General features: G+C 31.5%; 2 protein-coding genes and 1 long non-coding RNA gene across 7 annotated transcripts; 2 read left to right on the top strand and 1 right to left on the bottom strand.

Annotated features, from left to right (window-relative positions):
- Window positions 1-28,037: 28,037 nt before the first annotated feature.
- Window positions 28,038-111,575, bottom strand: LOC143058589 (uncharacterized). 5 transcript variants are annotated; one of them, XM_076232072.1, is made up of 25 exons: window positions 111,449-111,575; window positions 101,393-101,449; window positions 99,649-99,769; window positions 98,462-98,628; window positions 95,318-95,491; window positions 93,678-93,743; window positions 92,272-92,373; window positions 91,390-91,488; window positions 90,659-90,734; window positions 89,757-89,863; window positions 89,175-89,340; window positions 87,290-87,497; window positions 86,614-86,694; window positions 85,931-86,027; window positions 85,560-85,666; window positions 83,871-83,988; window positions 81,516-81,607; window positions 80,426-80,587; window positions 67,759-67,905; window positions 51,416-51,553; window positions 46,679-46,782; window positions 43,130-43,216; window positions 36,369-36,506; window positions 34,613-34,745; window positions 28,038-30,733 (listed from the first exon to the last, which is right to left on the bottom strand). In XM_076232072.1, the coding sequence occupies exons 1-25, from the start codon at window positions 111,476-111,478 to the stop codon at window positions 30,706-30,708; spliced, it is 2,805 nt and encodes a 934-aa protein (XP_076088187.1). In that variant the 5' UTR covers window positions 111,479-111,575; the 3' UTR covers window positions 28,038-30,705. The 5 variants fall into 5 exon arrangements, 4 of the variants coding, with proteins under 4 accessions (XP_076088187.1, XP_076088186.1, XP_076088185.1 ...); XM_076232071.1 differs by lacking the exon at window positions 111,449-111,575 and adding an exon at window positions 110,503-110,556; XM_076232070.1 differs by lacking the exon at window positions 111,449-111,575 and adding an exon at window positions 103,522-103,609.
- A 2-nt stretch (window positions 111,576-111,577) lies between these two features.
- Window positions 111,578-134,876, top strand: LOC143058590 (uncharacterized). Its single transcript, XR_012973138.1, has 3 exons — window positions 111,578-111,658; window positions 130,884-130,940; window positions 134,537-134,876. It is a non-coding gene; the product is annotated as an uncharacterized LOC143058590 (long non-coding RNA).
- A 5,021-nt stretch (window positions 134,877-139,897) lies between these two features.
- LOC143059456 (nephrin-like) lies at window positions 139,898-143,265 on the top strand. The gene is made up of 5 exons (XM_076232958.1): window positions 139,898-140,190; window positions 141,014-141,304; window positions 141,981-142,097; window positions 142,942-142,969; window positions 143,247-143,265. Exons 1-5 carry the CDS (start codon window positions 140,130-140,132, stop codon window positions 143,263-143,265), a joined length of 516 nt encoding a protein of 171 aa, XP_076089073.1. The 5' UTR covers window positions 139,898-140,129.
- Window positions 143,266-144,179: the final 914 nt, after the last annotated feature.

Below are 144,179 nucleotides of genomic sequence, written 5' to 3'. Positions count from 1 at the left end.
GTAATCATTTCACTTAAACAAAATTTTCTTAAAATGGATCTTTTTACTTGAAATGGCACAAATTTATAGAAAATAGAAAAACATCTTCTCCAAGGAAGAATGTTATATGCAAGGTAGGTCTATTCATCTTTTGTAAAATTTGCTTCCTTTTTTATATATATGTGCCATTTTAAGAAAAAATTGTCCCTAACCTCTTAGCCGAGCAAGCTATTTTCAATTTAATCACAATTTAAGAAAACATACCGATCTATTGTTTTGGATCATTAGTTCTCACACTGGAATTAAACTGGATAGCTTCAATTAACAATAGACTCTACCGACTTTGACCTTAAAGCTTATAATTTTTCGACAGTTCACCTTCTTTTTGGCAGGAAATACTTGTACTTGGTCAAATATGAGAAACTAAAACAAGTAAAAAAGGCTTACAATTGGTGCAATTTGAGAAAAAGAATTATTGTTTTATTTTTCTTTACACGACATCATCAGGAAACAGTAAATATTCTCAAAATTTCAACGATTGTAATAAAATTGAAAATTGAAATGGGGAATGTGTCAAAGAGACAACAATCCGACCAAAGAGCAAAATTCATCCGAAAGGCACCAATGGCTCTAGATCTTCAACACTCCGAGATAATCCCGCAACCGGAGGCGGGTTTCAGCTGGCCTCTTAAAAAATGAGTATAAGTCTAGTTCAAATGGACGCCACACTAAACTCCAAAAACATACAAAATTTATGAGCTTCAATGTAAAATCAAAAAAACATACAAGACTAAAAAAGGCCAGGGGCTCCTGACTTGGGACAGGCGCAAAAATGCTCTTACCTGTTACTTTACAGAGCATCATAATGTTATATTATAGAATAGATGACCTTATACTAAGAAGTCAATAGTCGGTAATAGGAAGAGATAAAAAAAAAGATAAATAAAGAACAAGGTTTCAGTCTATTTGAGTAATAGCCAGACATGTTAATTTTGTTATTTACATAGAAGTGCAATCAATTTATCAGCAAATGTTCTTGGTTTGATATTGACATCATACTAAAGATTTGATTGAATGATAAATGTTTTTTTTTTCTTCTTTTCATTCAGTATTGATACAATATAAATAAATGAGAAAAAACATTGACAGTTGTTTAGTCTAAGGTGTTGTAACGTTTGTTTCCTTAACGTCTTATATGATGTTAAATAACCATTTTCTAATAATATAATAAAAAAAGCAGTTTGTATGGTTTTAAATGAAGATACTATCAACAGGAATCCAGATTCCGTGTATATAGATACTATAGCTACTGTATTAATAGGATAGCCTTTATCAAATGAAAATCTATACCGCATATAAACAAGCTTTAAAAACCCAACATGGTAAATGAAGATAATACAACGTGAAACAATTCTTACGAGAAAAACAACGATAGAACTTATGACTAGAACAACAAATGTGACATATAACAACCAACCAAAACCACTGAATCTGAGACTCCTGGCATTGAAAAAAAAACCATGTAAAATGTTGCCGGTTTAAAAAAAAATTGTAGCTCTCAATCCTCTTATTTACTTTGGATAGCTGCATAGCAGCACGTCATCATAACTGTCCAAATAATTTGTTACACTCTTCAGATTATCACGAATCATGTTTAATCCAATGACAATGTGTTCTAGCTAGATTTTGACAATTTGGTTGATTAATATAGAACTCATGTGTCTAACAATGGATGCAGGGTTTCGGGTATAACTCAGTCGCGATTTTAGTACACTTACTCCAATTTCTATCTTAGATAGTTGTTCACACAGAGATTGAAACAGCACCTGTAAGTCTATATTCGTAAATTATTAATAATTAGAATTAACAATAGAATAAAAGTTATTACTTTAATAACTCAATTCAGTACTCCTAACATGAACTGTTTCTCTACCTTTTGCCATCAGCAACACAGTGGGCATCCATTCTGGATCAGAAATTGTATATCCTTCAGGAAAATGAACCAAATCCTTGGTTTTCTGAGCAGATTTTGTTGATAGTTGATGCATGTTAGCCACGGTGTTGTCGGGCCTTTGATTTATAATTGACCTCTATAAGTATCCATATTCTTTTTCTGAGCTAAGTACAGTTACAGTACTATTCTAAATGAGTTATGTCCAAGATTTTGCTAAAATTTTGCATACAACTTTTGCACGTTAGACTATTACTAAACATCGAAACAATAATGCACTTATCTCTTTCATTCTCTGAAATAATACTGATTGAATTCTATCAAAATAGGTCAAAATTTATTCCTATACACATACATCCGGCGAAAAATTACTTAAATTTGTCTTAAAATCATCAAAACCCCATTCTTAATATATAGATTTTTACGTCAAAAAGTCGTAACGTCGTCGCAGTGCGAGCTGCATAACGTCAAATTTTGACGTTTCACTTCATACTTTGTAACACATTAATCATTAGACAAAAAAAAAAGAAGTTGGTGCCTATATGAATAGTTTGAATCACAAAAATGTATGTATGAACATAATGGTTTTTTTTAAGAAAAAAATCATGTAATAGAATGTTGGAGTGCTGATGACTTTATGACAAATTTAAGAGCATATGTTGCCGGTTGTTTCAGCTTTCTTAGAAATGGTCACTTATTTTGAAAGAATTCATTCAGTGATATTTCAGATATCAAAATATATAAATTCGTTATTTGTGCCGACTTTCCAATATAGATTGACGAGCCAAAGTTGTATGCATATTTTAGCCAAATCTTTGACATAGCCTGTTTACTGTTCCTATACCTTATCTATATTCTGGGCCTCTTGTTCTTTCAATGTGAAACGACATGACATCGGATAGATGAAACATATTGTTTTATTATGTCATTGAAAACAAGTTTTTATACGATTAATCAGAAATAAAATATAAAAGATATTCTTTTAATAAAGAAAATAAACTGTACTTTCTCAGTTTTCATACATAAGATTGTATTCAAATATATAGCGTTTGATATCAGAAATGTATCTTTACATGTGTGACATAGATCCGGTCTAGAAAGGTAGGATCAAAGCGGAGATACAATTTATAATAGGATGGTATTTACGATATATTATATTCCAACATTGACTCCTCTTGTTTAATTGATAATCGCCAAGAATTAGATTCCTCCACAAATCTGTATAAGTTTAGGGTTTGTAAATTTGCAGAAATATAACAGCATCAATTTAGATATCTCATGTACCATATTTCAGGTATGTTTTTAATTTGATGTCTTAAACAAAATATGCACAAACGATAGAAAAGAAAAAATCTATTACATTAAGAGTAAAATGTTTCAATTATTTCAATACACAGTATAAAAATCATTATTCTGAATGCAGTAATTTATACTTTTGATTCTGATACTATCACTATAAAAATGTTCTTCATATTCAGCAGTATACATGTACCGGCATTCGTACTAATACTGATGGATAAATGACCAAACCTGATAAACTGTAGAATCAATTTCAACAGAAGATATAAATTTTAAGCAGAGGACATATCAAAAGTCTTGCTATAGAAAAAAATTAACAAGTAGACAAATTATTAGTAACATTTCATTTTTCCTTCACAAAAGAGAAAAGAAATGGTCCAAATCATTATTTCTGAATAACAATAATAGTTGGTCATTATGCATCCGCAATTGTAATGATAAAAAATAAAAATATTTTTAAATTTGAGAATCAAATAAAATAACGTCCTAAATCAGTTCCTTTCTGGTGAAGAATTTAAAATAGTGTTGTAAAGAGACAGCTCAAATTCAGAAATAAACTATCAAAAAGAAAGCACTTGAAAAATAAGTGTTACAATGTTTTATGATGGTACTGTTTATTTCTCGAATGCCCATAATATCCGACAGTGCAGAGCCCTCGTTATGACAACCCAAATCTCTACAAACAATATTGTAATAGAAAAGAACACTAGTTATCCTGGATGTCAGAAGACACTTCGTTGTCTGTGTCATTCTAGCGGATCTGGTCTTCATACAGATTCTCAACTTTGTAAGAAAAAAATATGGCTGGATTTAATATATATATTTGTGTTGTTCAATACGTCACATTGTTAATGTCTTAACACATATTTATGTTCTCCAACTATTGTATTAGATTTAAATCATCAAACCATGACGATGAATTGTCACATTATGTATCGCTTACATTCTATTTTCCATAACTTAGTGAACGTAAAGAACAACAAATTGGTAGATTCAACACAATGATAAAACATACTGAAGTTTCAGATATGATTCAATTATGACACAGTATTTTTGCTTCTCCTTTGCAGAGAGACATATATCCCTGTATTTCTTATATGAAACAAGCACTTGTTAATTTTTAAGTTGCTCTTGAAGCGCTTTCAAATCAACAACAACATTTGGCAAAATAACAAACTTATACACAAGTAAGAACGCTATTAACAAAAGAGTTGCAGTAACTCCTAAAATTGAAAGCCATTTGGAAATCGTTCCTTTTTGCTTTGCGTCTACGATCTCGCCAGAGGCATACTGCCGCCTTGACAATATGGCAAACAGGATAGCAAGAGATCCAAAAGGACAATTACATAAGGTAACAAATAGAGCTAGACCTAGATAATTAGGCGGTCCATTCCTAGACTCAGATAGCTTCCTTTTGTCATTTTTTCCAGTAGGAACACTTAACACATCTCCATTATAACTCGTGCAACCATCTGTTGATGAAACTGGAAGTAATGAGACATCGGTCCTCTCGTCGGAAGGTGAAGGTGGAAGAAATTTGGGTTCAAAGTTAAAGGTGAGAAGTTCGCATTCTTTATCTTTTGTCATCACTCACATCTGCAAAGGAACAAAATGATATATGAAACTCGACATGTAAACCTACTGCATTTATTTGTTTCTGTTGTCAGACAGGAACCTGAAGTTCAGTGGTTTGTACATGTGTTTCATAATTTTTTCTCGTTTCCCGTTTTTATACAGGTAAAACTGTTGGTTTTCCCGTTTTTATAGTTTTACACTAGTCATTTTGGGGCCCTTTATAGCTTGCTGTTCGGTGTAAGACAAGAGAGTTTTTTGACCTACAATGGTTTGCTTGATAGAAATTTTGACATGGATGGAGCTCATACCACATCTTCTTATATATATATCTTACAAACCAATTTTATTTTGATGTTTACCTAAGCAATAATACTCTAGATTCTCCTTAAATAATTATAACGAATATACATTTTTACAGAATCATAAGCCTGAAATTATGAAGAGGAACATAACATATAGACAGAGGCGGATTTAGGGGGAGCAGAGAAAGAATTTGGTTGCTTATATAGGGAATCACTGAAGCGTGACTGGAGCGGGCCCCCTCTTAGGTCAGTCAGTGGGCCCCCACTTATGAAAATTTCTGGATCCGCCACTGATAGAAACAATTTGTAATGTCTTTAAGCATTAGATATTCAAAACATTGCCATTATACCATTTTTGGTCTATGCTTCTATCCTTTATACATGCAGCTAAACTTATCTTAAAGGAGATGACGTCATTAAAACTGTTATAACCACTATTGGTGTGCCATGAATTATTTCCAGTCTGCAAACAAATTATTTTATATGATATCACTAAAATCTGATAACTAGATGCGATAACTTGTTTTCGACATATTATCTTTGTTTAATCCTTTGAAAATAATGCGCGTCTTACGTACACAATTTTAAAATTTGAAGAATTCTAGGTACCTATGATGTAATATAGTCATGACTTATAATTATAAAATGACCGCAATAATTCTTCAAATTTTAAAATGTGTATAACCTGAATGTAGTACTATGTGAATTCACATTACTATAAGACGTGTCACGGTACTTTTCTATCCAAAACTCATGTATTAAGTTTCGATGTTATATTTGTTATTCTCATCGGATTTTGTCTAATGCTTAGTTCGTTTCTGTATGTGTTACATTTTAGTGTTGTGTCGTTGTTCTCCTTTTATATTTAATGCGTTTCCCTCAGTTTTAGTTTGTAACCCGGATTTTTTTCTATCGATTTATGAGTTGTTTACTGCTGTTGCTTTCATTTTGATATATATGAACTAGCGTTAGAAATATAGAGAATAGCATGTGGTTTATCGGGATTGCAATCAAGATCCAAATTAATTAGTAGAAACAAGTCAAGACAAAATTATTATATTAAGTTTTCAACAACATGATTAAGTTTTCAACAACATGATTAAGTTTTATAATTGAAAGTATTTCGGAAAAAAATGTATAAAACACAATTCTTTTCAATCTCAAATAATAAGTTTCAAAACTACAAATAAGATCAAATGTAATTAACACTCAACAAATTCCGTCCATCAGAAGGATTTTTGAGGATTAACGTTAATTAGGAACGCTTTAAACCAAGCAATTGAAAGACCAGGATGTATCAATTGTAGAAATGTTCAAGGCTATATGATCAGAAGGGACCTAAAAGAATAGACAAAATTCATCTATAGTAAACTTTGCCTGATGAAGTTGACACGTTATTATAAAAACAATTTTCAATTTATTTACAGTGATAGTTTTATATAAGTATATTATTTATAATGTCAGTGCTGAATCACTGACTACTGAGCTAATGATATCCTTGGGGATTAAAAGTCAACCAGCAGAGGTTTCGACGCAGTGATTATAAATAGACTTCAACTTAGTATCAAACGCGTTAACTCTAAAGTTCATTCTCGCAATTAACACTAGACCACTGAAATACACACACTAAACAAAAGTAATCAACAAATAACTCATTTAATTCAAGTGTTGCCAATTTAAAAAAACACATAAACTGTTAACTAAATCAAACTGTCAAATAAACTTGTTAACATAAGCTATATTTTAAAGTTCGCTAACGTCATTGCCACTAGGATTGTTTTTAATAATCCGAATGGTTGAAGAAAAACATCTGCCTAATGAACATGTCATTTCGCATTTGACATTCATTGATACAACGAAATAGAAAATTATTTGTGATTTAGAAATCTGTATTGATTTTTGTTGTTGTTTTTTGGCACAGTGACAAGAATAAACAACCAGAGACTGGGGACATGGTACAATATAATATGCCATTTTTTCAATCATTAGAATAAACTCATCATAAATCATAAATTATAATTTTGTGCACCAGATGTGTGTTTCGTCTTTATAAGACTCAAATAAAATGTATATTAAAGAATTTTAGTTATAAAACATAAGTAGATATTGTGCGCTTTTCAATGTGCTAACTTTCTTGTAAGAACATGCTTGTAACATCTAACTATTTTATTCATGTTTTTCAACAACTGAATACCAAAAATAATTCTGTTTAGTAATTTATAAAAACGATTAGATAAGAAACTATGAAACTTGTAAAAAAAGACAAAATAAAATCCTTTATTTTAAAAAAAAAGAACCTTTTATTAACATGACTGTAATAAATTGATAATAGTTAAATTACGGAACATGAAAAACAAAAACAAAAAGAAATAAATGTCAGTGCCCTAGTTTTAGAAATATAGTCAATTGATACTTTGAAGGGAAATATTTTCCCGGCATTTTTTTTAATTAAACAGTGACAAAACCTTCTTTCAACAACTATGAAAAAAACATTTCAGCATTTTATTAGATTTCAAAATTGGTTTAGTAAACAATATGTTATAAAAAACAATTAAAATACAAGTAGGGGTTAGCGGCTGAAAAACTTGAGCATAATGAGCCGTACAAAATCAAAGGGTGAATTCAGATGTTTCGGTTTTTAAGTAGATCCTACCCCACGAGCGGCTAACATTATGTTGCTCGTACAAGTAAAATTCGATATCAAGCTTCCTTCGACAATGTCTTCTCATAACAGAGTGTTGTCTACCATTCGGCAATCCTCGGTAGAATCCGCTACTCTCCTTGAGGGTACGGATCGGTCGAGTTGAGACGAATGTGTCGTCTACATCAATCGAAATCGTGGATCAAATTATCCTGTTTTAGGTCACAATATATCTTACTTTATGGTGTACGCAATGAATCAAACAACAATAAAACAAAACACAGCAAACAGTACCAGTTAATCTTTTAAATCGTTAACATATTTGTCGAGTTTTATGGATTTATATCTTTACAAATAGTTGGTACTTGTATGGATACTAATTTTTTCGAACTGACTGGCCGACTTGTTTTAATACTCATATGTAGCAGAGTTCATGCCAATTTTTACATTTTCAAATGCTGGATCCAAATTATTTTTTTTTATTATTCTAGTGTCTGTTTTGGGTTGCTGGACCAAATTTATTAGCATGAACGAGCTATAAACAACTGTTACGCGCGTGTGAGGTCATTTTTTATTCTACCATTTTCTTTGCAAGGTGCACGCATGTACCACGTCAGAATTATGACAGTTTTCTTTTCGTTTTCTGTTGGTTGATAAAGTTCAGCGTTCGATATTTTTAGTTTTTATTGAATTGTCGTTTTGGATGAACCTTGGAGTTCAATATGTTTGAACGCTTTTGTGATATATAACAAATCATCTTACTAAGTCTTTAAATTTAAGGTAGCACAATACAAAGATTTTGTCACTCCCAAACAGACAACTTTAAACTGATGTAATTCATTTCATCCTTCTTTATAATTTATAAATGAGGTACCAAAAGAAAGAAGAAAGATTAATCTTTCAAATTGTGATAATTTCATTATAACATAATTATTACATAATTAATTATTATGTAATTAGTTGCTATATTGTGATGTCCACACTTGAATGAATTTAGCTTCTTTGTTCTTCATAGCATCCCAAAATATTTTATATATTCTTGTACAACACAGCTTGACCTCCAAAACTGTGTCTCAGATTTCAAAAAACATCAATAGAACAAATTTTATACCCAATTGAATTAAGTGGTCTCTTATGAATTGATGTTGCAAACTTCAATAAAGATTTATGAGAGAATGAAATAAAATAGGAAAAATCTGAGACACAGTTTTGGAGGTCAAACTGTGTTGTGCAAGAATCTATAAAATATTTTGGGATACTATGAATTACAAAGAAGCTAAATTCATTCAAGTATAGACATCCAATATGGCAACTAATTACATAACAATTAATGATGTAATAGTTATGTCATAATGAAATTATCACAATTTGAAAGATTAATCCTTCCTCTTTCTTTTGGTACCTCATTTATAAAATTTAGAGAAAGATGAGTGGAATTACATCAGTTTAAAGATGTCTGATTGGGGATGAAAAATCTTTGAATTGTGCTACCTTAACATGCATTGAATGTACTGACCTTCACATCTCTCTCTACTACTGGCTCGAAATGTCATTGATACAGTTACTGTGTTCCTAAATGCTAGAATTATTTTAAACAATAAAGATTATGCTACCCTAAGCCATAGATGGTCGATTGAAGATTTTGTATTTTTTGTATTTTTTGTTTTATAATTTTCAATGCCTTTCAAGTTCGTACTTGGTATGACCTTCGAAAACGTTGTTGTCTGATAACACTTACGAAACGTTTGTCATGCGTAATAAATTATGAGTTTTATATTTCATAATTTTTACGCTCAACATAATTTCCATTTTCGGGTTAATTCAAGGGGCTTTAAAAAATCAAAATCTTATAATCTCTACTGAAATACCTGTCTGCTGATTGTCGAATCTGTTGTTCGATTTAGTGACATTTTTTTATTATGTATCATCGATTTAAACAATACAGATATTATCAACATGCTTCCAGATGTAAGAAAAGTTAAATGTGTGTAGAAGTTGCTTAGCTGAATATTTCAGAGCGACGTTTTAGGTTAATAATTTGCATTACACACTGAATGTGATGGTCAGCTGTTCATAAATTAAGACCTAACTAGAATGTGTCCATAGAACACGGATGCTCCACTCACACTATTATTCTTTATGTTCAGTGGAACTTGAAAATTGAGTAAAAACTTTAATTTGGCATTAAAGATGGATAATATTAGGGGGAACATGTGTGTCAAGTTTTAAGTTGATCGGACTTCAACCTCAGCAAAAACTGCCTGAAGGCCGTACGGTGACCTATAGTTGTTAATGTCTGTGTCATTTTGGTCTTTTGTGGATAGTTGTCTCATTGGCAATCATACCACATCTTCTTTTTTATATTGACCAAAATCTTATGCCTGAAGCGGTACAGACGGCCAACCGCTCGAACTGATGAACGAAAGAACGAGCGAACGGCTAGACTAACGAACTTTTTATTAAGATTTTACTACAGAAATATTTAACCAATAATTAATTTATTAAGGCATGTTAATTGACTTGAATTCTGATCATTTTTATTTAAATTACAACCAGAATTGAGCTGTCAAATATTAATTCAAAGTACTAAGTAAACTATATATTTTACAATTAACTTACGTCATTAACAATGATAAGAGTTTGATGCTGAAAAAACACCTGCTAACGTGAAATTAGGCAGCGATGTAACTGAATAATAAAGTATGGATATGCCCTTTCAATGTAGAGATTTTTGTCCTTGATCTTTTCTCTAGAGAAATTATATTTGATGATATTATTAAAAAAACGGGAAGAGGGATAACGTAGGGGGAAGAGGGATAACGTACCTTAAGGCATGCAATTTAATATAAACCAATAAAGGACATCTGGTATGAATTCGATATAAAAGACCGAAAGATTTACCAAAAACCAAAGGGGTAAATATGGTAAGTATTTAAAGTCGTTTGAACTTTGAACAACAATGGTCAACCATGCAAAAGAGAAAACAACTTTATTTTGAGCTTAAACGTAACAATGACAGACCAGAAACAATGTCAACAGTTGGACTTTATATCCCAAATTTAGCTCCATGTACAAAGTTGTAATCACGCTTTTTTTCACTGACAACCCATCGTTAGCATAAATTATAGAATTATAGAATTTAGTGTAAAGATACTATTATTCATAGGAAGATGCTCGATTCTGTGCAAATCCAAACTATATGTATCTACAGAGTGTTGGTTCTTTTAAAGCAAGATGTGTTTAGGTGGGAATTAAAAAAAAAATTAAAAATGGAGATCTCACGGCAATGATTAATAGTTATTAGTTAACTTTTATTCCATGGTTGTTGAGTTTAAGAGGAATGTATAAAGATGTCACAATCTGAAAATAACGACTAAAATTCATAAATTCTTAACTATAAAAGGGAAAAATTCCAAAACAATATCAAATTTAGCACATATGAGTGATCAACGGGTTAAAGTTCAAAGGTCAAACCTAGATTGATTTTGTCTACAAAAAGCCATAAAATCAAAAGCCAATTTTCAATCTCTTGATATATGTGTAATCAACATTCTACTTAAAGTTGTCTTTTTCCAAGAAGCTTGAATATGTCATTATGAATTATAGCTTAGATACTATTGCCGTTTCTACGACTGTGATTGTTTTTATATCGATTAATCGATCGATGTTAGCAAAAATGTCACAACAATCAAGAATTTAATTCGAACTACATTAGATAAATTGTCGCTGTTCGTCTTAATTTTGCTCATTTTTAAACCTTCTAAGTAGGCGTAAGGATTAGGGAAATTACACGCGAAGTACAAGTTAGATTGAGAGTGCATTCTAAATAGTTTGACAGGCAATTTTCCCGTGAGAAATGCCAGTTCCAATTGATCATGATTAGAGGTTTATAATATACTCTAGATAAACTTTGATGCATGGTCATGTTCCCTTGTTATTGTAATACTCCAGTCCGAGGGTCAAAATTTACACGGTATTGTCAAATTTTGGAATGTCAGACGTCGGATAAAGTGATAAACCATATTTTAAAACTAACTAAACCTTTACTTGTATGAAAGTTGTTTATAGTTCCGTTAAATTGACAAAATTGAGAGCAGATTCACATTTTTGGGGTTCAAATGCTGTAAAATAACACAATTGGTTTCAATTAAAGTGATAGAAGATATACAATTCGACAATCTATTTCTTTTCAGTGATATATTGATGATCGGCCAAAACGTTCAAAAATCCAAAACAAAAGAACACGATTAATAGCTGGTATCTTTCGGCTTGGCTTACACACCAAAGTCCAAGATTCAGTCTATCATTGATTTGACATATATGCTGTTAATTATTGATGACATCAACATATTTGTTGAGAATGTCATTAACACTTTTTAACAAAACAAAAATAAATGACGACGTTCACAACGTGTACTTTAAGTAATTATTTCAAAATAAAAAAAAACCCACCTCATTCCAAATGAGGGTCTGCACGAATCCCTCATTTCTTTGATATTTAAAGCTTTGATAATTTTTCTATTCTTCATTTATTTTGTCACTTATTCTCTATCCTCTTTATTTTTGCCCATTTGTCTCTTTTCTCTATGTTTAAACATTTATTCTGCACTTGGACTTTTATGTTACAGTCATACAAGTGCGAGTTGTAGCTATCATTTTCTACATAAGAAAGTTCCTGTACCAAGTCAGGAATGTGACAGTTGTTGTCCGTTAATTTGATGTGTTGGAGCTTTCAATTTTACCTTTTGATTAGGCACTTTCCGCCTTGGATTTTTTTAATTTTTTTTTTTTTTTTTTTTTTTTAACTTTTTGGCAATTAATCTCTATTCTATGAACCTCTTGTGCATCTTCAGCAACAGCTATGATGTTTTTCTCGTCATTTGAATTGTATAGACCAATTTGCAATGTGTATTGATTTTTTTGATTTTTTTGTTGTTACAGAGTTTTGTCAAATTTTTAATTATTTTTTTAAGGTAGTTTCACCTATGCCTCCAATGTCAGTACAATGGTTGTAAGTTCGGGTTAAGCACGTCACAGGGACGTTCAACTGCAACCTTTATTGCCACAGATTGTCAGTTTTCCTATCGAACTTCGTCAGTTCATAGTGCACGTGGCTTCCTTCGCCAATTCAAACTGACCAACACGAAATAGCAAACAGTGATGAAAGTGGCATTTAACACTTATCAATCAACCAAACTTTGGCTTATTAGATTGTCTTAGCGTATTTTATAATTTTCAAAAATCAGTGGCAACCAAAAAGCATTTAATAAACCAACAAAAAGTGTAATACTTGTCTTAAAAAATAAGAACACGTTGAAACTAAATTGCAAAGTATGAAACATTATCATTTGTTAGAGTTAAGTTTAACTTACCAACTCATCAGCAAAATGTCGAGCCCAAAATCCGTTGAAAAATATAGTCACAAAGGTGCTAGCTTAATTCCTATAAAACGTAGTCTCTGCTTAATGTAAAACCGACAATATCAAATACATGAGTTTGCGTAATGTGTTGTAATTTTGTTGAAAATATTGAGATGATAATAACATATCGTTATAATGATTCGATTTTAATCAGAAATTTTCTAAACCGTTGCACAATATCTAATGAGTTCGAGGAAGAAGTCATTACAAAAAGAACTCTCATCCTTATAAGAGGGGGAGGCAATAGGGGGTCGGTTAAAATGTTAACAAAACCTCGATTTTGGCAAAAACAATTAACATAAAATGCAAAAATGCTGATAGCAGTTAACAAAGTGGGTTGAAACCAGTTAACAGCTTAAATTGATACCAGATAACAGTTAACAACACCTTGAAAAACGCCAAAAACAGGTTAACACAAAAAGGTATTGCCCCCTCTTATAATATGATATATAAATTAAATCTAATTTATACAGGTGTTATTATTTACAATGGTTTGTAGTAGAAACTAAAATCACACAAATACTTAACTCCGAGGAAAATTCAAAACAGAAAGTCCCTAATGAAATGGCAAAATCAAATAATAAAAGACATCAAACAAATGGACAATAACTGTCATATTCTTATAGATTGGTACAGGCATTTTCAAATGTTGAAAAGGGTAGACTGAACCTGGTTTTATAGCGCTAAACCTCTCATCAGCAGTATCGTGACCAATCACCATAGTCAACAAACATAATGTGATATCAAACTTAAAATGTCCTTCTCATTTGAAATAAGTTTTTTTTTACAACATTAAAATATGGCCCCGTGGAAAATGAAAAAAAAAAAGAAAATAGAATGTATAATAATGATTTGGTTTAATATTATAAAAGGGAATCTGGATGTGGTTTATACAGCATATAATAATGGGTAAATGGTTCGAACGTAAGGGCAAGAAACAAAATTAAGCAACAAAAAAACAAACCCAAAAATACATAATGCATGGAGTTTAGACTAGGTAATAAGGCAACTATTCCCAGGAGCATAATATATAAGCATATCCTAATACATTATTTTGATTTTAGTGCCGCAGATATAATCTTATATTAAATTAATAACGTGTTGTTTTCTTTATTTACAGCACTCGGTCAAAACCTCTTGTGTGGGACTATTAGTCTCCGAGGTTATCATCACTTCAGTAGTCAGTACCTCGCTTTTGATATAATTCATAACAAACATTTCTAAAATTGTCCGGTTACAAAAATATAGAAATTTTTAAAAACTGAGGTTTCAACTCGCTCTGGCAAAGTTGACTTTGCTGTTTTCATTTTATAATTCTTAATGCCTAGGACCTGGCTGGGATGCAGCAATTACATACTAGTATCTTAAGGTCTTTTATTTTACCCAGCTGAAGATCAAATTTACGAATTCCCACAACCGCAAATATTTGATTTGGAAGTAATTAATTATAAATAAATAGAATCCAAGACGATGTATATGGTAAAGACAGACAGACTTAAAAAAAAAAAAACAACATTGCAACTATTCAATAAGCAAAAAATGACAAATACAATAATGTATAAATAAAATGAATAAAGACACCTACCGATATGCTATCATCTCCTGGAGTCAAAATATAATGCCATTCATATAGTTATTTTACTTTGACTTTTCCTGCCATATCGCACACAAAAACATTCGATCCTAACAGTAAATCGTTACTGTAGTTTAAAACAAATAATTACAGCCGTATTCCTGTGTTATGTTCCGTGCTAATTGGACGTACTTCCGCAGCGTTCAAATGCTCAAAGCCAAATGGTACATATTTATAGGGAAAACACTAAAGGATATCCAATTGTAACTTAGAGGACATCGAAGTGTGGTAACTTTATTTGTTTGGTATTTCTTCGTGCTATGTGTGTGGTGTCACTGTGACAGCTTGTTGCATTTATATATATATATATATATATATATAGATTTACTTTCTTTGGAATCTAAAGTGTAATTGCTTTTCATCAATTATCACTGTCTTGATTTACTAATAATATCGATTAGTAGAAAAAATTCTTCACTCGGGTTTCATTATATTGAATACCAAACTTATAAAAATATAGATTTAGATACTGTTGAAACAGATACAAATAAACAACAATTGAACTCAGCTTGAGCTATTATAGTATAAATCAAAACGATATGGGATATCCATCCATGACCAAAACATTCAGTAGATGCACAGCAAATAAAATACTGAAAAAATGATACACACATACACACACACAAAGCATATGAACAGCGCTTTTATTGTTGTTCTTCATTTCAAATTCACAGTACATGTATTTGTCTTACAAGAATACCAGATTAAGATATGTGGGTTCCATGTATTGCAATGGTCAAGAGGTCAGACGAAATTTAAGGGACTTTATGCTACTTTTGATTGTTGTTCCCTTAAATCGATTATAAAATTTATAAAAATGGAGTTTATGAAATGTTCTTTTATTCAAATTATTGATTGATCTGGTTTCATAACGCGTCGTTACTCATTGGCTGTAGCAAATATTTAGCTCCAAGGGGAGGTTTATGGTTTTTTGTCGGTGGATTAGCGTTACTGGTGAGTCTTTTATAGACAAAACGTGTGTCGGAAGCAAATACATAATTCCAATCCTGGTATCTATAATGAGTTTTTTTTACAACCACTGGTTCGATGCTACTCCTGGCGGAGTATTTATGTTCCCAGAGTATCGCCAGTACAGCAGTCCGTACAAAATTTTCATTTTTTTAAAACGCAGACTTTTCTACCTCAGAAATAGATTACCTTATCTGTATTTGGCACAACTTTTATTAATTTTTGGTCCTTTATGCTCTCCAACTTCCTGCTTTGTTAGGGCTTTCTAATTTTGTTGCATTCGAGCGTCACTTGTGAGTCTTTTTTAGACGTAACACGCGTCTGGTATAATACAACATTTCAATCCTGGTATCTATGTTGTATTTATTAAAATCACTGGGTCGATGCCACTGCTGGTGGATTTTTCATTCCCCGAGCGTATTACCAGCCTAGTAGTCATCATTTTTAGTGATGACATGAATTATCAATGATATGGTCATAATTAAATAAATTAACTGTTTACAAAACTTTTTTTCAAAATACTAAGTCTTTTCGACTTCAGGAACAAATTACATTAGCTGTAGTTTTGATCATCTATGCTTTTTAACTTCGTACTTTGTTTGGGCTTTTAACGTTTTTATTCGAGCGTCACTGGTGGGTTCTTTTATACACGAAACGCACGTATGGCACAAATACAAAATTTCAATTCTGGTATCTATGATGGAAAAACATGATGAAAGAAGACGGAATATAAGTAATAAAATAAACAAAAAATCTAAATATGAAGTCCAAATTATGTTATCTTATCATTTTTACAAAACAACACAAATTTCGGAGTAGCTTTTGAGGTGAAAATGCAGCCATTTTATCCAAAGGGTCCACATAAACCTTAAAAACTTCCATCGTCATCGTCGTGTATTCGTATTGATGTAATCTTTCAAGTGAACATACTTCTAAACTTTAGGCAATTAAGCTTAATTGGTTTGCGTTGAGGATCGTATGCTGAAATATCGAACTCTTAAAACTTAGGGCGATTAAGTAATACGGTTAAATTGGCTGTCGTTGAGGAGCGTATGCTGATCTATAGAACTCTTAAACTTGGGGCGATTATTAAATAGGGTTAAATTGGCTGTAGTTGAGGAGTGTATGCTGACCTACATTTGTATAGAACTCTTTTTGTAATTCGTATTTGACATTGTTTCATCGGGCTAGTCTACTCTACATCTTCTTTAAGTTCACACGGACTTATAGCATCCGTAAAATGTGTTTTTAATCTAGGCTTTCGTGTTTTAATATGTAATATGTACAGGCCACAGAGATCTACAGTCTCTAGCATGTTAGACTTATATGATAATTTCAAGAAGCCTTGCAGTCTTATTAACGTTTCTTTGTGGTTTTCTACATTAAACACTTTATTGTGAAGATTTAGAATCCAATTATAGCATTCGTCATTAGCTAGTCTTAAAAGTGTGAAAAAAAATTATATAACAAACGGGATATGAATTTTACTATTCCGTGGGGACTTCCAGGCAGAAGAGATTATGTACTGCTATCTGGTAACGTGTTGAATATACATATTTCCTTGCCCAGCAGTGCATTTCCTAAAAATATACCACATGCATAACAATGACACTACTCTTAGTCCAAGTCACAACTTGTAAAAAGTAAACCAATGTAGGCCAAAGTACGGTATTCAACACGGAACATTGGCTAACAACGAACAGCTAGCTATAAAAAGCCCTCAAAACTACAAGAATAAAACCATCGAAACAGGAAAACCAACGGTATGATCTATTATATATATTAAAAAAGGAGAAACAATTATGAACCACATAAATAAACGACAACAACTGAACTGTATGTTCCATTACTTAGGACAGGTGCAAACAATTGCAGCGAGTTTTAAAGTTTTAAAAGGCGACAACCTTCACTCTAACCTTAAATAATACTGTAACATCACAACACAAGCTTGTATGTTGTTTGTTTGTATTTTCGTGGGTTTTTTTAATCTTAATTAAGGAGTTGTTTCTTGCGGTTGGCACATTTTGTTTTTCGTACAATAATTTAACAACTCCTGTTTTCATTAAAATTGGAGAATAATTATTTAACTCGTGCTGCGATACTTACCTCAATCAATTTAGGTTAACAAGGTTAAGAACCCATTAAAATTGTAAAATGCCATCATGTTGTTAATGACAGGCATTGATTAAAATGAACAAATCTAATAAACTTAATGTAAAAATGAAAAGGGAAAGTAAAATAATTCAAAGAGAACATTTATCAAATTAAGATAGAATTAAAAGAAGCTACTATATCACCGTTTTCTCCAATATATGCAGTGTAGTCTTTCGCAATTGAAATCGCAACATGGTTTTTATTGTTAGAATACGACAGGAAACCAATAGAGTACTGGTATATTTCTTGATCGATAAAAATGGCTATTCATGTTTCCTTTAATAAGAGTACGTTAAAATTATCCTATACACTTTCACTTAGCAGTTATGTTTTCAAACATTTAAAGAATAAAATCTTTATTGAAGTGAAGTTTAAACAATTTCAAACCAAACTGGAAAGGAAGTAATTTGGAGACTTTTTCTCTCCAATATAACAGTTATGATGGCATTTGTACAGCACCAGATGCGCATTAGAACAAACTTTTCAGTTATGATCAGAACCGGAATATATGAACACATACGTTAAAGAGATTTCAAGTAAACTATTTTTTAGCCAAACTAAAGTATCACAGGTATTTAAGAGGGAGGTACACTTAAAATTAGCTACAAAATTATATATCAACCTTCATCATTTAAACTACATAATTTGTTTTTATGCCAGTACCGAATTCTTGTTTAATTGGTAGTTTTAATACTAAGTATATATTATTATTTTTTGGAAGATTTGCACTGCACTTAAATAAATATACATGTAATTGGTGCTTGAAAGTTAACTGAGCGAACCACAGTTTTCAATCAAAATAATCAAAATAATTTATTGTTGGATATTTTTCAGCCATTTGGTTGTCTTTCCTGTTTGAATTTTACTTAGAGCTCTGCATTTTTGTTATATTACTATGAGCAAAATACAAAATCAATGCTAGAACAATTGTTGTATTCAGAAATAAAAAAAACAGTGGTCAATGCATTGATAAAGGATTGTATCGTCAGATCACATTACTACAAGATATTCTCTCTTCCATTTTTAATCGTTTATAAAGTCGGGAACATGGCAGTTGTTATAAAGTAGTCTGTTTCTATGTATGTTGGTGTTAAATTTTGAAACAGTATATCGTTTCTGATATTTAAAGCATCATTTTAAAAATAAAAATTATACTTTCGTATACTAGGCGGAAAATACCGAGCTGTTGAAAAAATTGACACCTCGGTGAACTCCGAAAATTTTTCGGTAAATCTTTATTATGGGTGCCCACACTTTATGGAAAAGGAAAATTAATAGTCATCAAAACGCTGATACGGAAAAAATCAATCTCACAAGCGAAGAGTGAAAATTAAGACAGCTACAAAGACAAGCCTATGCCTCCAAGAAAGAAAAAAATATCAACAATATCATGCAAGCCTCCCAGAAAGACAGCAAAACCTTTCATAATCTTGTCAAACAACAAAGATCGAAACATGATACCAACACAGATAAATTATATATTGGAAACCAAGCATTTGAGGGAGAAAAGATTCTATCAGCCTGGCAAACACATTTTGAAACACTGGCAACACCAAACTTTGATGAAAATATTTTTGACCTGGAGTGTTTAGAATTATTAAAATTACAAAATAACATAATACCGGAATTGGACATTCAAAATAAAGAAATAACAAAAGCTACACCAACAGAAATTGAATCTGCAATTAGGAAATTAAATACAAGCAAAGCTTCCGATCAAAAAACGGCATTGTATCTGAACATTACATACATACCATTGGTGTAATCACTGATGAAATACCTGACATTATAAACCAAATTTTTGAAGAATTAGACGTACCTCAGAGTCTAAAAAATTGAATTTTGACACCTGTCTTGAAAAAGAAAAAAGATAAAACTATAGCTGGAAACTACAGAGGTATGGTAGTCACTAGTATATTCTCCAAGATATTTGAAACAATAATAAAAGACAGACTAGAACCTGAGCTATTTCCATCACATAATACTCTACAGAGAGGATTCACAGAAGGCGCGTCAAGCCTATTTACAGCTTTTATAGTCTCCGAAACAACTATGCTATACAAGTTCCTAAAGATTGTACTAGAACTATTAACATTAGACGCAGAAAAAGCTTTTGACACTGTTACCCATGAAATAATGCTGAACAAAATGTTCCATGATGGGATAAGAGGAGATATGTGGGTATTACTGAAAAACATCTGTACCAATATGACACTACAAGTTAAATGGAGAGACCAAACAACCCAACATGTCAAACATACAATAAGGAATACGTCAAGGAGCTAGACTATCTACTCTCCTGTACAAAAGATATAACAACACTATCTTAAATGCAATCATAGGCAGTCACCTTGGAGCAAAGATAGATACCATCTGCGTAGCTTCACCAACCTGTGCGGACGACATTGCTTTACTAGGGGAACCACAGGATATACAAGCAATGCTCAATATTATTGAATTCCATACAAAGAGAGACATGGTGAAAACAAACCCAGAAAAATCAGAAGTCCTATGTACATCTAAAGGAAAGAACTACCAACAAAAAGCATACACCCTCGGTGAGAAACAAATCAACAGAGTAGACAAGCTAAAACATCTTGGTATCAGAAGGAACGTCAAAAGCAAAGTAAACACTGATGAAAGGCTATAAACTGGTAGACAAACCATATATGCACTTCTAGTATCTGGCCTACATGCACGTACAGGAATGTGCCCGTTTGTACTCTGCAAAATCTGGAAAACATATGTAGTCCCAAGATATCTCTACGGTCTGGAAGTACAAATCTGCACAAAAGCTGATATATACGAGCTGGAAAAACTACAGAGGAAAATATTTAGACAATTTCTTAGTCTACCTGAAAGGACTGCATCCTCTGTTCTATATATTCTCCTAGGAGCGGAACCAGTTTAAACTGTATTAGACAGAAATATGTTTTCGTTATTCCTTATAATCTCTCGGCTAGATAATGCAATAGAAAAGAAAATCCTACAATGGGAACTTGAAATCGGAAAGGACTTCACAGATTCCTTCATAACAGAATAGACAAAATTTTAAATAAACAAAGTCTGCCAAATCCAAAAGAAATTTTAGAAAACCCGCAATCAAAATACAAATGGAAAAACATGCTGAAAAAAGTCATAAATATATACTGGTCAAATATCTGGAAAGAGGAATGTCTGATAAAAACAACGATTAAGTACTTGACAATCCAAGAAAATCCTACTGAAAACCCACATAATATCTGGAAAGCTGCCAGAAACAATCAGAATGACATTCGAAAAGCAGAATTAAAAAGTAGGCTCTTAACTGGAACCTACATGCTACAAACAACTTAAGCAAAATTTAGCAAAAATCAAATATCAGGAATATGTGAGCTATGTACCAGAGCTGAGGAGGACATTAAGCACTTTCTGCAGGAATGTGAGTCTCTGGAGAGTGTTCGACTAAAACAGATGAACAAACTTCCATATTTAACCGAGTTAAAAGGGAGAGGTGATATAGCTAACTATAAAGAGGAGGATGTGTTTAAATTATAATGGACTGCTCGAAGCTATTAACAACTAGCCTATCCCACCTAAAAGCAAATGATCTGATAGAAATAGAAAAACAGTCTCAAAATTTCTGTCACCAAATGCACAAGGAGCGCACCAAAATGCAAACACGATGATACATGAAGTAGAGGCTGAAGTGAAACTGCTGAAACACCCAAATACTTCTATTTAAGACCCTCAGCAAAGTGAATTTACATTTAAACAACAACATTGTAATTTTTTCCAGCTATACAAACTGCATATATACAAAAAAGGACAGATGGACCAAGCAGTCTGCATGGAATGCCAAGCTAACTACCTCCATCTACGACTAGATTAGCTGCTTGCATCTAATTATATTCTAAGACCTTGGCAGGAGTTCACCTTCTACTCAAATTTTAGGATATATGAAAGGTTTCTTCTTTTTTTTTTAGTTCATGATATTTTTTTTTTAATTTTTTTTTTTTTAATTGGTAACATTATCTCTTAAAAGCTATTATCATACTGCCATAGATTAAATCCCATTCTTATTGTTTTTTCTTTGATCAACTTATTTTTACCTATTACCCTTTGATTTTATTCTTTTTCTTTCACATTTTAATCCTTTAATTTATTAAACATATGATAGTAATGTCTCATAAAAAGGAATCAACACGGTTTTTAAAATCATAAACTCTAACCTAGGAGAATCATAAATGATGTAAATAGCACATAATTTTAAACAATTGTTCTTAAAATTCACAGTTTTACCTGTAAATAAGGTTTTTTAAACTTGAGCACCACACCACACTGTAAATATCTGTAAATATTTTAAAACCGTATATCCCCAAGTGGGAGTGCTCCGAAATATAACGGAGGAAACTACCTGCAGGGGCGTAGCTAGTCAATTATGATGTGTACGCAATGCCGGAGAAGGAAGTCATACGGCAGGGGGTGGGGCCGCTCAAGGCCCCAGAACTTCTGGGGGTAAATGGTGCAAAATCCTGCATTCTCGCAATTTCCGAGGACTTAAAATGACCTCATAGAAATCTTACTTTTAGAAGAAACAAGTAAACTTTGCAAAAAAATAGTCAGAGAAAAACAAAGAAACCCGTACTGTTGGCTTAATTTGTTTTTTCTTTTCTTATGTGTAGTGGGTTACAATGGCTTGATGAGGTATAACTTATTTGTTACCTAATCATGCTGAACCATCTTTACATAAGAAAACAAACTAATTTCTAAGCCAACACTCCTGCAGGTTGTTAGGAATGTTATCAAAATCTCCAGTCCATTTTGCTAACCATCTCCGAATTCTAGATCGAAATTCGTCTTTTGTAACATGGGCATCATTCATGCATTTCATTTAAGATTATGTCCCCAACAGCTAAAGTAAGCATCAGCAACAGAATCACGATGCTGATTTCGTAAATGAAAAGGGAAGACTAGTTTTCGGAACGGAATATAGCTACAAAGTGAGCATTAACATATTTGTATATTTTTTTTTATTAACTTCATTACTTTATTCTTCATTCTTACTAGATTTACCATATTTTTATTTTTGTGAAATTTTTTATTTGTACGCAACTGCGCGTTTTTGCATACGGGTTGCTACGCGCCTGACCTGAACAGAATATAGGTCGGATACCTTAATGACTATCGAGCAGCGGTATACTACTTTTGCCTTTATTTGCAATACTAGTACAAAACAATGTAGTATTTGGTCAATATCCCATACATACAGAGCCTCTGTAATCGATACAACGGATGAAAATATTTATTCTTCGTTGACAATATTAAGTTTTCTAAGATGAAAAGATTGCGTTGCATAGTTCTCCACAATAGCTTTCTATAAATGCAGTAATTGCTTTTAGCTTTCACGTCTCGTATTTAGTTGAATAACCGTGAAATTCTTAGAAAGGTTGTAAATTGCAAAACCCAATCAATTAACGATCGTCTTACATTAATACTTTAAAATTTGTGAATGGTTTATCGAAAATATAAACAATAGTATGCTTTTCTATATAAAGTGCTATAGAGAAAAATTATTTAAACTGATCAGGTTTCAAATTTGGATACGTTGCTGTTAATGGATGAACATAAGTTAGTTAATGCAAGTATTAGTATAGTATACAAGTCCTTGATTTCAGATTAAGTATCCATCCTTTTTGAAGACTCCGAACTATGTGTAGCTGGAAATAATGTGTGCATTTGTAACACAAGAGTGCACACACTGAAATGTTTCGCCTTCTTTACTAATCATTGATATTATGTTTATAGTCCTAAGTATAAAGCTTTATTACAACTGTCACATAAACTTAACATTAACCAAGTACTAAACTAAGACCAATGAACCATGAAAATGAGGTCAAGGTCAGATGAACCATGCCAGGCAGACATGTACAGCTAACCATGCTTCCATACAACAAATATAGTTGACCTATAACTTGTAGTTTAAGAAAAAAACCAATACACAAAAACTTAACACTGTGCAATGAACCGTGAAAATGAGGTTACAGTAAAAAAAAAACCTGCACAAATGACATATAGATCATAAAATATTTCCATACACCAAATATAGTTGACCTATTGCATATAGTATTAGATAAAAAGATCAAAACTTCAAAACTTAACTTTGACCACTGAACCATGAAAATGAGATCAAGATCAGATGGCATCTACTCGCAAGACATGTACACCTTACAATCATTCCATACAACAAATATAGTAGACCTACTGCTTAAAGTATGAGAAAAACAGACCAAAACACAAAAACTTAACTATAACCAGTGAACCATGAAAATGAGGTCAAGGTCAGATGACACCTGCCAGTTGGACATGTTCACCTTACAGTCCTTCCACACACCGAATATACTAGCCCTATTGCTTATAGTATCTGAGATATGGACTTGACCACCAAAACTTAACCTTGTTCACTGATCCATGAAATGATGTCATGTCAAGTGAAAACTGTCTGACGGGCATGAGGACCTTGCAAGGTACGCACATACCAAATATAGTTATCCTATTACTAATAATAAGAGATAATTCAACATTTCAAACAAGAATGTGTCCAGAGTACACGGATGCCCCACTCGCACTATCCTTTTCCATGTTCCATGGACCGTGAAATTGGGTAATAATCTAAGTTGGCATTAAAATTAGAAAGATTATACTATAGAGAACATATGTACTAAGTTTCAAGTTGATTGGACTTCAATTTCATCAAAAACTACCTTCACCAAAAACTTTAACCTGAAACTCCCACTTTCATTTTCTATGTTCAGTGGACCGTGAAATTGGGGTCAAAAGTCTAATTGGGTTTTAAAATTAGAAAGGTCATATCATAAGCAACATGTGTACTTAGTTAGCATTCAAAATTATATTTATATTATAACAAATACTTAAAAATGTTCATCATCTTGTTTACAAATTCATGCCTTTAGGTTTTATACTACACAAACGTAAAACAAGAGAGACAGATATTCATTGTTGTTGGATGTGTATTATCTTACCATGCCTGTTTTTAAAGTGAGGAGTTTTTGCAAGACTAGTGGCAGGTCGACCTATTATGGCCAGTCTGTCCTTATCAAATGATGTCCCCTCTATCTCTTGATACTCTTTATACTTGACCTGTTTATTTACCAACACCAGAGGGTGTTTCATAATGTTTGTACGACTAGGTCAAACTTCAAGGTCAACATTTTTGGTTTCATTTGACAACTCCATGTCATATGGTACAGATTGTGTCTGTTGTATATTTCAAGAACTGTTATGATTTCAAAATTAATACTTGACAACTTTATTAAGCACACTTGACTAGGGGCTGAGTCTTAATGTATGAACAAATTCCTAGGTCAATAGTCAAGGTAAAAAAATTGGTTTCAGTTGACTCATGTCTTATGGTACCGATCATGAACCCACTATATCTTGAGAACTGTTATGATTTCAAAGTTTATACTTGACATGTATATTAACCAACACTAGAGGGTGTGTCATAATGTATATTCAACTTCCTAGATGAAAGATTGGCTGTCCGTCCCTAACAAATTGTTCTGCTCCAAATAACTTGTGGTTATATAGACTTCAACCTAAATACATTCAATGTGATGTAGACTTTTTAAAAATTAATATTGAGGTATAGTTTTGACAAAGAACCAGGGGTTCAAAGATATTTAATGTGATAGAGCGAGCAAGGAATAGTTTCCAATGTTTTGTCACATTTTAAAATTACTTGTTGATGGCAGATCTTTCACAGTCTGTTTCTAATTTGTTTACTACTTTTCTAGATTAATGGTTGGGTTAGAGCTTGGCATAGTGTACATTCAGCTTTTGGTCATGACTTTGACTATGTTCCCTTGATTGATAGTGTATGACTTTGACTATGTTCCCTTGATTTATAGTGTATGACTTTGACTATGTTCCCTTGATTGATAGTGTATGATTTTGACTTTGTTCCCTTGGTTCCCTTGATTGATAGTGTATGACTTTGACTATGTTCCCTTGATTGATAGTGTACGATTTTGTCTATGTTCCCTTGATTGATAGTGTATGACTTTGACTATGTTCCCTTGATTGATAGTGTATGATTTTGACTATGTTCCCTTGATTGATAGTGTATGATTTTGACTATGTTCCCTTGATTGATAGTGTATGATTTTGACTATGTTCCCTTGATTGATAGTGTATGATTTTGACTATGTTCCCTTGATTGATAGAGTATGATTTTGACTATGTTCCCTTGATTGATAGTGTATGATTTTGACTATGTTCCCTTGATTGATAGAGTATGATTTTGACTATGTTCCCTTGATTGATAGTGTATGATTTTGACAATTTCCCTTGATTGATAGTGTATGATTTTGATTATGTGCCCTTGATTGATAGAGTATGATTTTGACTATGTTCCCTTGATTGATAGTGTATGACTTTGACTATGTTCCCTTGATTGATAGTGTATGATTTTGACAATTTCCCTTGATTGATAGTGTATGATTTTGACAATGTTCCCTTGGTTCCCTTGATTGATAGTGTATGACTTTGACTATGTTCCCTTGATTGATAGTGTATGATTTTGACTATGTTCCCTTGATTGATAGTGTATGATTTTGACAATTTCCCTTGATTGATAGTGTATGATTTTGATTATGTGCCCTTGATTGATAGAGTATGATTTTGACTATGTTCCCTTGATTGATAGTGTATGACTTTGACTATGTTCCCTTGATTGATAGTGTATGACTTTGACTATGTTCCCTTGGTTCCCTTGATTGATAGTGTATGACTTTGACTATGTTCCCTTGATTGATAGTGTATGATTTTGACTATGTTCCCTTGATTGATAGTGTATGACTTTGACTATGTTCCCTTGATTGATAGTGTATGACTTTGACTATGTTCCCTTGGTTCCCTTGATTGATAGTGTATGACTTTGACTATGTTCCCTTGATTGATAGTGTATGATTTTGACTATGTTCCCTTGATTGATAGTGTATGATTTTGACAATTTCCCTTGATTGATAGTGTATGATTTTGATTATGTGCCCTTGATTGATAGAGTATGATTTTGACTATGTTCCCTTGATTGATAGTGTATGACTTTGACTATGTTCCCTTGATTGATAGTGTATGACTTTGACTATGTTCCCTTGGTTCCCTTGATTGATAGTGTATGACTTTGACTATGTTCCCTTGATTGATAGTGTATGACTTTGACTATGTTCCCTTGATTGATACTGTATGATTTTGACTATGTTCCCTTGATTGATAGTATATGATTTTGACTATGTTCCCTTGATTGATAGTGTATGATTTTGACTATGTTCCCTTGATTGATAGAGTATGATTTTGACTATGTTCCCTTGATTGATAGTGTATGATTTTGACTATGTTCCCTTGATTGATAGTGTATGATTTTGACTATGTGCCCTTGATTGATAGAGTATGATTTGACTATGTTCCCTTGATTGATAGTGTATGATTTTGACTATGTTCCCTTGATTGATAGTGTATGATTTTGACTATGTTCCCTTGATTGATAGTGTATGATTTTGACTATGTGCCCTTGATTGATAGAGTATGATTTGACTATGTTCCCTTGATTGATAGTGTATGATTTTGACTATGTTCCCTTGATTGGTAGTGTATGATTTTGACTATGTTCCCTTGATTGATAGAGTATGATTTTGACTATGTTCCCTTGATTGATAGTGTATGATTTTGTCAGTTTTTACTGATTTTCCCTTTCTGAATTTTTTTCAATACTTGATATTTTTCTGTTTCTGTTTCCTTTGGATTTTATAAAACTAGTCACTCTTTATATATCCTGCATCTCCCTGTTCTTATTTTGTTTACACTATAGAAAGTTTATGAATAAATTAAAACAAGTGACTAGCTTGTTAAAATCTTCTATCTACCAGCTCATAATAATCGGTTGACTGTTGTTACACAACTCTCAGTATATCATGGTAGGCAGTGCTTATTGGTGTAAGAAACTTGGGTTTCTCTTCTCCTGAGTACCCAACTATTAAGAGCATTCAACCACCTAGGCTTTCTAGCTCATGGTGATAAATGTGGTTTCACTTTAAATATAAGAACAATAAATAACATCATTGTTGCATATTTTAATGTCAAAATTGACATATTGTAAAATTGGTCATCTGTATTTACATATTTTGAAAGACTAAAAATACATATCACAAAATGCTCATATAAAATAATTGTAGGCGATTCACATAAAAATCTGTTTCAAAGACCTCTTTAACATCATTTTGGTATGGATAGATATATTTTCTTTTTTTTTTCTATATATACCTAAATGTACCCAATATAAATTCAATACAAAATATTAGAGATGAAGGAGAAATTTGCTAGTTTTGCATATCTCTGGATATTGTGATAAAATCAAATTTAAAATTAACAATGTTATGAAAATAAAACCCTTAAAATTTGAATGATATGGTGGGCAGTCTGAAAAAAAAAACCCAAATTAATCAGATACACTGTACTGGCTTACTGGAACAGCATCAACAAAAATATCTTATTTCTTACATTTAAGTACTTAAGCATTAAAATTAACATATTCTGCATATTTTGAGAAACAATCTGTTTTGACAACAAATATATATCATCAATAAATAGTATCAGTGATTTAAGATGATAAAAAAATTTCAGAGGTTTTACAAACATATCTATATGGTAAAAATCACAGTATTTTTTAAGAAGTTTATGAACATATAACTTCAAAAATATATCCATACATAATATAAAGACAAAGCTGCATTAAACTTTAAGACATGGGTGTAGAATATCTCTATAGACAGCTAAAAAAGAACATGAAATATTGTCTATACTTATATACTATCTTTAATTTCATTATCAATTTAAATAATGACAAAAACAATAACTTAATACCTGTAGCATATTTACTAAAACTGCAATTAAATCAACTAGTAGCACTCAATAGCAGAACATAATAGGGCCCCAAAGGGGCTTTCACATTTAGGTCTCAAGGTCATGTTTGAAGAATTTGGTTTTACTATTCATAAAGGTCACCTGACCCTTTTCACTAAGATGTCAGATCCCTATTTCACTTACCCTCTTCCCTCCTTCAGAATCCAACCATTGAATGTCCTTCATAGATAGACTTGGACAAAGAAAAGTCTCAAAATACTTAATATTATTGCATAGCAATATAATATTTCCCACAGAACGTAACCAAAAGTTAGCGTGCAATAAATTCTAATATTGCACTAGTGCAATAAATCTTCAAAATTCATGACGTCATCAACGACAAAATCTTAGTTTAAACCAATTTTTACTCTCAAATATTATATTGCTATACAATAAAAGGGTTATTGCATGAATATTTGGGAATATTGTCCCTCGTAGAACATATATTGCACTCGCAAGCTCGTGCAATATAAAATTCTACTCGGGACAATATTCCCCAATATTCATGCAATAACCCTATAATATCCAACCTAGTAGTAGTATGATAGTGATGTTTTCAACTAACAGCAAAAATATCAGAAAATTAACTCAATCCAGTTTTTGGAATATATTTTCCATGCATGGTAAAAAAATCAAAAAAATCTTGACCCCTTGGCAAAACTTAATATATAATTAACATTCTATAATTAATTCAACATTTAACAAATCTTTGTCTAGTTTAAAATGCAATTACCATGACGACCAGTCAAAAAGGATTCCTTTACAATTAAAATGACTTAAAATCATAAATGAAAGTGCACAAATTGATTATTATCATGATTATAGGCACTTGAATATAAATCTTCCACTTTACATCTATCTATAAATATACATAAATAACAAGAATGTGTCCTCAGTACACGAATGCCCCACTCGCACTATCATTTTCCATGTTCAGTGGACCATGAAATTGGGGTAAAAACTCTAATTTGGCATTAAAATTAGAAAGATCATATCATAGGGAACATGTGTACTAAGTTTGAAGTCGATTGGACTTCAACTTCATCAAAAACTACCTTGACCAAAAACTTTAACCTGGAGCGGGACAGACGGACGAACGGACAGACAGACAGACAGACAGACGGACGGACGAACGGACGGATGGACGCACAGACCAGAAAACATAATGCCCCTCTACTATCGTAGGTGGGGCATAAAAATGTATATGAAACACAGTTTCAAATATGTATCTGCGTCACTCGCAGCACTAGTACTGCCCATGAAGTGCGATAATAAAAATATAACTTGCTGATGCTGACACACAATATTTTCTGGTTTTCAACAAGTTATTTTGCCTGCCATGACCTTATTCCTTTAAATCAAATGTGTGGGATGCTAAAAGCAAGATTACAAAATTTCAAATTCTTTAAACCAATATTTCTATATGTTTAAGATTCTGAAAAACAAACATTTCCATTTTTTTCAAAATGAAATTGACTTAATTCAATGAACCATCTGGTATGGTGAGATATAAAAGTTTTACTCAGAAGTATCTTGTTAAATGTATATGAATGCTACAAATCCATAGAAGTACAGGAATTCCAATTCTGTCCAATCTTTAACATTTTTGCTCCTTTTTAGATGACAGTTGACATCACTATATCAACTAAATGTCTTGGTTGCTATCACAGTTATCAATGATCATGTGACAAATTTACTGTCAACATAATCTGGTTAAGTCACATGACTTGAAATCACATGATCAGACAAATGAGGATGATCTATATCCATTGCCACCTCGTGATATGTTGTAAGAATACTGTCGTGATCTAGACTGGGTAGTATTAGGTACTCGCACACTTCTTAAGTTGTCTGAAAAAGAGGACAAAATCATATAAAAAAAATGTAATTTAGATTCAATGAAAAATTGTGTTTCATGAATGTATATATATGTTGTCTTGTTTTTTGGATTTTTTTTTTTCAATTTGAAGAGGAAATTAGGACTCTGAATAAATTTTTCTCATTAACTGGGAAAATTGCTTTTTTTAAGCCACCTGATACTTATTAATATAAATATTAAGTAACTTTGATTAAGTATTAAATTGTGTTTCAAGAAGGCAAAAATTTGTCTGTTTCCTTGTATTGATTTTTTTATTTTCAAGAGGACTCAATGTTAAAGTCTGTACAGTCACCCATAGTTGTTAATTTCTGTGTTATTTGGTCTCTTGTGGAGAGTTGTCTTATTGGCAATCATACCACATGTTCTTTTTAATATTTATGTGTCAGAATAAATTTTTCTTATTTAGTGTGGAATGTTTCTCCTTTATACCATCAGATACTTCAGTCTAGATAGAATTTACTTATTAATTTGCAGAATAAATATATATAATTATATCCTTTTTCTCCTGCAAATCAAATGTACTATTATTTATTGATACGTTATAATGAATGAGATGTAAATTCAGAAATCATTGCATGCATTAATTATTGAGATATTTGAAGAATGGAGATCAATCATTGAGATTTCAGGAAAAACAGCATGTACAGGGAGATAACTCTGTAAAATCAGCTAAATGTTTTAATCATGTTGTATTGTTAAGGAAATATTAAAATTGAGAATGGAAATTGAGAATGCGTCAGAGACAACAACCCGACCATAGAACAGACAACAGCAGAAGGTCACCAACAGGTCTTCAATGCAGTGAGGCATCCTTCTGCTGGCCCCAAAACAAATATATATACTAGTTCAGTGATTATGAACACCATACTAAACTCCAAATTGTATACAAGAAACTAAAATTAAAAACAATACAAAACTAACACAGGCCAGAGGCTCCTGACTTGGGACAGGCGCAAAACTTAAGCTTCTCAATGCTCAAAATGAGTGTTTGTCAGACTGCTATATATCAAATCAATTTTTTCTGAGAAAGTGAGTGGTTTATTTTTTTGAAATTTTTTATATTTTTTCAAAGGGTCAAAGTAAATATTTTGTCAAAAGTTTTATGAAAATTAAACAAGCCAAATTAATTCTAGTCAAGGTGTTGTGTACCACACTAAGATATATGTACCAGATATGAGAATGTGGGTTCTTATTATTGCGATATACCCTCACAGTGGCATTAATTGTGTTAAAAAAAAATTGAATTTACAGTAATTTGATTTGTTATTCCTGAATAAAAGTTATACTGCAGGTTTTCACATAACTTATCCCAATTTCTATGTTTATGAAGCACAAAACAAGAAGATCATATAATTTTACTTGGATTTTCTATTTCCCATTTATATATTTGCCTGGAGTTCATTAAACTTTATATATTGTTAATGTTTGTGGTAAAACATAACTTTGTAGCAATTAATATGTCTATTTCAAATTATCCAGCTGATACCCACTTAACAGACTATTGAAATAATTGGTATACCCCCATAGCAATGACAATTAAAGGATGCTAATAAGATTTGGACAGAAAACAGTTTTATTTGCTAGGTTCTAAGAAAATTAATTAATATTGTTCAATAAAATAGAAACTATTTACACCAAAGGCAGATAAATGAAAATACGGTCAATTCTTTGTAATAAGGGTGAATCATAATGTTAACATCATTGAATTCAGTGTGACTGTCATACAAGTGAGAGGTTTACCTATCTATAAAACCAAGTTTTATCCATCACTTTCTAACGGAAGAAGGCCATCGACAGAAACGTCTCAAAATTGGTTTATCCTTTTCAACATATGAAGACATTATATTCTACATATTAAGGAAAGGATGGTACTAAGTTTGGAACATGACTGTTACAGTTGTTTTTAATACATTGAATGTGTTTGGGCTTTTGATTAAGACATTTGATAAGGGACTTTCCATTTTAAATTTTCCTTTCATGTTTAGTACTTTTGCTATTTTATCTTTTGAACTTATACAGTGAAGATTTGTTGCACTTTAACTGTCATGCTAATATCATATCACTACTCCTCCCTTGTATGTTGTAGAGACTTAATATTCTATGTGAAACAATTGGAAAACATTAACATACATAATCTGATTTTTCTTAAATAGTTCCTTAGATTTTTAAGCAATTAAAAATTTTGACTGATTTAGTAATAACATTGGCTGATAGGTGTTTAATTTACAAGAGCAAATATTACAAATATGGAAAAGTATACATGTGAATGACATATATGCTAAGCTTTGTTTAGGATAAAGAATCTGTATGGCAGTTTATTTAGCATTTTTTATGAGGTTAAATGAATAAGAATTGAAATACACTTATCATCAGCCCATAAGGTGCTTATTAAAATATATATAATGAATATAAATAGACAAATACTGAGAATTAATAATGATAAAATAAAGTAAACTATAGCAGCTGTGTTTTTTTTTTTAAATATTTATTAAAAATCAAAGTCACAATAGTGCATACTTCATCATATTCATATCAAAGGTTGATAGATTGATCGAAAACAATTAGTTGAATCATTGAATGTTTAATTTTGCATAACATTTCATGGAACTTTTTCATCAATTTATTGATAATTTCTATCTGATCAAAAAGAAAATAGTACAACATGCTTGTAGGCAACAGTTTAACTTAGACATGTATAATAAATAGATCTCCAAATGACAGAGAACTAGAGGCTCCAATGTCTGACATTTGGATTTGGAATAAAAAAATAATTTTGATTCAACCTGGCTAGTACTATTTGGCTAAGGAATATCGCAGAAGTAGAAACATATCAGTTTTTTTATATAAAGATTGGTTTCAAAAAGGTGTTCAATTTTTCAATTATATGTAGAACTTTGAACATTTGTCACCTTTCGTTGTTCACGAATATAGTCCCTAGTGTTGACAGTGGGTTACTTGCCATTAATTTTTATACCTCTTCTAAATTTATTTCTTCATGTTTAATGCCTCAAATTGCAAGTAGGGGATGAAATTACACTGTAAAAAAAATTGGATCCAGAATTTTAAGGGAAAGTAGTGATTTGGTCCAGCTGTAAAAGGTTAAAAATTAGCACTTCAGAAGCTGTCAAAAGATTTCAAGACGCCCTAAACATAAAATTGTCCATATTTTGAGTTAGAGCCGATGAAGTTTTCTATAATTTTGATATAATTTGTCCCAAAAGTAGTACAACACACTGAAAAAATTTCATTGAGAAAGCGCATGTGGGATTTTTTTAATTTTCATTTATCTTCTAAAAGAAATGCACTACGAAATAATTGTGGTCTCGGACCTAATGTGAGTTTTCTTTGAAATAATCACTAGTACCATTTCTGCTTAAAAGTAATAACATATTGTTGTTTTATATTGTAACACCAGTTTGCTAAAAAGTATCTGGTGGATAATTGTCCTATTGGCGATCATATCTCATCTGATTTTTTCCCCCTAAAATTGCCTTGGGCAGGGCAGCCAAATATGGTTAGTTCAATCAACAGCAAATACAATGCTATTACTACAGCTGAGCATGAAAATGTTAAGAAGCAGCAATAATCACATCTCAACACCCACTAATATTAATGAAGCGATGTCAAATCACTGTTCAAAATTAATAAAAAATCAAAACTTTTTTTTCAAATTGTCTTTATGAAGCAATTCAAACTTTAGTAACAAAAAAATTACATGCAAAAAATTTTAAAATTACAATTAGACAACAACAGTCACAGTTCAAATTTTTTTTAATCAAAATTCAATCACCTAACTCTACTTTAAAACACTTCAAATACAAAACTAGGTCACTGCAGCTTTGTTTTTATACCTCCTAGGTCTATGGTTGCTAAAGCTACTACATCGACTACTGCTTCTTCGGTAGCTTAGCGAACTACTGCAACGACTCATGCTACGACTATTTATAAATAGACTTGTACTACTTTCTTCGTCAATTGATAATACTACAAAAGTTCATAATCAGGTCAAATCAGCCTTTCCTTTTTTACTCGAGCTTGTTATTAATGCATTTTAATGCATTTAAGTTTTAAGATTTGCTTTAGGTATTAAATAAATTTTCAGTTAACAAACACCAGAATATATTTTAAGATTCACAAGCTAATTTTCAAAAATTAAATAAGTAGAGAGAAATTTTTACTCATCAAAATTCCACCATAGAATATATCAGTTAATATATAAAAATGATGTGAAAATATAAACTTATTCTTAAACTTTCTAATTAAAAGAATTACCAAATCGGAAAGATTAATTTTTGGTTTCTTCTTTCATCCCCTCATCTTCGCTAGCCAAGGGTAACGATCCACTCCCGCTCTCTTCACCCTTGGCGGATTGAGATAAAATTTCGGAGACACAAGGTAAGGATTTTTATTGGTTGCAGTAGAAACTCGCTGCATCCAATCAAAAAGCGCCTATACCATGATCACGTGTAGATGAAGAAAGTGTTTGTAAACAATTGCCACGTGTTTATTGTGCAACAAGTCTTTACATCACTAAACATACGACTATATTTAGTGATAACTTGAATGTTTTTAATCAACTAATAGAAGTCCCTGTGTATGTTTCATGCATAAATGCATGAATGTTGACACATATTTTCGTTTCCGGCTTTACCAAGTGTGTAGAATCTAGACGCTACCGTGTTTTTACCTCCAAATTGAAGAGTTCAAGTGCTACCATTGGTCAAGAATAATGTATTTGGAATGGGCGTGTCTTTTATTTTCCGATAGATGGCGCAACATTGATATCACAAATGTTAGCTCAATCTGCCAAGGGTGAAGAGAGCGGGAGTGGATCGTAACCCTTGGCTAGCGAAGATGTCATCCCCTCTTTGACCCCCTTAAAAAGAGACAATACCTCAAAGGAGCATTTTCTTGGCACCTTGAATCCAAATTAAAAAGTACTATATATTTATCAATTTACATCTGTCCCATATTAACAAATCATAAGTCTGACAATATCGGAATGTTGATTTTTGAATTTTGTCTTCAAGCTTTTCCTACTTGAAAAAAAACAAAACCAAATATAATAAACTGCAAAATAACTCCTTTAAGATAATGTCATTAAATATTTTGATGTTTATAAACAACAGCCTATATGCATGTAGCTATAGACTAAAAACTCTGAACAAAGATGTTAATGTCAGTAAAATATCTTTAGGGGATAATGCTATAAAGCATCTATCTTAAGTAAAAAAATATAATTTCATCAAAATTACATCCCAAATCTCATTTCTTTATAAAATGACATAATTTTCTTCCTATCAACTTATCCTTTTCAACATATGAAGACAAATACATTTTTGTACTGCTCTTTGCAATCTCAGGAGCAAAATAATGACTTTTATATAGCCCTTCCCTTTATAAGCTTTAGCTCTATGTTCCAAACGTATAGATAAAAGTGCTGAAGGATAAAATCTAAAGTGAAAGCAGTTTTATATGCCAAAGGAAAAAGAGTCATGGGAGAAAGCAGAAAACAGTGGGAATTATTGAACTAGCACTATACGATTAAAGGGGAGGCGTGTATAACATATAAAACCAATAAAAAGGGGAAATAACTGTGGTACTTACTTGCTAAATCTTCATCTTCTAATGGATTCCAATCAAAGTTTTTAGGATATCCCTGAGGGTCAATAAATGGAGAAGGAAGAAATCCTTTCTTGGAGACAAGTGGGTGATAACGATCAACAGCAAAATTATATGACAAGGCTGAAAAGTACAAAAAAAACATTAAACATTTTGATACTATTAAAATGATAAGAAAGTTAAAGGTCAGAGATCTTGTTTTGAGGCAACAAATTGTGAAAAATTGGCATACTTTGTTAAGATAATTTCATTTAAAAACTAGAATGACTGTTTTCTGCTTTTTGACAATCCAAGATGGTGAGAGACCCCCCAATACTACCTTAAATCAGTTGACAATTTAATGATAAAATATTGATTGTGGTAGACAAATAAAAAATATCAACCACTTTATCAAGACATAGCATGATCTAAATTATTCATTTATATGTGATCATCTAAACCTGAAGAATTTTAAGTATCAGATATAAAAGTACAGTTAAACCAATGTCTGCTAGAAAAACAATTATGAGTTAAAGGGATAATTCGCGAATTTTTACTTATCAGCTAATTATGTCCATAATACAATAAAAAACATATTCACCAAGTTTTATCTGGATATGAACAGCAATAAAGGAGAAAATTAAGAATTATTAATTTTATTTCTTCGAACTTCCTGACTTATGTGACGTAGTTTAAGTCTTTAAGCATGCCGGGAGTGGAAATAATCTCATTTTAAATCTTAATCGTTAATCATCTTATAACGCTATTTAAAGCGCATAGACGACGTTTGGTGTAGCTATTAACCAACTAATAATTAAGATGGAACAGCGCTCAGCTTGAAAGTAGAATGTACGATTTATATTTTAACATTTTCTGAAATGATTATAGTGATACAAGTAAATCATATAAAATATTTTTTTATGATTTTTTTTTCCGACGGATATTTTGAACTAACATGTATAACTGGTAGTGTTTTAAAAATGCATGTTTGTACTTTTTACCTTTTACGTCAGGCTAGTAAATATGTGCTGCTAGTACATTTGTAGTCTGCAAATACGGCCCCGCAAATACAATGTGTATTGTACTTTGACACATAGTGACTACCTGTTGAATGCGTGGTTAAATTCAAGTTAATTAAAAGATTAGCATTTTGTATCTTTTGATCTTTACTCAGTGAATTTAAGCCGTCACGGTTCACTTTTCTAGGTGTGAACAACATTTCGTATGAATGATGAATCTTAATATTTTCCATGAGCTCAGTTTAATTAAATATATTATTGACGCTGAATATTTTTTGTTAAAAAAAGAAATACTGAATTAATTTAATTAAATAAATTTATGAATAATGATGTAAAAATTCTAAATAAGAATCGGTGACCTTGAATTTTTGAAATAGATAGTAATTACCAATTGCAGTTTATATAAGTGGGTCGTTCAAAGCGATCGTCTTTCTTTTTTTTTTTTTAAATATTCAGGAAGTAATGTCCTTATCAAATTAATTTAATTCTCACCACATACTAATTCTTCAGCTATTTGAACGAAAATATCAAAAATGTTGACAGAAAATTTAAAGGCCAACTTTGTCTTACTGAAAGGGAGGGAGAGCTCAAGACGTACTTACTAACAGACAAAGCAGGCTTATGGCTTATCGTCAGTTTGTGTGCTGGGTCAGGAAAGGTCAACCACTTGGCAAGAAACACAGAATAATCCTACCGGCTTGTGTAGTAAACATAATTAGAAAAGAGTTTCCATCGTTGGATGGGGTATACAAATGATTCAAAGAATGTGAAAGTGACACTTCAGATTGAATAGTTCTAAAATCATTTAAACGATTTACCAATACCATTTTTATTGGTTATTTTTTGCTATGACGTTGTCAGTGTGTTTTTTAATACATGTACTGAATATGACTATCCGTTTTGGTACCTTCTGCCTTTTTACAAACAAGACCATGAAACTGAATATTGGAAATGTATCGTGCTACTACAAAAGAAAAAGCACTGATGGATTGTCCTAGAAGCATATTTTATGAGAATAATAATGGTCTATAAGCAGTTACATTTATTTCATGTTTGAAGCGGTGCATTTTTTAAAATTTAATTTGACTTTTACCAAGAAATGCATTGTAGCAAAGGGGAAGAGTAATTGTGGTCTAGTGTCAGAGAGTGTCAGATACTCGAAAATAATGGAATTTAACAGAAAAGGAAACAAATAACGGACTTTGGCAAAAATGGAGAGGGCTTTTGATACCTTTTCTCCAGACATAAAATCTTTTACAATAAATCATCCTACAACAGCTTAAAAGCTTGAAATGCCAGCGATTTCGCGGGAGTATTTTAGTGTTCTCAAAATCTTATATTGATAGAAATGACAACTCCTTTAAATAATTGAATGTACATGTACAGGAAGACAAACGATTACCGCACGTTCTAGAGACATGCCACGAACTAAGCATCATCTTCGTGTCATAATTGCGCATGCTTGTCTCTTCACATACAAGTAAACGCAAATTTTCTAATAGGCAAAATATTTCGTAAATGCGCCCGCTCATATCGGAAATAGGACAAGAAAGTATGAAAGATAGTCATCCGTAATCTCTCGGTTAAATTCTCTAGGATTGACTCCAAACAATGTTGTAAAATGATGCAGTATGTTTTTTCTTTCTTAAATTATTCATCACAACTCAAGACCGCATAACGTAAATTAAAAATTTGCTAAGCAAATAAAACAAGCTGACAAAACATTATGTAAGTTATTGTGTTACTGTACAAAAGCATCGGCGGATCCAGGGGGAGTGGTTCCGGGTGTTGGAACCCCCGTTTTCTTTTGGCCGATCAATGCATTTGAAGTGGGACATATAGTTGGAACCCCCCTTTTTTAATATGACTGGATCCGCCCCCGAAAAGTAAAATTGAAATTTGAAAAAAAAAAAATCATTTACATGGTACAGTACTAGATAATCTTCTACACATGAATTTTGAAACAGAAGTCAAAATTAATAATTTACGGTCTTATTATTTCTGTCTTTGCACATGTCAGAATTAATCAGCCTGTAGATATAAATTTTAAACTCTTAATTTCATGTTTGCATGGTTTGGACGGCTTTGTGTATTTCAATCAGGTTAGGGACATACATTGTTAACAGGATGTATAATACACCTGACAGCATTTTTGATGGCACTTTTACCTGTGCACACCTGGGTCAAACAGCTGGGAAGCGATGCATGTACCTGAATTGCGTAATGTCACCAGTTTATTAGCCCGTAGGAAGTCACTAGAATACCTGAATGTGACACTATTACATGACCTCTGGCAATAATTCATTTTCACGGTTTTCATATTAGAAGTACCCGAAATCAAGGACGTCCTTGCCGAAATGAATAAAATCTATTACATATAAAAGGTTTTTTTTTTTTGGCAAGCATTTCGAAAGTCTAAAGCCGCTACAGATACCTTTTAATCTCATTAAGAATATATTTATGCTTTTACAACTTCCAAATTAGTGTTCGCCCCACTAGATGTATTCCTATCTATTATCTTGTTATCATAAATTTAGGAAGAAAAAATAATCCTACTACGATTGACCATAAATCATTACAAACTTCGCTAGCCTAGCTGTCCATATTTTATATCCCGAAACTGCGTTGACCTAGTAGACAGCTATAAAGCATAACAAGGGGGCGGTAAGAAGATCTATTAAGATTCCACGCGAATCGGGGAAGACATATGCTCCCATCTACCTATCACCTCTTCAACCTTTTACATGGCACAATATGGAAAAGGAAAGGGGGGGATAAACAGCATCTGTAATTATACTACATGTAAATAAATAAAGTCTTATTTTTAAACCATTATCATATTAGACAAACGACCCTTTAAATGTTTTACGTAATTTTTTATGTATACATAAGTTGTTTTGCACCTAAAAAATATATATTTCATTGAACTTGTGAATTTACGACAGAATGACACAGAACAAAACGTCGTAATTCAGTTTCGAGTTTTTTTTTCTTTAAACGAGAAAACGTAAATTAATTAATTCTTTTTTGGTTTGTTCTTGAAATATTATTTTTAAAGCAAGTTTTAAACAGAATTTATTAAATAAATATCAATGACATCAAATAACTGTTATAAAATCAAAATGCCAAAGTGGCTAGGTACCTTAAATGGCTTCATTGTCCCTAGAAATATGATTGCATGATTGAAATCAAATATCTTTTTATTTTTAAGGCTTGTAAACAAGTTCATAAACTTAAAATGTAATAAATGTAATAAATAATATAATATTTGAAGATGTTTTTCCTGTATATAATCAACAATTTTTTTGTCTGTGACTTTTTATCCATGTACTAAACTTCTACTTGTAAACAACAAAATCTGTTACTAATGCATGAATGCAGAAATACTGAACTATATTAATCTGACAATTTCCTTTCAACCAGGCTTGGAACGAAATAGCAATAAAAACATTCAAGAGAAAACAAGAATGTGTCCAAAGTACACGGATGCCCCACTCGCACTATCATTTTCCATGTTCAATGGACCATGAAATTGGATAAAAAATATAATTAGGCATTAAAATTAGAAAGATAATATCATAGGGAACATGTGTACTAAGTTTCAAGTTGATTGGACTTCAACTTCATCAAAAACTACCTTGACCAAAAACTTTAACCTGAAACATGCACTTTCATTTTCTATGTTCAGTGGACCGTGAAATTGGGGTCAAAAGTTTAATTTGGCTTTAAAATTAGAAAGATCATATCATAAGGAACATGTGTACTAAGTTTCAAGTTGATTGGACTTCAACTTCATCAAAAACTACCTTGACCAAAAACTTTAACCTGAAAAACTTTAACCTGAAACATGCACTTTCATTTTCTATGTTCAGTGGACCGTGAAATTGGGGTCAAAAGTTTAATTTGGCTTTAAAATTAGAAAGATCATATCATAAGGAACATGTGTACTAAGTTTCAAGTTGATTGAACTTCAACTTCATCAAAAACTACCTTGACCAAAAACTTTAACCTGAAAAACTTTAACCTGAAACATGCACTTTCATTTTCTATGTTCAGTGGACCGTGAAATTGGGGTCAAAAGTTTAATTTGGCTTTAAAATTAGAAAGATCATATCATAAGGAACATGTGTACTAAGTTTCAAGTTGATTGGACTTCAACTTCATCAAAAACTACCTTGACCAAAAACTTTAACCTGAAAAACTTTAACCTGAAACATGCACTTTCATTTTCTATGTTCAGTGGACCGTGAAATTGGGGTCAAAAGTTTAATTTGGCTTTAAAATTAGAAAGATCATATCATAAGGAACATGTGTACTAAGTTTCAAGTTGATTGGACTTCAACTTCATCAAAAACTACCTTGACCAAAAACTTTAACCTGAAAAACTTTAACCTGAAACATGCACTTTCATTTTCTATGTTCAGTGGACCGTGAAATTGGGGTCAAAAGTTTAATTTGGCTTTAAAATTAGAAAGATCATATCATAAGGAACATGTGTACTAAGTTTCAAGTTGATTGGACTTCAACTTCATCAAAAACTTTAACCTGAAAAACTTTAACCTGAAACATGCACTTTCATTTTCTATGTTCAGTGGACCGTGAAATTGGGGTCAAAAGTTTAATTTGGCTTTAAAATTAGAAAGATCATATCATAAGGAACATGTGTACTAAGTTTCAAGTTGATTGGACTTCAACTTCATCAAAAACTACCTTGACCAAAAACTTTAACCTGAAAAACTTTAACCTGAAACATGCACTTTCATTTTCTATGTTCAGTGGACCGTGAAATTGGGGTCAAAAGTTTAATTTGGCTTTAAAATTAGAAAGATCATATCATAAGGAACATGTGTACTAAGTTTCAAGTTGATTGGACTTCAACTTCATCAAAAACTACCTTGACCAAAAACTTTAACCTGAAGCGGGACAGACGGACGGACGGACGGACGGACGGACAGACGGACGAACGAACGGACGCACAGACCAGAAAACATGATGCCCCTCTACTATCGTAGGTGGGGCATAAAAATCATAATTACTATCAAATTTCCATCGAAACAAGATGCTTCAAAATGGTCTGCACACACTTTCTTGAACTTGTTGTGAGTTGGTTGGTGTTATGTTAAGGTTAATCATCTACGTCTGGTACAACTCTTTTTTTTTTTGCAGGATCTGGGAAAGTGTGTAAGCTTATGTCATGTGAACTCCGAGTTGAACATCCGTACGCTTGACAAGTCATTTTGATACTGAATATACGATATGCCATGCTTGTTTTTTGGCTTTGTGGTATTCAGATATTTTATTCAAATATACTCATCACGTGACAATTTGTACCGGAGATGCCGTCAAAATGGCGATAAGTCGAGAAGTGATAGTGGGATTTTAATTTTTATTTTAATCACTTATCTAGAAGAATTGAACAATAATTTTAATGAATATATGATTATTTATATCAAATAAACGTAATATAAAATTTTTATTTTTTTGCGAAGTTTCCCTTTAATGTTTAATAATAAAAGAATCAGTTTCGAAATAATCATTAAGTAATTACATTTAAAAGATTTATTGGAAATGAAGTAATATCCTCTAGCAGTTTACAAGAGCTTTGATATGCAATGTATCTTTTTATTTTTGGTTCTGCAGTATAAATGAACTTAAAAATGTTACTAGTAGTTCAATTTTTGCTGTGTTCATTTTGTTTTGTTTTGCAGAGTTTTGTATAATGCATTTAAATTGCATAGTGAAACCTACCTGCTGCTGAAGGTACCCATTTTGACCAGTAAGGTCTTGCAGGCTTTTTGGGAGCCGGGTGCCAAAAAGGTACTGGTGGTGCTTCACCTACAAAAAACATGAATTGCATTAAGTGGCTGAAATATAAAAAAATTTAAAAGGATTCCGTGGAACCCAGTGTCTCGCCTTCTCTTTCTGTTAATCGCAGAATCAACAAAAATGAGGAAATATAGACAATAACTGTTTAGTGTCTTTAAATATCAGCTGTATTTGTATGAGGCTAGGAAACAAGGTGTATGCAAGCTTTTAGTGAGCTACTATAGGGGCAGATCCAGGCATTTTGAAAAGGGGGATTAAGGGGGGGGGTGGTTTCCAACTATATGTCCCATTCAAATGCATTGATCGGCCAAAAGAGGGGGGGATCCAACAATTCTTGAAATCCCTTGAGGCCCATGTAGTAATATGATACAGTAATCACACCTTCAGCTGAAGACGGGTTCGCAAAAAAAGAATCTTGAATGGTCAACAATAACACATCGCTCAAGGTGAATAATTATCTATTTTAACATAACAACTTATATCAAGCGTAAAAACAAATAAGAAAACATTGTTCAATTTGAAACAGGAGTGTACGAGTTGTCCTACGCTTCAGACTTGACATTCACTAAACATGCATATTGAAATTGACATGGTTGTTTTTGTTATACAATCATACACATTCAAGTTTTGAAATTGATAGTTGTCATCGTAGAAAAGACTGCTGTTCACATGTGTATGTTATCAGAGAATTGGTGTGATTCTATTTGCTCTAAAAAAATGTTTGAAAACAAACAGAACGTATAATAGAAATAGTTAATTCGCAATTAGTACGTCATTGAAATGCTACTACTGCAATACACATTCTGAGGTCACGCAGGTTCATACAATACTCAGTCCGGCAGTGTATAGAATACAGATACAGCATAGCGATATCTATAGGGCTGTATCTGTAAAGTAAAACACCCAATTGCAGGATAAAAATCAACAAAATATTCCTGTTGATACTATCTTTTGATTGTAAGAAGCTTCTGTCCAAGTTTGGTAAAAATCCAGGATAGTTTATGAATCTAACAAGAGTGCACACGCTGAAATGTCTCGCCTTCTATACTAATCACTGATATTATGTTGATAGTCCTTAGTATAAAGCTAAGCTTTATAACAACTGACACATAAACTTAACATTAACCAAGATAACTAAACATAGACCAATGAACCTTGAAAATGAGGTCAAGGTCAGATGAACCATGCCAGGCAGACATGTACAGCTAACAATGCTTCTATACAACATATATAGTTGACTTATTACTTATATAGTTTAAGAAAAATAGACCAAAACACAAAAACTTAACACTGTGCAATGAACCGTGAAAATGAGGTCACGATCAAATAAAACCTGTGCGACTGACATAAAGATCATAAAATATTTCCATACACCAAATATAGTTGACCTATGGCATATAGTATTAGATAAAAACTTTGACCACTGAACCATGAAAATGAGGTCAAGGTCACATGACATCTGCCCGCTAGACATGTACACCTTACAATAGTTCCATACAACAAATATAGTAGACCTATTGCATATAGTATGAGAAAAACAGACCAAAACACAAAAATTTAACTTTGACCACTGAACCATGAAAATGTGGTCAAGGTCACATGACATCTGCCCGCTAGACATGTACACCTTACAATCGTTCCATACAACAAATATAGTAGACCTATTGCATATAGTATGAGAAAAACAGACCAAAACACAAAAATTTAACTATGACCACTGAACCATGAAAATGAGGTCAAGGTCACATGACATCTGCCCGCTAGACATGTACACCTTACAATCGTTCCATACAACAAATATAGTAGACCTATTGCATATAGTATGAGAAAAACAGACCAAAACACAAAAATTTAACTTTGACCACTGAACCATGAAAATGAGGTCAAGGTCACATGACATCTGCCCGCTAGACATGTACACCTTACAATCGTTCCATACAACAAATATAGTAGACCTATTGCATATAGTATGAGAAAAACAGACCAAAACACAAAAATTTAACTATAACCACTGAACCATGAAAATGAGGTCAAGGTCAGATGACACCTGCCAGTTGGACATGTACACCTTACAGTCCTTCCATACACTGAATATACTAGCCCTATTGCTTATAGTATCTGAGATATGGACTTGACCACCAAAACTTAACCTTGTTCACTGATCCATGAAATGAGGTCGAGGTCAAGTGAAAACTGTCTGACAGACATGAGAACCTTGCAAGGTACGCACATATCAAATATAGTTATCCTATTACTTATAATAAGAGAGAATTCAACATTACAAAAAATTTGAACTTTTTTTTCAAGTGGTCACTGAACCATGAAAATGAGGTCAAGGACATTGGACATGTGACTGACGGAAACTTTGTAACATGAGGCATCTATATACAAAGTATGAAGCATCCAGGTCTTCCACCTTCTAAAATATAAAGCTTTTAAGAAGTTAGCTTACGCCGCCGCCGCCGGATCACTATCCCTATGTCGAGCTTTCTGCAACAAAAGTTGCAGGCTCGACAATAAATGTTTAAAAACTTCAACTGCTAACTGAATGTAATGTTAACTGGAAGAAAACAAAATTTCCTTCTAGATACTAGATTTGACCATAAACAAGCTTCTGTCCAAGTTTGGTACAAATCCAAAATAGTATAACAAAGTTATTAAAACTTTAAAAAGTTTAACCACAGAGTGAATGTGTTGTTTCCTGGCAGAAAATCTAAGTCCATTTAAAAGTAAAATACGGAAAAATGGATTCATTTTTTTACAAAATTTACTTCTGGATACTATCTTATCATCATAAACAAGCTTCTGTCCAAGTTTGGTAGAAATCCACAATAGTTTTAGAAAGTTTTTAAAATTTCAAAAACTTTAACCACAGAGTGAATATTTGTGGACGACGATGACACTGAAATGTAGGATCACTTAGTCTCGCTTTTTCGACTAAAGTGGAAGGCTCAACAATGACAAACATTGACATTCCTGCTTAATAATTATAGTTGATAATGAATGATAAAAAAATCTATGTTTCCAAAGAATTTAAAAGTTGCTTCCCTTTGTAGGATTTTAATGACATGTTTGTATCTCTGTAGCAAGTCTTTACTGCACTTTTGAATATATGATTTTTTTTTTGTTGAAAATGCTAGAATAAACCAGAATGTATGGCCCAAAATTAACAACTATGTTTAATAATTAGTTCCATGAAATATCAATACTTTTAGTCCAAAGCATGGTTTGAATATTAGAATCTATTCTCTTGTGCATTTAGTTCTTTTAAGAAAACAAAACTTATATGGTGTGGTCCAAGTTTTGGAATTGTCCTTTCAAAATGAAAAGCAATAGAACCTTAAATTGACTTATATTTTTTGGTTTGGTGATCTCAGATCATAAAACAATACTGAGTAGTCTAGACTAGCACAAATTAATTGGAAATTGCACAAATCATACATTGTGTTGAAGCAAAAGGAGGTTACTCACCATAAATTTGTTTGACTAGAGCTTTTTGTTTCATGGCGATCACCTCTGGATCCCACAGATGGAGCTGTCTTCTGTTTGGTGTCAATGACCTCAGAAGTTTACGTCTGCAAAAATAATAAGAAGCATTCTTACAAGACTTTGTAAATTATTTATACATGAACAAGCAACTGATCTTTAAAAAAGAAAAGGATTACATATTTAGTGGCAGACAGGTTTTTTTCTATGTGTTCCTATAACTTTCAATGCACAGAAGTGTATTGAAATCAGGTCTACATTGCAGTGGGTCTCATTGGGGTTAAGCATGATGCGGGATTGCCGATTTTTTGTAAACGTGACACGTGAAAGTCAAATTATTGTGTTGTGAAAAAGGGAAATGAGGTCTAGCTGGACCCCAGAAATGACAAAATAATTGAGAATTGTTTACGTACACAGTATACTGGAATCTGACAAAACAGTAAGCGGGATCCAGGATCGGAACCCCCCAATGAGACCCCCATTGCATGCAATTATGAATTTATTATCAAAAGATCTCATTGATCTCTTAAATAATTTGCATCAACTGCCAAATTACACCCAGTTAAACAATCTGTCAAAGCAACTTACAATCTGGAAAATGAAATATATTAAATCCCTGAATTGGCACTAGACACTTTATAAAATTAATGAAAAAAGGACCATTAAAAATCATTACAGTAAAATCAGACAAGCAATTATACCCATATAACACCTTTTTTTTCTTTTAAACAAACAGATGTCATTATGAACATGATGAATAATTTAAAACCAGCTAAATACAACCAATTAATAACAAAGAAAACAATCGTTAATTTTTCAGATCATTAGGTAAAAATCAATCTTATATAACAAATTGCTTCAAATTAAATGTATAAATCAATAAAAAATGTGATAAAATCTGACAAAAATAGTACATTAAAGTTATTTTATGTTTCCTCATTTATAGTTACGAACTATATGTCATCTATAAAAAATTTATAAAAAAATGATAAAATTTCTATTCGATATTAATCAGTATTGAGGAACGTTTTTTATTGAACCATATTACGGACACACCAGATAAATAATCGTATAGTATCCTTTTACATATATGGAAAATTCATCTAAAAAGGATGATTGATCGATGTTTATTGCTACTTTTAGCAATCTAGTGCTGATTTATGGCAGTCACATTCTTAGTGGTGAACGAAGCTGGACTGCACCAGAAAAAACACCAACCTACAGCTGGAAAACTGACTAGTCAATAAAGATTGGAGTTGAGTGCACCTGCCACATGCAGGATTTGAACTGATAACCTTACAGTTGACACAGTAGGGATACAGTAGTTCAACTATTTAAGACTACTGAAGCCACCCAAATCAACCAAAAAATTTATTCTGGCCAACCTTAAAAATTCTTTGTTTAATGTTGCATACCCATGTCTTGCACAATTGGGTAGTTATTAAATTATCTAAAAATTTTTGAACTAAAACATAAGTTACCTAAGAGATGGGGGAAAAATTACAATTCAATTGATTTGTGTCATTAATTGTTTTGGGTAAGCAGCTTTTTAAGTGGATGATTTGGCAAAATCAAACAATCTTAATTTATTTTTGGGCCTCATCAAAACCTAAGACTTTTTGCATTTGATTGAATATTCATTGTCACTAAATAGGTCATCCCTTTGACCCAATTTTTCACATTGCTGAATTTAATAATCGTCATATGTCTAGTTGCTTTATTTTCTTAATGTCTAGCCATTGTTTGTTTGGATTAGTAAAAACAATTACAACCATCTTCACTAATGGATGTGTACCATAATCAAATCAACTTCTGCAGACAGCATTGCATTATGGGAATCATATAGTGATCTATGTAGACTTTTGATAAAAATAAAGAGAGCAATATTATTGAGACACAGGTGCAATAATTTCTCTCCCTTTACAAACATAATACAAGATTGCTATGTTCTACAAATACTTTCTTTAGTTAAGTTAACCGGTCTGTCTCCACATTTCCAATTGAATTATATAATGTACAATGTAGCTTATACATTTAGCTTAACACCATAGTTTCTATGAAAGATATTGTTATATTGGTGTATTTCCACTGTTTTTCAGATATGTTTGCTCTTGACAAATAGTTATCTTAGTAGAACTATGTTGAAATGGTTTCACTCTATAAGTAATTCTCTCACAGAAAAATTATACATCTAAGAATATGGGAATCCTGTACTACAGAACTCCAAAATTCAATCTTGTTGGAAATACTTTTAAAAAAAAGTTTGAAATAAGAGTTGTTTTAAAACAGAGAGACACAGCAAACCAGATTTATTAACATTTACTTGTGTCTTGGTATTTTTCAATATCACAAGGACCATAACTGATTATATTAACTTGACCTCCATTTTGTCATTAGTAACAACATATTAAAATTTAAAAAGCTTTGGTTGAAAGGTTCATGAGTAAATGCAACAACATGACTGGAAACACAATTTTTCCATCTGTCAAGAACCATAACTCCTGAACAGAAAAAGTGAAAATCACCATTATTGAACTTGACCTCAATTTTGTCATCAGTTACATCTTAAAATTTCAAAACCTTTGATTAAACAGTTCATGAGTTCATACACGGACAGGTCTGGAAACTCCATTTTTAAAACTTTCAAGAACCATTAAAATCGTCATTATTGTACTTGACTTCCATTTTGTCATCAGTAACCACATCTTAAAATTTTAAAAGCTTTGGTTGAACAGTTCATGAGTAAATGCACTGACACGACTGGAAACGCCATTTTTCAATCATTCAAGAACAATAACTCCTGATCAGTAAAAGTCAAAATTGTCATTTTTGAACTTGACCTCAATTTTGTGATAAGTTAACAACATATTAAAATTTTAATAGCTTTGGTTGAACAGTTCATGAGTAAATGCATGGACAGGACTGGAAACATCATTTTTGCAATCTTTCAAGAAACATTACTCCTGAACAGTAAAAGTCAAAATTGTAATTTTTGAGCTTGACCTCCATCATATTAAAATTTTAAAAGCTTTGGTTGAACAGTTCATAAGTAAATGCACAGATAATATTGGGCTGCCGCCCGAACGACCACCCAACCACCATACATCCCCAAATCAATAATCGACATTTTTATCACAAAAATTTGGTTAAATATTAGGAATTGAAATGGTGAATATGTTCAAGAGACAATAACCTGACCAAAGAGCATATAACAGCTGAAGGCCACCAATGGGTCTTCAATGCAGCAAGAAAATGTATGTTTCAAAATGTAATTTTTCAATAATAAGTACAATTTAAGAAAAATATGAAGCTAAATCTATTTTAAAATCTCTATAAATAGTGCGGCAATGATAAAACTTTACAAATTCAATGACCTTGGGTTTTTACCACCTGCATGTAACATGGACAAGATATTGCAGAAAAAAAAGCGGAAAAAAGAAAAATAGGTAAATTGTTGAAAAAATAAAATACTTCAAATGCAAACATTATTCTAACCTGAAGCTCTAGGTTATCTCCCATTCCTAATGATGGAAACTATTAACAAAAACAAACTGTCTTCTGCCAACAAAAACAAGACACAAAAGAAATTTAATATAACGACTCGTAATACCCCATAGTTACTAACAGGTGATTTTAACTTTCTATAGGATTATGACAAAAAAATTACGGGTTCCGAAACAATGAAATTATAAGGATTTTAACATAATGAAAGCTCTGATTTTTAAATATTGATTTTCACAATTGAAGTTCTTATTTGATTATGGTCTTTAAAGAACATCGTAATCCGATAATATACTCGTTGTAATTAATACATTTAAAAGCTTTTAAATCAATGAAAGAAACATGACACTCCTAAAGGATGAACAATTGATTTTTAAGGTGGATCATTTTAATAGCATTTACTTTTAAATAAGTTGAATTTGAGGTAAAAATTGATGAGCCAGCAATCAAACAAAATGACAAAATCACAATAAGATCAAGATGATGATTTGTACAAGGGACAAATCAGATATTGAGCTAAAACTCAAAGTCTATAGTATACCAAGTAAGTATAAGAGAAGATACAGCAATCAAACAAAACAGCAAAACACAAAAGACATCTACAGGTCAACAAATTGTGAAGCAATGGATAAGTGTCTAAACCATAATGTCAAATGTCAAGGTCAAAATCATCTTGTGTCTATTCAAGCCATGCCCAAGAACGTTTTTTTATATGAGAAACTGGCACCTGAAACACTAGTATACATTATCCCTTATATAAGACTATTTACCAGGCTTGTTTTAACATGAGCAACATGACAGGTGTCAATCATTATGTGAAGCAAGATCTGCTGACCCTTTCGAGCACCTCAGATCACCCCCAATTTTTGGTTGGGTTCCTGTTGGACAGTTATAAGTTTTCTATGTTGTGCTTTGTGTACATTTGTTTGGCAATGAGATTGAATGTCCCTCATGTATCTTTCCCAACTCTTTTACTATCTTCAATAATTTCTTTAAGCTCATTGATTCCTATAAGAGGCAAATACATTGGTCATTTTGAATATATTGTGTAATTTGTGAACTTCTCAATGCGAAAACTATGGTACACTTGTTTCTGGGAAAAGTGCCATCTGTGTCTCTCTCTAACAATTACCTGTAATATTTCCTCCATGCTAGCTGTATAGTAAGAACAGCTATTTGTTTCTAGGAACCTGCCATTGAATGTCTCTTTCTAACAATTACCTGTAATATTTCCTCCATGCTAGCTGTATAGTAAGGGCAGCTATTTGTTTCTGGAATTCCTCCGCCCCAGTCTGTGTCTGTAGCTGATGTATGGACTGCTTGGCTACAGTCAGTATACCAAACTGTCTCATCTTGTATCTGGAAATATATATAAAAGTAAACTATTTAGATTTGTATCATTTTTATAGTTTAATTTAACAGAGGTAGGTGTCGTCTGAAAATGCTTAAATGTGCAATGACTGTTTACCTTTTAGCGTGGGAAAAAAATGTGAAAAACAAATATTACAAATTTATGCATAAACAAGAATGTGTCCATAGTACACAGATGCCCCATTCAGACTATAAATTTTCTACATGTTCTATGTTCAGTGGACCGTGCAATTGGGGTCAAAAAGCTAATTTGGAATTAGTATTAGAAAGATCATATCATGTGAACTAAGTTTAAAGTTGATTGGACTTCAACTTCATCAAAAATTACCTTGACCAAAAACTTTAACCTGAAGCAGGACAGATAGACGGGTGGACGAAACAACGGATGAACATACCAAAAAACATAATGCCACTCTACTATAATAGGAGGGGTATAAAAATATACATTGTTAAAATTGTTGCTAAGAATTTGGGTACAAGTACAAGGATTATTTAAGGTGGTATGGGAGTCTAAAATAAAAATGATAGAATTTGTTCATACTTTGCCAAAACGTTGTATCTATTGATACATGTGGAAAAATATAATAAAAATGATAGGTCACCACGCATTTTCTCAAGCTACAGGACGGGATAAAATGACACATTTTGTATGGATTATACAGGAAAAAACACCATTTTGTGATTAGAAACTAAACAAAATGATAGAATTGTTAAATACTTCAGGAAAAGATAGCTTTCAGACACTGCTTTGAGAATATCAAAAGAAAAGATAGGGTCACCGTACGTTTTTTCCGGCTAAAATACAAAATAGGAAAATTCCATACAGAATCCTTCAGAAAATGCACTTTTTTAGAGTTACCTCCCCTTAAAATGCCAATTTAAAAAAAAAAATAAAAACAACCAAAAATAATTAACATTTGCAAAAATATCAATATTTAGAAGTTATAGTCTTATAAATTGGTACTTTTAAATGAAAATGTACATTAAACATCTGCATTCCTGCATCAAATTTTGCTAACTTGATGGAAAATCTGGACCTTTGATTCTCTGTTTTTTACAATCCAAGATGGAGGAAGACACCCATACCACCTTAAAGTCACCTGAACAGTCCAGAGTTTTGTAGGAGATCCTGTATGCTGTACCAAGCCAGGAATACAGCGGATGTTTTTGACTTGTTCCATTGATATCAATAGCTTTTGATTTAATATGCATATATCAATTTTTAACTGGATCCTACTCTTAGGTAGATGTTGTTTCTACAGCATAATTTAAATTTACTAGTCTAATGAGACTATAAATAAATGTTATCTTTAACACAAGTTTTAAAGAGATTTTGTTAAAGCACAGTTATAGTATTTTGGTTACATTACATAGATTTTGGTATCATGAAAAACAAAAAGTTTGAAGGGAATGATTTAAATATTTCAAAATGTCTGAGCCTTAAATCTAGCTATTATACAGGCAGTTTGAATGAAAGTGGAATTTAATTCTTTTTATTAAGGTATACAAAATATTTATGACTCTTTTGTATGATTGAGGCAAATAAAGTTAGAGAACAGAAACGAAAAAAAAATCAGTAATTTTGCCATTTGTAAAGGGGCATAACTCTAAATTGGTTAAAGTGACACCCCCAAAGTTCAAACTAGATCTGTGTTTTGTTGTAATAAGCATTTGGTGGAAACCAACTTTAAGAGGTACAGACAAGGGTAAAATGCTACGACAGGGCCATAAAACATTTGGAGGTTCATATGGACTATGAAAGAATGGTGGTTGCAATCATAAGTACAGGCATGATTAGGGACAGAGGAGTTAATCTCAGTGAAAATTGGAAAAGGTATAAGAATAATTGCATATTATAATGATAATGGAAAATTACTTGAATTCTGAATAAAAAGAGGAAACAATTTCTTCTTGAATTCCCCTTGGTAGCTATAGACTTACATGAAAAGAAAGGGGGTGAGTTGGTTTAAAAAGGAAGTTGTGCCAACTTTTGTTGTAGAAGAGATAGCTATTGTTCCCATATAACATGTAAATACTCACATGTCATACTCCATGTACTCAGACATTTCCTCCATTATTTTACAGTCCAAATAACTCAGAACTTTAAAACACTACACCATCATAATTTATACTTTGTATTTCAATCAAAATTGACTTTAAACCTAAGCTTCTTTTTATTCAGATCAACATTCAATTAAAATTCTTGTCAAATCGTAGACTTATAAATCACTTTGGATTATATCACAATAAAGGATAATTATAATCACATTCAATTCAATTGTGTATTCTAATGTAATAAAAAGTGTCATTTTTCTTGATTTACATTATATAATTTAAATTCTCCTTACCCTTGATACTAAGTGTTGGATTTAGGCTCACAGAAACAAAACTTAACTATTTTCTGTGTGCTGATTTAAGATTTTAAAATTTAAAACAAATCATATCTAAACATCCCTTTCTATACATCAGACTCTTACTCTTGAAAACTTTTACGAATCCCAAACATGAATAGACAATGAGATTATGAATATTTTATTATTCTATCTCCTGTATCTCCTGTGTGGGACAGTTAAAACGTCAAGTGTTTATCCAACGTTCAGTAACTAATTATTGTCCATTAAAAATACAAAGGCACCAATTGATCTGATCTATAAGCGTAAATATTTAAAGTAACACTACTGAGGATTCAAGAGTGTTCCGAAAATATCAGTTTTCAAGGATTTCGTAGGTAAAGGTTAACCATGAATTTAAATGTCCAATGAGGTACAAATTTTCTTGGCTGCGGAACCGTAGCTGTTAGGTCCTTATGTTATTTTTTCTGTGGGCTGCAAATAGTAAAAACCAGATGCTCCGCAGGGCACAGCTTTATACGACCGCAGAGGTTGAACCCTGAACGGTTGGGGCAAGTATGGACACAACATTCAAGCTGGATTCAGCTCTAAATTTGGATTGTGATTAAATAGTTGACACAGCATAGGTTTCTGACACAGAATGAATGTGGTCTTATGAACTTAAAATACTTTTTTTTCCTTTGAGCAATTCACTATGCTGTTGAATATTAATCCTCTCAAAAAAATGTTTGAAGAAATTTTCTTTTTATTTATGAAATCTGAAATGAGAAAAATTTACCCCCCCCCTTTTTTTTCCACATCCCCCTTTCCCTTTTTCCAAAACTGATCTCAATTCAAATTTCTAATGGAGTTTGCAACAATAACTAGTCATTTAAATACATCATAAAATATTAAAATGTAACAAAAGGTGCTTGTTATCACTGAATGGTAAAGATTGTTTTAATTTATCAGTTGGTAGTAAAAGTGAATATACATTGTATATTGTATAAAACAATGGATTAAGTTGATTCAACTACTATTCTGGACAAAGAAAGATAACTCCAATCAATTAGATATTTCTTGCTATTGCGCAATACTGTGCAATTGAAAATTTCTTGCTATTGCACAATACTGTGCAATTGAAGATTTCTTGCTATTGCTGAATACTGTGCAATTGAAAATTTCTTGCTATTGCACAATACTTAATATAATAATTTTGGATCCTGATTTGAACCAACTTGAAAACTGGGCCCATAGTCAAAAATCTAAGTACATGTTTAGATTCAGCATATCAAAAAAGCTCAAGAATTCAATTTTTGTTAAAATCAAACTTAGTTTAATTTTGGACCCTTTGGACTTTAATGTAGACCAATTTGAAAACGGGACTAAAAATTAAGAATCTACATACACAGTAAGATTTGACATATCAAAGAACCCCAATTATTCAATTTTTGATGAAATCAAACAATGTTTAATTTGGACCCGATTTGGACCAACTTGAAAACTGGGCCAATAATCAAAAATCTAAGTACATTTTTAGATTCAGCATATCAAAGAACCCCAAGGATTCAATTTTTGTCAAAATCAAACTAAGTTTAATTTTGGACCCTTTGGACCTTAATGTAGACCAATTTGAAAACGGGACCAAAAATTAAGAATCTACATACACAGTTAGATTCGGCATATCAAAGAACCCTAATTATTCAATTTTTGATGAAATCAAACTAAGTTCAATTTTGGACCCTTTGGGCCCTTATTCCTAAACTGTTGGGACCAAAACTCCCAAAATCAAACCCAATCTTCCTTTAGTGGTCATAAACCTTGTGTTTAAATTTCATAGATTTCTATTTACTTAAACTAAAGTTATGGTGCGAAAACCAAGAATAATGCTTACTTGGGCCCCTTTTTGGCCCCTAATTCCTAAACTGTTCAGACCTCAACTCCCAAAATCAATACCAACCTTCCTTTTGTGGTCATAAACCTTGTGTTTAAATTTCATTGATTTTTATTTACTAAAACTAAAGTTATTGTGCGAAAACCAAGAATAATGCTTATTTGGGATCTTTTTTGGCCCCTAATTCCTAAACTGTTAGAACCAAAACTCCCAAAATCAATCCCAACCTTCCTTTTGTGGTCATAAACCTTGTGTCAAAATTTCATAGATTTCTATTTACTTAAACTTAAGTTATTGTGCGAAAACCAAGAAAATGCTTATTTGGGCCCTTTTTGGCCCCTAATTCCTAAAATGTTGGGATCAAAACTCCCAAAATCAATCCCAACCATCCTTTTGTGGTCATAAACCTTGTGTTAAAATTTCATAGATTTCTGTTTACTTTTACTAACGACGCCAACGTGATAGCAATATACGACGAAAAATTAAAATTTTTGCGGTCGTATAAAAATAACATAAGGACCTAAGAGCTACAGTTATGCAGCTAAAATTTTCTATGACGTGTATGAAGACTTTGTCAACATCACCAAATCATCTTTCTAAAATACAATCAAACAAACAAAATTGGTATGAATGAAAATCCCAAGAAAGCATGCACATTACAACTTGAAATACACAAAATAAGTATAAGACTAGCATGCTACAATTACTATATATGGTAATTTGGTCCAAAGGCTCATAGGGACAACTTATCACAACTTAGGATCTGTCGTAAATAAGCTTAACTAAAACCCTGGTTTGCCCCCTTATACATTTGTTTTATTCATTTTGTTCCAATACCAACAGAGACAGCTTGTGGATAATAAACACAGCTGAACCTTAAAAGAATGTTCAGAATGGGAATAAATATATAAAGACACTTACTTAAAAAGTATAATATAGGTTTCCCAGATAAAGGTGTCAGTATCAATTCACAGCCATGTTATATAACATTGAGTTGATCCAAATTTCAACCGATTTGTACAGAATTTATATAAAACTTTCACTATTCTTTAGATTGAAGGATTTCTCTATGTTATATACACCTGGTTTAAATCAAAACTTCCAATATATATAAGATTTAAATTGTCAATTTCAGCCCAGAACCTAAGATTAAAAAGATATTTATCTCTCAAGTACATTTTGTTCAAATAATAAATAATTCTTTATTATAATCCGTTATGATGATATTACTAATGAAAGGAAAACACTAGAAACTAGTGTTCTAGGTATTTTGTTAAAATATGTGTTTGTGTAGATTTTGATTTAATCAGGCAAAAATACAATGTGGTTATTTCATCAAAGTTTAAACTGAAAAGAATGGCCTATTTAATATTAAAGAACAAGTTTCTATACAGCTTAACCATGTTAACCTTGAGGTGTTGTCATAGTGACTAACTATTTGGTTTTGATTTTCGTAAGTTTTTTTGGTCTTTGTAACATCATGAACATTAATCTTTCTACAATACAAACATATATGTAGACCATAAAACTTTGTAGTTCAATATTTGACAATTCATTTAAAAGATCTAGAGAAGGGACCAATATCAAAAGGAGAATCACAGAGAGAAAGATGAAATCATTGCAAAATGTGAATAATTGTGAAAAAGACAAAATATGACATATTCACATATATGACATAACAAGAATGTGTCCATAGTACATTAATGCGCACCTCCCACTATCATTTTCCATGTTCAATGGACCATGAAATTGGGTAAAAAAAATAATTTGGCATTAAAATTTGAAAGATCATATCATTGGGAACATGTGTACTAAGTTTCCAGTTGATTCCCCATAAGCTGACCTAACCACAAACTAGATCATGTTAAAGTTAACTAAGCAAAAGTTTCAAAGTAAATAGACCATGACTGAGGGGGCAGGGACAAATAATATCCATGGGAATGAAATGTGCCAATGCTAATGCAACTGCATATATACTAAATATAATTGACCTACTACTTGTGGTTTTCCATACACTATACCTACCGGTAATCACAAACTAATACATTGTTGACGCCATCACCATTGCCAGAAACAGCATACTTTTCAGTTTTGTCTCGTTTTTTTTTACTCTTTCAAGCGAGACAAAAATGATCTTCAGACTATATAACTTTTACTTAACAATATAAATGCAACCTTTGGCAAAACCACAAAATATCCTCTGAACTTCTGAAGTACTATGTTTCATCAATTCTAAGGTTGTTTGATCCTCATGTTTTTGAATTTTTGACAGAAATTTGGAATCTCCTGATTTCTTTTTTGTGTAGTGTCGTTTAAAAAAATCCTCACTTACCCCTACTTTTCTTTTTATAATTTTATTACATAAAGTTTAAAAGTCACATAAGAAAGTATCATCAAATTCTTGTCATTTTGCACCAAATTTTGGATGGCCAATCACCTCTAGACATACATGACATATACTTATATATGTTATCAACTTATAACAAGTCTTTTAAAAAAACAACTTTCTAATTTTGAAGGAGAGTAGTAAACATTCTTTAAATTGCAACAAACTAAATCAAAGAAGAAAGACTTGGGAAAAACAAATATTAATATCTACACAATAGTTATATCCCAGCTCCTTTGTTCTAACAGGGGTGATCTGATCTGAGCCGGATCACTCCTACTAGATCACCCCAGTTTGAGTTTCTTTGTTATGCATGCTTTCCTATGTTCTGTAACATTTTGGCGGTAATGTCAAATACACTATAAAACTTATAAATAATTATTAGGAAAAGACTATCAAAATTCTCGTAGAAAAAATCCAGTGTATATGCTGGGATTCGAACTTAAGACCTTTAGCATATCAAGCAACGACACATACCACAACACCAGGAAAAGTGGCGATATAGTGTGGGACCATTGGCAAGTGGGGCGAGTTGACATTGTTTGATATCTACTCATCGTGTTCGGGGGTCATAAAGGGTATACATCATATAGTAATATATAAAGTATATTATAATAGTTGTGTGGCTTTCTAAACTAGATTTTATGAATTGTAAATGGTTTTTCGTCTAATCTAAAACAGCTGGTATGTAAATTAGTTATCCCATTCGGACTTGGTGTGTCAGTGTTAGATCACCCTCTGGCCTCCGGACATCGGGGTGATCTTACACTTACACACCGCGTCCTCGTGGGATAACTATTAAAAGTTACATTTTACATTAAAAGACACATTATAAGTTAATGATCACCTATCTTAACAAAGTTCAATCTAATTGTTATTGAATTATCTTCCTTTGCACATATTATGACAATTTAAAAAAATAAAAATAGAAAACTAAAATAATCAACAGTGAAGGCACATAAGAAAATCAATCTACTACAGGTTATCAAAGGAAACATTGTTTCATATTTTTCAGATCTTGCTTGGCTTTTCATAGACAACTGTACTGCCTGGGTTTTTCTTATTGCTGAAGGCTGCACAGTTGCCTATAATTGTTAGTATTCATTTCATTTGAACTTTGGGGGACAGTTGTCTCATTGCCATTCATACAACATCACCTTATTTTTTAATGTCTGGTCCTTTTATATGGTTATATAAAAACAATAAATGATTGATCAAGCTCATGGATTTTTATCATGTGTATTTAATTCAAAATATTTTATTGTCCAAATATCAAACGACATTTAAACAAAGGGATTGGACATGTTATTAAGTAAATCCTTCCTCTTACATGTACACAATTAAGACAAAAGTTTATAGTTTGCACTTTCTTATCCTTACAATCAGATATGTCAGTGGTCCAGGAAAAGTGTGTTCCAAAGATTAGAAAAAGATTATACCATATATATCATAATAATAAATATTTTATTATTGAGAAAATCTAACTATAGAGCAAGGTATTGATTTAGTTTTGAATTATCTCCCTTAGCACACAAAGAATAAAACTTGAAAATTTAAAGGTAACAGGATATAAAACAAAACAAAACAAAAGAAGTCTTTTTAATGAAAAAAAAAGCTCATTTGATTTATTAATCTAAGATGATTCTCAATTTTTACAGATGACTCCTATACTATCAAGCAAACTTAAACAAAACTCTACCTATCAACTTTATATATTTATTAGATTATATTTGTCTTTTGATTAAGTTGAGCCATTTCAATTGACATTTAATAGTGTGGCTCCTATGTTGTGATGTTACACTATTATGTCAGATTAGGGTGAAGGTTGGCACCTGTTAAAACATTTATCCCAGCTGCTTTTGTTTGAACCTGTCCTAAATCAGGAACCTGTTGATTAATAGTTGTCGTTTGCTGATGTGGTTCATAAGTATTTCTTGTCTTTTCGTTTTTTATATGGATTAGACCATTGCTGATTGGGTTTCTGTTTGAATAGTTTTACACTAGTAATATTTAGGGATCTTTATAGCCTGTGTCCTGTAGTTCAGTGAGCAAATGCTCTCTGTTGAAGACCCACATTGACCTATAATGGATTGCTTTTATAAATTGTGACTTGGATTGAGGGTTCTCTCATTGGCTGTCAAACCCCTTCTTCTATACAACAAACAAACTGTAAACAACAGAGAATTGTGTACAGTTATATGCATACCTGTCAACTGACCCGTATTCTGCGGGTGTGACCCGAGATTTTCACAATTCTGAGGGATCACCCGGAACACCCGCCGGGTCATTGAAATAACCTGGGAATTCCGAAAATGACCCGATTTCACCCGTATTTCTAAGCCTTGAGATTGATTTCATAAGTAATATTCCTTTGAAATACCGGCAAATTCGTAATTCTTCCATAAACAGGAAGTTCATCTAGCTATGTAAACTGTCAAATTAAGTGACCCATTAAGTGCATGGCTTCACTTGACAGCTTTGGTGTCAAACACACTGTTAATTATCACCAATTACCTAAGCTTTAGGTCGTAAATAAATTGCACCATTGGTTTACAAACTGAACTAGAGTTACTTCCCCTTATTTGTCACCATTCAAAATTATTCCTTATATTTACGTTTTATGGGTGAAAAAGATTAAATCATAAAAATATAAAATTCAAATACGTATTGAAAAATAACTTTTCATTATTGTTATACCTTTATACAATTTTTTTTAAAAAGTTGAAAATTATTTTTTACATTTGTACTTCCTTTAACTGTATTACTATATTTTATCATAGTCTAATTTCCTTGTTAATTTAGAGATGAATGTTTATAGATGAAATACCTCTACATGGTATGTTTTAAGGCTACATAGCCAGTATTCTCATTTGAAAATTACATTTGAAAAATAAATTTTAGATGATGACAAAAAGTGAAGAACATAAGACTGTTACACAAATTTATAAAAATCTTTAAAAGTGCAATGAAATAATAATTAATAAGATTTAAAATGACTTAACAAAGTGAACATGCATTGATGTTTTGGTATCTTTGATATACATTATAAGAAAATGTACCATAAATACTGAAATTCAGCTTGAAAAAGTTCTTACGCGTTATGACCTGAGATTTGATTCTTCAATGCGGGTCATGACCTGCATTTTCATCATCACAGGTTGACAGGTATGTTATATGTAACTTGTGATGTCATTATTATGTCATAAACATGTGGCAAGTGACATATTTGATCTAAAATGGCTTTTTGTACAAAATTTTTTACAACTTCTAGTTAAATTTTGATATGAACTGAGTCTTTAACCAAAAACATATGATGATTTGTAGCAAAAAAAATAATATCTGGGTATCAATGACAAGATCTTAAAATGAGGACATTTTGGCATTTTTTTGCTGTTTTGCATTATAAGCAACACGTTGGAAACCCTTACCGTGTACAATATATTTCAAATTAAAGCAAAATATTTTACACAGCCTCAAACATTCTAGGAACATTAGCAGGATATTATTTAATCAAATCATTAAATTTTTGGTTCTGTCAAAATCAGGAGGGCGAAAAAGTATCTTTGACCTAATTATGATATTCTCCTTTAAAATCTTAAGTACTTTTAAAACCTTTAACCTTGTAGTACATTGCATGCCAAACATTTTTGGCAATATTTATGTAAGCTGTCTTAAGTAAACAAAATATACCAGTATTTGGTTTCAAATTGGGATTTTAACTGTTCATTTAATTTAAAAGTTTTAATGTAAAAGTTTTAAGCCAAACACTGAATTAAAAGTTCAATTGTTGGTTAATATATAACATTTATAATATGCATATTATAAATGTTACCGGTATATGGCATTTAAATATTGTTTTATTGAACAAGATATTAAATTTTCCAAGCCTGTAGTTTATATCTGACATGTAATAAAATATGGTTAAATCAAGATCTAATATTTGAAATTGGAAATGAAATTTCATGTGTATTCAAAAAACACATCTAATCTATTAAAAAATTTGGCAAAAAAATAAATAACCAGATGCTCCGCAGGGCGCAGCTTTATACGACCACAGAGGTCGAACCCTGAACAGTTGGGGCAAGTATGGGCACAACATTTACAGCTCTGAATTTGGATTGTGATTAAATAGTTGACACAACATAGGTTTCTGACACAGAATGAATGTGGTCTAAGAACTTATACTTAAAAACTTAAAATATTTAAATTGGACATTTACCTATTATGTTCCAATATCCAAAATCTAAATACATGGTTAGATTCAGCATATCATAGAACCCCACAAATTCAATTTTTGATGAAATCAAATAATGTTCAATTTTAGACCTGTTACACCTCAATGTGGACCAATTTGATAACTGGGCCCAAATATTAAAGATTCAGCATATATTTAAGAACCCCATATATTCAATTTTTGTTGAAATCAAAGTTTAATTTTGGACCCTTTGGACCTTAATGTAGACCAATTTGAAAACAGGACCAAAAGTTAAAATCTAAATACACAGTTAGATTTGGCATAACAAAGAACCCCAATAATTAACTTTTTGATGAAATCAAACAAAGTTTAATTTTGGCCCCTTTTGGCCCCTAATTCCTAAACTGTTGGGACCAAAACTCTCAAAATCAATCCAAACCTTCCTCTTGTGGTCATAAACCTTGGGTTAAAATTTCATAGGTTTCTATTTACTTATAATAAAGTTATTGTGCAAAAACCAAGAAAAATGCTTATTTGGGACCTTTTTTGGACCCCTTATTCCTAAACTGTTGGGACCAAAACTCCCAAAATCAATCCCAACCTTCCTTTTGTGGTCATAAACCTTGTGTTTAAATTTCATAGAATTCTATTTACTTATACTAAAGCTATAGTGTGAAAACCAAATGTCTTCGGACGACGACAACGTCGACGCCAACGTGATGCCAATATACGACCAAAATTTTCAATTTTTGCCGTTGTATAAAAAGTCTTTACCACCTAAAAGAGTTACAAGATAGAACCCACCTATACTGAAAAGTGCTCATTTTCAGTCCATTTTTCAAATCAACATTTTAACACTTGTTTTTTCTTTCAAAAAATTTAAGAAGCTGATCTTCAGCTAAAAACATTTTTGATGTGATTAGGTCTATGAGAAGGCTGTCTATTTCAAAATTATATATTACAATTTGTTTTTAAATTTTGGATAACCAGTTATTAAATACTAATATAATAATATAAGGACATGTGGGAACACCCACTTCAACACAGGTGTGGAGCTGTTCATGTATTATCTTTTTGTTATCATATTAGGTCATTGAAATACAGTGGTAAACTTTCTGCTGTTGTCTGTTCTATGGTCGTGTTGTTGTCTCTTTGGCAAATTCCCCATTTCCATTCTCAATTTTATTTCTTATATTTAGAAATGGAAAAATCCATAGTTTGCTTAAAGGAAAACCCAAAAGCTAATTCAGTAAACATGGTTAAAATCAAATAAGGAGAAACTAGAGGCTCTAAAGAGCCTGTGTCGCTCACCTTGGTCTATGTGCATATTAAACAAAGGACACAAATGGATTCATGACAAAATTGTATTTTGGTGATGGTGATGTGTTTGAAGTTCTTACTTTACTGAACATTCTTGCTTCTTACAATTATATCTATAATGAACTTTGCCCATTAGTAACAGAGAAAAATATTTGGTAAAAATTTACATAAATTTACCAAATTAATGAAAATTGTTAAAAATTGACTATAAAGGGCAATAACTCCTTAAAGGGTCAATTGACCATTTAGGTCATGTGGACTTATTTGTAGATCTTACTTTGATGAACATTATCGCTGTTTACAGTTTATCGCTATCTATAATAGTATTCAAGATAATAACCAAAAACAGCAAAATTTCTTTAAAAATTACCAATTGGAGGGCAGCAACCCAACAACCTGTTGTCCAATTCATTTGAATATTTCAGGGCAGATATGTATTGACTTGATTAACAATTTAACTCCTTGTCAGATTTCCTCTAAATGATTTGGGTTTCAGAGTTATAAGCAAAAAACTACATGTTACCCCTGTTCTATTTTTAGCCGTGGTGGCCATCTTGGTTGGATGGCCAGGTCATCGGACACATTTTTCAAACAAGGTACCTCAAAGATGATTGTGGCCAAGTTTGAATTAATTTGGCCCAGTAGTTTCAGAGGAGAAGATTTTTGTAAAAGATAACTAAGATTTACGAAAAATGGTTAAAAATTGACTATAAAGGGCAATAACTCCTAAAGGGGTCAACTGACCATTTCGGTCATCTTGACTTATTTGTAAATCTTACTTTGATGAACATTATTGCTGTTTACAGTTTATCTCTATCTATAATAATATTCAAGATAATAACCAAAAACAGCAAAATTTCCTCAAAATTACCAATTCAGGGGCAGCAACCCAACAACAGGTTGACCGATTCATCTGAAAATTTCAGGGCAGATAGATCTTGACCTGATAAACATTTTTACTCCATGTCAGATTTCCTCTAAATGTTTTGGTTTTTGAGTTATAAGCCAAAAACTGCATTTTACCCCTATGTTCTATTTTTAGCCGTGGCGGCCATCTTGGTTGGTTGACCGGGTCACGCCACACATTTTCAAAACTAGATACCCCAAAGATGATTGTGGCCAAGTTTGGATTAATTTGGCCCAGTAGTTTCAGAGGAGAAGATTTTTGTAAAAGATTACTTATATTTATGAAAAATGGTTAAAAATTGACTATAAAGGGCAATAACTCCTAAAGGGGTCAACTGACCATTTCGGTCATGTTGACTTATTTGTAAATCTTACTTTGCCGAACATTATTGCTGTTTACAATTTATCTCTATCTATAATAATATTCAAGATAATAACCAAAAACAGCAAAATTTCCTCAAAATGACCAATTCAGGGGCAGCAACCCAACAACGGGTTGACCGATTCATCTGAAAATTTCAGGGCAGATAGATCTTGACCTGATAAACATATTTACCCCATTTCAGATTTCCTCTAAATGCTTTGGTTTTTGAGTTATAAGCCAAAAACTGCATTTTACCTCTATGTTCTATTTTTAGCCATGGCGGCCATCTTGGTTGGTTGACCGGGTCACGCCACACATTTTCAAAACTAAATACCCCAAAGATGATTGTGGCCAAGTTTGGATTAATTTGGCCCAGTAGTTTCAGAGGAGAAGATTTTTCTAAAAGATTACTTATATTTATGAAAAATGGTTAAAAATTGACTATAAAGGGCAATAACTCCTAAAGGGGTCAACTGACCATTTCGGTCAAGTTGACTTATTTGTAAATCTAACTTTGCCGAACATTATTGCTGTTTACAATTTATCTCTATCTATAATAATATTCAAGATAATAACCAAAAACAGCAAAATTTCCTCAAAATGACCAATTCAGGGGCAGCAACCCAACAACGGGTTGACCGATTCATCTGAAAATTTCAGGGCAGATAGATCTTGACCTGATAAACATATTAACCCGACGTCAGATTTCCTCTAAATGCTTTGGTTTTTGAGTTATAAGCCAAAAACTGCATTTTACCCCTATGTTCTATTTTTAGCCATGGCGGCCATCTTGGTTGGTTGACCGGGTCACGCCACACATTTTTTAAACTAGATACCCCAATGATGATTGTGGCCAAGTTTGGTTCAATTTGGCCCAGTAGTTTCAGAGGAGAAGATTTTTGTAAAAGTTAACGACGCCGGACGACGGACGACAGACGACGGACGCAAAGTGATGGGAAAAGCTCACTTGGCCCTTCGGGCCAGGTGAGCTAAAAATTGACACAAATATTTAATGCTTTACTCCAATAAAGTAAACTGGATTTTTTTTTCATTATGTACAATAAAGTCGACTTAGTTTTTCTTCATTATGAACATATGTACTAGGTTTTATGTTGATGTTTTTACACACTTCCTTACACCAAAACATTAACCTGGTAAGGAACAGACCAAGAAACAGATTAACAGACATCCGACCAGTAAACATAATGCCCTTCCACTAGCTATCATAGATAGAGCATAGAAGAATTATACAAGTCCCCTGTTCAGAAATTAATTCAACAATTCTTGAGATTTTAAAAGGCTGACTATTTCAACATGTTCAAATTAATATATTAAGGTTTGTTCAAGTTAAATAAGATATTTAATTTTGGATTACCAGTAAGTAAATACTGATATAGTTATATAAGGCCAAGAAGTGGGAACAACCACTTGAATGCAGAAACTACAGAATCTGTTCAAATATTATTCTATACTCTTCATAGAATCTAATAACATAAGTGCACAGGCTGGAATGTCTCGCCTAGTAACTAATCATGATGCGCTACAAATATCACATAAACTTAACCTGATTAAGATCATTAAAAATAAGGCCATGGACATGCATTTTTTAAAGTAATTCAATACACCAAAAAAGTTGACCTGTAGACTTCCCATAGCATCTAAGGATCAGGCATAATCACAAATCTAAACATTGACCAATGAAGCATGAAAATGAGGTCAAGGTGAGATCCCGGAAAGTTGATCTTCTTAGTATGGTATAAGGAAAACAGGCTTTATCATGTTAATGAAGAACATTAAAGTTAATCAGTAGGTCATGGTCACGTTTAATATATGTTTGCTAAACATCCAGTGGCAAATATTTCACATATATTCAGGTATTTTTATAGGTGTAACCTCAGGTATTACCACAGGCTATTTAGAGGTGCCTTCGTCCTTGAATTTCCAGTATTACTCTTGATATTCTTTCTTAAAATAAACCTGTAGTTTTTTTATTATAAGAGACAAGTTCTGAAAATAATGCTTTGTAAGTATAATTTTGAAAGACTATAATCAAAATTCCATTTTTTTGGTCATAAAATTACAACACATACATTTTTTCACATTTATATATATTTGTGCATTCACACTCCTGATGTGCCTGTCTTGATTAGGAGCTAGGAGTCGATTTCACAAAAAAACTTACGACTAAGATTAATCGTAAGTCATGAACAATTCAGTATACGTAAGATCAATCTTAGTCGTAAGTTTTTTTGTGAAATCGGCTCCTGGTATTTAGTGGTTGTCGTTTATTTCTGTATGTCATGTATGTGTTTTGTTTGTTGTGTTGTTTTGCATACATAAGTTGGTTCTCTCTTTTGGATTGTTTTACATTTGTCATGCTAAGGTCATTTATATAGATTGCTATTCAGTATGGACTTTGTACAGTGACAAACATTTATGTCATTTAGTCTCTGGTGGACAGTTATCTCATTAGGTGTTCATACAACATATTACAAATATAACAAAAGATATAAATTGATAAAAACTTTTCATCATTTGCAATAATTGTTCTGTAATCTCCAACTTTGAAAATTTGTCTATGTTGATATTGTACCTTTAATTTGGAAAGGCTTCTCTTTGGTTGGTTTGAGAGTCTCTTTGACACATTCCCCATTTCCATTCTCAGTGTTGATATTGTACCTTTAATTTGGAAAGGCTTCTCTTTGGTTGGTTTGAGAGTCTCTTTGACACATTCCCCATTTCCATTCTCAATTTCATTACAATGTTTGAAATTTAAATTTACAAACTTCTCTACTTACTTTTTCCATGCTTTCTGTATTCTGAATGCAGCTTTCTGTTTGAGACGGAAGTTCTTTTGTCTTTGTCTTTCTATGGATTTGGCATTTTTGACTCCTTCGTGTGACCGTAACAATTTTTCTTGCTCGGAAACCTCTTTCTCCCTTTTCCTGTAAGTAATACGAGCTTGTTTAGAGGATTGTAATAAACCATGGATTGATGTGGACAAAGTTTGGAAAAAGTGAGGCATTTTTTATTTTTTAATAAATTATCTATAAATATACTCCAAAGTGTAACCCACTAAATGCAGTATGAAATCACAGCTTCATGTGAAAAGTTTAACTTTGTTAACTTGTGTTTTTATGTTTTCACATTTCTCATAGAATCTCACGATAATCTTCACTTCCTGGAATGCAAATCAACTACACTTATATGAACAAAATTATTTTCACAATTTTACACATTTACTAAATGTCACTAAATATATTGCTCCTGTTCACTATAATCTGCTCAACTGTTAAAATCTGTCAATCACATTTGCTTCAGAAAGGTTTCCAAAAATATGCTAAATATAGTTTTCTTCCAAAAATATTTATATGTCTGTTAATTAATTTATATACTACGCAAGTATTCCTACGGAGATCAACAGATCAAGAGTTTAATAGATATTTGAAAACAAATCCATAGTTTAAATATAATGTAAATCCAATTAAAATTTTCTTAAATATTTTTAAATCCACAATCAACATATAAACTTGAAATATAGATGAATTTGATAAGGCTAAGTCCACTTCTCAACTATTGAAATAGTGAATTTTTAGTTTGTTGTCAGGTAAAAGAAAGACGTAACAACGCACTAAAACACTGAATAAATGATTAGAAAAAAACAATCCCAACTTTGTCCAAAAATCTGATAAATCATGCAAACTCTCCTGTGTATAAAACTAATTAAATCAAAATTGCATGATTCAGTTTAAAAATTTAAACAAAAAACTCTCTGTTTACAAAATTTACTTATTGGTCCCCAAGCGTGAAATTTGAACATAATATATATTTATTTCCATTTAAAATTACACCCTCAATTTGTTAGCCTAGGCTTCAGAGTTCTATATTCCAAACAAAGTGTTTTATTGTCCCTGTTATTTGTGAACCATCAAACTTCTTATATCAAACCAGAAAAGCAGAAAATTAAATATAACACATAACAAATAAGAAATAAAAAGACTACATCCAATTTGTTCATATTAAGTGCTAGTTCTATTATCTGTTTTCAATGGATTTTTAAAGTTCTCCATAAAACCCTGTTGGTATAATTAAACACTGATTAAAAACACGTACTCATGAGATATTTACATATATATGACTAAATTGTCTTCATAGAAAAATTCAATTGAGAAAGTTTCATTTTTCGGTTAATTACACAGGTTATGAGCTCTCACATTAATTTGTCGTAAACTGAAATTTTTTATTAATTGACAATTTCTTATTCCATTCTATCCATTACAATATGTACTTGTTGAAACTGACACTTGAGTATGAAGTACTAGTATCTACTGATAGGTATGGTACAACGGAACTCAATATTACATTCTTAAGGCCAAAAAAAAACAACCTATGTTTTCTATCTAACTTTTTATCTACCTACAGACTGTAACTTTCCAGTAGCCTGAGTAGGTTAGCAGAAACATAGGTATTTGTTTATTTTCCCAAATTGCAATACACTAAAAAACTGATTATACACTGAATCACTGATGCTTTAGTGTATAGGTCATGTCCAGTAGCAAATATTACATGCATGTCAGGACAAGAACATAGTTAAAGTTAAATAGATTAATTTGAAACAATGTTTTATTCTTATTTGCAGATTGATAATTAGCCACAATCTTTTATGGAGATATGTCAAAATGACACCTGTGTAAATTGAAAAAAACGCCTGCACTTTTAAAAGTCTTGAGATAGGAAAACTTATGTAATACATTCTTAATAGTAACTTGATCAGATAAAACCTAATAGTTACAAACACTTTAGTCCCAAATAAATTATGATTAGACAGATTTCACTACTTATAAGTCATTCACTGTATAAGAAGTGCATACCTTTACTTACACTAATTACTACCCATAGGGCAAAGTTTGTTTTTTTAGAAAGGCTCTAAATATATTAAACACTAGGTGTGTTATTTGACCAAATAAAGTTTTCTATGATGGAAATTAAAATAAGATTTAGTGCCCACTTTTTTCAAAGAGCATTGCAGAGTAGGTCCATCTACATTTTTTATGAAATCTTGAACAATGGTCATTTACTAGTACAATATCTATAATACTAAAATTACGAGGTCCAATTTGTCAGCCGTCATCGGGTAAAAACGACAAATCAAAGAATTCAACTCTATATAGAACTAATATAGGACAATGATGTAGATAAAAAATTACACCACTCCAGACCCTTTTGTTTCCCACATAATTAATATTGCCAATAATTAACAAGTTCTGGGTCGAATCCGATACCGATACCAATAGTATATTCACCTGTTAGCTATTACCTTATCTGTACGTTCCGCATTTGACAGGCGCACCACCAAACGGTGTATTTAGGATTTTGCTATATACACGGATCATAATCAAAGGGCTGACACTACTAAATTCTATCATTGTCAAATTGTTCCCTATTGTAGTTTTATTCAGCAATCAGCCAGACTTTCTAAGATAACTTATATAGGACAATGCTGTTGATTAAAAAATACTCCATTCCTGGATAGCCAGGACCTTTTGTTTTCCAAATAATTAATATTACCAATAATTGATAAGTTCCAGGGTTCAAACAGAAAGATTTGAAAGCAAAAAAAATGTGTATCTTATAATCGACATGACTTTATCAGATGACAATACCAATTACTAAAATAAGGCTTAGGCATAGTTATATACTTTAAGTCAGTCACGGACCCGCGATATCACGGGTGTGTACTTGTGTTACGAAAGTTTACCAAAACTAAACACCCAAGAAATTAAGTACCTTTAAAAAGAACAATATATAACTCGGACCTTTAATCTTCTTTGAACTATAATCTTCATAAGGAATTGTGATACAACTAAAAGGGAAGAATCACCAAGTACATGCAAGCTTTTAGTATGCTTTGAAGATGAATTTGCAAATAGTTTGCATGCCCAATTTCAAATTCATGCAAAATATATGAATTATGAAAGGTATTTATTCAAAAGAAATAGGTTTAAAAACAATACTGGTTTAATATTACAGTTTTTTTTTTTTTATAAAAATAGGTACAACTATTACATGTACTATGAATGTATGCTACTGATATTCAATTTAACAATATTTCATAAACAAGTATTGATTGTCTCTTCACAAAACTTTGTTTTATCAAGTTCAAACAAAATTGTATGTTATGCAACTTAAATTAATGGAACATAGCAGTTTTGGTGCCAAAAATACCCTTTTCTTGCCATTAAATGACCTAAAACAACAGAAAATTCAATGAAATATTACCAAAATAACTAAATTAAATTAATCTATAACTTCGAACAAAATCTTATGAGATGAAAAATAAGTTGCATAAGAAATCTTCAAGGTGTATGTAAATCAAAGAGATATTGGGTAAACTGGAAAATCTGCTAGTTTAAAAAACATCATAAACTAAACTTTCAAAATTCATATCAGAAAAGCTTGTATTATGTTCCCAACTGACTTTAGAATCTAAATCCTATAGATAGCATGTAGTTCATATTCAAGACTGAGGATTACAATGTATTTTAACAAAAGATAAGTTTATGTCATAAAAATTAACCCGGTTTGGGATTTTCCCTCTCAACAAAAATAGAAATGTTAGCGCCAAAATTTTAACCTGCATCTGTCCACTATACATATTTACATATTTTTTTTCATCACAGATACATTATTCTAAAATCTAAAAAAAATTTCGATGCACTCCTGGTCGCTTTGGGAAGTTCTATCACCATCAGAATCCATCAATCACTTTCTGTGTTTTTCGAATAACATCACATTTACCAAATTGAACCCATTTTCGCCCAATTAAGCGATAGAGATGATATAGGTTTCACCATCATTTGTCAACATGCAGGTTTTTTTTAACAAAGATTTATACATGTGCATATCGCTCTTGCTGTCGCTCATATAATATGGTTTATATAATTTGTGACCTAGTAAATACGGTTACTGGACGTCTGTCAAAATATGAGGTCATTCGATATATGACGTCACGAAATAGTTACCGTACGTCACATTGAAGGCATATTTAAGCAAACGTCACTATAGCAACAACCTCACATTAACTTCACTTTGCATTCACATTTAGAAGTGAGGAAGTTAATCCGGGTTCACTCCACATTAACTCCACCTCAGACGAGGGGTAGTTTTAATCCGGGTTCGCCCTGGGGTTAAGGCGTTCCCACTATCTAAATTTTACCCAGATTAATTAATTCGGGTCAACCCTTGTTTAAAAGGGCATAGTGTGAACGTGGTATAACTTTCCAGTATATTAGAGGAAACACAGGTATTTGTTTATTTTCACAAATTGCAATACATAACAAAACTTATAATACACTGATGATGGATTGGTGTATAGTTTATGTCCAGTGGCATATATTACATGTATATCAGGACAAAGAGTCAAGGACAGAGCTAATATTATCAAAATTCATTTGAATTTTGCTAATACTAAGCTACCTGTGACTTAGTTTTTATATGATATCGAGATATATGTCAAAACGTACCCCTGTGTAAATATAACAAGAATGTGTCCAAAGTTTCCAAGTTCAATGGACCGTGAAAATGGGTAAAAAATATAATAAGGCATTAAAATTAGAAAGATCATATCATATGGAACATGTGTACTAAGTTTCAAGTTGATTGGACTTCAGCTTCATCAAAAACTACCTTGACCAAAAACTTAAACCTGAAGCGGGACAAACGGATGGACGGACGAACAAACGGACGCACAGACCAGAGAACATAATGCCCCTCTACTATCGTAGGTGGGGCATAAAAAAAGTCTACACTGACTAAAGTCTTGAGTTAGGATTATATGTAATAGATTCTTAATAGTAACTTGATCAGATAAAACCTAATAGTTACAAACACTTTAGTCCCAAATAGATTATGATTAGACAGATTTCACTACTTATAAGTCATTCACTGTACAATAGTGCAAACTTTTATTTAAACTATTTACTCCTAATAGGGCATTTTTTTTTTTAGAAAAGCCTCTGAATCTGATTAATCCATGACCAAATAAAGTTTCCTGTGATGGAAATTGGAATAAGAAATAGTGCCCATTGTTTTCAAAGAGTTGGTCTTATCTATCCACAGCATAGTTTTAAATGATTATCTTGAGCAATGGTCATTTACTAGTACAATATGTTATGAAAGTGCCAGGAAATTTTAACCACAATAATACACCAGATCAAGAAATTAAGCTCTGTTGAAAAGAACAAAATTTAAAACCTTTCGTCTTTAAAGTATAATCTTAATAAAGAATTGTGATATAACTAAAAGGGTATAATCACCAAGTTCATGCAAGCTTTGTAGATGAATCTGCATGGAATATGCATGCCTAATTTCAAAATCATGCAAAATTTATAAATTATTAAAGATAGCTAGTAAGTGGTTTAAAAACAATACTGGTTTATTTATATCAAAGTTTTAATATTTAAATATTTAGGTACAGGTAATTATGGATGCATGCCACTGAAATTCAAATATTTCATAAATGGGTTATAATTGCCATATCTCCAAACTGTGAACTCTGAACTTTTGCTACAGCAATTTCAATATGAATTTATACTTGTATCTCTGACAAACATATTTCTAATGGTCTCTGATCTTCCGTAACAAAAGCTGAATCAATGTTTAAAACTTCATAACAGATTGCAATTTTTATGCCAAATATGCCCTTTTCATAGATATAAGAAGATGTGGTATAACGAGACATTACCATCCATCCAAGTCACAAAATGTAAAAGAAAAACCATTATAGTCAAAGTACAGTCTTCAACACAGAGCTTTGGCTCCATACCATACAGCAGGCTAAAAAGGGCCTAAAAAATTACTAGTGAAAAACCATATGCACTCAAACTGGAAAAACAACGGTCTAATCTATATAAAAAACAAGAAACAAGAAACACTTATGAATCACATCAACAAAAGACAACCACTGAACGTTAGGTTGTACAGCCATTAAAAGACAGAAAAGTGAGTGAATGCTGCAAGATTTTATATATTAGAAGTAACACGTATCATGTACCTGAGTGAGTTATTCTAATCCTATAGATAGCAAAGAGTTCACATTCAAGAAGAAGGATTATAATATATGTTTTCCTATGGATCATGCCCGCCATAAAAGAGATAAATGAGATGAAAATCAATATATAAGTTTTAGTAAAATCCTCAATTTATGATAATAAATGGACTTTTTTGGTCGGTACCAATTTCTCCCACGTCATTCTAAATAAAAACAGGTATGGGTATTGAACATTTATGTATTTTATTTTAAAAACAAGGACAAATTGTAAAACATGACCCAGGATAAAATGTTTGTTAGTTAAGAGTAGAAAAAATGGTTAGTTTATTCTACAGCTGCAATAACTTATTAAATATTTATTCAATGCAGAAAATATGAGACAGGATATCTATTATTAAAACTAAAGAATGAATAAAGTAAGTTTTTTTCTTGATTAAGGAATAAATCCAGAATTTCAAACACTGGTAATAAAATGTGGTCAACGTTTCTCATACCAAGAAAACTTAGATGGGGGAACCCTTTTTTTTTTTAAAGAACAATATAACCATATAATTCCCCAAAAAATAAATCCAAAACTTATAAAAACATTACAGAGCTCAGGTCAATAGATATAAACAATTTTAAAAAGTTTGATGAAAACTGCTTATTGGGGCCTGTTATAGCTGACTATGCGGTATGGGCTTTGCTCATTGTTGAAGGCCGTACTTTGACCTATAGTTGTTAATGTCTGTGTCATTTTTGTCTCTTGTGGACAGTTGTCTCATTGGCAATCATACCACATCTTCTTTTTTATATTGAAGAATTTTTGAGTTTTTGTCCGTAAAATGGTTATTCCCCTTTTTAATGAATTAAATCCCATAACTCAGAAACTTAACTTAACTCAACAAAATTTATAAAATGATCAAGAGGGACCTCACATCAATAGATTTAAACATTTCACAAAAAAGTTTCATGTAAAATGGTAAAAGTGTTAATGAGTTATTGTCTGACAAGTTGAGGTGGACAGACACAGATATACCATTTATATTATACGCCAAATATCCATGAAAATGCAACTTTTCCTCGATACAGTAAATCGATCAAAATTGTTACCCTTGAAAATAATTGAATAAATAGAAATGTCCCACTATAAGGCAAATAGGCCTAAAACAGAATTCCATTACCTGTATTCTTGTTTTTGAGAGAATTTCTCCACAGCATTAACTTTTGCCAAACTTTTTCTCCATTTAGCTGAAGTTGATGGATATTCAGGAGACGGTACTCCTTTAATTGATGGAAATGTAGTCTTTGATGGCATTGAAAGTGCATTAATTGTTTGTATTTTCCCTGTTGCAATCCTGAATCGATCACTCCCCCTTCTGAATAATTCTCCCATGATTCAATTTCAAAACTAATGTGTTTCAGAAAAACTTGAAACTTTGCTTATGCAGCATAACAATTCAAAAAAATTTAAAAGACGCTCATATTAATCATTTTATAAACTAGAGTCAGCCCTAGCAAAGTCAACCATAAGCAATACAAATTCTGCAATCTATTTTCCTCCTTTTTTTCAAATAAAATGAAAATCTATGAATTTCCTTAAAGATGACTGCCACTGACTGTAAGTGGTATACTCCCAATTCCTCAAACCCTCTACAACACAAATTCCAATTAGCTGCTGTCTGTGGAATTAAGCATTCTTAGTTTTTTTTAACCTCTAATCATATATAAATAAGTTTCAGGAACTTTTTTTTAAACAAATCACTTCCTGTGCCTCAGTATATAAGATGAATACAAATTTATACTAAGTTAATAAAATAAACATCAACCACAGTACAGAGTATCCAATTATCACAAAAAATTAACCGCTTAAAAAAACGTAACACTTATATCTACGGAACATTCCTTCAAGAAAATTTAAAACTTATCATTCATAGAACATCCATTTCATTTAATCTCTAAAAAATTATTAAACAATGGCTCCAAGATATTTTTCCATCAATGAAAATTTCAATCTGTATCAGAACAATGCATTATTCCCAATAATAACATACCACTATCACTTAATGAATTAAACGTTTTAAAGATTTTCAATATTATTTTCCCCTTACCAACGGATATGAACACGGCACTGGAGGGGTTTAAAGCAATTTTAAGTTTTAATTCTTTTATTGTTTGTATTAAGAAGAAAACTGTGAAAGATTTGTGATTTAAAATCATTTTATATAACCCCGGATTAGTTTCTCGATTTTGTTGTTTCAAGTGGCACTTTACTTTAAAAAATAATTAGGTACACATACATATAAAAAAAAAGGAGATGTCAGTCAATGAGACAACTATATCCGCCAAGTTCAATTGAAGTGGATCTCATGAATATTTGTTCTTTTCCCATACATAAAAGGTGCATCCTGATTTTAGCAGACCCAAAAGAGACATAAATGTAGTTTAAAAGAGAATTCCTATGCCATACATATATTTTTTGCTCATTGTTAAAGGCCATACAATCACCCATTGTTACTAACCTTCAATTTCTTTTTATCTCTGGTTGAAAGTTGTCTGGCAATTATACAACATCTTCTTACTCTTTAAATTGATGTAAAACAACAGTTCAATTGAATTTGGACACATGTTCATATCTGTACATATATATATAAAAAGAAGACGTGGTGTGAGACTCAATGAGACAAATCTCAACAAGAAACCAAATGACAGAGAATTTAACAACAATAGGTCCCTGTACAGCCTGAGCCTATAGCTAATACTGCATATTCAGCTATAAAAGGCCCTGAAATGTTAAATTTAAAAAAACAAGAATGTGTCCATATTACACGGATGCCCCACTCGCACTATCATTTTCTATGTTCAGTGGACCGTGAAATTGGGGTCAAAACTTTAATTTGGAATTAAAATTAGAAAGATCATATCATAGGGAACATGTGTACTAAGTTTCAAGTTGATGTAACTTTAACTTCATCAAAAACAACCTTGACCAAAAACTTTAACCTGAACTTCGCACTATCTTTTTCTATGTTCAGTGGACCATGAAATTGGGGTCAACAATAAAATCAGAAAGATCATATCATGGGGAACATGTGTACTAAGTTTCAAGTTGATTGGACTTTAACTTCATCAAAATCTACCTTGACCAAAAACTTGGTCATTTGCAAAACTTCATGCAAATCTTATCAGTATTTCAGGTCCACAAGGTTAAACAAAAAATCAGATTTGGCCATGTAGTACTTTGATTAATATTGTTTGGAATTTTATCAAAGTCTGACATGTACAAGGACGGCATTAAAAGCTTTTAAACAACACTTTAAATATCTTAGTAAATTTAATACCACATTATCAACACTTCAGCAACTGCACAAGACAAACAAAAGTTTTAAACATTCAAGACCCAGGAATCTAAAAAAATTATGGACAGATATGAAAATAATCACAGAAATAAAAAGAAAGGGACCTATTCTATCAATTTTTAGAATTTTCTACTTCATAAGAATGAAACTTTTTATTTACATAAATAAACACATCCATATAAGTCCATTATGGAACAATTTGTATATTTATTCAGTACAAATTGATTTGATGTAATTGTTTTTGTAAAATTCAAAACCAATTAAAGTGAATTAAATTGTAATAAAATTCTAACAATTGAAAATTTAATATTGACAAATAGCATTTAAATGTATAGATAGATCTGTAAAGTGTAAAGTATAATATATTACTCATGCCTTAGTGAAGATTTAATATCTGGTACATGTTTATTGTCATAATCGCTTTCTTATTTGTGTTACTGGCAAAATAATAAAATTTCTTTCACTGTGAACCTAATTAGAATACAATTCCAAAAAGAAAATCTATTGTACTTTTATTTATATTGGACTTATGTTTCTCTGTAAACCTGTATCTAGTTTTTAGAGAATAAAGTATCTATCTATCCATCTATTAACTAAGTTGGAAATAAATATTCTTAAAAATGGCTTTATGTGGCTTTTTAAGATCCCTGTACATTTTAGTCAGCATAAATATTCTTAAAAATGGCTTTATGTGGCTTTATAAGATCCCTGTACATTTAAGTTAGCATAAATAATTATATAAAATATTGCATGATAATATGAAAATAAATATAAGGAAGAGTATTTAATATTTCCCCTGACCATTTAAGGCCACACTAAAAAGTATCTTGGTTTGCCCAAACCCTACCCAAAGAAAGAGACAGTGGGTAGGCAAGTATTTCCTTTTTTCCTTTTCCAGCAAAGAAAAATTAAAGTGTCAGATGTGTTTCAATCTTCTTGTCTATCTGATTAATAAAAAAAACTTTTTTCACATCAGGACAAAAAAATCTGAGTGGAAAACTAACATTTCTAATTTTCATTTTTACATGTCCTGTACCATTTGTCTTCAATGGATACTTTTAAGAGTTAACTCCCTTAGGTGTAATGTAGCCCTTAAGCCAGATGATCATGTTGATAGTTGCATTTTCATTTCGAAAAGTAATGCTGTAAATTTTCAAATGTTTGCATGCATTTATTATTGCAGTTGTTGAACATGGAAATAACACCACATATATTATTGTGATTTCAAGAACTATGCAGACAAATAATGCTCTATATATTGAAAAAGAGAGTGTTTATTTTTGCAACCTATTTTCCAAGCAATTTCCCGATACTATAAAAACTTTACAATAATTTTTGCAACTCAAAACAGCAAGTTGCATTGGAAATACATACAATTAATACAAGATGTTTGAAATATGAGTTTTAAAAGAGTACTTTGTATTAACAAGGAAACATTGGATCTTTGCATTTATCCCTGTTACTTTGTTCTACACAAATTCCATACTTTAACATACAAAGTCTACTCCAATAACTAGTTATGAGGAATTATATCTATTCATGAGAGTTATATTTTCAAAATTTAAGTATTGATTGTGGATAAATAGCATAATTAATGACAGAGATAAAGAAAAAGAATCAATTTCTAAAATAATTAAATTGAAAACATATAATTGAAAAGTCAGAGGATACTCTATGAAGATATTGGACATGAAAGCTAACACCACAATTTCATCAATATCTGGTTTATCAAATATCTATCAATCTGATCAAAACATGTTGTCTGTTCTATGGTCGGGTTGTTGTCGCTTTGACACATTCCCCATTTCCTTTCTTAATTTTATATTATATGCTTGAAGAATTAAAGAAGGTTCTCTTATGCTATAATTCAAAGATATAGGAAGATGTGGTATGAGTGCCAATGAGACAACTCTCCATCCAAGTAACAATTTATAAAAGTAAACCATTATAGGTCATTGTACGGCCTTCAACACAGAGTATTGGCTCACACCGAGCAGCAAGTTATAAAGGTCCCCAAAAATGCTCATTTAAACATGAATATCATCATGCATTATATCTGTCAATATCTTTCTACCAAGTTGGTGCTGGATATCTATCTAACCAATCAAAACCAGTTTGTGTCATTTGTATGCTTCAGGAATTAGAGAAATTTAGGTAACAAACACTTGGGGGGGGGGGGGGGGGGGGGGGGGGAAATCCATGCAAAAAAGTCCAAACCTAACCAAACTAACTGACATGCGGCTTTTCATGCACAACTTTTAACAATTCTTACCATTCATACAGACTGTAACTAATTCTCATACCTTAAAGTAAATTATTTATCAAATAAATCAGTCACAAAGAGAACATATCATAGCCTTAAAATTTAACCATAGAAATGGAATGTTATACCAAGTTTCAATTTAAAACTGTAAACTAGTGTGAAATATACTAGTAGTATATTCCAGGATAAATCATATTTCTGCTAAGTCTAGAACGACAAAGTTGTTTATGGTAGGATTTAGCTATTTGAATAATTTATCAAAACAAACTATCCCGACCTACACAATCTCAAAAAATTTATATATTGTCTTTTTTTTTTCTTCCGACTCCCTTATGATAAGGTTTTGGATTTGACAGACAACAGTAGGAATGATTCAACAAGAGACTTTATCATCAAACATATTACGTAGTTGTCAGCTCTAGATCTATAACTTATGACTAAGACTTGTTCAGATTTTGGCTCATATCAGATTTGCTTGTGACTATTGGCTAATGAGTAAAAGAATCTAACCTGTTTTCATAAATAAAACTATTTTTTGGCAAATATTTAACTCAGGGCTAAGACTTGCTCAGACTTTAGCTCATGAGTAACAGTGACTAGTTCTAATAATCAAACTGACTATTTGGCAGAAATGTAACTCATGGCTAATGAGTAATAGTGACTTGTTTTTAACATGTTTAATAAACAAACTAAAAATATGACAGGCATCATAATAACTCATGTCTAAGACTTGTTCCAGCACCCTATGCAACACATGGTGCTTGTAAGAATTGTTCCAACATTGGCTCATGTTTAGTTCTAACAAACAAACCTACTTTTTGGCGGATATGTAACTCATGGCGAAGACTTGCTCAGTCTTTGGCTCATGAGTTACAGTGACTAGAGTTTTATCAACATAGGCTGGCCTTTGCCTTTCTTCAACTTCTTCTTTATGCTTTGTGTCTTCTTTCTTTCTCGTTTCTTCCACTGCTCTTTTTCTGCAAATAAATAAAGGGATTACAGTACTAAAAAAACATTTTCAGAAAAAAAAAATACTCACAGGTTTACTTTTCTGGATGTCAAGATTCAATTCGCCTTTTCAGAATCTAAAGGATTATGGGTAATTTCATTGTTCGTACACCAAAATGAAAATAACATTACGTCATTGTTTGAATTTCCATTGTTTAGTAAGTTTTAAACTTAACCAATCACAACATTTTGATGTTTGCTTTTGAAAATATTACCCAGAATGCATTAGATTCTGTAACGGCCAATTCATCATTTGAAACTCAAAATGTGGCATATGAAAATAAAGAGCTGTGGTTAGAATGCATGATACACCCGTTGATTTTTGTAAGAATTAAGTACCAAAACTACTCAATGTAATATCAGAAATCTATTCAAAACTAAAGGGAGGTTATATTTAGATAGATATAAATCAATCACCAAAGTTAAATCTAAAATTTATAATAACCCAACATTCTCAAAGGTAGATTATGTCGTTAGATATAAACAATTCACCAAAGTTTCACTTGTCCAGAAATGTTAACACCTGCCGTCAGTGAATCTTTCTGATTTAATTTTTTCAATCATTTATAATAGACCAATTTTAAATTCCTAATTATGAATGTGTTATGTTGTTTGACCTGTCAGAGGTCAATCCGTGTAGATAACTTCCTTAACTGATTCACTCTTTTTGTGATATGATAACATTAAGCATTCTGACATTGGAAATGTAATGGAAAATGCATGAATGTGAATGTCATCTTTTAATATCAAAATACTTGCTCAGTGATAATGAATGTCATATTAAACTCTGAATTATACACAAGAAACTAAAATCAAAAATCATATAAGACTAATAAAGGCCAGAGGATCCTGACTTGGGACAGGCGTAAAAATGCAAAAAAAAAAGAAAATAATCACCTTGCAGCTTCTTTCTTCAGCTGTTCATGCTTCATCAGCAATCGTTTTCTTTCTGTGAAAGTTTTCCTGACTCTGAATCCTCGGAATGCAGACTAGAAAAACACAGTATATAAACAATTATTGGTGACATTTATTCCAAGTTCAATTTAGAATATTACCGTCAAAGACACACAAATAAATAGCAACCAGAGAATATAAACCGTCTTAAGTTATGTAATCCTACAACGATAAGGATAAATCAAAGTTCACATTTAATTCCAATATCAATTTTTTAAATACTAATTTTATGATTTTATATAGAACTTCCTAGATGAAAGCATAATATTAACCAAACATTATTTTTTCAACACTGTAACTTCAAAAAAAAAAAAAAAAATTTAAATAAAAAAACAATATCCATGTTTTGAAATAATTGCTATAAAAAAACTGAACCATCATAAATTACTTTTCTACTACTAATGTAAAACTGATCAACAAATCTTTCATTTTTTCATTTTTTTATTGGTACTTGATTTTACAACCGATCAAGGTCCAGACTATATAAAAAGATTGATTCACTATTTGACAGTAATCCCCAAAGATTCCCAATAAAATATATAGAGATAAAATCAGATTTAACAGCACTATAAAAACTAAATTAACCATTAAATACACCTCATCACTATAAATAAAGTCATGTCCTCTTTATCATAAGCATATTTTTGTACTGCAGAATGAAAATCTCTGCATAGTTTAAATACAAATACAAGGACACTTGAGATTTTTATCACATGCTACCTCAGAGACGTTTTTATTGCATCAATAGTTCAATATTTGGACAATAAAATCATCATAAGGGACCAATTGACAAAAAAATCACAAATCATTGTCTTTTTAATATTGTAATTATAGTCTACTAAATTCATTTTTTCCCTTTTTATCACAAACCTAGTGTATTTCATAGTTGATAACTTCAATAATAAGGTTATACATGTTATATCAGTGTTATCATTATAGAAGATATAAGAGAATTCTCAAAGCTGCTTTCTTTTTAAGTAGAAAGATTTTCTAAGTATAAAAAAAAACATGACAAAAGAATATAAAAGAAAAGCCTTGACTGATAAGAAACACTTTAGTCCAACATTGATTCTATAATTGACTTTATCTTGTTTCAATAGAAGACAAAAAACATAAATAGATTTTTATTTTACTTTCCATCAATATTATCAGAATCCATATACTTTTCAAAGTGATTACATCCACAACTCCTGATTATACTTGATACATTAAACATTGTTTTTCAATGGTTCTGCAAATAAGGGGAGGTGACTCTAATTTATCAAGTTTCAATAGAAGACAATAAAATCAATATTTTTACAGAACTTTTAACAATATAATCTGAACAATCTGGACACCTTTAAGTGATCAAAGAACTTAAATTCAAAAGCTCTTATCAGATTAAAATTTATTAAATTTTACACTTCAAATTTTTGTTTAATGGTTCTGCAAACAAGGGGATATGACTCTAACTTTTCTAGTTTTAATGGTAAAACAAAAAAACATCAATATTTTTATTTTACTTTTTAACAATATAATCGGAACACCTTAAAAGTAAGAAACACCTTTAAGTGATCAACGAACTTAAATTCAACAGCTCTTAACAGATTAAAATTTATTAAACATTACACTTCAAATATTTGTTTAATTGTTCTGCAAACAAGGGGAGATGATTTATCTAGTTTAAATGGAATACACACGATGTCAATATCTTGATTTTACTTTCTATATATTATTGGGATTTATTTAAAGAAATTAGATCAGCAGATCCTGATAGATTATAATTAATTATACTTATCACTTCAATTTTTTTTTAAATAGTTCTGCAAAAAAGGGAAGATAATCTTAACTTATCCAGGTTTTTTTATTTCACTTTCTACCATTATTATCTGAATCATTTACTATTTATAGATATTAAATCAAAAGCTCCTCATAGATTATATCTAATTCAAGTTCATACTTCAAAAAACCTCTTGATGGTTCTGCAAACAAGGGGAGATGACTTGAACTTATCTATTTTCAATGAAGGGCAAAAAAAGTTGATACTTTTGATTTTATTTTCTATCAAAATTATGTGAATCTGCATTGTATTTACTGTTCAAAGAAATTAAAACCAACAGCTCCTTAGTTCATAATGAATTATACTTTAACACTACCAATTTGTGCACATAGTTCTGCAAACAAGGGGATATGACTTTAACTTATTCAGTAATGAATAATACCTCTGAAACATTTTTTTTACATTGTAAATATATCACTAGTCTATGGCCACTGATTTCTTTAAAGGTTGTATAATCAATGAAAATGACAAAGTAATACCTGAATTTTCAGAGCTGCAATATCTTGAATACCCGTAATTGACAGTGCCCCCTGTTCAATCATATACTGTGCCACATCATGGTGCTCCCCCATCAAAGCATAATCCAGTGGAGTGTACCTGTGAGGAAGAAAATTTAATTCATTAAAATTTTTAAAAATCTTAATTCTGAAAAAGTTTGTTATCACACATGTCATAATGGAGTAGATTTTCTAACAAATGTACAATTTTCATAAAGGGTAAAAAAATATAAGATTTATTTGACCAGATTTAGAAAGATTGAAAAAGCAAGATTCTACAAGCTTTTCTCTTGTATCAATGCAAGTACAAAAAGTTTTATATTTTCCTACACTGTATGAATGATGTGTTTGTCCTACAATTTAACATAAAACTAAAACGTATAGATTTTTATCATCCAAATCATAGAATTTTTTGTGTTTTAATGAAATAAATATGACTAAAACATAGACTGAAAAGGGGACCAAAAATTGAACTGTTATGTAAACAGCACTTTGAAGAAAACACTTCCCTCCAAACATAAGCAAGATACCTACTAAACTATTATTTTTTCACGTTATCTGTCAACCTGTATTTGAAAAGTAAACAAGTGAAACTGTGAGCTATTCTTCACAGATACCCCGCCCAAATATTTCCGTTAACAGGAAGTAGTTGAGTGATGAAATTGAAAACGCATCACACAGTTTAGCTGACTATGTATAAACCTGGAAACCAAATTTCAGAAATCTTTGTATTGTAGTTCCTGAGAAAAATGTGACGAAAATTTTCAACTTGGCTTCTCATGGGTAAAGTCATGTAAGTGTTCGGTGAAGGGGAAGTTGTTGAATGATGAATCTGAAAACGCATCACAAAATATAGCTGACTTATTATAAACCCTGAAACCAAATTTCAGAAATCCTTGTAATGTAGTTCGTGAGAAAGATGCGATGAAAAATATTCATGGGATGGACTGAAAGACAGACAGAGGTAAAACAGTATACCCCAATTTCTTAAAGCCGAGGTATAACATAAGGTAGATTGCAGGATAAGTTCTACATATGTTGTCGTGGTTATAAATTATTGTCAAGTATAACCATTTATGCCCTTTCATAAAGATAAAATAAAATAATGAAGCCCCTGAAAATTAAAAAAAATCTTCTAAAAGACTATTTCATTATGCTTATTTTCTCAAAGACAAATATGTACCCTTACCTTACAGAACAAATTTAATATTAACTAGAATGGTGTATAATTTTTTCTCTATTTTATACAACAAAGATGTGATACTTACAGACTTTGTTGGTTTTAGTTTTACTTTTATAAAGTTTTGTAATAGATATCTATAATTCAATCATCTTGTTCTGTGTTTATTATTCTCTAGCAGCAAATTGCATGAGGTGAAACAAACAATAACAAGAATGTGTCCATAGTACATGGATGCCCCCATCACACTTTCATTTGCTATGTTAAGTGGACCGTGAAATTTGGGTCAAAACTCTAATTTGGCATTAAAATTAGAAAGATCATATCATAAGGAACATGTGTACTAAGTTTCAAGGTGATTGGACATCAACTTCATCAAAAACTTCATTGACTGAAAACTTTAACCTAATCGAGATGGACGAATGAACACACAGACCAGAAAACATAATGCCCATAAATGGGGCATAATAAATAATGGATGTTTGGTTTACCTATCTTCAGTAAACTCCATGTGGTTAGGAAATGCTCTATACTCCATCAGAAGTTTAACAGCATCTAGATGACCTTTACTACAGGACCAGTGTAGGGCTGTCATTCCCTGAAACATACATAACATTATGTAAAGTTTTTATAACATTTTTATAAACCAGTAGCAAATTTACAATTTCTTAGAGTTATCCCTCTTTGTATGTCATTTATTAACAGCTATATTAATTTTTATTTAAAACTATCAAAAATACAAACATATAAAGAACACAACTTTCTGCAAATCATTGAAAAGGAAGGATAAAAATCATTATAATAGAAACAAGTTCCAACACTATAACTCGTGTATTACAATAATTTTCCACTCAAAAAGTACCTCATTGTCTTGATCATTGGGATCAGCTTTATGTTCCATTAAAACAGACATACAGTTAACATAGCCACCATAGGCTGCACATTGTAGAGGTGTTCGTCTGAAATACACAAAAACATCTATCATGTCTATATAACGAGATAAAAATTCCAAATTACATAAAATGTTGAGAATCAAATATGTCGCAAACTCTGTGAAAAAACAGACTTTTAGTTCTGTCTATACCTGTATCTTGGCACTGCACTAGGTCATGTTTTCCCTGACTGTTTATGACGTCATTACATTAAATCCATTGAATGTGGGATGTGAACTGATTGATAATTTAGTCTTAGAGTGGTCTAGAGAGTTGCCTCTTTGGCACTCATACCGAATCTTCCTATACCTATTAGAAGCATGATTTTTTTTAGTTGTTATTGGCTTTGAACTAGCTGTCAGAAACTGCAAGTACTCTCAGATCAGTACTGTCTTTTTGTATTGGACCAAGCCACATCCACTCTGTTTTTTTTATTAGATGTATTTCTATGTGTATCAATCGGATGAGTTTTTCAACTGATTTTCATATTTTTTGCTTATGTTGTACTGTTACACCACTGTCCCAGGTTAGGGTTTAATAAAGATTGATGAACTAAAACAAAATTACAAAACACACTTCTTTATTGAGTGGTTCAATATTAATAATATCTTACCCATTATGATCTCTGAAGTTTGGATCCACACCATATTTGATTAAAGTTTGACAAATGTATGCATGTCCTCCTAAAGCTGCCCTAAAATTTAAAACAAATCTCAAAATCAGCATTTTTTCTTCATAATAACTACAAATAAAAGTTCAAGTTTTCAAATAAAGTGTAAGAGTGTGTTTTGCACTTTCTTTGAGAAGTTCTACTATGATAACACACAAATCATGTTGGACACTCAATTTTTCCTTCTCAAAGTGTTATCTGAAAATCAATGCAATCCGTGTAAATGACATAAATGGATACACAAATCAATCTTTTTTTGGGGGGAAATTTTAATGTCCCTCATAAACAGCTGTTTAACCCTCCACAGGAGTGACACATAAGTCGCTGTTTTAATTTATGTAAACTTCTCCTCATCAATAAAAGACTGAGGATAAAAGAGTGTAATATTTTTGTCAATATCTTCCAATTGAAATTGTCATTAGGGTGTGACATCATAAATCAAAAGACCTCATTGTTAGGATGTGACCTCACAGATGACGAGCTGTCACATTCTCTGGCACAGGAAATTCAACCTTAAAAAACTACTGGCAGCTAGAGCTAACATTAATTGGAACAAAGTTTGTTGTTTTGATCTATTTAACACATAAGTTCTGCGTACAATATACTTTATTAAACTCACCAGTGTAAAGAAGACCTGCCATCATGATCCAATACATCGACTCGAGCACCATAATCTATAAGAGTCTGAACCACATCTGTGTGGCCCATTTCACAGGCCCTAAATAATGGGGTGTGTTTGAGAAGGTCTGGAGCATCAATCAGTGCACCATGGTCCAGTAAAATCTTGACTGTTGAAGCATGACCAGAAAGTGCTGCAGCATGTAATGCTGAAAAGAAAAAAAATCAAAATCTAATACATTCTGGTTAATATTTTTAAATGTTCATGAAAGGATTGCTTCTGATTGGTAACAACATCATAACCAATAGATTTTTAACAAATGCATTGATATAATTATATTTTTGTGTACACTTAAAAATTTGTAAGGTTTCCGTGGAACCCAGTGTCTCGCCTACTTATGCTGTTAATCGCAGGCTCAACAAAATGACAAAAATGAGGAAAAAAATCAATAAAAATATTCCTCTTGATACTATCTTTTGATTGTAAGAAGGTTACGTCTAAGTTTGGTAAAAATCCAGGATAGTTTATAAATCTAATAAATGTTTTAACAAGAATGTGTCCCCAGTACACTGATGCCCCATCCGCACTATCATTTTCTATGTTCAGTGGACCGTGAAAATAGGGGGGAAATCTCTAATTTGGCATTAAAATTAGAAAGATCATATCATAGGGAACATGTGTACTAAATTTCAAGTTGATTGGACTTTAACTTCATCAAAAACTACCTCAACCCAAAGCTTTAACCTGAAGCGGGACGAACGGACTAACAGACGGACGGACGCACAGACCAGAAAAAAAATAATACTTACCTTACACAAAATGAAATGTATAGACAATATGTATGGATATTTTTCAATGTAAACTGTAAACAATATTTGAAAATATAATGAATGGGGCATAAAAACCTTAACTGCAGACTGGATGAAATGTTAACTGGAAAAAAAGTCCATTTATAAGTAAAATTTAGATACACAGGTACAAAATTTTAACAAAATGCCCTTCTAGATACTAGCTTTTGATCATAAACAAGTTTCTGTCCAAGTTTGGTATAAATCCAAAATAGTATTAGAAAGTTATCTAAATTTTATAAAATTCAACCACAGAGTGAATGTGTTGTTTCCTTGCAGAAAATCTAAGTTCATTTAAAAGTAAAACACGGAAAAAATGGATTAGTTTTTTACCAAATTTACTTCTGGATACTTTCGTATGATCATAAACAAGCTTCTGTTGAAGTTTGGTACAAACCCAGGATAGTTTAAGAAAGTTATTAAAATTTTAAAAACTTTAACCACAGAGTGAATGTGGTCGGTAGTGTTTCCCAGCAGAAAAACTAAGTCCATTCTTAAGTGAAATACTGAAAAAATGAAATTTGATTTTTTTAAAATGTTCTTCTTGATACTTATTATCTTATGATCATTAACAAGCTTCTGTCCAGGTTGGGTAGAAATCCAGTATAGTTAAAAAATGTTATCAAAATTTCAAAAACTTTAACCACAGAGTGAATATTTGTGGCCGCCACCGCCGACGGAATGTAGGATCGCTATGTCTTGCTTTTTCGACTAAAGTTCAAGGCTAGACGAAAATGAAAATTTCCCAATAGTTTGTTTTTGAAATGTATCATTCTAATAATATTAAACATCTAAAATACTACTTTATAGGTTATTAAAATTGTCAGACATTTTATTCCTTGTCTTTCTACAAAAAATATTCTCATGTGTATGTTTCATCTTATATTCTAGTCAAACATCTAGCCGATCAAAAACAAGAATTGAGACTGCCAAAATAACCTCCTTTAATTACAAACCTACACATAAATTCTATCATACCTATTTCATAATAGACAATCATTAACAAATTCTTAATAAAAGTAAGTCATAATACCTACCAGTGCCACCATTTTTATCCACTTGTTGAATATCTACATCAGACCTTAAGAAAACCGTGACGACATCATCAGCACCTTTACCACCCGCCCACATAAACGCTGACCTTCCTTCCACATCAGGTTCATCGACTACTATCTTATAGGTCAGGAACACAGCTACTGTATCCTAAAAAAGTTCCATCAATAAATGAATTAAAAAAATAAAACTGAATTTCTATTCTGGGACATAATGCACTAAATGAAGAGGAGATGTTTATTTGTCCTAGACAACTAAATTCAGCACTTTTCGTTTAATTTTTATTTTTACTGTAAAATATATTTCAGTTATGTTTTTTTCATCCTTTTTTTTTATTTGGTCAAATTTTGTCATTGTGTTGTACTTCTTCGACTTGTGTCCAATTTCCATTGCTCTTCTGAACTTGTCTTTTGTTTTTGTCCCCAAGAACTCTTTATTTATACAATAAGTGGTATTACAAATGTACCATTACTGTGCATGGAAGATAATTTTGAGTAATAAATGAAGTAATGTTGAATCAATGATGATATCAATGATATCACTGCTGCTAACAATACTTAACTTACAGAATGATTGTTTTGAGCGGCATAGTGAAGGGGTGTGGCACCATTTGCGTCTGCTGAAGCATAATCTCCACCATTGTCTAATAGCAGGGAAACAATTCCTGAGTGACCTGTCATATAGATACAAAATTCCAAAATATATAAATTTCTATGTCAAGGACCTTATAATATTGTGTAAGGAAATCTTCATCTGACAGACCTAACAATGCTTGATTGAACAATATCAAATTAGTATTATATTTTGTAACTGGCAGATCCAGAGCATTGTAAAACAAAAATTTTGGAAAGATTTGGAATAAAAACTGGCATTTTGAAATTTTTTATATTAATGAAACAGGATTTTTCTCCATATCTCAAAAATAAAAATTATATTTTAGTTTAAAATGACAATATTGCAATTATAAAAGCACGCAATAATTTCTGAATTTAAAGTATTTAGATTTCAGTTTTGGCTGTTTGAAAATATTGTTGTAAAATTAATCAGCCAAAAAATTATAAGAAAAGATAAAATTTCCATACGATCTAATTTTTTGTTGTAAATTAATCAATCTTTTAAATAATAATGCAACTGAAATATCACAGATCAGATCATTTAAAACATATCATAATTTTAATTAAATTCTTTTTTTTTGTCATTTGTGAAATTTTTTGCCATTTTTTATTGAAGTTATTTCCCTTTGTCATTAAGCTATTTTAGACAACAGCTAATACAAATGTTTACTCAATCACTTTATAAACAAAATGTATGAAAACATGAGTTTCCACAAAATTCTTTATTCTTATCATTTGACAGTTTTTGGTCAATTTTCATTGCAGTTATGTCCCTTTGACTGTAAGCTATGTAAAGAGAACAACAGAGAGTATCAACCCTAATCACTAAACCATGAAACCAATGTTATGCTTACCTAAAACTGCAGCCCAATGTAGAGGTGTTCTAAACATGTTATCTAAAGCAGATATATTACTATTTACAACAGATATCTGAAATATAGTTTCAAATCATTATAATTTCATTTTTCTATAATGCAATTTCACTTGGTTATTATTTTTATATGGGAATACTTTACATTTTAATTATATCAAAGAAAAATTCAAATGCTAGTGTCATTTTGTACTGATGAGGATATAAGGAATTAAAACATCATATAAAATAATACAATATGGAATTTAGCAAGGTACTGTGGGTTCATTTATTTTCATGGGTATAACTATTTTAAATGGAAATATTGTATGTTTGTAAATATTTGAATTATTGTGGTTTTGCATGAAAGCTTACAGAAAATTTGAAGTTTGATGAACATATAAATATGTGGTTCACCTTTACCCAGAAAATTAAAGGGAAATTGGTATTCCACAAATAATAAAGTATCTTTTATAGTTTTTGTTGACAATTCAATATCACTAAATTCTATATCTGTTCAAAATATGCCCAACTTTTCTTTCATGCAATAAATAATTATTTTTCAGTTGTTTGAAATTTCAGAATTTTCTTATGATATATTTTGAAAACAGTGCAAATTGTTTTTGGAAAACAATTTTTGAATTTTTGTTTTAAATGACTTAGACTGGGAATCAAACAACAACTGGGTTAGTTCTTTAGCATATAACCATTAAACTATGCTGCCTTCAAACTTACTAGCACTTTAACAATAGATTCATTCCCATCAGCCACTGCTAGATGTAAAGCTGTTCTCCCTTCATAATCTGGCCAGTTTATAACTGTTGGGGTGGTCTCCTAAAAAATAAAACAAAATTGTAAACTGATGTAGGGAAAGCATCTTTAAAATATTTAGTATCAGCAGTGATTGCTTTATGTAGTTTAGTTTAAACATATTTATTTATAGTGGATTGGGAAACAAGTTTTGCAACTTATATTAATCCCTTTCCACTTTGCGGGTGCCAGTGCTGCCTTGTAGCGGCATATTGCTTTATGTAGGATATTATATATTTGCTATTCATATATATTACCACTTGTGAGTGTTCCATTAAATCATACATGGTACCCAGGGAAGGCACTTTGAAAATCTGATAACCACCAATATTTATAGAAGTGATTCATTTTAACTTTAATTTTAAATCAGATACAAAATGGTATGACACTAATCAATTAATCTTCACTAATTAACATCTTTTAACCTATCACTGCTTGCTGTGTTGCCAAAAGATGTGCCATGTATGATTAATAATAATCATATAAACAGAGGTCATAACTAAGTAAACACTTTCTTGTGATTAACCAACCAATACAAAATGATTCAACAATCAACAGTACTTATAATGTATGAAATTTTCAATTAATGAGCAATCTTGGAATATGTAGTCAAATCTTTCCCATTTCTTTAGCGGCCACAAAAAAAGCAGAAATTAGACACAATATTTATATGATAGCAAAAATGATCTTTTGACGTTTTTCTTCAAAATGAGCATATGCTTTATAACAGATATATATATCTTAAGTATGCCAGTCATATTTATGCCTACTTGAGGATCCTATTGGTTTATTTTTCAAAACTCTTACCAATATAAGTCTGACACAACTTGGTGCATCTGGGTCCATACAGCTTGCTGCCCAATGTAAAGGTGTTTTACCTTCAATATCTGGTATACCAATGTTAGAATCCTGAAATATATGAACAGAAATAAATTTATCAAATTTAAAACTTGAGCTGATTTTAGATTTTAGATTTCAGATTAAACTGTTAGATTGGTACTTTGAATCTTTTGTCTCTTAGGTTAGCTGTGCCTGGTGCAAAACTAATGTTGATGTGTCTAGCCATTTCCAAATAGTTTTAACTACAGTTTGTTCTTCATGTTGTAGTTTCACCTTTGTTTAAGTTGGAGGTAGGGTTGAGTGCTTACAAACATGTTTAGCCAGGACAAATTCTAAATGTGCCTGTCCAAAATCAAGAACCTGATTTTAATAAGTTGTAGCTGTCTGTCATATTTTTTCTTTTTTAATTGTTTTCTCATAAATCAGACTTGCTTTTTCTGGGTTTTGCTCATTGTTGAATGATATATAGTGACTTATATTTGCTTAAATTCATGTCATTTTGACTAGTGGGTAGTTTTCTCATTTGCAATCATAACACATCTCCTAATTATTTATTTTTCTAAATACATCTATACTTGTCTATTGTCAAAATGCATTCCTTCCTTGTGTTTTTCCTCCCACAAGATTTCTGTTTTTTTTCGACGTAGTCGGTATAGTTTCGGTTTGTGCCCTTTGAACTTAAGGACCCTTAACTATTGCGACAGAATACGCATTTTCGAAAATCCTTTCTGTGATTGGACAAAATGCTGTCATAGTGGGTGATTTGGTTGTGTTTGAAAAAACGTCTTGTTAATTATATCGTGATGGAAAGCAAGTGAAAAAAAATAAATATTTGAACTAGATCTTACAAAGATTTATATTTTTATTAAAATAATTGTTTCTCCAATAGCTCTTTGCATCCGTGACAGCTGTTTATTCGGAACAACTATATAATTTTTAATGTAAACTTTGTTGTACGAACGTACATGACTTTTAGAACGCACCTACGCATGTGAGATTTTCGCTGGGTTTTGGTGCATGTAAACAGAAAGATACGAGGACCGAAAATACTGAACACAAAGAAAGAAAATGTTATCTAAATGGTATCTTAGTGCTTTTGAAGGTTATCGAAATGATAGTTTTAAACATATACTCAAATTTAAATACGTCGGATATCTTTTTTAAAGATAGTTCTTGTTTTTACTAGTTTTATATTTAAGCATCATAAAAAATTTCAAACCCCACAAAATGCAACGCACTATATGTTCCTATTTTTCTTCATTGCAATTATTTATCCTATACAGGTGCCTTTATAATATCTTTTTCCAGTCATTAATTAAGTCAATTGCTAACTACTATTTTGACATGTTATTTTTAAATCTCCTCCCACTTACCTGCTTGATTAAAAGTTTAACATGTTCCACATTGCCATAAGACGCTGCCCAGTGTAAAGCTGTTCTCTGAAAGTAAAAATAATTGGAAAGGCTATTTAAAAAAACTTTTCAGATCAATTTCCCTAGAATAAATAAACAGATGTAGATTTAAGGTGGTACCTAACACTACAGGGAGATAACTGTAAAATCAGCTAAACGTTTTAATTAAATTGTGTTGTTCATAGAATATAAAGTTTCTCAATGATCAAAATTAGTGTTTGTCAAACTGCTATATAACCAGTGTAATTTTCTGATAATTTGGTTGGTTCAAATTTTTTGAAATTTTTATATTTTTGTCAAAGGGTCGAAGTAAATACTTTGTCAAATTTTTATGAAAATTAAATGAGCCAAATTAATTTTAGAGAAGGTGTTGAATTGGATACCACCTTAAAGACATCTAATGACATGCTCTTCAACTTCGTACTTTATTTGACCTTTTTAACTTTTTTGGATTCGAGCATCACTGATGAGTCTTTTGTAAACAAAACATGTGTCTGGCGTAAATATAAAAATGAATCCTGGTATCTATATATATGATGTACCAAGTCAGGAGCCTCTGGCCTTTGTTAGTCTTGTACTTTTTTTCTTTTTTTTCAATTTTGTTTAGGAGTTTATAATCAGTCAAGGATAAGTTATCAGAGAAAAATAACTTGCATGTGATATTACAGAAACTTTCATGACTTGTATACCCTTTTTTCCTTAATCTGTAATAACAAATGTTTGTTATCAGTTAAATATATTTTATCTTTAATTGGCACTTAGGAATTCTTAAAACTTTGCGCAGTAGCTTAATATATTACCTTGATAACTAGTTTTCTAATTTCATTAATACAATTTTGATCAACCATGGTAAATCAATGAGACAAGGCCTTTAAGGGCAAACTAAGCTGTAATAACAAGGCTTAGTTATTACAAGCATGTAACTTACTACATATATGAGAGTAAATGAGACACTTGGAATCTTGTGCAGTGCCTCATTACAAGCTCTGATCATCATTTCTTACAATGAATTGAAATCTTTAAATCTAAAGAGATATAGAGAAGCTGAAATAACACCCTTTTGTTATTGCAGGAATATATTTTCTGTAATAACATAGGTGTACTATGCATGATTGGTAAACTATGAGCTGGTATATCTTTGCAAAGATAAGTATACATAAAGAAAATTATAATATCAATAGAACTTAAGAAAAATTTAACAAAATAAAGGTTGTATATTTTCCCTTTGAAACATGTAACATACATATATGATATCACAGTTTTTTTATTATATAGCGCGCAATAACAACATTTATGTTGTTTTTTTCTAATAACTTATTTAAGTTAGACCCTTGACTGATTATGACATCCATTTTCACTGAACTAGTACACTTTTTTTGTTTATAGGCCAGTTGAAGTCTGCCTTCAGTTGAAGGATTTTCTTGCTGTGTAGAAGACCCATTGGTGGCCTTCATTTATGTTTTACTCTTTGGTCTGGTTGTTGTCTTTTTGAAATATTCCCCATTTCCATTCTTTATTCTTTAGAATGACTATTTTTTATAATCAACACAACAGAAAAAACAAATATCATCTTCCCTATTATTTTTTTTTTTTTATCATACCTTTTTCTTGTCCTGATCATCAATTTCCCCTGGAGACAGTTGCCGTAGTAACAAATTCATACATTTTGTAGATTTATGTCGTGTACACAGATGGAGAACAGTTTGACCTTCATTATCTTTCTGTTTAATGTCAGCACCTTTAGATAACAATAACTTCAGCAACCGATTATTTCCCTGTAATAGAACACAAAATTTTATATGCAAGATCTTGTGTGTATAGATCTTTGTGACATTTTCTAACTTGGATCTTCTCAAATATAAATACAACAAGAAGGTTAAAAAATACATTGTCACAAAATTGGTCTTAAAGGTATGAACACGGAACTAAGTTGGTTTACACTAGTGTCTTGTTAGATAATTGCAGTTAAATTCAACATACACCCTATCGATTGTTTCTACTGATCTTATTTACAACATTTGTTTATCTTCTAAGGGATTGATTTGGAGCTTGTCTACTAAATATTCTTCTTAAAACATCTTTAATGAAGTTTTAAAATTTGGGATACAAGGCATAGATTATCAAATTTCAAAAGTACAACAGATTCTGGAAAGTTTATCTAATTATACACTTCACACAATAATAGTAAAAAGAAGGTAAAAGCACAAAAAGATTTGAAAAATTTACTTAAGTTGTCATAAGTTCTAAGCGGCCTAGCCAAGATCAGATGTATATTTCATATTGGGTCTATGTTATAGGCTTGTAAAGACAAGAAGATAAACTTAACATAAGTATTACATCTTTGAACTGAAGAAGGGAATGTAGGGTTTCACAATGAATATCAAATATCATGTATAGGAGTTACCATTTTGAAAAAAAACCACCAAAATACACGCTGAAAATAGGCATCATTTCACGTTATGTTGTTTCATTTAAAATTACGCTGTTTTTATCAATTGATAGTTAATAAGTGAACTTAATTTGAACTAAATTATTGGTTCACTGTTATAGACAGTTTATTCATCTTTCTTATACTGGTTGTTGCCATAAAAAATCTTCAGTGGTTACAAAGTTATGATAAAAAGAGGGATACTATGCGTTTGTTATTTTAGCTTGCTCAGTGTACATAGTGATAAAAGAGAAAAATAAATCAAATTTATGCTATTATCTGTTTTGTTTTCTCTTCTAGTATATATACATTATCAAAAACTACCTCATATATCAATATTGCAGTACCCTAGCTGGAGATATGCAATCAAAGTTGGATATACAATGTACAAATAAAGTGAAAAAATGTCTTTTCGTAGACATGCATTCCCTAGTAAACTGGAAGAATAATAACACTAATGTTGCATTGCTAAGTTCCTGTTCTTTTGTAGATATGAAAACACTCCTGACATATTTTTCTACCATCTATTAATAGAGGAAGAATTTGAAAAATATGTCAGAATGTCTTGTCCGTAGACATGTCTTTTTATCAATATTGCTTGGCTTAATGGGTCTAAATTAGTCCTATGTGTTGTTTAAACTTAGAAATATCTTATTTTCAATTAATAAATGGTAATTTAAGTGTTCTATTTTTTGGTAAAATTACTTTACAGGAGTTGATTTAAAAAAGTGGCAGATTATCAGTCATAAAAAGCATACCCTATTTTAATTCAATATTTTATTCCAGTTGCTGCAAACCTTAAAAGATTAACTAAATCAAATGAAGAAAAAGTATTTCTCTCTCTCTCAGACTTTATCTTTTGCATTTCAGTATTACCAGCATATGAGGAAGTCTCTACGGACAAGACACTTGTACATAACAAGTATTAAATTAAATTATTTGTCTGCTCTGGCACTTAAATCGCATTTATAGGTGATTAAAGTTCTCTTTTCAAATAAAAATTCAGTATTTTTAACATAAATATAGTCACAATTAATTCTAACAGATTTTTTTTAACTGAAATTGTCTTGTCCGTAGACATTACCACAATATATTTGTATCCAATTTCCTTGAGTTCAGCCTAATTTGACAGATAACATGTATGTTATTTTTTCAAGAGAACACATTCAACTATGTCAAAATTGAGTTTTAATAATAGTTTGATTGTTTTAAACAGTCAGATGTATGGATTTCAGTTAAAAGAATGCGTCTTCATTTTGGCTTAATCAATAAATTATTGAGATATGTAAAGAATTATAGGTACATTTTTATATTTTCCAAAATTTAAAAAACAGCTTAAAATTAAATTTGTAACTTTTAATCTTTACTTTAACAATCATCTTTGAAAGCATTTAATTGAATACCAATAAAATGTCTTGTCTGTAGACATTATCACAATGTATTTGTTCCCATTTCCCTCGAATTTAAGCATCATTTGATAGATAAACCTGATTTATATAAAATGTATGTTTTTTTTTCAAGAGAACACTTTCAACTATGTCATGTATGTCAAAATTCGGGTTTTTTATAATGCATTTCATTAAATATGAATACAATGTCTTGTCCGTGACAAAACATATAAATTGTATTGCTAAAGTTTGATTTTTTGTTGTAAGAATATGCACCAAGTCATTTTAATGTTTTATACACCAAAAGAAAGGGTTTTTTGGAAGTTTTGTTATTTATACATTGTTATAGATTAGTTTAGGTATAGTTTGATCAGATAAGATTAATGATCAAAGAAAGCTACTGCTGTTTGAAATAACTGTGAGTTAAACATGTTCTTGTCATTTTTTTTTAAATTAAAATGTTTGATATTCAATAATTCTAAACATATTTTGTTGTCTTTGTCATTGACCAAAATCTGAAATTGGTGACACTGTCTTGAAGGCAACCATTAAAGAAAATTATACAGTTTTTAAACACCATTCATTTAATAAAAATATTAAATATTTCTTCCAAAAACTGCATGTAATTATATAAATGCTTCCAGTGTTAGCCTAACGATGGCAATTTTTCATAATTTAAACCATTTCTGTACCAAAATATCAAAAGAGTTTTTTCCTGATGTGATATTCATTTTTGACTTCATGTGAAACACAAAATGTACATCTGATTGTGGCTAGGCTAGGCAGGTATATCACATATAAAACCTTAAAAAAAAAGAGAATTGTCTCCACTTTTAAACATTTTCTGTCATATATTCCTATTTTCTGTTTACCTTTATACAATATATTATCTTATGAAGCCGCCCTAACACATTCTATTCTTTACTTACTTTATGTGCTGCCCAATGTAGTGCTGTTCTACCTCCTTTGTCAGATCTATTAACCTGGGTCCCTGCTCGCAATAACAACTCAGCACAATCCAGTCTATCAGCCAACACACAGAACATGAGAGGAGTCCGCCCAAACTGGTCACCTGTATCTAATTCCTGAGTACTTGCTGGAATAGAATAAACAAAGGAAATGATAATATTTTTTAAAGCATGTTTTAACAAAGCAAAACAGGCATAACATTTATGTGATTACAGATCATGTTTGGGAAGTGTCTAATTTCAAGCTATATCAAATGGCAGGACAGTTTTTGGCAACCATTCAAAACCAAAACAATGAACAGTCACTGGATAGACATAGGGAACAGCTGAATTAAGACTTTTTACTAAGTTTGTAATAACATGAGCAACATGACAGGTATCACATGTGGAGCAGGATCTGCTTACCCTTCTGGAGCACCAGAGATCACCCCCAGTTTTTGGTGGGGTTCGTGTTGCTTATTCTTTAGTTTTCTATGTTGTGTCTATTATTTGTCTGTTTTCTTTTTCTTTTTTAGCCATGACATTGTCAATTCATTTTCAAACTATGAGTTTTAATGTTTTTCTGGTATATTTTGCCCTTCTCTTCTTGAATAAGTAAATAGTTTTAAAATGCTAATAATTGTGCTGTTTTCAAGAATCTTTTTTTTCTGTTGTCCCTTGTGAAAAGTTCCCTTGCTTTTTATGTTGATCACTACAATGGCTTATAACTTGAGTTCCGCCACATTTCAAGTAAAGTTCCCAAGACAGGAGGATATTAAATTTTGGTTGTAATTGGTTTTTTTCAAAAAGGGACTTTGGTATTGATGGCAGGTTGTTTAAAGTATATGTCTGTTAAATCTATGTTTATGGGCCAGCTGAAGGACGCCGCAGGGTGCTGGAGTTTCTCGCTGCATTGAAGACCCATTGGTGGCCTTCAGCTGTTGTCTGCTCTATGATCGGGTTGTTGTCTTTTTGACACATTCCCCAATTCCATTCTCAATTTTATTGATATTTTTTCACAGGGCAATAATTATATATAAAGAGATAAATACATCTTCCTAAGAACATTACAAATTATGCTGAGCTTTTGACATTTTTTAAAAGGCTTTGGTTCTCATTGAAATATACCCCTATCTTCTTTTATTATTTTTACAAAGTAAACCACCTACAGACTATTTGTTTGGCAAGTAAGGCTTTGTCTCCATTGACGGCAGCGACATGCATCTGTGTGACTCCTTCCAACTCCTGCTCTGCAATCTCTGCAACATTGTCCATCCCACCATTCTCCATCTAGAAACGAAAATTCAAATACAATTTATATGGCTGCTCCAGAAATATGGTAATCACCTCTCATTAAATGTTTAAAGAAGTGCCTTAACCTGCCCCCCTTTTGATCAGCTGTTGATAATGTTGTAATATTTGATATCAGACTCAATATCAATAGCATTGCACTGAGACCTCAGTACATATAAAATAGGGTCCAAGTACTGTATACAACATTTTAAAATCATAAGTTCTATAACCTATAAATAACAATTCTACAAGTAAGCAAAAGATTATTTCAATTGATAGTTATCAAGTGGAATGAAAGTGTCTTTATTATTCATATTGATTGGTTGATTTTGTATAAAAAGTGACAGTGTGAAAAAGGCTACATTGAACATGTACATGTATATTGCAGTCATATTTTCAATTTGGAACTGGTATATATACCAGTTATATATAACACAAGCTGAATAAAGAAATAATTAACAATTTTCTAAAACATACCCATACCATTCATTGTGTATGTGTTATCTCTACAATCATGACAATATTTATGGCTACCTTTTTTCTCTTTCTTGCATAAAAAAGTCAATAATTCACAGCCAGACAGGGAAATAATTTTAGTACAGGAAATTTCTTTGATAATATTTGCTCCATGACTGTAGTGAATAATTAATAAGTTACAAGTTCAAAGGAAAATATTGAATAGATTCTTGCTAATATATTGATCTCATCATACTAAACATATATTATTAGTGTCAAATAAATTACATACACCGTAACAAAATTAATATACATGGTATATATTTATGTTTAAAATTTTATGTATTTAAAAGACAATGGCACACGCCAATAACAAATGAATAAGGCACTAACAACTGAAGGTTGGCCAAGACGGCCATTACGTAACCAAATATTGACAAATTTTTGCATTTGCACAAAACAGGAATTACCGATTGTCATGCGATATAGGTGTCAAAGTACGTTTAAAGATTGCCAATTATAATAAGACGTATGTGTATTGTCCGTATTTAATATCTCTATATCTTCCCTCATCAGATCATTGTCAGCGAGGTTTTGTCAAATTCAAGATTTAAAATTAAGATAATAATCTTGGTGTCTTTTAATTTATAAAACCCACCTTAAACTTAAGACCTAACATGACTAAAAGAGCATGAATAAGTTGGATATGAATATATCTAAGTTAATAAATATGTATATATAGAATTGTGTAACATTGTAAGGACCACTGTCCAAAGAGCCTCAGAAATTTAATGTTGGAAGATTTTCAAACTTTTCATTGAATATTTTATCTTCACATGTAACAGTTTTTTGTCATCATTCAAACAATGTTACCAAAACTTTGACTTACTTTTATATTTTCAATGAGCATGATGAGAATTTTGCTTTTGAACATTCAAAGAAGATTAACCAAAGGTCTATACATGTACATGATGTATGAACTCTTGGCTTATCTTTTAAAACTTAAATCATACATTGTATGTTAAGAGTGTGATGAACATATTGAAAGGTTATTATTTACTGGCATGTGATGGTGTTGTTTTCACACCAAAAGGCTGTTATGCCTTGCCCTTGGTTGCAGCAAAAAACTTCCCAAACATTTGATCATATTATTTTTATATTTACCTGTGTCACCCCGGGGCCCTCTGCCCCCATCACCGATGTCATCTCATTTCCTGTAACCTATAAAAACAAGGGAATCTTATTATAATCAATGTACAAAAATACTGATTCATTAAATACTTTCTTTTTTCTTTCCACTCTGTTTTCTTATAAAAATAAAAATTCTCACAAAAATAATTTAAACCAAGAATTATCACTGATGAAGATACATGAACATGATGAATGAGGTCCCCCTTTCAAGCAATGATGACTGGTTACTAGTAGACCCCTTTTTATCATATTCATTTTTGTAGCTCTTCACAATGTTTTGAAATACACACATCAATACTTTGGCTGACAATTGTTTAAGGGATGAGAGTTGTTGATGAAGGTAAATTAACATTGATTAAGAAAAGTTTTTCTGACCCATCAAGTTAAAAAAAAACTAAGAACATCAGCAGTGGTCATCTTTGATTGTTTGAGCCTCAGTGGTTGATTGGTCTAAGTAGTTGAACTACTGTATCACTGCAGCCTATCAGCACTGAGTTTGCAAGTGTGAATCCAACACATGGCAGGTGTGCTTAATTCCAATCTTAATTGATTCTGATTATTTCAATGAAAGACAGTTTAATATTTTCATGTTGAGTTTTTGTTTCATTGATGTACATAATGTAACTTCTCCTCACCTTGATTTATATTTAAAATTCTTTAGAAATATAACCTTCATATTTAGGAAAAGGCATGTAGTATCTTTTGCATTTTTTTTAAAACCTTAATCCTTAATAGACATTTCTTTTATTTATTCCACAACTTTCTTTGTATCGCTTTAAAATGTTTTACTCATGCAAATTTCATACGTTATATCTAATAGCGTCAAACAAACTGCAAGAGTGTGTCTTTATTTGGTTATAAAATTATCTACACACATATAAACAAACAAAAGAACATAAATGACCTAAAAAACCCATAACAACTTTTATTGATGTTATTCCCATATTTCTTAAGAAACTAAATATTAGTCAAGTTCATTTAAATTTTTCCAATAAATGTTTTTATGAAGTCAAGTAGAAAGAGATATGTTTATCAAATATACAGTCAATATTTAAACATTGTGCCTTTGTTCATGTCGTTCATAAACAAACACGACCATTCATTAATGAACTGGGTCAATATTTATACAGCTTAAACATAAGTTACAGCCCAAAAGAAAAAGTTTAATTAAGCAGGTCCAATAATTATATGTTTTAAGATTCCAACTCAACCTTTGAGTATAAGTAATTCCGACGATTACATGCTCCATACATGTCTATAAAATTAATTTTATAAATAATAAGGAATACCCCATGTGTTTGATTATTTTGAGATTTAACAATAAATGAATTCAAGACATAATTTTTTTCAATTTCATTCTATTTCAAAAGTAAGTGGAATTTGGGATATAGGGGGTAATAATAAAATAAGGCAAAATAAAAATCTATGTGTGGTTCCAGTTACCCTTCCTACATGTACTCTACTTTTTAATCTTAATAATACTAATAGCCTATCCTAAAGATTTTTTTTGTCATTTTTCATTACGCACATACATGTAGTCAGAATGTTGCTCCAGTCCAATATACATGTAATATATCTACCTAACTTTTTTTTAGATATATATACATTTTACTGGAACCATACTGTGACCATGGTGACAAATACTATCTGGTTTGGCCTAAGAATGTTGAATATCAGAGGTAAAAAATCATAGTCCCCAAGGGTATCATCTGCCCAGTGACAAGTACTTCAATACTGACACAGTTAAGCTTATACATTTTGTCTGTAATTTCAGTTTAAAAGTAATAAGCTTATTAATGTATTGTAGCATCAAGATTTGTATGGTTAAAAGGTGCAGAAATTTCTAACAGGATTTGCTGTCTCTGTTTATCAGTATCTTCATAACTGTTTTAAGAATAAGCAACTTCATAACTCCTTCAATTTCTCATTATTCTTTAGAAAAATGCCCTCAAATATCAAATATATGATTTTTTAAGTAAAAAAAAAGATATTTTTTTAAGATTTTGTTATTTAGAATGCTCTCTATCATTGTTTACAGAAAGGATGGCAAAGAATGACAATTTTGCTTCACTGGTACAAATATTGCATTATAACAATCAAACCATTTCATCAACAGTTCTGTAAATATAGGTTCTACATGAACAACATGCACAGAAAAGTTCTACCATCTCCATAACTTTCCACAGGAAGTGAAGGAGGCATCATACTACCTCAGCAGCAAATATATACCTTTTCACAAATGGTTATTATTCAGAGCTATCTCAATCTGTTTTATATCTAAAATGTTTATTGCTACAAATGTTGGCAAACATTGACCAATTACTGATAGTAATTAACCAACTTCTCATAAATAACTGATAAAACTTCTGAAATTTTACATTAAATATAATTTGCAGATGACTTATATGAAACAGACTTTAACAAGATCAGCTAAAAATAGAACACTGATAAAAGAGAGGTAGATGATAAATAAAAATAGACAGGTTGCAATAATCATAATATTGTCTACCAGCAAATAACACATACATATATGCTGTAAACTGTTTAGTTAACATGGTTAACCTAATTTAATTGATGAAAGTTATATTTAAACAAGAATGTGTCCTACATGTAAGTACACGGATGCCCCACTTGCACTATCAATTTCCATGTCCAATGGACGTGAAATTGGATAAAAAATCTAAATTTGCAATAAATTTAGAAAGATCATACCATATATATGGAACATGTGTACTAAGTTTCAAGTTGTTTGGTCTTCAACTTCATCAAAAACTACCTTGACCAAAAACTTTAACCGGAAACTCTCACTTTCATTTTCTATGTTCAGTAGACCATGAAATTGGGGTCAAAAGTCTAATTTGGCTTTAACATTAGAAAGATCATATCATAAGCAACAAGTGTACTAAGTTTCAAGTTGATTGGACTTCAGCTTCATCAAGAACTACCTTGACCAAAAACTTTAACCTGAAACTCGCACTTTCATTTCTATGTTCAGTAGACCATGAAATTGGGGTCAAAAGTCTAATTTGGCTTTAAAATTAGAAAGATCATATCATAAGCAACAAGTGTACTAAGTTTCAAGTTGATTGGACTTCAGCTTCATCAAAAACTACCTTGACCAAAAACTTTAACCTGAAGCGGGACGAACGAACGAACGGAGGCACAGACCAGAAAACATAATGCCCATCTACTATCGTAGATGGGGCATAAAAAGAATATATATATATGTTCTATTTTTGTGGGTGCTAATGAGACAACTCTCCACAAGAGAAATGTCCAGTACTGGTGCGTGTGGCAGAATCGGATAAAACTTTTTATGCCCCACCTACGATAGTATAGGGGCATTATGTTTTCTGGTCTGTGCGTCCGTCCGTCTGTCTGTTCGTTCGTCCGTCCGTCTGTCCGTTCGTTCATCCGTCTGTCCCGCTTCAGGTTAAAGTTTTTGGTCAAGGTAGTTTTTGATGAAGTTTAAGTCCAATCGACTTCAAACTTAGTACACATGTCCCCTATGATATGATCTTTCTAATTTTAATGCCAAATTAGAGTTTTTACCCCAATTTCATGGTCCACTGAACATGGAAAATGATAGTGCGAGTGGGGCATTCGTGTACTGAGGACACATTCTTGTTTCCTCTAATTCTTATATTTAATTTTGAAACATCCAAAATCTGTAATTTCTTATTCATGAATATTCTAAAATTAACTTCTTAGATCAAGTGTCAAATCTTAATCTATTGAAATAAAGGATAAAAATCTATTTGAATAACCCACATGGACCCACTTAGCTCTTAGGTTCAGTCTAGTAAGACATCTTATGTCACCCAACCAGATACTTTACTCTTACAGTCCCTGTTCTCAATCCTTAATATTACATGTAATAACTTTTACATGTTTGCTTCACAGAGACAAAAAAAATTAATAAATCGACATGTAGTCTAAAATTATGGTTTGATATAGGGAATAAAGTTACTACAGACTCATCCCTAGCCCCTAAATGTAACACCCAGAATAAATAAACTGCATGAAGGATACACAAATCAAGACCATACATTGTACATTCAAAGTTGACCTCTACATGTACCTTCACCTTTAAAGTCAACGACTTGTTAGATTTTATGCATTTCAAAAACAAATAACAAATCTTAAAATCTATATTCTAATAATTCTATCTATAATTCCTTGAACTGGATTGGTCATGATCAGTTAGAATATTTCTCTTGGTTTACACTTCGATAAACCATGTTTCTGAAACTACTTTCGTAATCTATTCATGCGCAATACACATGCTTATACTTCCGATCCCGAGATTTTCAGCAAATTGAGAAATTAAAAAAACAAATGCATAATAGTTGTTTCTATTCTAATGCATATATAACATGTATAATAAAACAAAATGCAATAAAGCTTCGAAAATGAATAAAATTTAAATTTAAATAAAATTCCGTGAAATTTCATAAATGAATTGGCGAATTTACGTCGTGGTAAAACACGACGTCATACAGATGTAAAACTTTCAAGGGAATGATTATTTCGTTACTTGTACGCTTCATATTCGCAAAATTACCCATTATAAGGAAGTTTTTGGAGGTAGGCAGGGCTCACACTACTTCAGAATTATAGGGAGAAGTGACTTCTCTTTTTGAAACTGATAGGGAGAAGTGGTGAGATTTGAAAGAGAAGTGCTCATTCGTGCGGTGCGATACAATGTTTGGATTTTACAATAGTATAAAGGGCCATATGTAAATAATGTTCTTTTTATATTGTTCAATTCATATCTGAGTAAAAAAATTACAATTAAAGTAACATTTGAAATTAAAAGTTGTTTAAGTTTTACTAAGGTTCTTGTGAGAAACTACCAACATGACCAACTAAATATCTAGCACTAAAAAAAAAAATTATTTTAAAAAATGTAAAGAAATTATAATATATCAATTACAATTTAATTAAAAATTATCTGTGTATGACATTCAGTGTTTCTCATAAAAAAAAATTATAAAAGTTATTAAGCTGGGCCATAATATATTGATATTAGTATAATAGTCTCAGAGTTGAGCAACTTAAATCAATAGTTTGAAACAATCCATAAAAAATATAGGGAATTATATACACCAATCAATTAGATGTCACCAAAAGTCTCTTAATGCGTGTGGAATGCGTAATTTTCCCCTTTTGGATCAATATTCTTCTGTCAGCTGTTCGGATTTCGGTCATAGCTGGTCCGGTTCAGATCCAGAGTTTAGAAATCGGTCAATGACGGACGAATGCAAGAAAATTTACAAAAATAAACGATGTTTGACAAGTTATTTGGAAAGGAACATGACGTTTTTAATGCAATAAATGGATTAAAAATTTACTGGGGGCAACTTTTATCACGTTTAAATGAAGTAACAAACTTATTTTGCCGTCGAAATTGAGGTTGATGTACGTTTTCGAGTAACAAGCACCGGAACTTGCGAAAATGCACGAAGTGATAAAAAGTTGTATTTTTATCAAATAACCTGCTACACACTGCGAAGACAATGCTTCAACCTCTTTTCTAAAGATAATGAATCGTTTATGTCTGAATTTCTTTAATTTTCAATAAAAAATTTATGTTTCATCAACTTGGTAAAAATTGAAAATGTCCGATGACGGAAGCGACTGAAAGCGACTATCGTCAAGAACAGGGCGACTTGTTTTCGCTTTTGGGGGTCGGGGAAGGCGAAGTGACGATCGGGAAGGCGACTTCTTCGCCCAAGTTGCCTGGTAGCGTGAGCACTGGGTAGGTTCTAATTATTTTTATATTTCGTTGCATTTATCGAACATTTGTCATAAGGCTAATTTGGACTTATATTTTAATTTATTATTTTATTCAAAAATTGGACTTTTACAAAAATACTGTTTTTACAAATTTAATAATTTACATGTCAAAACAAAATGTGAGTTAATTAGTGACATTTGATATTTAAGGATTTGTGACAGATTGAGAATTAATGTGAGAGAATTAAGCATATAAGAGAATATGTGTTAATTGGATTATAATATATGAGGACTTATAATTATCTTTTATATTAATTATGTGAAAACTGTTACTTATTGCTAGGTGTTATGAAATGTCATATTAATTTGAGTATTGTTACAAATGAAGTATTGTCTGATTGATAGTATAAATATTGTGTGAAAATAAATGTAAAACAGTAGAGAATAGAAATAGTGTGGATAAAGAGTAAGAACAGAGAGTCGAGATAGTTACAGTTAGGAGTCGTACATTTGATATTGACATTGTCCTATGTTTATTTCTTGGACTTGGAATTAAATGATAATCAAAAGTGAATCTGTTTGATCTTTGATAACTGCAACAACTAGTTCCTGTCATTGGTGTAAACGTTTTTCTAATGATTTTTCGCATAAAATTATGACCCCGTAACAAGGCGTATCGACTGAGCCAGCAGCCCCTTTGTTACATATGGTGGAGGACCCGGCGCAAGTTGACTTATCATCTCAACAAAGATACCAGATACCTTTTACTGCAACAAGTGAGTGTTTCCCCTTTAAAAGCAACAACTGACAATATGGAATTTAATTTAAGACCACAATGGAGATTATCGAACTTTCGAAGTCAAAGACCAGTATGTGGTAAATGTGGAATTGGGCATAGCAGATTATGTTTTGCTACTTTCAAAAATTGTTATAAATGTGGAGAAAAGGGACATTATGCAAGAATGTGTAACATTCATAAACCATCAGTGGAAGTAAAAGGACATCAGAAGTGTAATGACATCAAAGTGAAAAGTAAGAAAAGAGCAGACAGGGACCGATCCAGATTCAATGAACATTTTGACAGAAAACGACAAATGCTGGAATTACCATTTACAAACACCAGAAATACAGCTTTTGTAAGTGCTTTGGACACAACGTATTCAGTTAAAGTCGAATTGAAAAGAATTAAAGAAAAATTAAAAGAGAAAAATATTAACAGTGGAAACTTTAAATTTCAACATAGCAAGAAAGATGAAGAAATAAGTGATCTGAAAGAAGAGCTAAAATCAATCAAGACAAGTTTAGATTCACATGTTATACAAATTAAGGAATTACAAGAGGAATTAGAAAAGTTTAAAGCCACACCAGAAGATCTAGATATGTTTAATCTGCATTGGAGGAATGAATTTTTAAAAAGTGAAAATTTGAGTATCATGGAAGCGTGCAATAAGGAAAGAAGACAGCATCACTTAGTTAAGTGTAAATTTGATGAAGATTATGAGGAAATTGTTGCAAACCATCCAAAGTATGTGAATTTAGCATTTGATTATGAGCAATTGCAAAGAACAGTAGGCCAGCAATATACAGAATCACTAAAAAATTGGAAAGAAGAAATAGAGCAATTGAAAAAGAAAAATGAACAACAAGATTTAGTGATAAAACGGTACCAGCAACAACAACAGCTCCAAAACCAGCTAAAGTTGATTCAACAACAGCAACAATGGAATCAACAACCACAACATTGGAATCCACAACCGCAACAATGGACTCAACAACAAGATGAGTATCATCAAGGACATTTTAACCATCGGCGAAACAATAGACATGATAGAAAAGAACATGGAGGAAGATTTTACTAACTTTTATAAACACGAGGACGTGTTTAGTGGAGGAGGAGCCATATGTCATAAGGCTAATTTGGACTTATATTTTAATTTATTATTTTATTCAAAAATTGGACTTTTACAAAAATACTGTTTTTACAAATTTAATAATTTACATGTCAAAACAATATGTGAGTTAATTAGTGACATTTGATATTTAAGGATTTGTGACAGATTGAGAATTAATGTGAGAGAATTAAGCATATAAGAGAATATGTGTTAATTGGATTATAATATATGAGGACTTATAATTATCTTTTATATTAATTATGTGAAAACTGTTACTTATTGCTAGGTGTTATGAAATGTCATATTAATTTGAGTATTGTTACAAATGAAGTATTGTCTGATTGATAGTATAAATATTGTGTGAAAATAAATGTAAAACAGTAGAGAATAGAAATAGTGTGGACAGTCTGCACGGTTAGCCACTAGTCCGATGCCCCAGACTAGTAAAATTTCATTCGGACTAGTGATTTTTTAACAAAACATTGTTTGGACAAACAAGAAAAATGTCTTTATATTGGTCTTCGGACTAGTAGTTGAAAAAGTTTTTGGTGCAGACTGTGTGGATAAAGAGTAAGAACAGAGAGTCGAGATAGTTACAGTTAGGAGTCGTACATTTGATATTGACATTGTCCTATGTTTATTTCTTGGACTTGGAATTAAATGATAATCAAAAGTGAATCTGTTTGATCTTTGATAACTGCAACAACTAGTTCCTGTCATTGGTGTAAACGTTTTTCTAATGATTTTTCGCATAAAATTATGACCCCGTAACAAGGCATATCGACTGAGCCAGCAGCCCCTTTGTTACACATTTATGGATTTTAGAAAGTCAATATGGCGGCCAACTCCTTAGTTACGAGCTGTCAATTGTACATTTGATGGTAATTATAGTAGCCTTTACACAAAAAAATGTTAATTAAAAATCGTGAATTTGTTTAAGAATTATAAGGATTAAACACATTTTTTCTAGAGGTTATATTGATGTGTTAACTGGGTCTCTTACTCACAAACTTAACACAAAAGTCCTTCAGACTTTTATTCAGTTTGTGCGTTAATCGCCCCGGTTTACACATCAATAACCTGTAGAAAAAATGTGTTTAATCCTATAATAATTGTCAACTTTATTATTTCAATGTTTATTATAAATAAAGAAACCTTGCCAAAGGTTTTGTTACAGCTTGTAAAAAATAATCAACTTCTACTCACACTTTTAGAAATATTAAAAATCAAAAACACCAACTTCATTAAACATCATTATTAATTAAATTTCAAACAAAAACAGCAAGATTTTAATTTATCTGTCAGAAAAACAATAATTATTACTTTTTAATGTACAGATGAAGCTTTACATGTTTTTAATTCAAGTGTTAATGTCAACCCCATTACTCTAAATTAGAAAATTATACAAATAAAACCTGAGCAACATTACTGATCAAAACCAATCTTACTTACATTATTTTGTACATGACTTACACATCCATTAAACATGACTAAGTCATGAAAGACCAAGTCATTAACTCACAAATATAATTTGTCTCCTGTAGAACAAATTAGAATGAAAGAGTCTGTCTGAAATCAGGAACAATGTACATGTGTGTACAATTTCTAATTCAATGTTATAAATACTATTAAATAAAACTTAGATAATCATTTGTTAATTTAGAAATAGTTATTTTTAAACCTGCAAGAACTGATGTTTCACTCTTAATTCATACTCTGCTATACACATGTATGTGGCAAATATCGATTTAGACATTTTATAAGGATAATGATTATGCAGTGAGATAATCTTGCATGTTAATTTCTGCTGTGATTCCTTGTTTAAAAAAATTGGAATCCAACTTTTGTTGATCAGGAATGTCCCCTGGAACAAACTGAAGAGAAATTGTGAACTAAATTTCCAGATCTCATGTCAGGATCTTTCATAATAAGGGCCAATACAGTCATGACAGTAAAATGTACATTGTAGTTACATGTACAGTGACAATGTAGATTGTTATTGGTGGTGGGTGGATATACTTTGCATGTACAAAATGTACTAACTTAAGTGATACATTTGTGTAATTATACCAGATCTCAATATTTTAACACAAATATTAACTTAATAATTTACAAAAGGATTTAAAATTAAATGACAAAATGTCCAAATGCAGTGTTAAAAAAGTCAATGGACTTTAGTACCATTTGTTATGTTACAATTATTCAAATTAATATAAAAATAGCTAAAGTAGTAATTATCAAAATATTCAGATTATTGCTACTATTACTGACTTCGTCATCTTCCGAATGTATAAAAATACTTTAAAAAAAATAATTGTAATCCACAAACTGGTGAAAGTGCTCGATAACTTAATAAAAATTAAATAATCTATGTGATTATTGAGATTAATTGGATTACCTGTGTGTCCGTCACAATATTGTCACCCATGAACACCTCAGGGTGGAGTATAATGTTATTCTTTCACGGGTGAATGAGTTAATCTTTTACACTTCCGTGGCACATGTCGAACCGCCATATTGTTGTGCATAGAAACCAAACTGGTTGATAAGACAGCAATTCTGATTGGGTGATTTTAAAAGGCGGCAATTTTGTAAATCATTTTATAAGGTATTTTTTGGAGGAAGGGGGATGAAACATTTCGTATTGATTATTTTAATTGTAATCTCTGTCTTGCCTTTTTTTTATTAATTTATCCGGATTTTTTTTGTACTGAAATTGTCATCCTGCCTTTTTTACTCAAAACTCCTGCCGTCTTCTTTAGATCTTCTTTACTCTAATTATTTCATTCTAGCTCTTCCCGTCTTAAAATCAAAAGGTAGCTAGCTCCCTTAGGCAGCAACCATTTCATTTTCGGGGGGGGGGGGGGGGGGCTATGGATTTTTCCGGACAAACTTTTTTTTTTGCCTTTGGCGAAAAACAATCTATTTTATTTGGCGACAAGTCGAAAACGTCGAAAACCGGCGTGACTTTTTACCCCAATATACCCCAACATACCCCAATATACCCCAATACACCTAAAATAAGAGTTTCAACATAATATTATCGAATAATAATATCATTTAAGGCACTTCTATGTTATTTTAACACCATTAATACTTTATTTTATGAAAATATTTAATTTTAAATCACTTTTTTCATTGAAACTTGTTCCGTTCTTGTCAGCCGCTTACGATCACAAAATGACTTTTTACCCCAATATACCCAAATATACTCGAATAAACAGTTTTAATACAATTTCGATAAAAAGGAATGATATAACATGTAGAAATATTAAAATTTAACTCAGCTGTTTACATTTTTGTGCATTTATAGGCATTAAAAACCGTTCTTTATTCAGGTATTGACGAAGGTTTCACTAAAAACCAGAACGAACGAACCTAAAAATATAACGGTAATTTTCTGCAATTTCTTTTTTTTCCCCTTAACATGTGGAGATGGAAAATTTGACTTTTCTTTAGAGTTAGATATGATGTATATTTTTAAAATGAAACTCGAAAATTTTTCTCAAATTTTGAAAAAAAAATCTCAAATATTTTTTCTCAATCAAGAAAGAGCTCCCAATCTGTCAAATCCAATTCTCAAATTTTTGTTTTAAGTAATAATCCTTATATGTTTAACGTTTAAAGTTTTCTTTTTATGTTAATAAAATGTATCTATCTTTCACTCAGTGATAATACTGTAGTGGTCCTAAATGTATGTATCTTTCACTCAGTGATAAAACTGTAGTGGTCCTTCAACAACATCTATTAGAATTTGATTTTATTCAACAAAATAATTTGTCCTACATGTACGTATAGCTTTGACCACGGACATATACCGAATGGTCAATATGAATCATCAATGAAATTGCTCTATGGCATTTTTTTAGCTCGTTGAATTAAAAAAAAGTCCATGTGGGAGAAAGTGTTGGGTTTTTTTTTTTTGTTAGAGAAGTTAATGAAATTTACTGGTAAATGGAGTTACAATGAATCATGGTAGTAATATTGTGAATCTTCTCAATTTAGGAATGATGGGTTGAACCTGGTTTTATGGCAAGCCAAACCTCTCTCTAATTGGCAATGTTAAAACTATCGCTATAATATGACAATTTGTATTTATGGCGAATAATACCCTATAAAATCTTGAAATTACTAAGGCAAAGTTTTTGCTTTTTTTAATTACGAACATCAAAAGTTCTTACTAATCGTTGGCTGAAGAAGAAAAAAAATCAGGACGCATGTTTGCTCAGTCAGTCTTTATATTTCTGTGCTCTATGACGACTACATCATAAGTAGGAGAGATCTATATGGTGAGGGATGAATTAACAGTGTTATAAAAAAAAAATACCATTTTTTTTTAATGATTTTGATATATTTTTCTTTCTAAAATCAAATCTTCCATACAAATTCGCATGTTTGCTATTACAAAGGTATATATAGCTATATTAAGATATCAACAACCTGAATGACACAATTGTCAGAGGAAAATGATTTTGAAGCTTCGTTAAAAATGAGGAGAAAGTTGAAGATATCATATCCCGTTGTCACAGTAATATTTCTGCTCTAGTCCTACAACAGGAATGTACCCACCACCTAGTATGCAACATGTATCGCCTTTTACACAGTCACAAATATCACAACAGAGACCACCATTGGTGGATGAAATATTTCAACACATGGACAAGAGAAACTTGATAAACTTGAACAAATTGATAGCCTTGTTACTTCAATTAATGCCAAAGTTGTCCGTCTTGAACAGGGTTCTAAATCTCTCCATGACCGTATGGAACAGGTAGAAAGGTGTTCACAGCACATCAGCGATAACTATGACAAACACAAGTGTGATCTAACGGAACTTAAAACAGAGGCCAATAACATTTCTAAATCTTTAAAAACTATTAACAGTAAGGAAGTTAAAAATGTTGGCCATGAATTTCGATCTTCTTTGTCCGATATGAAGAAGGAAAATGACAAACTAAAAGAAAGTTTTCTGGACGTCCAAATGAAATCAATGTCGAACAATTTGATATTTTACAATATTCCAGAAACTGAAGTTGAAAATTGTCCGGATATTGTACTTGACTTTTGCAAAGTTACAATGAAGCTCGAAAACTTAGATCAAATTCAGCTGTCAGATGCCCATCGTATTGGTAGAAAAGGAGAGAAGACCAGGCTAATATTAGCCAAATTCTCTTCATATGTACATCGTGAACTAGTGCGAAAAAATCGCTAAAACATTGAAAAATTCTTCGTTTGGAATATCAGAACAGTTACCAACAGATGTTCAAAATTGCAGGAAAGAACTATTACCACTCATGAAAGAACTTAGAGACCAAAACGTAAAAGCCTACTTTGTCAGGGACAAAATTCATGTTGGCGGCCAGGAATATAAACCTTAGCGGTTACCCAGAGAACATGCATACACTTTAAAATATGTATCATGGAACATTAATGGCTTAGAGTCTTGTTATGATGACAATGATTTCTTGAACTTAATAAATAGTTATGATGTGTTATTTTTATGTGAAACATGGTTAAAAAAAGACATTTTGATAAATATTGAAGGTTTCACTATGGTAACTTCTGTTAATGGAAAGAAATATATAGGTCAAAGAGAAGAAGGAGGTATTGCTGTTTTTTGTAAAAATAATATTTTTGAAGGTATTTCTATCGAAATAGAATATGATCATGGTATTGTGCTTATAAAGTTTTCTAAGTTATATTTTAATTTGAATGATGATTTTTATATATGTTTTGTTTATATATACCTCACGAAAAGTCTAATTCTAATCGTATTTATGATAATGATTTTCATGATGATATAGAAAATACTTTTAAATAAATATAAAAGTTCAGTTATTGTTTGTGGTGATATGAATAGCCGCACTGGCGAGCTGAATGATATTCTTGAGACTGATAATTTAGAAAAGTATATCGACTGCGTTGAGCCCGATGTATCTCCTATCGATGCTCGATGGACAAAGTAATAAACGCATATGGACGCAAGTTAATACAACTATGTTACAATTCAGGACTGGTCGTCTCGGTAATGATTCTCTTGGATCTTATACTTTTTGTACATCTAGGGGTCAAAGTGGGTCAAAAGTCAAAGTGTAAATGATTACTTACTGGTTTGTCCCGAAAATTATGATATTATCAAGAACTTTGGTGTAATAGACTTTAATGAATTTTCTGATCATGCTCCTTTATCATACGAGATAGGTCTAAATAACAATATTAAGTGCAACAGTTAGCCAAGTGATCACAAATACCTTAAATGGGACTCTAGTAAAAACCAAGACTATATTCAATTGCTATCACAACAATGTGAGTTACTTAGTTCGTTGGTCTGAAACATGAATAGTGCCGATGATGTTAATATTAATGCAGTCAGGGAGATAAACCGTATTTGATATGACAGTGCTTTTGCTGTTTTTGGTAAAACTGTACAGAAACGTAGCACAACATATGTAAATAACCAGATAATTTTGTTTTGACTGCTCATATGATTAAAATAAGAATTATATTTTGCAATACTTGCTAACATACAATTTCGAATGTAGGAAAAAAAGTCACGGAAAAAAAGTCACGGAAAAAAAGTCACAGGAAAAAAAGTCACAGGAAAAAAAAAAAAAGTCACAGGAAAAAAAATCACAATTTATATTTTGTATGAAAACTGTCATATGATCTGCACTTATATATTGGTAATGACTTTTGTCTGTGTGTGGTTTTTTTTCTGCTGTTCATGTGCAAGTATGGTTTTGTGTTTTTTGTACCCCATATCCTTTTTTTTGCTGGATCGCTTCACACATTTCCACCACTGTACTGTCTTTCTGGTAGTATGCTTGGTGTACATGTACCCCTGGTAGCAAAGTTTGGACCCGCCTTTGTTGCTCTTGATGACTTCCATATTTGATTTAATAACACTTGAAATTATTTTTTTCTTATATAGAAAAGTAAATGAAGTCATACATTTTCTTTAATTTGAGTCAAAGTTAGAAAGTCTATGATATGGTTTGACCACATGTTATTGTGATTTTTGTTTTTCTATAGCTGTGTTTTTACCAATATCATGAGAATCCTTCAATTACATGTTAAACAAACAAAGCATCCCCATTAACAATAATTATGTAATTACAACATTTATTGACAGTGACTGTTGAGATTAATTAGTGGCTTCTTGTGGCACCTTTCCCTTTTTTGTAGACCTTTCACTTCCTCTTTTGGAAGGAAGCCCTACCCATGAAAAACAACTAGGGCTTATCATGAATGAAAAGGAAACAAATGGCTTATCCTGTTTGTTTAAGAGTTTGTTTTGAAAAAGAGAACATAAATTATTACACTTTTACTATTATAATTTTTTTTAGTGTATTTTTTTTTTTTTTTTAAATGATGAAAAGAATATATTTTTTTATTTTATTAACCCATAAATAAAACGAAATCTGTTAATATCGATGTGCGCTTTACCTATATAAATTTTAAAAGCTTTTATTTAAAAATAATTGATCTGATACACTTTTACAAGAAGTATTATTTTTATTTAACAAAACTGCAATTTTTTTAATTATTTATTTCATACAGCTGATATACAAAATCACTTTTGTCATGTGCATTCCAACATACTTCTTAAAAAACATTTTATATACTTCTTTCAAATAATTTTATTAATTGTGACTTTTTTTCCTGTGACTTTTTTTCTTGAGACTTTTTTTCCTAGAGGTTTTGTGACTTTTTTTCCTGTGACTTTTTTTCCGTTGACCACAATTTCTATGCAATCAAATAGAAAATGAGCCTCATCTTCGACAGTATTTGAAGAACATTTATTACATATTTTGCTACTTCGGGGAATACCTAGCCTTGATACCTGGCCCAATCATACTGCGTCGAACATGTATTTTCGAATTAATTTAAAAAATTATTGTTGGGATTTTTTCATAAAATATCTAATGAACGTTTTTACTGATCTTGAACTGAAAATATTTTACGTTTTATTTACCGTTATAACTTTGATAACCATTTCAATGAAAAATATGTGTGAATAGAGAGTGTATATTATTTTGTATAAAAGTCATTGTATATTTCTCGATTTGAGTATAATTGGTTTGAACTTTACCTTCACCAATTTAGCCTCAGGTGTACACAGGTGTATATTCAATGAATGTTGTCACTTCGAATGAATTAACAGAAAGGGTATAGCGAGTTTAATACACCGATGACAATTGAGAAACAATAATTTAATTGTTTAAATTATTGAAAATAAATTTTTAATTTCGGAAGTGTATACAACATAAAAATGGAACAATTTCCGATTGCGTTTTATGCATTTAGCATAAAATTAAAATATTAAGTTTAAAGAACAGTACTTTTTACCTTAAAAATCAAATGTTGCATTTCCCAAATTAAAAATTATTGCACATCTGATTTACGTTACCGGAATTTTTTTTAACTTGTGTTTAAATCTGGCGATTTTTAAATGCTAAGTATCGCAAATCTTACGCAATTTTAAAGTGTTCAATTGAATAAAAATACAACAGTGCAACATGCATGATTTTTTTTTATTTTCTTTTTAACATTTCGTTCTTACTTATTTAAATTCATCTGACAATCACTAACTAAATTATTTGTGAAAAGAATTCCAATTATCATTAATTTCATTAATGGATATACATATATTATAATTCTAAACTTATACATTATTTTGTTTGAGGATTTTTTTTTACAATTTTTTTTTATATTCCATGCACGGTCTCTAAAAACACCGCAAAGGACCTCCTTTGTGCACAAAGGAGCACAAAGGAGCACTAAGGACCCCAAAGAAGTTTGATAAGAGCACAAAGGAGCACTAAGGACCCCAAAGAAGTTTGATAAGAGCACAAAGGACCTGAAATTCCCTTTAAAGCATAAAAATATTATAATTTCTGAAGAAACATGTAAAAAAATTAATTAATTTCAATAAAAACAGGATAGCGGTCAATTATCAAAATTAGTAGTAAAGTAGTTGGTATAAAAACATATCTTAGTAATGTATAACTGTTGTTGACGATTTTATATAGAATAATTCGTCACAACCTCGTTGTTCTTGAAACAATCTTTACTTGTATACTTGTAAATAAACTCATCATATATGAAAGTTTCCTGACGTATAAGTGCCATTGAGGATGAGTTCCAGAGGTCCTTTTTACCAGACAAAGCAGAGCGTTTCGTTAATTTGATTGTTGGGACAGACGAGGCCAACCACTTGTATACAGATAAACAGAATTACCATACATGCTTATGTTGTCAGAGAACTATCAGAGAAGATTTCCCATCGTCGAATGGGGTACACGAAGGCTTCCAAGAATGTACAAGTGACATGTCTGACTCTAAACAGTTAGTAAACGGACTTAACAGTGACCTATATAGACATGCATCGACCGCTAATTGTTCTTGATATTTGAAACTGCATGCATATATACGTTTTTGGGAGTGATTATTTATCTTGTGTCTGACGAAAACTAAATGCCTTTATGGTTATATCTTACCATACGTCCGTTTTGGTTTGGTGAGTGTTCTCTCAAAATAGTAATTCAAAAATTGTTTTAGTGAGATGTAGATTCACACCAATACCGAATTTCGTCTATATATTTCACAAGTATATACCATGGAGAAGCTCTGAAGGTATATACTACTCCCATTTTGTTTGGATGTCAAACATCGATGTTTATAGCAATATTTAATGAATAAAATGATGATGGTAGAAAGAAATAGGAGCGTCATGTGGCAAATATTACATGATCTCGGACCATGAGTTGTCAATCTGTATTTCAATACAACCATAATGAGTAGTATTAGTTACATAGTGTGTTAGTGACCTAATATGATATATACATGGTCAGTAAATTCCATATGGGGTGAGAGCGAAGTAAAAATAATACACATAACAGCACTCCTTCTAGTCCTTCGTGGACTAAGGAGTCCTTCGCAGTGTTTAGACGTACCGTAAATTAATATGAATTCAATAATTTAAAACAAAATCGTATCCATCACTTGGTGCATGTCTGTTGTCTGTTCATACAGTTATAACTTTCTGAATTCGTTTTTGTGCAAAAATAAATTTCATAGTATAGTCAGAGACATGTATAATATGTCTCTGGTATAGTTAAAGTATGTAAATTTATTCAAAGGGTATCTTGTGGTCTTGTGGTATGTATATATATATATATATATATATATAGTTGACATTATTAAATGTTGGATCCATTGTTTGCTGTTCGTCGTCTGTTCATTTAATCCCCACTTGGATTAAGACCAATCATTTGGGCTGTTGTCTGCTCTTGGTTGTTTTAAAGTCTCTTTGGCACATTCCCCGTTTCCATTCTCAATTTTATCTGATGTTCATTTTTATTGTACATGCCATAAAATGTATTAGCCTTGTTTAAATGAAAATTAAGATCAGAGAATTAAAATATTGTTGAAGAGAAAATATATATCCGTGTTGAATTTGCCTCAATTTGTATATTCAAGTTTGATATCCAACTTCTTAATCCGCAATGCACATTTATCTGACAACCTTATTGTATATTCTTGATGGACTACCATCATTCTCACGTGACCATCAGGGACTGAGACAAATATGTTATGGTATAAACTCTGTCAAAACCAAAATGATTGACTATATCTAATTTAAATTCTTTTAAGCTAGTAAAACATTTCTTGAATGAGTGAAATTATGAAACAATTATTTTTTAAGTTTTCTGTTGTGTTTTATTGTCTGTTGGTCGTTTTTTTTTCGTTTTATTTTGCCTGGCATTGTCGGTTTGTTTTCGGCTTATAAGTTTGAATTTCCCATTGCACGTTATATTTTGCCTTCCTTATTGTGAAGCAGCAAATATTTCATGCTAAATTGTGGTCGAAAAATGTGAACACTGAATGAATGTTCGGAGAAGTTATATAGGTTTATAATTTAATAGAATGTATAATTTATACCTTAACATATATGGCATATACATGAACGCCAAGCAGTCCTTTTCTTTTAATTAACACATGGCATGGGTAAAATCTCTTTGTTCTTACTGTGCTATTATCTGGATAATGCACATCAAAGGTGCGCATTAACTACCTCAGATATACTGCAGTCAAATCTATTTTTACCTTTAGGGGTGTACGTAATAGATACTTAGGATACTTAGGATACTCTCGTAAAATAACTAAATATAATAATAGTAATGAACACCCTGCTGATAAAATGAAAATTGTATATCAAAAGACAGAAAAATTCGACATATTTTTTTCTAATTTTCATTAAAAAAATTCGCCAGATTGCACAATAAATTAAGTTTGAAATTTCTTATTTTTGGTTTAAATTTGAAATTAGGTCTATTTTTTCCTTGTCATTTTCAAATGTGAAGAAGTCGGACCCAATATCGGTTACCAACTTTTTTTTATGCCCCACCTACGATAGTAGAGGGGCATTATGTTTTCTGGTCTGTGCGTCCGTTCGTCCGTTCGTTCGTCCGTTCGTTCGTCCGTTCGTCCGTCTGTCCCGCTTCAGGTTAAAGTTTTTGGTCGAGGTAGTTTTTGATGAAGTTGAAGTCCAATCAACTTGAAACTTAGTATACATGTGCCCTATGATATGATCTTTCTAATTTAAATGCCAAATTAGAGTTTTGACCCCAATTTTACGGTTCACTGAACATAGAAAATGATAGTGCAAATTTCAGGTTAAAGTTTTTGGTCAAGGTAGTTTTTGATGAAGTTGAAGTCCAATCAACTTGAAACTTAGTATACATGTGCCCTATGATATGATCTTTCTAATTTAAATGCCAAATTAGAGTTTTGACCCCAATTTTACGGTTCACTGAACATAGAAAATGATAGTGCAAATTTCAGGTTAAAGTTTTTGGCTTCAGGTTAAAGTTTTTGGTCAAGGTAGTTTTTGATGAAGTTGAAGTCCAATCAACTTGAAACTTAGTATACATGTGCCCTATGATATGATCTTTCTAATTTAAATGCCAAATTAGAGTTTTGACCCCAATTTTACGGTTCACTGAACATAGAAAATGATAGTGCAAATTTCAGGTTAAAGTTTTTGGCTTCAGGTTAAAGTTTTTGGCTTCAGGTTAAAGTTTTTGGTCAAGGTAGTTTTTGATGAAGTTGAAGTCCAATCAACTTGAAACTTAGTATACATGTGCCCTATGATATGATCTTTCTAATTTAAATGCCAAATTAGAGTTTTGACCCCAATTTTACGGTTCACTGAACATAGAAAATGATAGTGCAAATTTCAGGTTAAAGTTTTTGGCTTCAGGTTAAAGTTTTTGGTCAAGGTAGTTTTTGATGAAGTTGAAGTCCAATCAACTTGAAACTTAGTATACATGTGCCCTATGATATGATCTTTCTAATTTTAATGCCAAATTAGATTTTTACCCTATTTCACGGTCCATGGAACATGGAAAATGATTGAGTGGGGCATCCGTGTACTTTGGACACATTCTTGTTTCTTCATTATCTTTTTGTTCTACGTGTATACAGTTTCTTATAAAAATCGCCGGACAAGCCATTTACGTATACCTGTTACCTAAAGTCCATTTCCATGATTTCTCTATTTTATTATTTCAAATTTTATTGCTTCTGCGTCACGGCATATTTTTGTTCGCGACAGGTAAGGTATAAAATAAATAAATAAATAATTTGTTTATTAAAGTGTCACATATTGATTGCAATAAAATAATTCATACACAATATACATCCATAATAAAACAACCAATATCCAGCCAAAAACTGACTTACGAGACACTGTTATACCAAATACATATTTACAAATTAAAATAGCGTAAAAATAAAATATTAAAAATAATATACATTTTTTTCCCCAAATAAATAATCCTCAGCTTAAAACTCTAATAATTAGTTTTATATAAAACATATACTTATGTCACAAAAATGATAAAAATTCTCAAAGATTTCCATATATAATTGAATATCAGTTCATGAATCACATTGTCTAATAAATAAAATAAAAATTTAACTATTTATAGAATATAAACTTATAAAATAAATAAAACCCTTTAATTTGTCTAAATTAGGCATAAAAAAAAAGACGTTGAATCATTATAAAAATAATTTTCTACGGATAAAAAATTTGTGTAGACTTTTACAAAAATAATGCTGGATTTCAGTGCCATTCATAATACTTAAAAATTTGTCATTAATGTTCAGATTGTCAAAATTCGTAATGTGTTTACAACATTCGTAAAATAAGTCATATCTTAGGTCACTATACAACGGACATTCCAGTAGGAAATGTTTTTCATCTTCAATTGCTCTAGCATCACACAATACACATAATCGTTCCTCTGTAGGAATAGGCGGTCTGGAGTATCTCCCTACTTCAATTGCGAGAGGAAGAGAGCCTGAGCGGAAGAGGGCCATAGTTCGTCTCTCCATTCTAGAAATGTTTAATTTAACGTATGTTTCAGTGTTCACAGAGTTTTTGTACATACGAAATGTCCGAAGTTTGTTCCCATTTCGCGTGTTGTATTTGTCATTAAAAAGTTCTGTGTATGTACCATTCTGTATTGTCAAGGTCGACAAGTTTATCACTAACCAATCGCATGGCACATTTTGTTGATATAGATAAGTCATTAACCGTATCTTTAATATACAAACGATTAAGGGTCTTTTCAACTTCGAAAGTCCATCCTTTTTTTCGACGTGAAATCCACTTGAAGATTTTATATGATTTTCTAGTTTCATTAGTACGTGAAAGTCTGCACAGAAGTCGACAAAAGTTTATGCGTTGTTTAGTCCAACACGATGTCCATCCCATATCACCTCTTGTCGCAATATTTGATGTATGCTTTCCGACAGAAAGAAAGTATTTACAAGCTCTATTTTGGACGGCAGTGATACAACTGAACTCCTTTGTGCCCCAAATACCGCTTCCGTACATCAATATCGGTTCTACTGTAGAGGAGTATAGTTTGGTATATACTTTATGGTCCTACTTGTTTCCGGAAAAAGGCGTACGCCTTTCGCCGGTGGCGAACGCCCGGTGCACTTGTTTCACAAAATTTTGGATGCGCGCGCAATAACGGCTTACGCCGCCCTCGCCTATCTCAGGACTCAGGCGAAGGCGGCGCATTTTCATTTCAAGATGGCGGAAAGAGTGTAAGAGAGAAAAACTGAAGGTTACAAATACTGAAAAACAACCAGTAAACGAAAAAATATTATTGTTATGTGCAATTTATCTTCATACTTCGAAGATGGTGAAGAGAAAACGTTTTTTTTTTTTTTAAAACATAATAATTAATCTCTAAACCTATTACGAAACAGAAAATTTCTTTAAAAATAAAGCAATGACAACCTAAAATACAATTAAATTAAGATAATAAAAATATTAAAGCATGAATATTTTCGTCAATGTTTTAATAAAACTCCTTAAATATGTAATTATGCAAAAATGCAGATTTAAAGGCTAAATTATTATTTTCCTAATGTTGGATGATATGCCGGTTTACTTGTTTTGAGTCAAAATACGGCGTACGCCGTTAGCCGTTCGCCGTTCGCCTATCCTTTGTGAAACAAGTTGGACCAATGCGTCATACCTCCCGTCTCTACTACTTTTGCAAATAACGTTCCTAACGCACGACTAGCAGCCTTTGACAATTCTTTTGCGTTTTTAAAAAAAGTCAAATGTTCATCAAACCAAACTCCAAGATACTTGTAACTGTCACTATAATCGATTACTTTATCAGAACATTGGAATATAAAGTTTGATTTACTACAGGATTGTGGTCGAAAATGAACAATCTTAGTCTTATTAATGTTGATACACAATTTCCACTCTGAACACCAATCTGTCACCACGTTTAGCATACTTTGTAAACTGTTCTCATCTGGTGCTATCAATGCGATATCGTCTGCGTACAAGAGAATACTCAATTTGAAGTCATCTATATTCACGCCACAGTTTAGAGAGTCTATACGTTCAGTCAAATCGTATATTAATTATCGGCTGATAAGACGAGTGCCCGATAATTTAGATATAATTGATAAGTAATAAGTCTATTGGGGGATGCCGACAAATATCATCTACATCATAGGTCCGCACTACGCGCAGCCAGTGCCATGCTTTAGATATTTCAAAGGAAACTACATAGGGCACAGTGTGACATATTCTGAGTACTTATCTGTGGCTATAAATGCCAGTGATTCAAAATTTATCGTGTTTATGCTTTTTAGTTTGTTAGTATTTTATGATATTCGAGTGATTTGCTGGTTCCCCTTTTCAATGCACATAGAGAATTCGGGACCATTGAGGCTTTTCTTTTTAGATATACCTCCTATCTAAAAATATGTTTTTTTTCTCGTTTTCAATCCTAACTAAAGGCTGGAATGAGACAACAAATGGAAGTTTTTTACGACCTTGGCTGACTATACAACCCTTGCATAGTCGGTCTGGAATTAGTAATAAATTATGAAGATAAATGAATTAAAAAAATATACGGAATTTCTTGACTTGATGTCTTTTAATGTTATCATTTAGGTCAAGTTTATATATATATCAGACGTACTTATAAATATAATTATTTTCTGTGACTGTATCTTGCATTAATTTGTAGGATCCTTTACTATAGATAATTGAGCTGATCTGTAACAATAACATCTCCATGCCTTATATATCATGTACTGTAGTACGCCGCTAGATTAAAACTGACGAGGAAAGGTAACACACGGCCACCGAAAGCTTTATTATTGTGAAGCCCAGGTGGTCGTGTGGTCTAGCAGGACGGCTGCAGTGCAGGGGATTTGGTGTCACGATATCTCAGTAGCATGGGTTCGAATCCCGCGAGGGAAGAACAAAAAATTTGCGAAAGCAAATTTACAGATCTGACATTGTTGGGTTGATGTTTAGACGAGTTGTATATATGTATATATATATATCACCAAGGATTTGTATAGTCTAACTATACAAATCCTTGATATCACAAACATATAATCCTTTAAAACTTGGCTGATTTTGATAAATGACTAGCCTCGACTTTAAAATAAGAAAGCAATCCATTGAATAAATAGTTCTCAACTTTAACTGAATCCCACCGTAAGATTGATGACCATTCCAGTCTTTTAATCTCCCCATTCAGGCCGGGGTTGTGGCATCAGAATTTTTTTTTCTCGTCTAGATGAATGGAATTTAATAAATTTTATTTTTTACAAGTTTCTAATTTGAATAGATATAAGAAGATGTGGTGTGAGTGCCAATGAGACAACTCTCCATACAAATAACAATTTAAAAAGTAAACCATTATAGGTTAAAGTACGGCCTTCAACACGGAGCCTTAGCTCACACCGAACAACAAGCTATAAAGGGCCCCACAATTACTAGTGTAAAACCATTCAAACGGGAAAACCAACGGTCTAATCTATATAAACAAAACGAGAAACGAGAAACACGTATATATTACATAAACAAACGACAACTACTGTACATCAGATTTGAAGTTTATTTGAAACTACCAACTTTGTAATTTCCGGTCCGTCCAAGTTTACGTAATTTTAAACATGTGATTATTAAACATATTTGTTCTATGAAAATTTAAAAATCTTATTTCATGTAGAAGAACATTTTCAAATTTTATTTGAGGCATTAATTTCAAGAATATGAGAAAAAAAATCAAAATTGAAAAAATATTTCAAAACATAAGTAAAAAATTTCATTAATGGATGTATGAAAAACATTTCAAATTTAATTAAGAAAATACAAATGTTATTGAATAAAACTTAAATTTGGAGGAGTGAAAAAGAAATAGCAATTTAAAAATTGCCCTGTATATTTTAAGGTCCGTTCTGGTCTTTAGTGTTACCATTATCAGTGATCGAGTTTTACTGGAGTTTTAAAAGCTTCTAAATACACACAAATGTGAATAGAGTTGTTTTTTGAGATAAACATGGGTAAAATATCATTCCACAACATTAATATTGTACTGAAACGTTTTATTGGAAGATATTGGGGTATATTGGGGTAAAAAGTCATTTTGTGATCGTAAGCGGCTGACAAGAACGGAACAAGTTTCAATGAAAAAAGTGATTTAGAATTAAATATATTTATAAAATAAAGTATTATTGGTGTTAAAATAACATAGAATTGCCTTAAATGATATTTTTATTCAATAATATAATGTTGAAACTGTTTTTTGAGGTATATTGGGGTATATTGGGGTATGTTGGGGTATATTGGGGTAAAAAGTCGCACCCGTCGAAAACATTTTTTTTTTCTTTCAATTTTAACATTACAATAGACAATAGACAATAGACAATATTTTATTAGCACAAACACATTTACATTAAATGGTTATGGCATACAAACTTACATATACGTAGTGGCAGCTGAGGGTGAAACAAACAAAAAAAATAATCTCAGGATCAAAAACAAATTATTTTTTTCTCCAAAAACTGGAATCAAACTTTTTTCCCCCAAATATAATCCATACCACGGCATGATCAACATCTAAAAAAATCAATATACTAAGAAAAAAACAACACACGACCGAATAGAGTGAAAAGGTCCAGAGTTTGTGGTTGACAAGGGTGTCATTCTAAAAATGTCCGCACGTACGGTCAACGCTTTTACAACCCTATGAATTTACGAAAAGAAGCATTCAATACTTATTTACCGACCGTGCAAGGGCTGTATAGCCAGTCAAGGTCGTTAAAAACTTCCATATGTGTATAAATTACATTATTTAGCTAGGATCCGGAAAACACGATTCATAAATAAAATGATATATTTTATTGTGTGATGACATTGCTTAAGGAATAACGCGAGATTGCAGAGTAGCCAATCAGAATCACGATTTATAATGAAACATACATCGAATGTAATTATATAACCATACGGAGAAGACTCAGTCTGGTACAATATGAACTGTAACATGTGAACAAAGGTCTAAAATCATATGTCAAGCTTTCGTTGCATGACTTTAACATTTATCTTGTCATCAATTGGCACCATTTAATCGTCATTGAAAGAATCTTTATTGCAATACACACACTTGAATAAAGTTTTAGTCTGGCAATGTTGCACACACATGACTGCCTTAACATCATTGTTGAAGGCCGTACGGTGACCTCTAGTTGTTAATTTCTTTGTCATTTTAGTCTCTTGTAGCCAGTTGTCTTATTGGCAATCATACCACATCTTTTTATATTAACAACAAAAAGTACATTCATGCTAGCTATCTTAGTTAAGACTGTGACCCAACACGGTAATTGGACGAAAACCGCACCGTTTAATCAAACTTTATGCAATATGGGTACATTAACAATAAAGTTTTAACGTAGAAATTTCCAGTAAAACAAATAGTGATTTACATTGAGAACTATACTTGAGACATAAGAACATAACATTTTTCCTCTGTGAACTTTCTATGATTAAGCACCTGCAGATCGATTAAAACAATTCCTAGTTTGTGAGATATTTCAGAGCTTGGGTTTTCTATGATTGTTATTTACACCAAAGCTACTCAAACAAGAGTCTGAAATGTACAACTAAAGTTATTTTTGGATATCAACATGATCAAGGTCGTCAAGTATGTTACTTTTTCATCCTCAAAAAGTCGAAAAATGTTAAAAAAAAAAAAAAAATTGTATTTCAATTGGCACATATTTCTGAATAATAGATACAAATTATTTAGGTCACACAACATCTATATAACGACTGACACTTAGCTATTGAAACACTTAAATGTATTTGAATTTATTTCCGCTTTTAATTGATTTTTAAGTGCATACCTTAACAACAATGAGAAAAAAATATGTTATCACAAGTGAATAATATAATATGATATTCCAAATATCAAAGTTAATACCGGTATATCATATACCGGTATTAACTTTGATATTTGGAAAAAATAATCAAGATTCACTTATTTTCACATTTAACCAAATATAATAATGTTTTTGTTTCAACTGATACTTGAGTTATGCATTCAAATTAAAAGCCTTACATTATGTATGTTACATAATGCTAAGCATGCTAAGGCAACCAGTTTTTTTGGCATATTGCGCTACATGTAATGCGCTGATTAGCTGATAAGTCATTAGTGTATATTATTACAGTATTACAGCCGATTCCATTGAGTGTGTAGGCAAAGGTAGTATCTTTGGTTAGCTTGCTTGTTAGCTGAACCGTGAAGTCATTATTAGGTAAGTTATACTACCCTCGAAGTAGCCTAGTCCTATAGACAGGTAGATTGGTTGTCTGTCTGACTAGTCTACTCTTAAAGGAGGGTAGTTTACCTAACCTAATTCAGCTAGCAAGCAGGCTAACAAAGGATACTACCTTTGCCTACACACTCAATGGAATCGACTGTAATGAATGGGTATTTTTATAATGGCCCTGTTATATGTCCAAGGTCTGTAATAATGGCCGAGAAAGTCTATAATGACCCGAGGCAACGCCGAGGGCCATTACAGACATCCGAGGCCATTTTTACTGACCGATATTTTCTGTTATGGCCCTGTATTAAAGCCCAGTTTGTCTGTATGAAGGACAGTTAGGGTTTTTAATAAACAGTCATTTTTGGCAATAATGTACTTAGTTGGTTTATAAAATAATGCTCAAATTGGCACATGTAGCACTCTCTGTTTTAGAGACGTCTTCATTGTTCAAAATTTTCAATACTAATATATAAAAAAAAAGAAGATGTGGTATGATTTCCAATGAGACAACTCTCCACAAAAGACCAAAATTACACAGAAATTAACAACACCGTATAGGTCATCGTATCGCCTTTAACAATGAACAAAGCCCATACCAAATAGTCAGCTATAAAAGGTTCGTAAATGAGTAATTCTAAGTAAATTATAGAATTATACCCCTTACAAGTATTACTGAAATTTTAGAACTGCTGTACTAAATCGACTAAGGTTACATCAATTATATTTGCTATATATCATTAATTTTCACGAAGGGAATATAGAGTGATGCACAGGTTTGTCCGTCCGTTTGTTCGTCAGTTACAAGTGTTTCTGGACGATTTTTTGAGTACTCTTGACGACATTTTTCAAAGACTTAAAAGGGTGTTGTGGGGATTTATATTTGCTATACATCATTAATTTTCACGAAGGGAATATAGAGTGATGCACATGTTTGTCCGTCCGTTTGTTCGTCAGTTACAAGTGTTTCTGGACGATTTTTTGAGTACTCTTGACGACATATTTGAAAGACTTAAAAGGGTGTTGTGGGGATTAAAATACAGGTTGGAACTAGGTGATTTTGACATTTACCATCCAATAATTATTCTTCTTAATTATTTTATTAGTGAGTTTGCGTTGGTTTCCGGATGATAATTTGAATAGCAATCTACCAAATATTTTAGAAATTCGAAATCATGGATCATAAAATAGAGATCCAGTTCGATTTTGATATTAACCAGGTCACATTTATGATAACGAAATCTTTTTAGATTATAGCAAAATGTTATGGATCCTATACATGTAATACAGACCACGTCTAATCTGTATTTTGTTCACCACTACCCCGTAAAATTGAATCTGACAGTTCTACAGTTCTACACTATAACTGAATTCAATAGGTCTACAACTCAACCATAGATCGAGTTCTAACAGCTCTAACCTAGAATACTTCGAAAGAAGAACTGACCTAAGGAAGAAATGTTCTAAGAAAGAACTATTCTAAGGAAGAACTGTTCTAAGGTAGATCGAACTGTTTTAGAACTGTTTAGAACAGTTCTGCGGCATATTATTATGATAGTTTTAGTGAAAGGTTGAAACTGATCTCAACAGTAATTAGAGTTAACCGTGCATGCTTTGCATTATGTTGATGTTTCCCTAGTATTCGATCTACATAGAATTAATACAGGTTATATATCTTGTGCAACGAAAAGGCTTCATTTTCATGCATGTTTATGTTGGAGATGTCTTAACGTTCTTATGTATGTTAGAGTTTGAATCTCCTCGTATTTCATTTTACCTATTTCCAACGTTCTTTAATGCTTTTGAAAATACTTCACTGTTCAACTTTTGCATTACTGTTAAATTGTAGCTTGAAATTATCAACCGTCTCAATTATACTCCTATCCATACACTGAACTTTGACTTTAAAAGTATTTATAAGAAATTAGTTTTTCATGAAAAAAAAAATTGAAGTGCTTGATGTCAAATAGTTATATTTCCTATTAATTATTCAATATCAAAAATATTAACATATGTATGAGGAAATACTTAGGGAAGACTTTTTTTTATAATCAGTCAGCTCTTTTACTGAAAGATTTATGCTTGGAAAGAAGATTGACTAGGTAATGTCCTTTTTTATTTTAATTTTATTCAAAGTCTAAGTGATTTTAGTTTATAATTAATAGTTAAGCGTCTCTTCTTGTAAAGAAACGTTTCTAGAGACATAAGTCATCACAAGTCATCACAATGTACATTCAGCATTTCACTTAAGAGCCTAGCTCTTGTAAAGTTTGAATGGGATTAAATGTCATCAAATATCCTAATATTCGGGATTTTTTTTACCATTGGTACAAGATGAAAGACACATTAACAACGAAATGTAATATCCCTGGATACAATTGATTTCTACCAACTTTTCTGGTGATGTTACGTGTATGAAATCAAAATAGACAACCAAAATGTTTTAGATATATACTTCAAAATATACCTTGGTGTATGTGTGTGTGTGTGTGTGTGTGTTTGTAAAATCGGTTTTGATTTCATTTGCATTGTTATTGAAAAAATACCATGTAATAGAATACAATAGCAATCAAATCTGAGTGGAAAATGTTCAAATAATACATATTCATATATATGTACATGTATCTAATTTAATCACATTGTTTTTGTTATTTTAGATATGCATACATATATTTTCAAGTTTGAATTACTACTCATACTTCAGACTTTCAAAGGTATTGTATCCATTATGGCAGTAGTTATCAAATAGTCCGTTTCTATGTATGTTGGCGTTTGTTTTTGTTGTACGTCAGCGGTATACTTCTGTTGCCTTTATTTAGTTTACTCGTGATTTGTTTTTTTTTGCAGCATCAAATTAAATATGTAAGAATGGATCAGAAGAACCCTTTGCATTACCAATAAAAGAATATTCAACATTTGGATTTAGAAATGCAATTTTAATTCCAATCAATTATAGACCTTTTAATTTCGGAAAAGTACATAAAAAACCCTATGCACAACGTATAAGAAGAACATTTGACTTTTTCAATATTGCAATTCGAAATTCGATACTTTTCATTATCATTTATGTATAAAGTAGCTAGCTATAACTATTTTAATTGTAATCAACGACTTTGTTCACATTGGCAATGATACAAGTCTGACTTTTGTTCTTACCACAATTTTTTGTTCGTATAACGAGTGGTGTCAATCAGATAGTCATTCTAAAACATTTTTGGTAAAACGAAGTCTAAAGACCCACTTCAAAAATTTTTATCACAATCTTTACTATTTTGTAGTAGCATCAAAACGTTAGATTACCATAAGCTCCATCGACAACACGTTCGCATTAAACATTGCACTTTCTACAAAAATTGGAATCATATATAAACATTTATTTTCCAAGGGCGTAAAACAACCAATCATTCAAAGGGCATGACAAATCTTACTTTGTGAAAACGTCACTGATTCAAACACTTAATAAGCTAACGATGTTATCGCTATGACGATTCGAATATGGGAGACACTCTCGGGATAATTTTGTCCCGATTTCGTGCAGTAAAAGGTTCATTTGGGCCAAACTTCTTGTCTCATATACACCTATCGTGAGTGCGTTGATATTGAAACCAGATTTGATACATAAAACCATTTCAATTTTCGTAAAGTAGTCATTCAAAAAATTCTGTTCACACAACCATGTTAATAATCTCAGTTGTCATATATGGTTTACTACAAACAATATTGTTTGTTACTCAGATGATGGTATGCCGACATTTAATTAAAGAATTAAACAAACACAGTTCTGATGTATTCCAAACGACCATCATTTAGGCATAAAAGTGAAAACTAATCAACTCGCATTAAGCTAAATATAATGTTAGGGTTGAGTACTAATATATTTTTTACTGCACTGTAAGGCATCAAATTATTGAATACACGTGTATTCCCTCATATTTATTTTTTTATTTACGACTATTATTACCAGCAATCTTGTCGGCAGATAAAGTTATTGAATGTACAATTTTGAACAATCATTTTCAACTTTTAATCAACTATTGCAGTTCTGATCAGTTCTTATAAACCATTGGCCTTCAAATATTGGGCTTTTGGTCGTTCATGATGAAGGTAAATTCACAAATGCGCTTCGGAGTCCTGGTGTTTTTAACGTGTTGTCTTTGTTTTTTATCGATTGCATGACGATCATATATTGCAGTATATCATTGATATTAGTTCTAAATATTGATACGGAATCAAAACTGAATCCATCGTGTCGCAATGAACATTGTGTTAACCTCGAAAGTAGGAATATTGTTGATATGTATTTTTCACTACTTCACGCGCTGAATTTTAGAGTAAGATCTAATATGAGAAGTTTGTAGCCAGGATAATATTACTATAAGATAGAACTAAATGTACTGTGGCAGCTATAACATAGAAATGCAGGTTGAAAATAATGTTTATGTTATATGTTCATATTGTATGAATGTATTCAGCTTTAAAAGACCAACACGCTGAGTTGAAGCATAAAGTTTTATCTTTTAAATATTATCCTGGCTACACGCTACTCATACATGTATTTGATCCAGTGTGTATAGCGGATAGCAGTGTATAATATATATTAACCTCATACGTTCCAAGCTAACACAAGGTTTATTTCGACCCCATGAATTCAGTATTCCACCCAATGCCAAGAAATCCTCGCTCAAAACTCCCGTAGACCTGCTTCGGCACCCTTCAGAAGTTACCGCTTGATTTCGTTCAACAAATTAATCTATGGCCTGCATGTACGTGTCGCTTAGAACACGGTTATGATATAAATCATCAGTGTTATTTTGCCTATGGGATGTTTGCCTTACTGTAAACCAACTTATTTTCGCGAGCGATTTATTTTCGTGATCTTCGCGAGTAGAAAAATAACGCGAATATGTAAAACTTGGATCGTTCCTTATTAAACTTCATCAAGTAAATCAGAAAATCGCGAAGTTAAATAGCCGCGAAGTGGTCAAGAAAGGGTAAAACGCGAAATAAAGTATCCGTGAAAATAAGTTGGTTTACAGTATTTCAACGAAGGCAATTTGGCATGGTACCTATAGGCGTATTCAGGATTTGCTATGAACACGGGTAATACTCATACCTGAACTTCGACATTGTACAGAGAATAACTGTGCATCTTATAATCAGCTTCACTTTACCAAATGACAAAACGACTTCTCAAAATCCAGGATAAAAAAAGCGTATGCTCTTTAATTCAGGTACGGACGTGCGAATTCGCAGGCATGGTCTAGTCACGATAAAGACCTTCATAAGCTATCAATATTTTTAGCTTATTTTGATTCTTTACTTATGCTCTTTCGACTTAAAGTATCAATTTTAAATTGTAGATATTTTATTTTTAAATCCCACATAGTAGGTACATAATAGTTTTAAAAGTGTTTATCTTTTCAATAGATGCAAACTTGAACGAAAAACAATCAGAATATTGTTATTTCATGTGATGTCCATTTTGTAGAAAAACGCATTTTCTTAGAATAATTTATTTTGTAATTAAAAATGATTAGATAAATTTAGTGCTTTTTTATTCGTTCGCAACTAAGATTGATTATAACCATAGCTGTGTTTCTTTTTTTAAAATTAATTCTCCACTTTTGAGAAATTTATATTGTTATTGAATTAACCGCTTACAACTATTTTCCTCTTGGTTAATTTTATACATGATATTATAAGTAACAGTGACTGTTCATTCCATTTTGTATTGTTTCGTTCGATTCGTTTTTATTTTCTTCTTTACCATCTCTTCATCCCTTTTAGTTTTTATCATTTGGTGAAATCAACTTCACAAACATATCATATAATATATTCATATAATAAAAGACACGTTTAAGACTTTTGACATACCTTATTCGGTCCTATTTCATAAAGAGTTACGACCATCACAATTTACTTTACAACCATCCTCAACATTTTTGTTGTTATAGTAACAACCATCATGCTCGAATTTTCGAATGACTTTTTTACGAAAATTGGAATATTTTGGTATCAAATTTGGTTTCAGCATCAACGCACTGACTATCAGTTTGTATGAGACAAGCGGTTTGGCTCAGATGAACCTTTTACTTCACGTTAATCGGAAAAGAACAACTTATCACTAGAGTTGTCTTCCATTTTCATATGGTCGTTACTTTACGTTACGACCATCCGCTTACCACCAATGAACTTGCCAGGAAATCTATTACAAAGTGGTATCAAAAAGAGAACATCCACGCTTACTATGTGTACACCTTACTGTCTTAATTATGCCTTTATATAATCTGTTTAATATTTATTTTGACAGGAACCAAGTGCAATGTCATCTATAAGGAGACCACTAAAATATTCGTTGATAAGTATGATACAGTTGTTCTCAACTGCACTTGTTTGTCCGAAGATCAAAGTTCGTGGAATGGTCCAAGTGGATCACACGTTATGTCGAATGAAACTATACTTATTCCGTATACAGATGGCATAAAAAGAAATCCCAACTTAACACTAACAAATGTCGTTACATATGGTAATTATGATATAGGAATGTGTCACCTGAAGATAACAAACTTTTCGATAGCCAATGATGGTTTTTATGAATGCAGTTATTTCCAGTCTGGCAAATTACATATTCAAAGATTCAACTTATTTATTAAGAGTAAGTGGAATATGAAAGTTTAACGGTGACTTTAATTCGCAAATTGAGTAATTCTTGAATAAATTTATCAAATTTGTCTCTTGACCAAAGCCAGAAAATTTCTAGTGGATCAAATCCATTATATTAATTGTAACATATGTATCAACCAGTTTTTACAGTTTGCTCTAATGGTGTACTAAAGCATTACAGTCGAAAGTCAGACAGAACGACCTAAAATATTTTACATTACCATACATATCGTTTTGGACACTTTATAACGTCAACATTGTATCAAAGTTTTATGAATATGTTATGTGTTAGTAATATTATTCTCTCAAAACTTTATAGATCATTAACACTCTTCTGTATCACACAATAAGCATAGAAAACGATACCAATATATCCATTTTGTCATTAAGTAAACAAATTTATTGTTATGTATTTTAAGGATTAAAACCACACCATATTAACTATTGCTATATTTTTACTCGATTTGATCTGTATTGAAAGATACTTATATATAGGTACATATAACATCCATGAACGTATATTGTAATTTCAAAGAGAATCGTATGCCTTATGTATACGTTCATTAAGTGTATTACCATTTTATAATAAAGGACCACCGACAAATTTGGAAATAGTGGACATATCAGAGAATAACATAGTAAATGGAAAAGAGGGAGTTCTGATAAAGTTAAAATGTACAGTAAAAAATGGTATACCAGCAGCAACTTTGATTTGGAGTAAAGAAGGTCTGACTGTTTCAAATGGAAGTAGTGACACTCTGACGTATCAACTTACCCCTACTAGATTCGATCATATGCAAAGCATCACATGTTCTGCCTTTAGTGATTTGTTGACAGCTCCACTATCTCAGACAATAAACTTAGATATACAATGTAAGTCAGTAGACACGACTTCAAATGTAAGTCTAAATAAGAAAATATATTGTGTTTATTCTATACATACCAACAGTAGTCATTTATGGTCAGACCATATGCAGATTCAGATTTTCAATAAACATAATATTCCTTAAGAAGTAGATGTGTTTGTTTATGTGTTTGCTTTTGTCTCTTTGGCTATGATACATTGCCTCTTGCATATACACATTTGTGTATTTTCAATGCCTACAGAAAGAGTTAACTTCATCAGATATGCTCGAGATAGACTATATAGAAATATTATTAGTTACATAGTGTGCTAGTGACCTAATACGGTATATATGGGGTCAGTAAATTCCATATGGGGTGAGAGCGAAGCTCGAATCCCCATATGGAATTTACTGACCCCATATATACCGTATTACGTCACTAGCACACTATGTAACGAATTTATCTTACCGACTATCTTAACGTGTGAAATTAAGACTAGTGATTCTCAAAATGAGCAAGTCTTCAATACTCTTAGCATTGAGAAAATACTTCCATTGATCCTACAAAAACAGATGCCAACAATAGCGATTTGTAAGGTTTAAATGTGTTTTATGAATTTATTTCAATCTTAATTATCAATTTCTTCGTCTGTTGGAACTTTTAAGTTTTTTTCTCAGTACCGTTTTGTTTTTATAAAGGGACATAACACCACTACTAACCGTGTATGAAATTAGCCCCGCCCCCTTCTTACCTAATATGGAATATAAAGGGACGTAACTCCACTACTAACCGTGTATGAGATAAGCCCCGCCTCCCTACTAACCTAATATCAAATATACACGGTTTGCACGCGGACGCTTTTAACCAATCATATTTCTGGAAATGTATAGGAGGTAAGATAAAATAACATATTAGTACTTTATATAAACGTTGGTTCAGACACACTGTTGTCTGCAACTAATTATTGATTCCTTATGAAACAGCTATTTTATGTTATTATATAAATTTAAAAAGCCATTGCATAGTTGAAAACCTGATGTTCATAAGAGAAGATTTTATTTTCGTTTAAATTACTCAAAGAATACAGTTAACCGCAGTGTTAAAATAGGGAAAACAGCATTGGAATACAGTACTTTTCAAACACATATCGTAATTCATGAATGTAGGCTTTGTGAAATCAGTAAGATTGAAAAATTAATATTGTACGTGTTTATAATTTCTCCTCTCGCAATTTATTTCAGTGTGAGGTTTTCTGAAACTGTTTAAAACATTCGATTATATTCCTATGAAAATAATGAAATATTGAATTAGTTTGATACTTAGTCATTACATCGTTAAGTTTCCCACCTTTTAACCAAATATATCAGGAAGAAAAAACTATGTTTATTCTGATTTATTCAGCTTTGAAGACTAACAGTTTACTATCATTTTTGTTAACAACAGATAGACCTCAGTTGAAAATAATTCGGAGCAAAAACGAACCAATAATTGAAGGTGAATCTGTGAAACTGTGCTGCTTTTCAACTAGTAATCCACCAGTACATTGCATGGCATGGTATAAGAACCATCATGCAGTATATTTTTGGAACCACAGTTCTTCATCTAAATTTGAAGGACTCAATACAGAAATATGCCTTGCGATTAATCCAGCATATAGAAACAGTACTGGAAATTACGCGTGTTTTGCAGAGAATACCATTGCAAAATCGAACTCCGTAACAATCATCAATGTTTTATGTGAGTAATTCATATAAGTTATCATTATTTATTCAACACTGAACGAAAGAAACCCAACATTTTTCTATGTTTTGTAGAAGCACAACTTATATAAAAGAGCTAATTTATAGGTTTGATCATAAGAAAATATTAATTAAAAACATGAGAGATAAGAGTCTTTCAATAAGACAAAAGGTTATCGGAATAACTTTTTAAAACACGTACAATAGGCTTTAGCAAAAACATATAACAAAAAATACCATCTCTAAGGTAATTAAAAAAAGCGAAAATTCAAAAAGACTATCAAAATCAGGCGTTACATTTTATTAACCAACGGAACGAATAGGCTATTTCGAGGATACGGTAGCTAGTTATATTTATCGTTTGATTTCAACCACCACGTGACTAAAATCTAGGCATCGTTACATCCAACACATGTTGAGCTAACGGATGAAAAAGTTTGATCGTATACTGTATACAAATTTGAAAAATTAAAATCTAATAAGTTGACCAACCTCCCTTAAATGGTTCGGGAATTAAGAGTATGGACTTACGGCAAATAAATTATTTCTAAACAATCCTGCAGAAAGACGATTCTGAAAGTTCTTGATACTTAAATAAATCAGGAATACAGGCGTGCATTCGATCTGGTAAATGACGTCATCAAGCTGTATTAAATTGACGATATTATCTGGCGAAAGACAAGATTTGAGAAATAACTTAAAGGAAAAGGAGGGACACAAGAGTTTAGAGGGACATTCAGACTCATAGATCTAAAATGAACTCAGGACAACGCCATGGCTAAAAAAGAAAAGACAAACAGGCAAATAATAGTACACAAGACACAGCATAGAAAACTAAAGAATAAGCAACATGAAAATAAACTCATCATAGATACCAGGAATTAAATTTTACACTAACGCCAGACGCGCGTTTCGTCTACAAAAGACTCATCAGTGATGCTCGAATAAGAAAATGTTTAAAAGGCCAAATAAAAATTACGAAGTTGAAGAGCATTGAGGACCACAAATTCCTAAAAGTTTTGCCAAATACAGTCAAGGTAATCTATTCCTGAGGTAGAAAAGCCTAAGTATTTCAAAAATTAAAAATTTTGTTAACAGTTTAATATCATTATGAACATATCAATGATTACTCAAGTCAACACTGGAACCCCACCAAAACAAGAGGTGATCTTAAGTACTCCCGAAGGGTATGCAGATCCTGCTCTACATACGATACCCGTCGTGTTGCTCATAGAATTACCGTCATATTCCTGACTTGATTTCATGGTGTGTCTTTTGTACTATTATTTGCCTTTTTTTCTTTTTCTTTTTCCCACGAAAATGTTGGGTTAAACTTGGATTGAGCTAGATAAACCTCCCACTCGTTTGACAGTTTGTTTGTAGTCAGGGTAATTCTATGAATATGTTCAGAATTCTTACAACTTATCCTAAAATTGAGAAAGGAAACGGGGAACCTGTTTATTCATTCATGACTAACATCTATTTTACATTTACAGATCCACCAGATGTTAAAGTAACCTACACAATTTCAGAACAAAGCATATCACTTCATTGCATTCCCAACGGTAAACCAGACAACTATATATTTTATGATTGGCAACACAAATCAGAATTCAATGAACACATTCGTTATATTCATGGAACACGAGAAGGTAAACTTATCATAAAAACACATCAGAGCAAGACAACAAATGAAGTCGATGGTATTTACGTGTGTAATGTATCTAATGGTGTACCTAATCTGGATGGAAATGTTAGTCAAGCAGGTCAAACTGGCATACAATATCGCGGTAAGAACTTATTAGTACAGTAGTATAATATTTGTAGTAGGAAATCTTTAATAATACAATTAACATGCATAATTTCATTAAGGAATTTTTATTGCTCATCACGTATTTTGTTGAGTGATACATGGTTGTGTTTCAACTCATTAGCGGCATGTGTTACACATGTGCCACATGTGGAGCAAGATCTGCTTACCCTTCCGGAGCACATGAGATTACCCCTAGTTTTTGGTGGGGTTCGTGCTGCTTATTCTTTAGTTTTCTATGTTGTGTCATGTGTACTATTGTTTGTCTGTTTGTCTGTTTTTCGTTTTAAGCCATGACGTTGTCGATTTATGAGCTTGACTGTTCGTCAATATGTTTAAATGTTTGCATAGCAGTAGATTTATTTTTACACATAATAATAATCAATCATATTGATTTAACTCCTTTTTGTCAGTCATATAAGTTGAATTTTGAGGTATCAACCTCAAATCGGTTTATGAATCGTTTTGGAAAAAAAACTTGTGTTAATGAACTAAATTTATCAATTTATTTAATTGAAAATGATGTCATTTAGTTTCATTAAAATAATCAGGTTTACATTGACAAATATGTTTTGTCTATTCCAGCGTCACCTATATTTGTTGCAGACAACACACCAGTTAAAGTCGGGCAATTTGGAAAAATAATCAATTTAACGATTAAAATTTATGATAAGCTCTATAATACCAACGTTTTGATTAAAAAGAATGGTACGACTGTAACGGTTATTCCAACCATCGAAAATATAACTACGCATTCAACATATTTTGGGGTACAGATCAGAGTTTCAGGAATACAATATACTTTTCCGCTGCATTTGACATCAGCACACGATTTTACGACCTACATGGTGGAAGCATGCAACAAAATAGGATGTAATTATTTTGACGTACGAGTACAATCTGCAAGTAAGTACCCCAAAAAGAACAAATGGATGTTTATTTTTTTAGACATAATAATACACATATATTTAAATACAATAAATTTGTTAACCTATGAAGAAACTGTGTCATGACAAATAATAATTAAGTAACGAATTGCATGGAAAACCTAATTAATTTCAAAGTGTTTTAACAGATGAACATACTGAACTGAAATTCAGGCACAAAAGTTACCATCAAAACAAATCTTCCACCAATTGCAGTAAGAGAGTTAATTTTTCTTTTAAATATCGAACACTAGAACTTCTACACTATGATAAAATAAATCAAGAAATAACCAACAATGACAAAGTCAGTGTTAAAATAACAGGATGTTTAGAAACACAATTGGTAGTTATTGTATGATTACAAATCAGTATGATTGCAATTGTATTTGCCGCAGTTTGTGCCAAACGTTAACTGGAGTAATTTTTGGTGGTTAAAAAATTCTAGATCTTACCAAGTAAAAGTAAACACCAACAAATTATAAACTGAGAATAGATATAGGATTGAATGTCTTTTTGAAGGTGTCCAAGGTTTGAAAGATAAGTCGAATAAATATGGAATTTCAATAAATTTTTAAACAATATCAAATAAGGAGAATAGAAAATTCCATCAATAAATGTTCAACAGATTTTCAACAGTGTTATTTATAAGTGTCGTTTACATCTTAATCATTAATAGATTTCTTCCAGAATTAGTTTTTTTCTCTATTATAACAATGAATTTTATAAATTTAAAAAAGCGGTTTTTTAAGACTGCTTTTAATATTTTCTAGTAATTTGTTTTCTGTTACAAATAACATTTACAGGCAGTCCGGAACCGCCATCAAATGTTTCAGTTACAACAACAGGACAAGTAGCTATCGTGTCATGGATCCCAGGTTTCAATGGGGGTTTCGTACAAGAGTTTGTTTTAGAATTGGAAACATACTTCAATTTGAACTATACAGTAAGAGTACCTGCCAATGATACCGAAGAGAAGAGTATGGATTACAGTATAGATAACCTGATTCCAAATACAGCATATTTCATCTGCATATATTCTAGAAACGAGATAGGAGATAGTAATAAATCAAACTTAGTTACTTTCGTCACATCACGTAAGTGTTTTCCTAACCTTTTCCTACTTATATAATTGACACCAGTTTAAATGCAAACATGTTCTATTATATAAACTTATGTTTTTAAAAGCACTCATAATTAAATTGCAGATATACATAAGTTCAAGAGGAAAATAAATGTGGGCGTCTTTGTGGTACGTACTGCATCAAAATACATATAATAATGTATTCCCAACCTACACAATTTACATTTATTTATCGTAATCCCCTTGCGTATCTATTTCTCTGTATAAATTCGTAGCTTCTAAAGAGTTTAGTTTGGTCGTTCCTGAAATGCTCGTTGAACGTACAGGTTCCCCCATTTTTTGGCCCTAAAACTTAAGGGTATCATCAGTACTGAAGGAAGAAGTTCTGAAAATATTATATACATTCCAATTTTTAATTCAACATTGATAAACTAATAAATTAATTAAAAACGAAAGAGCTCCAACACCCTCAAGCAAAGCTGACCGTACATGTCATGGATTTGGGTGTTATCAAATTTCTAGTTTGGTCCCATGGCTTATACTCCTGTAAGTGCCAATATTTTTTTTGGATTTTCATAGATCTGAGTAAGATCGTTTCTTCAACATAATGAAAAGTTCTTCTTACTGTATTATTTTTCAATTTCTTAATTTTTAAAATTTTTGATATCTTTATCATCTCATTTATCCAGCAATATCACAAGAGGAGTCTACGATACATACAAAACTAATTACACTACCAGTTTTTACCACGATTGGACTGTGTTTAACTATTGGAATAGGAATTTACCTGTACACGAAACAGAAAGGTAAATAGTAGTTGTTATTAAACCTTACATTATATTTTAAAAGAGTTAAATTTTTTAAATCGAAAAACATGGACAGCGAGGACCATGATGAATGAAAAAAAAACCCCACAAAATTGAAACATTCATTCGTTATTACATCCTTATCTGTTATTCTCTGCTCTCAAAATCAGTACAATTGATGTAGCTCACTTTCGTTTTAAAAATTGTTAAATGTCTAATATTCCTATATCACGACACAATTTTTTGTGTGTGTTCTTCAATTTGCGGCACATTTAGGATATTGGCCCATATGCAAGAGCGGGTGAAAAAATGGGGATACACAGAAATGGAATTGTCCATAATATCGAATCGATATCATCTCTTTTGTCGTCAAGTGAAATTATCAACACCCCTGATTTAAGATTTAATAAACCGTGTATCCATTGTGTATTTTTGTCAAAATTCTGAATGTTAATAATATTGTTCCCATAGAACAATTAAAAACAGAGTTGACTCCGGAATTTTGGAACGTTTTGTGCTGCACTTGTTTTTTTTTTTCCTTTGGAAGGTCTTGTGCTGCTCCTATTTTTTCTTTGAAGTGCTTAATATATTGTAAATGGTCTTTTCTTCGATTTTCGATAATGCCATGTTATAGCCAGCTTTTTGTCACATCATTTTTGTTTGTCATCCTGTTCTGTTCTACCACTTATATTCTCATAAAGTATTTACGTTCAATGTTGCTTAAATTAGATCCGCTTTTTCGAAAAGATAGCATCTATACGTCAATTATGAATACATGAAAAAAATGAAAGAATGCACAGTGTCAGAGAAAGTCTTGAAACATCTATTTTTATATTTTTTACAGCTAAACAATCATTTGGAACAAATAGCAGGTATGTTGCCATTTAAAGAATTTGCTTTTCTATCCTATGAGAAATGAACTGAGATAACTGACTTCCACATACATCTATTTAGGTTAAGTATGTGCATAAAGGCAATTTTAAAAATATGTCACCAGTCAAAGAGTTTTCCCCACATCATGATGTAGTGAAGGCCTAGGGATGAAGTGGAACAAAAAAAAAACCCCAACAAAAACAAGCTGTTTATTCTGCATTTGTTTTTAAATTGTTTGTTTGTGATGAACATGTACTGATTTTGTGTTTTGAATAGATATAATCTTCCTCCCTGATTAGTTCTAGAAATTAATGACCAAGTCCGTAGAATTCATATTTTAGTGATGAAATAATGAAAAAGATAGTGTTCTCTCATATGAAATTGAGCATTGAACATCCAGGACATAAAATACTTTTTCCTTTTTTATTTAATTTTTGACTACCATACTACTTTTTTTCTTCATTGAATGTTGAAGAAGCACAAATCTTTTTTAATGAACCATTTCAGCAAAAAAGTATTTTCGTATAAAAAAGTAACAAATTATAAGTTGTATTTAATTTACGTATTACAAATGTGTCGAGTTTTGTGATTTGATAACAGCATAGAGATCTCAATAGATATTCAGGAAACTGCCAGGTTATACGTTTATACGTCTTTTTTTTCACCCCAATTGAAACTGCAACAATGTCATCATAATGACCGACCCTTTGTGATATAGGCTTAAGCTACACAGAACACACAATGAACGTCAGAGGCTCACAGAGGGAACAGCATGTGTCTGTCAATAATACCCTTTTATGGCTAACCTAGGGCTTTATATTATCCGGTCTGTGTGTCCGTTTGGTCGTCGGTCCATCCATCCGCTCGTTCGTCCGTCTGTCCCATTTCAGGTTTAAATCATTTGTGAAGATAGTTTTTGATGAAGTTTAAGTCCATCAACATGAAACTTAGTACACATGTTCCCTATGAATTGCTATTTTTAACTGCAATGCCAAATCATAGTTCTGTCACCTCTAACACGGTCCATTGAACATAAACCATAATTGTGCGAGTGGGGCATTTGTGAAATATAGACACATTCTTGTTTTAATTACGAGATTCACACAATAAATACTTAGTTAATGTCTTAAAATGTTATTACAAAACTACTGCATACACGATACATTTTTTTTCACAGCATATCATAAAATCATGTATTCGTGAAATATA

Source organism: Mytilus galloprovincialis, chromosome 14 (genome assembly GCF_965363235.1).
Source record: "Mytilus galloprovincialis chromosome 14, xbMytGall1.hap1.1, whole genome shotgun sequence".
NCBI lineage: Eukaryota > Metazoa > Mollusca > Bivalvia > Mytilida > Mytilidae > Mytilus > Mytilus galloprovincialis.
This window is presented reverse-complemented; position numbering and strand designations above follow the sequence as displayed.

Bases quoted from the DNA above. Each gene is read 5' to 3' on its own strand.
- LOC143059456 (XM_076232958.1), top strand. From the start codon at position 140,130: ATGGTGGAAGCATGCAACAAAATAGGATGTAATTATTTTGACGTACGA. The intron at 140,191-141,013 runs GTAAGTACCCCA...TAACATTTACAG, and splicing joins CGTACGAGTACAATCTGCAA to GCAGTCCGGAACCGCCATCA. The intron at 141,305-141,980 runs GTAAGTGTTTTC...TCATTTATCCAG, and splicing joins AGTTACTTTCGTCACATCAC to CAATATCACAAGAGGAGTCT.
- LOC143058589 (XM_076232070.1), bottom strand. From the start codon at position 103,593: ATGGAGATGGTAGAACTTTTCTGTGCATGTTGTTCATGTAGAACCTAT. The intron at 90,735-91,389 runs GTAAGTTTGAAG...ACTATATTTCAG, and splicing joins AATCTATTGTTAAAGTGCTA to ATATCTGTTGTAAATAGTAA. The intron at 67,906-80,425 runs GTAGGTTTGTTT...TATTACTTACAG, and splicing joins AGTTACATATCCGCCAAAAA to GAAAAGGGAGAAAGAGGTTT.